At 48.6% G+C, this 133,120-nt stretch overlaps 5 protein-coding genes across 5 annotated transcripts; 2 read left to right on the forward strand and 3 right to left on the reverse strand.

Moving 5' to 3' along the window:
- The first annotated feature begins 13,741 nt into the window (after positions 1–13,741).
- On the forward strand, positions 13,742–21,280 carry LOC104139294 (signal peptidase complex catalytic subunit SEC11C). Its single transcript, XM_068924668.1, has 6 exons — positions 13,742–13,983; positions 15,444–15,553; positions 16,780–16,929; positions 19,176–19,295; positions 20,580–20,637; positions 21,053–21,280. Exons 1-6 carry the CDS (start codon positions 13,942–13,944, stop codon positions 21,104–21,106), a joined length of 534 nt encoding a protein of 177 aa, XP_068780769.1. The 5' UTR covers positions 13,742–13,941; the 3' UTR covers positions 21,107–21,280.
- A 5,555-nt stretch (positions 21,281–26,835) lies between these two features.
- On the forward strand, positions 26,836–37,493 carry LOC138064342 (gastrin-releasing peptide-like). Its single transcript, XM_068926387.1, has 6 exons — positions 26,836–26,886; positions 27,673–27,726; positions 27,824–27,858; positions 32,489–32,790; positions 33,575–33,825; positions 37,085–37,493. Exons 1-6 carry the CDS (start codon positions 26,836–26,838, stop codon positions 37,136–37,138), a joined length of 747 nt encoding a protein of 248 aa, XP_068782488.1. The 3' UTR covers positions 37,139–37,493.
- An 8,935-nt stretch (positions 37,494–46,428) lies between these two features.
- On the reverse strand, positions 46,429–48,687 carry LOC138064172 (retinal homeobox protein Rx2-like). The gene is made up of 3 exons (XM_068925660.1): positions 48,426–48,687; positions 48,117–48,346; positions 46,429–46,953 (listed from the first exon to the last, which is right to left on the reverse strand). The coding sequence occupies exons 1-3, from the start codon at positions 48,685–48,687 to the stop codon at positions 46,501–46,503; spliced, it is 945 nt and encodes a 314-aa protein (XP_068781761.1). The 3' UTR covers positions 46,429–46,500.
- An 11,470-nt stretch (positions 48,688–60,157) lies between these two features.
- LOC104139143 (complexin-4) lies at positions 60,158–79,245 on the reverse strand. The gene is made up of 3 exons (XM_009667209.1): positions 79,079–79,245; positions 75,856–75,943; positions 60,158–60,385 (listed from the first exon to the last, which is right to left on the reverse strand). The coding sequence occupies exons 1-3, from the start codon at positions 79,243–79,245 to the stop codon at positions 60,158–60,160; spliced, it is 483 nt and encodes a 160-aa protein (XP_009665504.1).
- A 3,929-nt stretch (positions 79,246–83,174) lies between these two features.
- Positions 83,175–104,671, reverse strand: LOC104139459 (protein ERGIC-53). The gene is made up of 13 exons (XM_068925345.1): positions 104,437–104,671; positions 103,256–103,410; positions 103,059–103,166; positions 100,221–100,282; positions 99,276–99,375; positions 97,643–97,766; positions 96,793–96,851; positions 96,036–96,168; positions 94,739–94,932; positions 94,558–94,628; positions 88,416–88,569; positions 87,379–87,500; positions 83,175–85,621 (listed from the first exon to the last, which is right to left on the reverse strand). Exons 1-13 carry the CDS (start codon positions 104,669–104,671, stop codon positions 85,585–85,587), a joined length of 1,554 nt encoding a protein of 517 aa, XP_068781446.1. The 3' UTR covers positions 83,175–85,584.
- Positions 104,672–133,120: the final 28,449 nt, after the last annotated feature.

A 133,120-nucleotide genomic window follows, 5' to 3' on the forward strand; every position in this document is an offset into this window, starting at 1 on the left:
AGATCGCTCGGTCCAGGGCCAAGGCAGGAATCTGGGGTCGCCGCGGAGGCGGTGCTGGACGGCCGGACGTCCCCCCGCTTCGGGCGCTCCCAGGCGAGCGTTCGGCCCCTCCGCTTGGCCGGGGGCCGAGCCAGCGCTCCCCCGCCGGCTCACCGCCGCTTTTCCCCTCAGAAGCAGCGCGTCAGACTGTGAAAAAGGGGAGGGGGCGGGGGGCCGGGGCGGCCGCCCCAGGGGCAGCGGGGCAGGGGCCCCCGCGGGGCCTGGGCGCCGGCCGCGGCTCTCCCGGTTTTGGGGCGCGCAGCTCGGCCTGCCCAGGGCCCCGGGGGCCTCGGCCCCGGCGCAGCCCGTCGCCTCCGCCTCCTTTACCAAGGGCGTCGAGGCAGGCCTGACCTTTCCGCGCTGTCAGCCCTGCCTCCCTCCGCCGCCCGGAAAAACCCACTGCATCACAAAGCCTTTCCCAAACGTTCGGGCCCGCGAGGAGTGAATGATTTCTGTTTGGCTTTCAGGCCGTGGTTAAAAGGTTATGTGTGTCCAGGCTCCCGAGGGCCACAGGAAAGGTCGCGGCCCGAGGAGCGGCGACCCACGCGGGGCGCCGGGCTGCGGCCCGCCGCGCGGGGAGCCCGACCGGCCGCCCTCCGGCCCGCTGTCCCTGGGCCCCAGGCTGCCGCCTCCGGCCCCCTGCCCCGGTTGTCTCGCCGCCGCCGTTTCTGCCGGAGCTGGAGGAGGGCCGGGGGGCCGGCGGGCCCTCGGCCGGGGGCAGCGGGGCAGCTCTCGCGGGGGGCCGCGGGGGCGCAGGGCGGGCTGTCCCCTCACGCCTTGCTCTGTGGGCACCAACGCCATCCTCCCGCTGCCAGGACCCGGCACGGCGGCCAAAACGACCCAGGTTCAGCTGGAAAAGGAAGGGGAGGCGTTGCAGCCGCCCTCTCCAGCCCCCGGGTTCTGCGCTGAAGGAGCAAATACGTCTGGAGCCCGAGCGCGACTATGAGCAAAATAATCCGAGCTTTGCATCTCCCACGGATGCGTCCCTTAATGTGATTTGGCAGAAGCCTTTATCCACTTCTGTGGTCATTTCATAGTCTCAGTCCTGCTGTTTTGCATGCACAGACGCTAACGCGCTGTGAGCGGCGCTCGGCCGGAGTCTGCCCACCGCCCGGCCAGCGCGGCCGAGCGCTGCGTGACGGGTTAATATTCCAGGTCGAGCATGGCAATATTTCCTCTTTTAAGCGCCTGTCACTTCTTCAGTTAAAATGCAGAGCAGTCCCTGATGACTGCAATCGGGCCGTAACCGGAGGAGCTACTTTATCACAATTTCCCTTGATCATTGCATTTGCGCGCTGCCGCCGTTAGCGAAATGAGCAGGGCCCTTTATAGGCAGAGAAACGTCTCTTGGTCCAGCCGCTCCAGAATTACTCGCCTCACCAAGATTTGTCCTACGCGTGATGTGCTCCTCTCCCGTCATGCCAGGCACTTTCCAAACGCTCATAAAACTCAAGGCATACGCGTCAAACAGCAGAGGCCACATTTGTCTCCACCGAACTCAGCAGGCTCCAGATCTTCTTAGGCGGTGCCACCACTGAGGCCACCAGGTGCCATCGCACGTTTCCTTTTTGGTCTCTTAGACAGCGCTGAGCCTCAGGTACTCAGCGCAGGCTAAGCAAAGAGCAAAGTGACCGGGTGCTGCTATCAGCCAGCTTGGCTGCTGCTGCAACGGCGCTGATGTTCCCGGGCAAAGCGATTTCAGGAAGAGAGACCGGATCAGAAACTTAAGGGTCTAAACGATCACAGAAAAGCCATAAATAGTTCAAGAACTACATTAGAGTGCCAAGAAATTCAGAGTTGTGGATAAACTTGGAAAAAAAAGAATCAAGCCTGTTTAGGAAAGGAAATGCGCTGCGCCGGCCCGGAGGTGACGCGCGCTTTGCTCTGCCGGGCTCTGAGCTTTGCACCTCAGCCGCGGCTCGGGGAACAGGCTTCACCAGGGCCCCCAGACCCTTCCAGGAATAGTTTCACTTTGGCCAGGCCGTTTTCTGCAGGCGCTGGAGCGAGCTGTGCTAAAGCCAACTGAGCGCAGGTCAGGCAGGCAGCAGCCGAGTTCTCGATTTAACCGTGGAGCCAGTGTGTCTCCTCGCGCCCGCCCCGAGTTACCCTGGGGTCCGGGAGGGAACGCGGCAGATATCGCCTGGCAGACACACGCTTCGCAGCCCAGCTGCGAGGAACACAGTGGCACATCAACACGTGTGTGCATGTGCCCAAAAGCACCCAGGAAACATTCATCTTTTTTGTTAATGCTTACCATAAACTCCCAAGGCAACTCTTTTTTCTGCTTTATAGTAGATTCTTAAGTATTAATATAATTATTGTGTTCAGTAATGAAGCAGCAACCTGAACCTGCCACAGCTGGTGGCAGCCCACCTGGGTCCCACCCTGGCAATTGCCACCCTGGACCTTTCCTGCTTCGCTGGCCCTAAGCCAGCTCTGGCAGGAGGAGATCGACCATCTGCAGAACAAGAGGAGGTGGCCAGGTGGTTTAAACCCCAAAGGTAGCCAGTGCCTTCGTGCCACAGTCCCAGGGATAAAACCAAGTCAGCAGCAGGAGACAGATGTAGTACGGTGAAACGAGAAGTCAGCAGTGCCCTCTGATCAGCTCCTGCCCAGTGTTTTGGCAATCCTGGCTGTACAGCGCTTTGGATCTGTTCAGATAGCTTAAGGAGGAGGAGATGCGTTGTCCTCCACTTACAAAGGAGAGAAGATCCATGGAAAGATGACAAACCATAGACGTGAAAAATAAAAATAAGGCAACTTTAGGGAGAGCTGTATCATCTAACTGACACTCCAAACAGTCTGTTTTTGTTGTAGTCATGTAGTCCATCAGTCCCGATGCAAAAGCGCTGTATCACAGAGAAGAAGCGAGTGGCGCAGTGCACGGGAGACTCCGTATGCAGCTGCCCATAGCTCACCTCCCTCGGGAGGCAACCTAGGAGCCCTGAAACGGATGAGAGATCTGCTCTTGACTCAGCTTCAGGCCCTCTCAAAACACCATACGGGTGGTAGTTTCACGAAGAGGTGACAGGATGGCAGAGGGACATCTAGCACTCACATCTCAGGCGCCGTGCTGTGCCCCCTGGAAGCGTCTGTCTCTCCACCGACCTTGGGGCTACGAGGCTGCACGCTGGACACCTTCGGGCACATGTGCTGCAGAGAGCTGTGACCCCTCGGCTCCCCCAGGCAGCCTCGTCACCTCTCCGAAAGCTTCCAGCACCATTCTGGTGAGGGCTTTGGCAAGAGCAAAGCATACTGAAAAAGGCCCCAACCAGTCAGAAAGGCAAAACACCCTGACCTGCTTAACTCTTCCAAGCTGCGCAGCGACTGAAACAGCTGGTATTCTTTGGCTGATGCCTTCCTCTGCGTTGACAGTAAGCTGGTGGTACTGGAAAAGACTGCACTTGATTAACAGCAAGGAGCATTTGCTTGAGCTTTAGGATTTCCATTTATCAGTTTGGCAAATATAAGCAAATCCACCTGCAAAGGAGGAGAGCTTTTGTTGGACACTTCTTTAGAGATATATACAGAACTGGACTTGAGCTGAAGTTCAATGAACGGGCGAGGACCTGGCCTTTCCTAACAGTCAGAGCTATCGTCAGATTGCTTTGAATTTCAGTGAGAGGTTACTGCTGGCTTCATTAAAAATTTGGCATCTTCAGGAACACGGTGAGAGGTGTCTGTATGACTGTGTGAGTGTAAAGAGATGGTTTAGCTTTGCTAATCCCTGGGAAGAGGAGAGCATGGAAGCACCCTGACTGGCTTCCCAAGTGGGTTTTCGCTTTCAGCAGGAAGGTAAGCTTAACTCTTTGATGCCTCAACGCCAGCCAAAATCTTATGAGCAAACCTGCCTTTGTGTTTAGCCTTTATTTCTTCAGGCTGAGAAGAGAAAAGCTCAGTCAGGTTTACCCATGTACTTTGAATATGAGAGTCTTTCAAATAAAAAGCTCTTAAATTAGGAGAAGATTAAGCTATCGAGCCTTGGAGAAGAATGGGCTTTGTAATAACCACCTCTATGTTTTAGCAAACATGACAAACAAAAGAGGATGTGAAATAACGGTGAAGGAGAATTAGTGGCCCCTGCAGCTGCAGGGACAAACAGCTTGTGCAGAGCGTCCCGTACGAAGCACACCGGTGCGGACAACGGCACCTCTGCAAGGGCATCGCTTCTGTACCGCCGCGTGGCGCAGAGCAGCCGCGAGCTTCTGCTGATGCACAAGTCACCGTGGCCGTGGGCTGCCACAAGGCATGACAAAGAGAGAAGAACAGAAGTGAAAACAAAGTCTGTCGATAGAACTTGACATTACAAGAACGAACATGTGAAAGATTTTTTCCCTTCAGGAACAAGGAACTCCGCCACTAAATTCCTGTTGTGAAGGAGGCTGGGGGAAACCATTCTGGAGCTGGTGCACGTCATTCGTGAGGAATTCGTGCGCTCTGTATCCAAGGGGAATGCAGAGAGCATTTCCGATCATTTTAAAGCCAGGCCCCAAGAAAAGCTGGTTTTATGGAAAAGTTTTTTCAGTTTTCCTAGGAAAAAGAAAAAAATTCCCGTAAGGCATCTTAATGTTCTCTTCCCTGTCCCGGCAAAAAAAATGAAAGCCAACACACAAAGCACAGTTTAGGGTCACCAAGAGATGAGTAAGGCTCAGTAAGGCTGAAGTATTTCCCTTCGTTAGCATTCTTAAAAAACTTTTCACTTCTCCCTCATTTACTCTTTGGCAGTTTTCAAAATTAAAAAATTTTTTCCACTTGAAAAAGTCTAAACATACTGTTCAAATTATTTCTGATTTTTTTTCCTAGTTCTTGGAGGAAGGGGAAGGAAAAGAGGGCATTATTTGCCAAATTCAATCAAATATCCAGACAGTTTGATCCCTCCCTCTCCTCACCCTCTCCCTAAACAAGCCACAAATTATTTTCACAAATAAACTGTTCCCTGAAAAAAAATCCACTCAGCTGTAATCATATTACCTATCCAGATATTGGGTTGCAGAGCAGACTAAAAATGGTGACTCATACATTTAGAAATACAACCATGCAAAGTGACAGTCTGCCTGAAAACTGTGCCTAAGAATAGACCTTTGCTAACCACCGAGATGAATAATAAGATTCATGAGACAAGTGACCCGAGACTAAAGCCTTGCACATGCTAAAGAAATCTCTGTCTCTTGACACTGGGGCAAGAGACACAGAAACTTTTACGGTGGACAACGGCAAACCTAATTGTGCAGAAACTGCTCCTGGCTCGGGGGCTGCTGCCGGAGCGCAGGGGCTGGTGGCAGGAGTGCCTCCCGCTGGCAGCACCCACCGGCCGCTGCAAGGCAGCAGCCGCACCAGGGGTGAAATCCTGTCGCGCACCCAGGACACGTGTCAGAAACCCCCTTCGGAAAATGCTTCCCCAAGCAGTTACACACGCGTACTGCTGTCGGCACAATCTGGGTACATGAGTGCTGTTTCTGAGGCTGCTCGGAGAACATGAAGCCCCAGAGCAGGTGCAGGCAGCCCCGTGTGGGGCTCTGCACCTCCCTCAACTGCCTCCCCGGGGAAGGTGCCACCACTGTAACCTCCTCCAAAGGGAGCCTCTCCGGGGAAATACACGCAGCAAGGGTGAGCGTGAGCGTACGGACTGATACCTAACACAACTTCAGAGTGCCGACTGAACACAAAACAGCAGCAGCTCTAGTAGCAATTTCTGTGATGAGACACTCTAGCCAACCAAGACTGAATTGAGGCCACCAACAAAAGCCGTGGAAGTGTCATCAGCCATTTTGTACAATTGCTGACCTGGGAGACATCTGACCTGATGAGCTCGTGGTCCAGAAAACACCCTGCATGCTCCAAGCTGGCACCAGCAAGGACCTGAGCTAGAGGAACAAGAGATTCAAGTGGAGCGACACATTCAGGAGTGTCTCCACATCACAGAAATATCAGCAGTTGAAATGGTCATGAACCTCCCAAATTATCAAATGTTTGCATTTTGCTCCTTTCTAAATGGAAGTGTGAACCAAAGAGAAGAGCGTAACTTGCACCAACTTGGTGCTTGAGGAGAGGAGAGGAGAGGAGAGGAGAGGAGAGGAGAGGAGAGGAGAGGAGAGGAGAGGAGAGGAGAGGAGAGGAGAGGAGAGGAGAGGAGAGGAGAGGAGAGGAGAGGAGAGGAGAGGAGAGGAGAGGAGAGGACGCAGTAGTAAGTTCTCAAAGACTAGTTACAAAGGAATCCTTGATGAGATGTTTTAAATTAAAAAAGCATTGCTGTCCAGCTAGCACTTAACCTCCTGAAAACAAAGAATGGAAATATTATTGAGATAAAAGCCAGGTGAATCTGAATGCAATACAAAACCAAAGTGAGACACAGCAGCAATATAGGGAGCCCCTTGGAAGGCTGCACTGGAAGTAACAGATAAATCAGGGCCTACACTCAGCCCCAGGGAAATGTCAGCGATTAGATTTTCAGTGACTGAAAGAAAAGCCTTTTAGAAGCATGAGACTTAAGCCAGAAAGGCCCATTAATAACCCCAAACATTAAGGCCTACATTTCCAATAGTGACAGGCCATTTTGAGTGCCTTGCCTGTTGGGTAGCCAATTTAATCCCTTTAATGGGATTTCAAAGGCCAAGGAACATAGCATTGCCGGAGACTACTTGGTGTGCACTCTGAGGTATCTGAAATGACTTCAAAAATCACTTTTGAAAGCAAAGGTGTATACCTTGAGTCATATTCCACTGTACTATTTTTCACACACACAAAAAACAACCCTTCAGCATGCCAGTGAATACATGTGTGAAAATGAATGAGACTGAAGTGTTAGAAGATCCTGAAGCCACACTGTAAAGTATGCAACAGGGAGGAAAGTGGTACCTGAGCCTCGCTGCCTGCTGCTGCGGAAGAGCCATTAGCATCCGCGCCTTCCTCAGGAGCCTGATTTCAGGCAGAAGGAGGCACCTGAGCTGGAGTTACATTTCCAGTAATCTGGTTAGCCCATGCCATATCCCCAACCCAGCTTTGTGCCTCAGAGCATAGCATAACGCGCAGAGATGGATTTTTTTGTAAAACTGAAGAGGAGTAGAAACATTTTACACACACACATGCAAATGCTAATGCTGGATCTAGTATGGAGTGCCCCGCAGCTTGGCTCAAGTGTATAATGTTGGGTGAGAATGTAGAGTGGACAGATAAGAAGACAGGGAGATCCAGCCTTGCATAGTTCCTCTGACTCTAGTAATGGGGGAAAGGATTAAGACTGTGATCTTGCTTTTGGACACGGATAAAGAAAATCAAGCTGAGGCTGCCCAATAGGGCAAAAGGCAGTATTGTCCACAGCGCGCTCACAGGTCGGCGTTGCTGCCCAAGGTCCAGCAATGGGTTCAAAGCAGATGTGTTCAGTGCTCACCCCAAATGCCTGTTGAGTTTCATACTTCAGTCCCTTTCCGCTGAAATATTCCCATTCTCTGACACGCAGCTCATTCCTTTAAATGCTATAGCTTGGGAGCAAAAACTTCTTTTCAGAGCAAAGAAGGCTACTTTCCACTTACTGCACTCAGACGCAACTACTCATACAGGCAACTTAGTGCTCCAAGTATTAGAAGAATACAGAAGTGCATAGTACTGGTATGAGCGGGATCCTGTTGCTTTTGGATGGCACTGGGTACATTATCAGCTACTCTAACAGGCTGCTGAGCACAGGAGCAGGAAGCAGAATAGTTTCCAATGTATTTGGGAAAAAAAAAGTGCTCACTAGGAAAGCCAGTTACTGCATTTTTTTCTGTGGTTTACTGTGAGTGGCTGCAAATGGAATTTTACGGCTTTCCCTATTAACCTACGTTTTTCAGCAGATACGCAAGGTGCTAGCTATTTGCACATGACGAGTCTCTTCAGAAACAAAGAACTGTAATTCAAATATTTTATATATAGGTAGCACTAATGCCTGGATATTTGCAAAGACCTGGCAAAACAGTCAGAATGGCAAAAGCTATATTCTTCTGTGTAATAAAAAATAGCATAACTTGCTAGCTGCAGAGCTCCAGAAGATCTACTGTACAAATATTGAAGTCAAACATCCAGAGAATGGAAGATTTCAAAATACGTGTAACCTTTAATAACCTACATCATCCAGACAGTAAAATAACAAAGCCGCCAGCGGAGGTGTGGGTGATTCCTAGCATTTCTGGAAGAGGAAGAAAAGCACGTTGTTAATATTCACCAGGATTCACCAAGAACAACAGGCAATCAGAAGTGCTTTCTTAGCTCTAGAACGCTAATCAACAGGAAGTTAGCAGGCAAAGACACTAGCAGATAGTGTGGTCTCAGAATTAAGTGTGATTTTGCACCTTAGGAAAAAGAATGTAGCATCTTTGTAAGCAAAAACTAAGCAGCTTCGCTCCTGCGGGGTCTCAATGCAAAGCTGCCTTCTTGCTTTTTTAAATTCTCCATAGCTTTGCTCTGCCTTCTCCCTCAACTTGTTACCAAATTTGTTTTTACCATCTGAACTTCCTTTTTTATCCTCTCCACCACGAACGAGGGAAAGGAACTGCTCTAACACTGCCCAGTCTGTCTGTCTTTTACTTTCTTGGAGATACTGTCATTTCCTTACTAAATGGCTTGTATTTAAACTCAACAATGCATGTAATCCTGACCCACGATGGGTGAGAATAAGTTTCCGTGTCTTTCACAGAGAACACCTTCTCATTGCCTGCCTTTTTTTGTGAATTAAAGACCTACCTACCAACAGTAACAGTTAGAGATCATTATCCAAACATAACCGTTTAGATCCCGACTGCAGCTTCATTCTGTATGTTGCAATATTGCAATTTTAGTCCTATATTTTATATGCACATTCATCCATCCATTTTCAGCCATTCGTTTGGTGGCTCCTTAACTACAGTGAGACCGTACAGAGCTAAGTTTGTAGGCAGATATATGTGCCCAATAGTGTCCGAAGTCTTTCTAGCTGCTTTGCATCAGTGAAATCCTGCAGTAGCCTCGAAAGTCATCCGATTTATTGTGGGTCTCGGCAGCCACAAGAGAACGCAGCCCAGAGTCAACCAGTGCAAAGGCTTATCAGTCACGCTTCCTGCCCCTTTCCTGTCCTGCCCATTTTTCATATTGTAGCAGCAATATCTGGGGCTTGGAGACGTGGTTACAGTCATGCATCGCAGTACCGCACTGGTCAGCTGTTGAACCAGGAAAGCTAGTCTGAAAGAGTTTACTGGAAAATACTTAGCTAACGAACCCAAACTACTTGGGAAATCACAACCAGCATAAAATAACCTATTTCCCACAAACTGCTGAAAAGACTTGGCCAACAGGAGAGTGTCAAATATTACCATTAAATGTAAATGTATCATTAAATACAAAATAAGCTTTAAAAAATACTCTACTCTATTAGGAATTTGGGTGTGGTACATTGGAATAAAAGGTGATATTTGGGAGGGGGGTTATGGAAATAAATGATTTTCTGCATCAATATCATGACTTCTTTTTATAGCTAAAGTGAAAAGTGCCTCAAAAACCACAAGAAGAAAGATTTCCTTCCATCAGGAAAGATCTAATCCGTTTGTTTATAATTGCCTATGACCTATTGCGCTAAACACAGTTCTGCTACCCCAGTGTAAATCAGTGGTATATTCAATGAGTTGTTTGATTTACTCCAGGTACAAGTATTTCTGGTGTAAATGAGAATATAATTTGGCCCTTTTTTGCTTGAAAGGAACAATTTTCTGGGAGAGGAACGTAATTAGACGACGTGAGTATTGTATATTTTAATTAGTAGGTTTGTGATCATCATTTCCCAATTGTATAAATATCAGACATGTGGGAAATACGTTTATGGCAGCAGTCAGCCTGATGGCTGCTCCCATAAGGAGGATTTAGCTAGCTCTGAAAAGATTCATGGGCTCATAAGTAGACACAGACTCTAAATCATCATCATGGTACACACTTAACAATTTAGAAGCAATAACTGAGAGTTTGCTCATCACGAAGAGACTCATTTCAAACAGGAGAATATATGAGAAACTACGAGTTTTTTTAAGAGAGTCATCAACGGGCTACTCTTACAGGAGCAAACGAAAAACCTGAAACCTGAATGACTGCCCTCTCCCAGGAATAACTCTCACCTGCAAACTCTGGATAACAGTCACCAGCAAGACACTGTGATTTGTTAGTCTCCCTTCTACGGCTGGCGCTTCCTGATCATGTTTCCCCAAGCATTGTTTTTAATCTTTGTCACCTTTTTTTTTAAATTGCCAAATAGATTTCATACACAAAGGAGTAATAGTCTACTTCTTTTTAATCAATCTAAGTAGCATGGTATGAAAACCTGTTCTAGGGGAATCACAGAAAACTTTTTGCTAGGCAAGAATCTATCAAACGTTTCAGTGGGCAGATCCCTCTCTTCTAAAGAATAAATTTCTTTGTTCTGCATCTTTTTCATTTAGATCTTAATTACACTACCAAAACTCAGAATGTTTATAGCTACCTTTGTGTTTGCTCTTGCGTATTTTCCCTCTCCATGTTTGTCTTAGTAATTGCTTACGAATACTACATCTGCTCAGGGGGCATAATGACAAATTGCATAATGCATTTTGTTGTGGCTCCAGGGACAACTGCCTTATTCTGGACTCACACTGAAGTTGCTAGTTTTAAAGGACAACTGGGTAATTCAGGCTGAGTAGACAAAGCAGCTAGATGTAGTGCTAGCTACAGACCCATGAAAACAAACGTGCCCTAGGGCACGAGGCTTGGATGCACAAAGTTCTTCCCAGAAGTTCTCAGTGCTTCTCTTCTCTGACTGTGCACGGGCGCGGGGTGTGGGCTGCTGTGATGCACTGTTTCCAGCACTGCTGCTGCGGGCTCCTAGTAAGACAGTTGTCCTCACGATCCATAACCAGGACTGTGTCCAGTCGGGTTTTGAATCCCTCCAAGGAAGGCGATTCCAAAAGCTCTCTCGGAAATCTGTTCCAGTGCTTGACCACCCTCACAGTCAGGAAAGGTTGTTCTTCCATTTAAATGGAATTGCCTGTGTTTCAGTTTGTGCCCGGAGCCTCTTGTCCTGTCATTGAGTCTGGCTCTGTCTTTTTCACTCCCTCCCATCAGGTATTATACATGGTGGTAAGATCCCCCCGAGCTTTCTCTTCTCAAGGCTAAACAATCCCATCTCCCTCAGCCTCTCCTTGCGTGTCAGAATTCCTCAAACACTTCTTAATGCAAGCTCTAGATATATGGTTAATGCAGAAAATCAGCTTTAATACTGATTTTCTCTTTTGAGCATTTAAAGGAAAAAACTCTAACCTGAAATAAAGTAAACTTAAGAGTAAGCCCTGTGTAGTCAGCAAAGTAATACTGCTATCGCTGAAAGAATAATCAGGTTAGAAGACCAAGGATTTTATAAAAATAATGCCTTTCTAGCATCCTTGGAGTTTTCTTTCTGGTGTCCATTTGCCACCTTTGTCCATTCATGATACAGTGACAGGTTTCTTTGTGATCTGATGCCAGTTCTAGCACTCTCAGTCACTCGTTCCAGCAGAGCAACTTCTTGACAATCTATAGAAATATTTTTCCCGTATTCCTCCGGACAAATGGCTCCTTTTTATTTATCCTAGTAGAATTTCCCTGTGTTCTTTTTTCTCCTGCTCCCATCCCCAATTTGGAGGAACTAATTCTAGGAAGTCAATGAGCTCTGGGCAAGGACCTGTTTGGATGGCTGTTACTTTAGATGTATGGAATCATTCAAATGCAGAGCTGGAAGAGACTTCCAAAGATCATCTATCTGGTCAATCCTTCTGCATGGAAAGAGGATAATTTCCAACTGTTACCGGTCTGCTTGTGAAACCATGCAATGACCTAGATTCAGGAGAAAATGCCATTTAGAAATACTCCCCTGTCCATGCTCCCTGTCTTTCCACCCCCTCCTCCCCCAGGATTATTTTTACAGGGATTAGCTCAATCCAGTTCACTTCATGGTCATACAGTTGTAAGGGCGCAGCTGCAACAGTGGCAGGAGGACAGGCAGCCTAATGATGGCCAAAGCTGCTTCATCTGGCATTGCTGCTGAGAGGAACATCCATGAAGCCACCACCAAATCAAATCCAGTTCCTTCATCATTTTCTGTGAGGTCACACTTTTTTACAAACATCAGTTCCTGCGTGATAAAGGACTAAGAGAAGACTACAATTACTACCTGTATGTATAAACTTTCTCTGTCCTGCCCCGGAGGAACCAAACTGCTGCCAGCAAATTTTCTGATTAGCACAAAGTTATTCCTGTAAGCATCAGGACTGCTGAGGAGACTGCACTGCTGCCAAATAAAAGTATAGCTTTTCTACGATGTTGTGAGTTTCTCTTTTCAAGGGCTGTTTGGTGGCCCTTGAGCAAACGCTGAGGTGAAAGCTTGCTGCTGAAATTAGGTGATCTTGGTCCTTCCCTGCGTTAATGGGGTAAATTGCTGTTTCCTAGCTTCGAATGCTTTTCAAGGTAGATCACTCTCCAGAGAGATGTACCTGGCCTGCTAGCAAAGCTGAGGACTTCATCTAATAAAGGCAACGTGAGCTCTCTGAGCTGTCTTGCAAGTGCCAGATGCGAGGGTCCACGTCTCAAGCATTACACGGAAGCAGCCAGTGCTGTTGTGAAAGGAGATGTGACAAGCGGCCATGCACTGAGAGAGCTTGGGAACAAGGGGCTGGTCCTCTAGAACTGGGGCTCACAGTAACAAAAAGCCGGGGCGATAAATGGGCTTTGCAATAGCAGAGGCAGCTTAACAGAGTCTTGCAAGTCTCAGGGCAGGGGGTTTCTCCCACCTCGCAGAGGAAAGCAGCTCTGGAAACACGCTGAGGAGGCCGGCTTATCAGCAAAGGGGAAGAGCGAGGAGGGTTTGGCTGTCACCTGGGCCTTACGCGATGGGCCGCAGGGTCAGCTGCAGTCCCTGACCTGCTGAGAAGCAAAAAAGAAGGCCGTTTTATGGGGGGAAAAGGAACAAAGAGCATCCAGAGGGAAGCTCTGCAGAGGGCTCCGAGAAGCTTTTAAAGACAACAGAGAGATGCCTGCTTATAAAAACCTCTTAGTTTGATGGGGTCGGCAGACAGTGAAATGTCTTGAAGAGCTGAATGCATGGGGTCAAGGGAAAACGCTCTGCCCTGCAGGAGGATTTCTTGTGCTTCTAGGACAGCTCTGGCCGGACACTCATCCTTCCGGCTCTGAAACGCTTCCAGTGCTGCTCAAAGGGGGCAACGCCAGCGGCCAGCCCCTCCGCTGGCTCGTCTTGGACTGACACAAACGGCGCTGGAAACGGGTCTCGGCCGAGGCGCGCTCCGCGGCGGAACGCCGCCCCGCCAGCAGTCCAGCAGTCCAGCAGCCGCCGCCCGCCTGCCCCGCCGCCGCGGCCCAACGCCGACGGCGCCTCCCGCCAGGGCCCGGCCGCCACGGCGGGGCGGCTCCGCTGAGCCCCGGCCCGCCAATGAGCTGTGCACACGGTGCCACAGCCGCCGGCGGGGCTGCCCCCGCGGCTGCCTGCTCCGAGAGATGCGGGCTGGGAGGCCGCTGCCGCCATTCCGCCGCTCCGCAGATGGGGCTGGCTCGTTCGGCCGTCTCGTGGGGCCTCAGCGCCGCCTGAGAGCCCCGTCGGACAGCAAACTGGCCGGGCACCGCCACGGGCAGGCGGCAAGGGGCCTCGGGTTCGAGGCCCCCTGCCGCGGTGCATGCTGGGAGCTGTAGTCGCGAGGCGGCGGTGCCGCTGCGGTGTGAGCGGCGCGGCGGGAGCGGGGGGACTACAGCTCCCGCGGAGCGGCGCGGCCGCCCGCCCCCCCGCCCGCGCTCGGTTGCGGGCGGCGGTGGCCGCTCAGCCGGGGTGCGCCCCGCCCCGCGCTGTCCCGTCCCGCCGTCCGGCGGGCGCCAGCAGCTCCCGCCTCCGCCATGGATCTCTTCGGGGACCTGCGGCGCATGAACAAGCGGCAGGTAGCGCCCGGCGGCTCGGGGCTCGCCGAGGGGTCGGGCCGGGGCCGGGCTCGCCGCCCGCCGTGGGGCCGGGCCGGGCCGCGGTGCCCGCGGGGGCCGGCGGCGGAGCGGGGGGGGCCGGTAGCCGCCTCCTTTGGCGTTTCCCGTAACTCCGTCCGCGGCCGCAGAAAGCAGAGGACTTCTGCTCTTCGGGAGCGCCCTCGCCCGCGCGCTGTCAGCGGCTGCTGCCCTGCTGCTGGCTCCTCCTCTCCTTCCGCGCGTCCGGCCGTGCCCCAGCGCGGCCGCGGCGCCCCTGCGGAGCTGCTGACACGGCGCCTACCGCGCAGGCTGCTCCTGATCCCCGCCTCAGTCTGAGAAACCGCTTGTTGTTTACGGGCTTGTCAGTAATCAGTTGTATTGCAGAGGTATACCGCGTGGGAGCAGGCAGGTGTTTCTGAACACCCATAGCTCGAAATAGGTATCCTGACTTTACCTTTGCTAGGTGGTTATACAGATGAGCATTAGGAAGGAAGAATACAAGACTAGTGACAAACTCCCTGATTTCCAAACTTTGAAAGTTTCTTATTCCTTAGTTGCAATCATAACCATTTTCCAAAAAAAAAAAAAAAAAAAGGTGAGATGTTGAGGGCAAGCTTAAAAGCTTGTCCACTGATAAGTTACGTGAATCATATCCCTGAAAACACCAGCAAATAGATCCTTAAACTAGGATGATGGTATCACAATTTACAGTTCTGTGTTTTAGGTAGATGAGTCGCATTATAAACAGAGGTGGACAGGGCCTTTTTGTGCCAGAGTATCTCTTTATATTGCTAAGAAAAAAAAAAAAAAGGAGGTGATGGGAAGAAAATATATCCGCTATTGCAAGGGTTGGTAAAGCAGTTGAATTTTGGTGCAGAAGTGAGTTGAAAACATTGATACAAGATTTTGCACATAAGAAGTTCCTGTCTGGTAGTAAGAGAAAAATGACATTCTGTCCTCCCTCTTCTTGCCCCCCAACTCTTCTCTCTAAACAAAGAAAACTATTAAAACTTCAAAGGCTCTTGCTGATCCTGGCTTTATAGTAGTAGTCTACATTATTCTTCACGTGTGTTTTAAATGCTTATCATCTCAAGTAGGACTCAGGGATGTGTAATCAAAGATAGATTTAACCATTTGCTGTAAAGCTTCACATATTTTAAAGTCTTTGCTAGTGAAGCTTCTAGCTTCACTAGCTTCTAGCACTAGCAAACATAATATTCCGTAGGTGTCATAAGCCAAGGTTGAGGTACACTTAAGGATTCAAACTTCATCCTGCAGCACGGTGTTCAGAGTTGTACTGCTGTATCTGTGATGCTTCTGCTGGAATATGATATAAGTAAAAAAGCCTGGATTGTGATTCAGGGATGCACAGTGCCCAAATTCTGTGTTGTGCATACAGCACAGTAACTTCTAAAAACACTGTTCTTGTTTATGTCTTACAGCTGTATTACCAAGTCTTAAATTTTGCTATGATAGTGTCTTCTGCCCTTATGATATGGAAAGGGCTGATTGTCATTACTGGAAGTGAAAGCCCTATTGTTGTGGTGCTCAGGTAAGTCAAAGTAAAGACTTTTTTTTGGTTATATTCCAAGTTTGTCTTTTGTCTCCTCCCCTTCCCCCTTGAATAGACTGGGAGTTTGGAGTGTCACCTACCTGAAGTAGTACTCAAACACTTATTTTCTTTTAGCTCTGTTTTTGGGCATCTAGCAAAGGCCACTTTCATAGCCGCAATCTAGTTTTCATTGAAGTTAATAGAAGCGGTGGGTATGTGAAACCTTTCAAAGTCTAGGTCTGTTCCCTTGTTGTATAGATATCGCCTACCCAAGATTGCTATCTGCTTGGGGATTGAGATTCCAAAAAATCAGTTCTGCTTTAATAGAAATATATGTATTCCTGTGAAACTTCTGTTGTCTCTGGAAAAAAAGCTTTAAAGAAACATAGTGCACTTACTGAAGGCACTGAACACTTTCAGGTCTGTCTGTTAATTTTTTGTTTACCTGTATATATTTATTTTAGGATTGTATTATGGTAGAACTTGCTTTATGAGTTAATTATACATACTCGTTGCTTCTTTCTCAATGATATCTTCTGATATATAAAGGTCCAGTCCTGCAGGCCCCAGAGTGCTAGTCAAATACACAAAGTTAAGCACAAACATATGTGGAAGATTCAGCCATGCTGAGATTCAGTGTGTATCAATAGGGAATATATGGGAAATGTAGGAATAATAATATTTTAATGGGAATTGTTTGTTCACATAGTTAGTAATGGGATCTTTAGTCCTATCTTAAAGGTGGCTACCAAAAGATATTATGGCTAGCTTTGGAAAAAGGCATGAATTCTCAGATCATGAGCTGTAATCACTGGTATAAGCGTCAGTCTTGTTTGTGTAAGTCAAACCCTTTCTCTTTAGAGCAGTACTTCCTGTTTTGTGAAATGCCTTTTGGCTTTTCATTAATGGATTGGTTATCTTAACCAGAATGGCTCATTTTGTTCCTTCCGTCATAGCAACAATACTGATACCTTTCTATACAGCTCATTTATTTTTTTTATTTTGTTGAGGCAGTAGGGTAAGCGTTCCACAGGCTATCTCAGCCTGGGGCTTACTGAGGTTTGGACTGCGTATCAAATGTCTGTATACTGCTATTGAATGGGTAAAGCTACAGATTTCAATTAAAATCTTGAGTGTATCTGTAAGGATTAAATGCTTATTGCTTTTGTGGTTCTTCTTTCATTTACCATAATGCCAATAATCTTTCCCTTTCTGTTTGTTTGCAGTGGCAGCATGGAACCAGCTTTTCACAGGGGAGACCTGTTGTTCTTAACAAATTTCCATGATGACCCTATCAGAGCTGGTGAAATAGTTGTTTTTAAAGTTGAAGGCAGAGACATTCCAATAGTTCACAGAGTAATCAAAATTCATGAAAAGTAATGCAACTTGGCATTTTCATTGCTTCTAAATATAGTTTCCTTCACTGTGACTTTCACTTACATTTTAATTTGGTAGTATCTTACGAAAAAGGCAAGTGAGGATATGCGGTAAGATAAAACGTGTCTGTAGGCTTAGTCCATAACTGGTCGCAGTCCCGTGCCGTGCTTCTTGAGACCTTGACTCCCGTCTCTCGGCAGAGTTGCTCAGGTTCAGAGTAGGTGAACCTACACCAAAGAGGAGCCTAGTAACACAAGCTGTGCGCACCATTTTTGCAGTCAGTGGGAATGTGTATGGGAGCAGAGTCCTTTTCCATAGTGACTGTTGTAGAACTGGGAGTTTGGCTATGAGAAATAGCTACATCTAGAAACAAATCTCTAGAAGGACATGAAGATTCAGAATTAGAACTGTAGATGAAACCCGACAAGTATGTGACCTTTGCTAATGGCAGTTTTCCATAAAACAGAGGTTTGACTCAGAGTCTTATTTTTTTGTGTGTGTATTAGTGACAATACCAACAATAATTCATACTCAAAAGCAACAGGCAGTTTACTTGTTTTCACTTTTATTGCATGTACCTGTAACGATAAACATTTCCTTCCCAAACAAAAGAGAGGCAATTTTTTTTCCACTCCTGCGTAGTGACAATTTAACTTGGATGTGGCGAGCACTGATATATTTGTGCCTTGGGAAGTCCTAGCAATGAGCTGAAGGTGTTTATCTTTCACGTGGAGTCTGTCCTTCAACACTTTTTCAAAACAAATGTGTATGCCCAAGTACTGCCTCTTGTTTTTTTCATTTAAGTACCTAACCAATTTTCAGAAAAACTCCTTACTGATACCCTTAATTGCAATTAGCAGCTTATGGAGCAAAATCATTTTGAAGACTGTAAACTTAATAACTATTTGAATAGTAGTGTGAAACCAAAGTCATATGTGCATCAACTGCCCATATGCCTAGTGCTTGAAAGAGGCTGAAACATGGCAGGTCTTCTAACAGCAGTGCTTAAATTACATGAAGTCCAGAATGAAATGTAAAATATTTTTTCCGTTTGAAACAGTAGGGAAAAGTGATGATTTGGTTAAGTTCAGGGTTTAAAACCTCTATTCCTACAAAAAGATTTTTGAGCCTTTTTAATGGCTGGGAGAGGTCAGGACTTCGGTTTTGTGTCTCTGAGGGAGCAGCCTGGTTCTCCTGAGTGCCACAAGCACTTACTCATGTGGGAGGAAGAGTGCCACCTACTGAACTATTTGCATCGCTTAGGTTTTTCCATACAATCCAGTAGAAAAACCTACAAAAGTGTTTTGTCCACATGATGTTATTTAAAGACCAATTATGTTTTTTTTTTTATTTACCACATGAATAGATATCAACTATAACTGAGCTTTTGCCGGGAACTCACTATATTGCTTAACAGATAAACAATAAACAACCTAAAATTGTAGTACAGACTTCCTGTCAAAATACTGAATTTGATGCAGATTTTGCAGCTCACTTAAGAGGCCTTCAGGATTTCTCTGCATCAAAAGGAGGACTCCTATCATGCTTTATTTTGGCAACAACAACAAAAATTATTATGAGTTAAACAAGTACATAAAACTTAGAAGAAAATTACTTAACACGTTATATTGTTATACCAATTCCAGTCCTAAAGAAAGATTTAGAATATGCCTTGTATTTGCTGAAATTTGTTGCTGAAATTCAGCTAAATTCATTCTCTAATGTGTGATGACATCACTGGATCTTATTCAACAATTTGTATAAAAAAAAAAAAATCCAAACCCCAAAACTTTTCTCACTCATTTGGAGGTTTGGTAAATCCAATTTTTTGTTTGTTTGTTTCTCTCAATATTATTCAGTATTTCATTTCTGTTCTGTTGAAAATACAGGGTTGATATGGGTTTTTTTTCCTCCTCATCCACACATATTGCTTTGTTGATGGAGTTTCATCCCTGCTCTGGATGGAAAATATTCCTCTGGTGTTCAGAGTATAATTGCTTACATCAAATGACAATCTGGGAGTGTTTTTAAAAAAACACCTCTTGTTAAAATCTGTTGACTCTGTCAGTAAAGTCTGCAATGTTAATGCTTTAATGGTGTTTGCTAAATAAGCAGGACAAGCAGGACTGGAAGTAAACATTGTTATCTAATCTTGTAGTACTTTTCATCCTCATTGTGCTTTGTAGATGTTAATTGAGGTTTTTAAATTAAGTGGTAGTTAGTTTATCACCTCGTTGCCTTCTAGAGAAAATGGGAACATCAAATTTCTGACTAAAGGTGATAATAATGAAGTTGATGATAGAGGCTTGTACAAAGAGGGTCAGAACTGGCTAGAGAAGAAAGATGTTGTTGGAAGAGCAAGAGGGTAAGTAGTGCAACGTATCTATGTTCTTTCTAAGAAAATAGAAAGAAAATTTCAAACTTAAATCAATTCCAGTGTTGGTACAAACTAGATCTCGTTTGATAATCATTCAATTACCATTTTCTTTAAGAAATTCGAAAATAATTTACTTGGAAATTTTGCTTTCTGTAGTCCTCTCACTGATTTGGAGAGTGGGGCTTAATTTTTTGCAACATGGTAAATTTCAACATAAATAGTTAACCAATAAATACAGAGTTTAACCAAATCATCCTTGTTCCAGAAATTACTAGGAAGTGATATTTACATCCCACAAGATACAAGGTTCGAGCTTTTTGTCCCATCCCTAGTTGGGATGAAAAGTCGGTCTTAAAGATTTCTCAAACTAATTCAGTTAGTGTATTTTTCTTAGATTAAAATTTTTATTTCCCCTTTCAAAGATACATTAGTGGCAAGTGTAAATGATGTGATTGCTTTACACGGTTCTTATTTGGCACACTTTGGCTTAGAGCCCTTGGCAAAGTGTGTTTTGGGCTTTGAGAGACTTAGCGATGCCGTCAGAAACTTGATGCAAATTCTGCTGTGTCCCTTAGGCTAAGATTAGTGTCACTGGCCAACCCTAGTGGAAGGTAGGACTTCTTGTTTCAAGTGATGTACTTGCTTGTATTTTTTCTTGCCTAATTTAAGAGTGGCATGAGTTATCACGGATTTAGGGTAAACTTCCATAAAAGTGCCAAATACTTCTTTTTGAAGAATATTGATTTGCTTGCTTTCTAGATTCTGTCTCTGCATTCAGGTTAAATAAAAAGAAACAAAGCAAGTGCCCCTCCAAACCTTTAATTGTGGTAGGCTAGGTTAAACGCTAAGTTATGTTTCATGCTAGGTTGAAACTCTTGCCACGTTAGATCGTAGGACTTTGATAGCCCCAGAACAGCAGGAGACACTGAAGCGCTGATTCCCGGACTCCTCGGTGTTGCAGTATGTTAGGCTTTTGCCAGTACCCCTCGCTATGGTGGTATTTACTTGCCACTTCTGTGGTGTTTATATATTTCTAATGCTATAAATAATACGCAGCAAAGTGTTTATTTGGTGGGAGAAGGGTGGAATCTGAGATCTTGCTCCCTAGCTTGCATTGTCAAGCACACGCACTCTTTAAAGGTCTCGCAGTCTCTCTGAAAGTTTATTTCTCTGAAATCGGTTATCTAAAATAATGAAAATTGAGTAATACTGAAGCATCTTTGTGTAATTTTTGAGGGTTAATTTTATGCTGATCTGTTTTGTCAATTACAGATTTTTGCCTTATGTTGGTATGGTAACTATAATAATGAATGACTATCCAAAATTTAAGGTATGTATACAAACGTTTTGAATACTGAAATGTAAAACTGTAAAATGACAAGTAAAGCTAATAAGAGTCGTGCATATAAGAATACATGTGTTAATAAATTTGCTTCCACAGTTTGGTTTCCTAATGTAAAATTAGCTGGGTTTTGGCCTTCCAAAATAAAAAGCTTGTCCATAGACATAGAACTTTGTAACTTTTTTAAACATTTGAAAGCATTTTATTTATAAAATACAATGAGCTAAGACTATACGGTTGTAATTCTTATTTATAATAAATATGATCCCATTAAAATATTCCTGTAATTTTATAATTTTGTACTCATCTAGAAGGTGTAACGTTGGAGGAGCGCATTTTGAAACTGTAATTTCAGAGTTTCCATGAGGAGAATGTAAAATCAGTCTTTTATTTTCTTTTGCAGTATGCTCTTCTGGCAGTAATGGGAGCATATGTACTACTGAAACGTGAATCCTAAAAAAAAAAAAAAAAAAAAAAAAAAAAAGAAGTGAGAGAGCGCCACTTTTCCAAGAATGAAGTTAAATATACTGGAAAAAAATAATATATTTCAGATGTTTTAATTTCTGTATACTTTTACAAAACCGTGCAAACTTTTGTCTTGTCTAAATAAACTGTACAGCTAATAAGTAAAGCTTTTGGCTCTTGATTAATTATGTAATTGCATATTTACCAACTTAAGTAGTTGCTGCTTTCAAGTAGCTCTTGGCGCGTGGAAGACGCCGACTGCCCTGTCCAGAAGTCGGGCAGGGCGCTCCTGGGCACGTGGAGGACGATGCCTGAGGCTGTAGTTTGAAGCTTGTTTCTCTTTTTGCTCTAGCAGTACTGCAGCTGAACCAGCTTGCTCCCCGCTGTTTGGTTGGTTCTTCTGCTTGGTGATTTTTAACCTCTGTGAGCTCCCTGGTCTTTTCACTGCCCCAAGGACCCAGCATACGGGTTGGAGCAGGTAGCGAGTTGTAGGAGTTGAGTCACGCTTTTGCCTAAAGAATCACAGAATCACAGAATCGTTTAGGTTGGAAGGGACCTCTGGAGATCATCTAGTCCAACCTCCCTGCTCAAGCAGGGTCACCTAGAGCATATTGCCCAGGATCACATCCAGACGGGTTTTGAATATCTCCAGCGAAGGAGACTCCACCACCCCTCTGGGCAACCTGTTCCAATGCTCTGTCACCCTCACAGTGAAGAAGTTTTTTCTCAGGTTCAGATGGAACTTCCTGTGGTTCAGTTTCTGCCCATTGCCTCTTGTCCTGTTGCTGGGCACCACGGAGAAGAGGCTGGCCTCATCCTCTTGACACTCCCCCTTCAGATACTTGTACACGTTGATGAGATCCCCTCTCAATCTTCTCTTCTCCAGGCTGAACAGGCCCAGCTCTTGCAGTCTTTCTTCCTAGGAGAGATGCTCCAGCCCTCTAATCATCTTGGTAGCCCTCCGCTGGACTCTCTCCAGGAGTGCCATGTCTCTCTTGTACTGGGGAGCCCAGAACTGGACACAGTACTCCAGGTGAGGCCTCACCAGGGCTGAATAGAGGGGCAGGATCACCTCCCTCGACCTGCTGGCAACACTCTGCCTAATGCACCCTAGGATCCCATTGGCCTTCTTGGCCACAAGGGCACACTGCTGGCTCATGTTTAACTTGTTGTCCACCAGCACTCCCAGGTCCTTCTCGGCAGAGCTACTTTCCAACAGGTCAGTCCCCAGCCTGTACTGGTGCATGGGATTATTCCTGCCTAGGTGCAGGACCTTGCACTTGCCTTTGTTGAACTTCATGAGGTTCCTCTCCGCCCACCTCTCCAGCCTGTCCAGGTCCCTCTGAATGGCAGCACAGTCTTCTGGTGTGTCAGCCACTCCCCCCAGTTTAGTATCATCAGCAAACTTGCTGAGGGTGCACTCTGTCCCTTCCTCCAGGTCATTGATGAATATATTGAACAAGACTGGGCCCAGGACTGACCCCTGGGGGACACCACTAGCCACAGGCCTCCAACTTGACTCTGCGCCATTCACCACAACCCTCTGAGCTCGGCCATCCAGCCAGTTCTCAAGCCACCTCACCGTCCACTCATCTAGCCCACACTTCCTGAGCTTACCTAGGAGGATGTGATGGGAGACAGTGTCAAAAGCCTTGCTGAAGTCCAGAAAGACAACATCCACTGCTCTGCCCTCATCTACCCAGCCAGTCATTCTGTCATAGAAGGCTCTCAGATTGGTCAAGCATGATTTCCCTTTGGTGAATCCATGCTGACTACTCCTGATCACCTTCTTGTCCTCCAGATGCTTAGTGATGACCTCCAGGATGAGCTGTTCCATCACCTTTCCCGGGATGGAGGTGAGGCTGACAGGCCTGTAGTTTCCTGGCTCCTCCTTCTTGCCCTTTTTGAAGACTGGCGTGACATTGGCTTTCTTCCAGTCCTCAGGCACCTCTCCTGATCTCCAGGACCTTTCAAAGATGATGGAGAGAGGCCTAGCGATAACATCCGCCAGCTCCCTCAGCACTCGTGGGTGCATCCCATCGGGGCCCATGGATTTGTGGATGTCAAGTTTGGACAAAAGATCTCTAACCCGATCCTCCTCAACCAAGGGAGAGTCTTCCTTTCTCCAGCCTTCCTCTCTTGTCTCCAAGGTCTGGAATTCCTCAGGACTGGCCTTAGCAGTGAAGACAGAAGCAAAGAAGGCATTCAATAACTCTGCCTTCTCTGTATCCTTTGTCACCAGGGCACCCGCCCCTTTCAGCAGCGGGAAAGAAAGTTGTTTCAGTACAGTCTGAGAAAAGTAGACAGCAAAGAGACTTTTACTCTGGTTAAGAGCTGAGAGCTGGAGCCTTCTCAGAGTCTTCTCTGAGAGTCTGAAACATGCTCCCTTGTGGCACAGGGACAAAAACCTTGCAGCCTGATTTCAGCGGTCTGGCCTGTCCGTGTGTCTAGAATTCAGGCCATTACAGGCCGCTAACCTTTCTGCCTTTGTGCTCCCAGCTACAGCACAAAGCTACTAAAAAGATTTTATGGGGATTTACTAACGCTTGAAAATCACTAAATGGAAAGCACCGTAGTACACTTAGGTAATACTACTACCAATAAGGAAAAATATAATTCGTATTCCAGTCCTGAGAATGTGGTGTTCTCTCCTGTCATATGATAGCTGAAGAGTGCTAAACACAAAATTGATTTTTCATTTTAAAACTTAACCTGGTAACTGTCTTATGTGAAATTCTGGACTTTTCTCTCCTTGGCTTCAAATGTCAATATTGTACCTTCAACAAAGCAGAAATTGTTTTCCTCTCTTGCTTTGGGTTTGCAGTTTTGATAAGGAACAGCATGAGGCTTTTTTCCTGTGGAGTTTTGTTTCTTCTGTCATCCCTCACCTCTACAAAAATATAATATTTTACAATAATGGCACCCCTTCTGTTGAAACTACCAATGCTGAAAGGCAGACAACTGCTGAATTTTTCCAAGTAATATTACTTCTTTTGTCTCTTCCTAAGCAGTTTTCACAACAAACTATATTATAAAAATGACTGACTTTGTGTCAAATTGCTTAGAAATAAAATTGAGTATAATAAATGGCTTGTCATAATAACTTAGATATTCTTAATGCAACCTTCCTGGAAGCGTACTATCACAGTTAAGCAAAAATAACTTAATTTTTGGAGGCAGTGTATGGGTAGTAAGATTGTGTTTGTTTGCTTATTGCTGAAATTGGAATTGATATCTCCCTCCCTGTGCCCGCCCTCCCCTCACGCAGGCACCATCCGCTCTAATCTTGGGAGTGGGGTTTTGGGCTTAACCCAGACGACAGAGTCAACACGATTATGGACGTTTTTCCTCAAGTTGAGGAAAGATGGATCGGTGATGAGAAGGAAAGATAACATCTAAATATGTGGGATCATGCTCAGAAAAAAGGGTTTTAGTTCTTGGGTGTAAAGTGCTGGGTCTTGTTTTTAAACTCTTTTCGACAAATCTTGATCTGTAGAACTGACTTGTGAAACGGTGGTATGCGGCCGTCCGTGCTGCCAGATCTGCTCGTTCGGTGAGACGCTGGAGGACAGCGCAGGCCCGCTTCGTCGTCCTCGTTTTAGCTGGGTGCATAGAGAGGTGCTAGCTGCGTCCGACAGAGCAGCTTTGGTCAGCCACGTACAATAACTTGTCCAAGCATAGCAGTAATCTGCTCTTTCCTCTGTGATACACAGTAGCTTTTTTCAGCTGCTAAGACTAGATGCCGTAACGCTTGATCTTTTCATAGAATCATGAAAAGTTCCTGCCTGTGTAGTTTCCCATCAAGTTTCAGGAGTGATTGCACAAGCTGGGACTGCTGTAAATGCAGCTGTTGAAACCCAAGTTGTGGTTTCTTGGGTGTTCTTCAGTGTGGCGCAGACCTAAGCCTTGATGGATTCCCCTGGCTTCTTTCCCCCATGGTGAGAGGGTTATTCCCATAAACGGGTTATTCTTTTGATCTGGTACTTAATTTAGATATTTTTGAGTCTCTCGTTTTGATCTTCCCTCAGCTTTTCTGCATGCTTCAACAAAGTTGTAGCTCAGATGCTAGACTCGGGCTACTGAAACGCAGACTCAAACCACCTTTTGGCATTTGGAGTCTCTGCTGATGCGGCGATCAACCCATTTGTGCGAAGAACGTACTGAGAGGAAAAGAACTTTTCCGAGGGACCTCTTTTCCTTGTGAAGATTTCTCACGGGTGCAGAAGTGTTGTCTAGCGATGACTTTGTTTCTGGCTCCTTGCTTTCTCAGTTTGTCGCTGGTGGCTGTGAGAATTCAAGATCAGGCAGGCTATTCCATGGGTTTGGAGGACCTTAAAATGAAACGGGGGCTCGTGGGATCCCAGTTAAACATCGTGAGTTAGAGGGGTGGCGTGTGGAGAACTCTGTGGAGTCTCTCTACAGTTACGGCTGTAGATGAAAACATTCTTAGTTGCAAAGCTAGGGAGCCGAAGGGTGCCACGCTGCTGCGTTTGTCATTTCTGCATTAGAAGGAAGTAAAGGACCACAAAAAATAACCTACGGCTGTACAGAGCCGTGCACAAAGCCTTAACCTCCGGGTGCTGCTTTGCTGGATGCTGGGCGGGATCCTGCGGCAGCGTCCCCTCGCCTCGTAACGGCTCGGCGCTCACCTGCTGCTACTGCTCATGGCAGACGGATGCCGGGGTCGACAAAACGTGGTGCAGCTACCCTCATGTGGGAGAAATGACGTTTTTTGGATTTGGGAATCGCATAACCGTTTCAAAGTTTCTTTCTCATCATACTAGTAGTTCTGTTGATCACTAGCAAGCTTACCTATTCTGTGACCACGTTAGTTTGCTCTACTGGCGGCTTCGTTCAGGCCTCTTTTGCTGGCTGCCTATGGAAGGTTAGAGACTACTCACGACCTAAGGGGTTGGGTCGCTTTTGACTCTGTTCGTGACTTGGATTCCCATGATTGTCTGAGCTACTTTAAGCAAACCGTTTCTATTTCTCATAATCTAGCTAGCTAGCTGGGGCTGCTTGTTTGCTACCTTACAGTAGAAACGAGGGAGGGAAGAAGCGCAAAGGCTCTGAACGCTCGGCGTACGCCCCCCCTTCCTTCTGCTACAGAATCTCGCGGTTCTCAGCCTGCTAACAAAGATGAATGAGCTTTGACAGTGAAATGCATATCAGGAGGATGTTTTCTTTGTGCTGTGAGTAAATTGCACTGTACAGTGCTTGAATGATTTAACGTCTGTTAAATATTATTATGGTCATGGAGATAATGCTGTTTCCTATTTGAAATGTTGTGTAACTGAATGTTATGAGCTTTTCCTACTGGTCTTGCTGAGAACAAGTTTGAAGGTGACTTCACGTGATCCAGCTAAACTGGTCTATCAGACAGTCCTCCTAGTGCAGACAACATGGTCGTGTCTCTTTCTGCCAGCTCTCGCGTTCACTGGCGGCAACGTGACCTGCAAACCCAGCCAGAAGTCAGCAGTTGTCCGCTGGGTTTGCGAGCTGAGCAGGCTCAGCAAAGCACCAGCAAGGAGCCAGGAGCAGAGCAGAGGCAAAGAAAGGAGGCAGGTTTAGCCTTTGGGAGCAGTGACCTGTTAGATTTGCCCAGCTGCAGCATGTAACTTCATGTTTATCACCTGGGCGCTTCAAGAACAAGTATGTCCTTGCTGTAACGTGTACCCAGTGGAGCAGACAGCTAAGGGACGCAAGGAGGGAGTCAGGACGATGTCGCTGTGGACTTGGGAAGTCAAAGGCTACGGCGACGCGCTCCTCTGGGTGACGAATTCTCCACTAACATCATGAAATGAACATTAAGACTTTGGGATTGATCAGACCACGACGGAGCTGACACCGAGCGTGCCACGTTCCCCGGTCTCTGCCTGCAACCCACCGCGTTGTGCTGTGCCACGGCTCTTCGGCTGCTGCCGGGTGCAATCTGCAATCGCTCATCCCCATGAGCCTTCCCGCAGGCCTGAGCCAGCCGGCCCAGGGTCTTCCACCCTCTGCGGGGAGAGACGAGCGAGGCAAGCGTCGAGGCACGACAGCAGGACGGACACCATCTGAACCCGTCTCCGCACCTTCCCAGCCCACGTGCTCGCTCTTCAGCTAGCGTTTCCCACCGTCAGTCACTGAAATTCTAGTTTGTGGCAATAAACAAAATTATCTGAGGGTTTAGGATGTCTTGCAGATCCAAGGCCGTCCCCAGGTTAAATCTTCCCTCCTGTAATCACGACACCTTTTAAACTGTAGTAGGCGAAGTCTTTTTCTCAGCAGAGAGGAAACAATCTTAACCTATTGCAACTGGCTGATCGCACCTCTCTTTCTCACACACAAAAAAGCAAGCGCACAGATACGCTGCACGTGCTTTTTGCAGGAGAAATGCTTTACAGGTCAGCATGATGTGAATAGTCGAGCTTTTCTAAAATAATACTTGTATTACTTTGAATATTAATGTTATCACCTAGCAAGGAATGTTTTAGCACTCGCCTCTTTCTTAATGCATCGGAGGAAAGATGATGCAGGTTTTTGCCAGCCTTTTCTGTTAATCCCGCGTTTTTCCAGAGTCTGTCTCACTGGCTCAGCAATCGAAGGCCGCTGCCGACAGTCGCCCAGAAGGCGAGGGAGAAAAGGCGCGAGCATCGACCGTAGCGCTGTCAGGGCTGAGATGATTTCGAGTCCTCATCTATCAGTCAGGGCTTTGTGCTGTTTTCAGGGTTTAACCGACTTTGTTTTCCTCGTGCAAAAGGCGTGAGTTAAGATTTAAAAAGACCAAAGGCCCAATCCTGTCAAAGGAATAAAGCGTTGAACGGGTGAGCCCTGACCTGGCTAACTCGGCGCACGCTGGAGCACCAGCAGCGCTTTCGGCCCCCGAGCTGCCCAACGCCGGCCTGGCGCGCGAGGGCTGCGTCGGGCTCCTAGGGGCGCCTGCTGGTGCTCGGCGTCGGTGCGCTTACAGCACTCAGCTTATCCTTTTACCTTAGTAACGCTGGGTTTCTCCGCATGATACTTTGGCAGGAGGGTTTTTGGTATTCTGGGCGCGTCCCTTGGGACCCTGAAGGCACGGTGGTGCTGCTGGTGGTGGCAGGTCGGGATGGAGCTGGCAGAGGTGGCGACCTGGCGGCCGGGGGCGGTGGGCTCCCGCGGTCCCGGTGCTGGGGGTGGCAGGTCGGGATGGAGCTGGCAGAGGTGGCGACCTGGCGGCCGGGGGCGGTGGGCTCCCGCGGTCCCGGTGCTGGGGGGCGAGGGGGCCCCAGGGCCTGGGCTGCGGCGGCGCCGGGACGCCGCGGTGCCGGCCGGTTGCTCTCCGGACCCCGCCGCCGTCCGCAGTGGGACCCGCGCGGGGCCGCCGGCGGCAGCTGCACCCCCGGCAAAACCGCCGAGGCCTTGGGGCGGCTTTCTGGGCCGGAAGGCAGGTTGCTCCTCTCTGGGGCGCCGAGCGCCCTACAGCGCCCTGGGCCCGGCAGACGGCCGGGGCATCCCGAGCGCCGCGGGGCCTCAAGAGACCAAGGCGAAGGTTGAGGCGGCGTGCGCCCCGCCGGCCCCGACGCGCAGCTGGAACCGCTGCCCGAGCCGGCGGCGCCGGCGCCAGCGCCGGCCTCGGCCTCGCCGGCAGGTCACTCCTCTCTGTTTGATCAAGATAGCGAACAGCAGCGATGAAAAGGACGTCTTTCCTCTGCGCCCACCAATTTTATCAATGGTTCTCGCACGTCCCGCGGCCCAGCGCAAACAAAACGTAAGCCAGCCGCACGATAAACATTTCAACACGTTTCTCCGCTGCCCAGCTGGGCTTCAACGAGTCTAAACCATCTCTTCTGCGTCGTCGCCTACCCCGAGATACGTTGCTTCTGTACATAGACCCAGCTCTGCCTTTCTGTCCTTCATGCGTGAATGTGATGTCAGCAGGCACGTTATGCCTGTGATGTCCGTACACCTTCTCTGTCTTTAGGCAGACATATCAGATGCGGACGGGACGCCAAAGGCAGGCCTTCATCTGAGCTTCGCAGCGGTGTGAAATCCAGACCCCTGTAGTGGTTGGCGGCTTCTAGGTAAAGAGCAGCTGTGGACAAAGCTTCACCCGTTTCATGAATTCATTCACATGAGGGCCTCAGCTTCCACTTTGTGAAAATCATGTTTTTTAGCATGGAGTGAAAATGTGTGTTTTACTAATCTGGAGCAGGAAGGCCTGGGAGCGGCGTGCGTGTGCACGGGCACCCGCGCGGCGGCAAGAGCGGGCCCAGCCGGGCGTCCGGCCCCTCCGTGTCCGGCGGTTTATGGATTCAAACTCAGCCACTGTACGTGGAAGAAAGCCAACATGTGGGAAGGAAAAGCTCATAGTTTTATCTTCCCTTAGCACCTATTTTCCGTGGATTTAGTTGCAAATTAACAAATGAGCGGATGAGTCGCCTGCTGGGTTGCTGCAGCCGGCGCGGGAAGTGCCGAAGCGGCCGGGCCGGGGCAGGGGGCGGCCGCCACCGCGCGTCCCCCCGGGCCCAGGCAGGAGCGCGGCGGGCGCAGCGCCCTCGGCCGCCCGGATGGATACGTGACGAGCACGAAAAACGTTTTGCCCTGAGGAGAGCCGCTTCTGGAAGCGCAAACACCAGCTGAGGGTGGCGGGATCCTTCGGACCGGCTCTCTCGGACGAGTGGGTCAGCGGCAGCCGGTGACACGTGCCGGTCGCACGCCCGTCCTTTCCTGTTGTGGGGCCTCCACCGCATCATTTCTGCATCATCTATCCAATTATTTTCTGCTGAAAAGGTTAATATAAAGATAAGAATTAGAATAAAAGTCCATGTCTTTAATCCGTACAAAACAGTAAAGGGGGAAGTGCGGCAGCGGCCAGCCGCGCCGAGGAAGGGGCTTGGTCCTGGCCCGGCGGAGGAGGCGTGAGCGAGGCCGGGGCGGAGGGACCCCCGGGCGACGGCCGCCGAGCTGCGCTACGGCAGCGACGTTAGCGGTCTTCTTGCGGGAACACGCAGAGTCCGCGAACTGGCGTTTTGTGCCCGGCTGCCTTCAAATAACCCAGACTGAACGTTTGTGGCAGCTAAACAGATTATTGCATTCGTTTTACGGCAAAACCCTGACATACCTGTTTTTTTCCAAGCAAAAAAAAGTCCCTTCCTTTGAAAAGCCAATGCTAATTAAAGAGGAAATTCAGCCCAAACGTGACCGGCTCTGCAGCTCTGTATTCTCACCGTAACGTTAATGGCTAAAGGGCAAAGTAAATTAAATCTGCACTCAGTGCGCGGCAAGAGACAGCAGGGGAAGCGCCTACGGCCGGCCTCAAGCTCCAGTAACGCACGGCAGCCCCGCGCGCCGCTAAAAGAAAAGGCAGCTCGGCTGGAGCGGCACCAGGGCGGGCCGAGCTGAGCCCAGCGGAGCCGAGCGGAGCCAAACCCAGCCAGGTCGAGCCGAGCCGGGCCGAGCTGTGCCGAGCCGGGCCAGGCCGAGCCGAGCCGAGCCGTGCCGGGCTGAGCCGAGCAGGGCCAAGCAGAGCCAGGCCAAGTGGAGCAGGGCCGAACCAGGCCGAGCCAAGCAGGGCCAAGCCGAGCCGGGCTGGGCCGAGCCGAGCGGAGCCGGGCCGAGGTGGCCACTGGCGGGCAGGGGGCGAGAAGCCGCGCTGGAAGCAGGACTGGGAAAGGAGGCCGCGGGGTCGCGGGGGCGCTAAGCGCGGTGCAAGTGGGGCCGCAGCGAGAGGCAGCAGGCAGCCTCCAGCCGAGCGGGGCAGGAGGAGCCGCCCCGACGCCCTGCGGATGGCCGCAGCCCGGCACCGCTGCCCGGGGAGGCGAGGACCGGCGGCGACCTCCCCAGAGCTCCGCAAGCCTGTTTTGCTTTGGGTGTGCTGTTTTTCCCCCGAAAACAGAGTTTCCTGAAGGCTGCTGAGGTTTCCGCGGGGCAGAGCTCGGCGGGGCCGGCGGCCACGCTGGGGGCTGCGCGGCCCGGCTCCTGCCTGAGGCATGGCGGTGCTGCCGCAGGTGAAACGGCAATGCCTGATGAGCGACCGCAGCACAGAACGGGTCACAGCGAGCAGCAAGGGAAGATGCAGTAAAGCGCCGCGGGACGAGGGCACGGCCCAGCCCATGCGGCCGGGTGCACATCGACTTCCAACGCGAGCGTCCCGAGTAATTTGCCCGGCCGGTAAAGCGCCAACCCCGACGCGTGCCGGGTTGCAGCAGGCGGGGGTGCGGGCACGCCTGGGACCCCCGCCGCGGCGGCCCCTCTCCTCTTGCCTGCCGGCAGAGACGTTTCGTTCGCTACCTGCCGGAGAGGCCCCGGAGCCGGGGAGCCGGGCGAAGCGCACAGGGTCTGGGCACCAGGCAAGCGAAACGTCCTGCAGCCGTGTCAGTCCTGCCAGCAAACAGCTGGGACAGCAAACCAGCCCGCCGGCACGGGCAACCACACGAGACTCCCCGCGCCAGACGGTCCCTCTCGGCCGGCCCCGGCGGGGCCGACCTTCGGGCTCTGCCGCGTTACAGTGACTCATCCGGCTGAAAAAATAAGTAAAAATACTGGGGCAAAATGTCAGCTCTTGCGTACTGTCGGCAACTTGTCGTTTAGGTCGTGCAGAGGCGCGGGCAGCTTCCGGGGACGCTTTCCCGCGCTGTGCGGCGAAGGGCGATGCGCCCGCGGGAACGCCCCGGAGCAGTCCTTCCGCCAGCCGCTCCGTCCCCGCGCCGGGCCCGGCTGGGCGCCGTCCTGCCCCCCACACGCGTCGGGGCAGCGCCCGGCTTTCAAACCTGGTCGAGGGAATCAGCCCACGGGCCGCGTCGGCCACCCCGCGGCCAGGCACCCAGACCGGGCAGCGGCGGTGGCAGCGGCAGCGGGGGCCCGAGCCCAGGGCGCAGCGCAGTGGGGCGCAGTGGGGCAGGGGGGTGTGGAGTGGAGCGGGGTGCAGCAGGGCGCAGCAGAGCAGGGCACAGTGGGGTGCAGCAGGGTGCAGTGGAGCGGGGTGCTGTGGAGTGGAGCAGGGTGCAGTGGGGCGCAGCGGGGCACAGCAGAGCACAGCAGTGTGGGGAGGCGCAGAGCAGGGTGCAGCAGGGTGGAGTGGGGAGCAGTGGGGCAGTGCAGAGCGGGGCGCAGCGGGGTGCAGCAGGGCACAGCGGTGCAGGGAGGTGCAGAGCGGGGCGCAGTGCAGTGGAAGGGGGCACAGTGGGGCCGTACGGAGCGGTGCGGGGCAGTGCGGAGCGGGGCGGTGCGGGGCGGTGCGGAGGGGGGTGCAGCAGGGTGCAGCGGAGCGGGGCAGGATGGTGCGGAGCGGAGCGGGGCAGGCTGCGGCCGGGCCCCCGCCCCTCGCCCCCCGCCCCCGGCCCGGCCCGCAGCGCGGCGGGGGCCGCGGGAGGCGCCAGGCGCGGGGGGGCCCCGGCCCCGGCACCCTATAAAGGGGCGGCGGCGGCACCGGCACCGGCACCGGCACCGCGGCAGCGCCTGGCCCGGGCGGAGCCGGCGCGCAGCGGACGGCGGCTCCCGGCGGCACCGGCAGCGGCAGCGGCACCGGCGGCGGCAGCGGCGGCGGCACCGGCGGCAGCAGCATGGGCGGCGGCGGCGGCGGCGGGCGGCGGCCCCGCGCTCTGCCGCTGCTGGCGCTGGCACTGCTGGCGGCGCAGGGCGGCGCGGCGCCGCTCCAGCCCGGCGGCTCCCCCGCGCTCCCCAAGATCTACCCCCGCGGCAGCCACTGGGCTGTGGGTAAGTCGCCCCGGACGGCGCGTCCCGCCGCCGCCAGCTGCCGTCGGGCTGCGCCCCTTCCCGTCCCGCCGGGCCTGGCCGCGGGGGATCCGCGCTCGCCCGCCCCGCCCGCCCGTCCGCGGAGCCCGCTGGCCCGGCCCGCCGCCGGCAGCAGCGCCCCGACGGCGCCGCGCTGCTCGCTCCGGCCCCCGACGGCCCCCGACGGCCCCGGGGCAGCGGGGCAGGACGCGAGAGCGCCGCGGCGCCCCGACCCAGCGGCCGCCACCTCGGGGAGGCCGGGGCCCGGCTGGCCCGGCGACAGGGTCCTCGGCCGCTCCTCTGGCCGGCAGCCCCCTTACCTCCCTTCGTAGCCCGAAGCCGTTTCGGGTTTCGTCTTTAAGGACAGCAAAGCGCGGTGCATCAGGGCGCAGCCAGCCCAGCTCCTAGAAAGGCGCTGGGACATAGACTGCTGCCGGCGATCCCGCATCCCGTGTCCAGGCTGGGGAAGTCTAAAACTGTCACCTCCTCCGCCAGCTCCTTGTCCCAGCAGATCTTCCCAGGTGGCCTCCCTAACGCCAGGCAAAGCGCCCGGTTCTCTCAGCAGCATCTCCTCTGCCAACTTAGCATAGGAGACGGGGGAAACTAGTTGTGTGCAACACGGTGACAAACTCTCCAGTCCCAGCAGGGCTTCAACTTTGCCGTTATCTGACCCCTGCCCTTCCCCTAGCAGAACTCTGCTGACCTCTGAGCAATCAAACCCACACCTCTTCTGTCTAACTCCATGCTGCTGCCGCTGTTCTTTCAGGACATTTAATGGGGAAAAAGAGCATTGGAGATTTTCCGTATGTTTATGAAGAAGAAAACAAGATCCCGTTTTCAGCATTACCTGAAAATATCAAGCAGCTGGAAGACTATCTGCAGTGGGAAGAGATGTCCAAATATTTGCTCAGGCTCCTGGAAGGAAATGAAAATAAAAGCGCTCACATCTTGAAAGCAGGGCTTCCCTGGCACGGCAGGAACACCTGGGAGACAGATGACAGTAGCAGCTGGAAGGATGTAAGTCTGCAATAAGAAGATTCTGTGTGTTTAACTTTTGTTTTACAGTCACATATCAGCTTCCTCTAACTTACGAATTGTCCAGAAAATTAGCAGAGAGGTGTCTAACGAACAAGTCGTTCCGTAAAAGTTAGACCTTGCTCTTGAGTAGAAATTGTCAGTCATAGGTTATGTCTTTTACAAATTCTTTTGCTACTGGGCATAAACTCCGCAAGCATTGTGCGGATTTCGGTGTCTGTATTCCTCGCAAATCGCTTGGTTAGTTGTATTTCTTTCTTTTCTAGCACTTCATGCTCAGGTGAGCACATCGACACCAAGTTCTGTATCAACTCAGAAAAACCAGGCTAGTGTGGAAAAGAGGTGAGCGTAGGAGGGCAGGAAGAAGGCAACGGGTATTGTGCATAAGGCCACATCACGTTAACTATCTCCCAGTGTTGCCCATCCGGCCGCTGTTATCCTGCTGTTGGACTTGTCAGGTCCCGCAGAGCAGGCGATACAGAGCCCTGGGCGGGAGAGTTTCTTCTGTCCCAGCTCTGCCTTTGTCTCAGGCAAGCCTTTCTTCCCCCGAAGGCCTCAGGTTCCCCAGCTGGTGATGCTGACCGCTGCTGTGGTCATTTCTGGTCTTGCAAAACGAGGCTATGGCCACTGGTGAGTTTTATATGTGCCTGGGACCCGCTGCTTCTTCCCTTAAGTTAACGTACTCGTTATTCACGGGAGAACAAGACTTTGGAACAGATTTACCCCTCTTCTTTTGGAAAATCCTGTAGAATACGCTCGGAAGTGAGGTTTTGCAGAAAATAGTCAGGGTCTAAATGAATTGCTATGCAACTTGCAGCATTTACTAGAAAACTCCTTTCTGTGTATTGCGCCAGGTGCAGGAATGGTGATACAGCTACACCTGGGGGCCCTGACACGGTGTAGCAAGATTAATACCCCCCCACCACACCCCCAAGAGCTGTTGGGTTTTTTCCTGTAATTCTGCTGTGCCGTGATGTGGTCACTGTTCCCGAGCCAACTTCACCCCGGTCTCCCTCCTGAAATCCTGGCGCAGCGAGGCCAGCCAACGCTTCGTCACTGACTTGATCATGGATAAAAATTTACCCCTTAAAGCCATGATTCAAGTCTCTTGCGCCGCAGAGAGGCACGCTGTCCGTAGGTTTCTTTCTGGCTGTGGCTTTATGACAGTGGCACTCATAATAACTGTGACTGATACTATCTGAAGGTAAACTATTTATCTCATCTTTAGTTCTGCGGTGTGCAGCTTTGTAATCAAGTTATAGGAACAAATTCCATTATGCTATGTAAAAGGAGAAATATTTTGACTTCGAAAAGTATCAGGTAATAAATCGTATTTCCTAAGGCTGAATGTTCATTCAGTAAGTTGAGCCATGTCCACATGTGTATATTTTTATCCTAAATTAACATCCACATTTTTGTAGTTGGAGATTGAATATACACATGGATTAATGAGATTATTGCCTTAAATTTCCAGGATTCTCCAGTGAATGGTTAAAAAAAAATCACGTTTTTCATGTAATTAAGATATATGACAACTGCAGAGCCCCCGTTTGCAGCAGAACCTGTGATCTCCAGCATGCAACAACTAGTTTGTCTCTAGCCCGAAGTAAAAGAAAATCGTGAAAGGAGTATGTAACTTGTGGACGCAAACACATGATTATATGCAGGCTACTTAAGATACAATGTATTGTTTTTCCATTGGCTTCGGTTAAGTAAAAAAGTCATTTCAAAAGCAAGCTATGCATCTTTGAGATCTGCCTTCCAGATGCAGCAGACGTGCAGATCAAAAGGAGTATGCTTTACTTTAGTTAGAGAGCTTTAATGGTTTCCTACACATTTAAATCATGATAGTTGTTATTTTTAATAAGGGAGGCATTGTTTATTTATGAAGATGGGATTCTGGCTCATATGAAATTCAGTGATACAAGTACCCAGTGATAAAAGAGTGTAAGTAACCTCTGGATTTGGGTCCCCCAGATGTTTCTGGATGTGATGGGTTCCCTGTTGCCCAAACTTTGGCCAGGCGACACCTTCATTGAATGTGCCGCTGTATCACAGCTGACAAAGGTGTCCATGTACAGGAATGGCGAATGTAGGTACCCGCCTCGGCCAAGGATGGGCGGGTAGAGTTAACTGATGATGATGCAGTGGGTATGATAAAGTTTGTACTCGGCATTAAATTCATTCCCAGCCATGTTGCATTTGAGTCTGAAATAGAAACTAGTCCTAGAAGGAACACGACACCATATTTGCGGTGGGTGAGCAGTGACTGCGGAGTCGCCTGTTGGGTTGAGGCGTTGACACGGGAACAGGAGAAGGTGAACTCTGCTGCAGGAATGACTGTGCGGGCACCGTTTCGTGGTCAAGGGGCTGAGCGTGCCCTTGCAGAGATGCTAAGCACGAGGAGTCCGTTTCTGTCTATGTGATGTGTACGCGCCCATCTATTGAACGTGAGTGAAGACAGGCTGTGTCGGAAATAAGTGAACTCGTGAGGGCTTTGTTTCATGGACTGTGGCAAATTTAGTGGATTTTAATTTAAGATTTAAGTTCTAAATTAAAGATCAGAAGTTACTACCCCCAAAGCTAGAGGCTACAGAAGGAAATACAGATGTGTGCTTCAGGTAACCAAATTCAGGGTCTGGCTTGTTCGTCCAGGGCAATGTTCACCACTGAAGCTCACAGTGTGCTGTACAGCTCTCAAGAATAAAAGGAAATTTTTCCTTCTAAAAAACTGACCCGGAAAAGGGAAAGTGCTGTAACATGTAAATAGTCAAAAAGGTCAGAGCTGGGCATAGCGGTTCTGGGACTTAGTGCGGTGAGCCTGAGCTGTTTTCATCTGGTTTTCCGTTAATACCGAGCGAATTAAGACCTTGCCTGCTTGAATAAGTTACTATTAAAGTAGTTAAAAATCAGAAGGAAAAATCTTGCTTTTGCAAGTTGGCCTAAGTGTAAAAATAAATTGAAAATAAACTTCAAATTGTTTCTGTGCCTTGACTCTTTAACACTAATGAGACATTATATAAATGCGATGGCAGGCAGAATTACTTCGAAGAATGATTTTCCTCATACTTTGGCAGTCAGTTATTAAGCTAACCAAAACAAATGGGGTCTGCTATGGGAAGATTATTAGGAATGAGTCTGTTATGTGAATTCACAGAGCAGTTATATATTAGGCTTATTAACTTAGTGAGTGACTTTTGTCAGGACTGGTCTATAAATACTATTCATCTCTTTTTATTAGATGATGGAGTATCTGCTTCAAGTTGTGAATATGAAAGAAAGCGCTCCAAGTTGAAGGGTCTCTCAGCCTTGAAGGAATGGAATAATTTCCGTAAGAGACTATGTTTCACAAGCACTTGATTGTATCAGATAACCAACAAGGTTTCTTTTCTGTAAACAAGATTTCCTTTGTGTAAAATATCTAAATACACATATTCTTGTACGTTTCAGCATTGCCTAAACTCTCCACTTCATTTTCAAAGTTGCATTTTCTCGCTTGAACTGCTTTGGTATACATAATTGTCGAGGAAGGGTCTTCCAATTAATTATATGACTTGCCTGTCGAATCAGTTCATCTCTTAGTTTCAAGCTACATGATTTTTCAACATTCACAATAAATAGTACTAATAAAAAGGCTGAGTTTATGCTTTTATCGGAGTTAACAAGACGGAAATCGGCTGTGCCACAGCTAGTAGCAAACAGGATGATTCATTTTGCGCTGAAGCTCTTCTCGATCTTGAATTGCTCCCTGGTCTGTATTTGTTTTCCTACGAGCTGAAGGTGACGCTGTCTTCCCAAGGCTTGTGTGGGCCAAGTACAGAGAGCGTGGTGCACCGCTGCACACGCCGGCAGCAGGGAAATGTGCTGAAAATAGTCTGCCTCCTTGTTTTAGGCAGAGGTGAGGCGGCAAGGAAGGTGTGGGGAGCTAAGCATGCCCCCGCGCCCCTGCCCAAGGACGCGGCCAGCAGGTCCGATGCCATTGTGATCCCACAAGGGACCAAGGGAGGAGCATTGCCCCCCGGGAGAACAAACTAGGGGCACCGTTTGGGGGGCCAAGGTATGTCATGGCCCAGCAATGTTCCTTGCTGTCCTGCAGTTTTCTGTACCTGACTGGACGGTGACACCAGGGAAGGCCCGGGCAAGGAGCTGCTGTGCTGCCAGCTGTCCTCACATGAGAGCACCCACAGAGCAACCTGTAAGGAGGACAGGAAACATCCCGCCACGCACAGCTCGACACAGAGCAGGAGCAGCAGGGCTGCACAAAGGGGTGACCCTGGGGAAGCAGGGCCATCTCTGTCCCACGCTGGCACGTGCTGTGGAGGGGACAGTCTGCTAGAGCCACAGGCTCTAGCAGACGAGGGTCTGACAGTTTTGGTCAAGTGACAGGAGGGACAGACCTGGGCTGAAGCAGAATAAGAAAAAAATGGTACCTCCAGCAGTGAGGCCACAGCTCTGGAGTTATTTCTGAGCCACAAGTAACTAGGTTAGGGGTTGTCTACGTACACTCACTGAGCTCCAACTGGGTGGCCCTGTAGGGGGGAAGGAGCAGGAGAAGGCACCACTGTGACGTTCAGATGTGTGCTAGATTCCACAGCGCCCCGTCCAGATTCAGACAGTTGTGAGCAAGCCCAGACACAGGGCACCTAAGGCACCTAAGACGTTACTGGTGAAAACGATGGACATCAGGTTAGCTCTGCAGGGTAGAGAGAGCTCATGTTGGGCTTTGACCACTGAGGCTGACCAGTCTCCTTGAGGGAATTTCCAGTTCTGAATTTTAAGCATTTTGTCCAAAGAGCAAGATACAGCACATCCAGCTTCCCCACTGGTGGGCCCTCCTTTGGCATAATAACTGCATGGTTTAAGTGCTTGTCTAAGGAGATGGGAGAGCTGGGTTTAGGCCCTTCTCACACCAAGGTTAGTGTGAACCTCCGGTTTCTATTTGAGCAACACAGCTCCTGGAGCACTGGCTGTAAGAGCTAACAGCATCGCCCACCTCGTCCATGGGCTGCTTTTCAGCTAGGCACGCATGTGTTCCAGCTGGCAAAGGGGCAGCGCTTGCAGCTTCGGACTTAGGCCCCAAGCGGAAGGAAGCCTTCTGCTCCCTGCTCCTAGGGCCTTTATCGGCTTTCTCTCGCTCTTTCTCCTCATCTGTCTCTCGGGCACGCGGTCTCAGGCCCTGAGCACTGCTCTGGCTCTAGGGCAGGAGGCTCAGTACGTATGTAGCATTTTAGACCCTTCAGGGCTTTTATCTGGGACCCCCCACGTGCCTGTGAAAGCTATGGGGCCACCTCTGCTCAGGTAGGACACTGCTGGGCAGGCTCAGTGGCAGCGCTTTGGGCACCTCACTGAATGCCAGGGACCCACGGGGCAGGACGGCACTCACAGGACAGGACAGAACCCACAGAGCAGGATGGGACCCACAGGACAGGACGGACCCACAGGACGGACCCACAGGACAGACCCACAGGACAGGACCCACAGGACGGACCCACGTGACAGGACGGACCCACAGGGCAGGACCCACAGGACGGACCCACAGGACAGGACGGACCCACAGGACAGGACAGATCCACAGGACAGACCCACAGGACAGGACCCACGGGACGGACCCACAGGACAGGACAGACCCACGTGACAGGACGGACCCACAGGACAGGACCCACGGTACGGACCCACGTGACAGGACGGACCCACAGGACAGGACGGACCCACGTGACAGGACGGACCCACAGGACGGACCCACAGGACAGGACCCACAGGACGGACCCACGTGACAGGACGGACCCACAGGACGGACCCACAGGACAGGACCCACAGGACGGACCCACGTGACAGGACGGACCCACGTGACAGGACGGACCCACAGGACGGACCCACAGGACAGGACCCACAGGACGGACCCACGTGACAGGACGGACCCACGTGACAGGACGGACCCACAGGACGGACCCACGTGACAGGACAGATCCACAGGACAGACCCACAGGACAAGACCCACAGAACGGACCCACAGGACAGGACCCCCCCGCCCTCGGCGCAGCGCGGTCCGGCCCCGGCAGGCGGCGCCCTTGGACCAGGGTCGGTGCCGCTCGGCGCCTGCGGGAGCTGCCCCGCCCCCGGCCCCGGCCCCGCCCCGCGCAGCCCAATCCCCGCCCCGCCCCGGCCCCGCCCCCCGCCCCGCGCAGCCCAATCCCCGCCCCGCCCCGGCCCCGCCCCCGCACAGCGCAGCCCAATCCCCGCCCCGCCCCCGCCCCGCCCCCCGCCCCGCGCAGCCCAATCCCCGCCCGGCCCCGGCCCCGGCCCCGCCCCGCGCAGCCCAATCCCCGCCCGGCCCGGCCCCGCCCCCTCCCGGCCCCGCAGCTGGCCCCGCTCCGCGCTGCCCGGCACCCCGCTGCCTCCCGGGCGGCCCCCCCGGCCCGTCCCGTCCCGCCGGGCGCCCCGTGTCCTCGGGAAGCGGCCAAGCGCGGCGCGGACGCGCGGTTCCCCTCCCTCAGCTCTCGCGGGTGCCCGGTTACGCCATTCCAATCCCACTTCCCGCTTCCTTTTGTGGTTTATTCCCAGGGCAGAAGTAAGTGGAAGCGAGGTCTAAATAACGTCCAGACCTATATTCTGTTACCTGCATGCTTCATTTCAGATGCTCCGGGTTCTAGATTGACCCACTTATCCCAGCGACCATCCCAATCTATGACAGCCCAAGGGGCACCCGACGCGTTTAACTGCTGCCCCAGGAACTGTATAGCTCAAACATGCCGATCTTGTCCCTTTTGGCATTGCTTGTCATGTCCCTGTCTGCCTTCCTGCCCACAGACAACGCAAGGTCTTGCCAGGAGCTAGGATCAGCGCTTCAGGAAACCCCCCTGCCCGTGGGGTGCGCCAGTCTCCCCCGCCTCCCCGGCCCGCTGCCCTCTTGGAGGAAGGACACATGAAAAGGCCACGCAGCACATCCCAGGTGCAGTTTGGGCTCTGCTGTCAAGCCCACCTGGAGACCCTGCTCAGTGTGCAGCGGTTCGGCCAGTGCCACGCAGCCTCAGGGGCCCGAGGCCGTCCCTGGGAAGCATCCCTCTGACTTTTGAGTCAGTCTGCCCCTTCTCGACCTCAGCAGCGGTGGAGGAAGGGCTTGAGCAGAATAAGAGCGACGCTACACAAAGGTGCTTGGGAAGCTGGCTCTAGTTCTCATGTGGCCAAAGTCGCTGGAGTGAATACGTGTGTGTGCTGCATACCCAGGAAATGAAGAAAGCTGGCCCAGGAGCCAAGGCACTATCTGAGGACTTGGGAGATATCTGGACAGACTCCAGGTGGGATCCTAAGCACAGGCACCACGAGCACCCGTGACTTGGCCTCCAGCTATGGCACCAGAAGAGCAGGAGGTCTCGTAGAGCCTGTCGTGTGTGCCAGGCCTCTGTGGGTGACTCGGATTGCCTTGCGGGGTCTCAAATGGCACCAGATGCCTGTGCTTAGGTAACTCAGTCATGCTGTCCCTGTCTGAGCTTGGGTGCCATGTTTCTCTATGCCTCAGTTTCCCTGCATGTCAAATGGCACTCCCCATGCCACAGGGGCAATGTCAGATAAACTGGAAAGCTTTTTGTTAGCATGTTACAGGGGAAGGAGGGAGGCAGCATGTTTATGATGGGTTCATCATAAACAAGGAAGCCCCAAGCAGCTGGGGCTTTGCCTGCCACACAAGCCGTCCTGTGTTTGAGCCACGCTGCAACCGGCAGTGGCATTTCAGTAGGAGAGAGCTAACGGGAAGCCAATCTTCTGAGGAGCCCTTTGCTTAAAAGCGTTGCTCAAAAACAGCATCCCCTCCTTCAGGTTCTGGGTTTGCCCAGAGGGCTGTCTCTTACTCCCTGCTGAGAAGGAGACAAAGTAGGGACACCTGACCTACCTGAGCTGGTCAGCAGCTGGGACCCCATCCTCTTTGCTCACCCAAACACTCCCTCCTGTAGCAATGGCTGAAAGTCTTCAGGTCTCACCGCTTCTTACCTCCATCCAAACTCCTGCTCCTGTGATTAAACTCCCTCCTGAATACAAAGGCTGAGAGCAGTCCTTGAGGTCTTGCCTAGCTGACCTTAATCCCTACACAAGACCAAATATTTCAGAGATAATTTCACGGTTCTTAATGGGGCAGATAATATGTCATATGACAGAGGAATGATCGCCTAATGTCACCAAATTTTCACACTGTGCATTGGTAGGACACGGAGATGCTAACAGAGAAGCGAGACAATATTCATTCCACCAGAAAAAATGGTAATGTTATCAGGGTGACAGAGTCCTGGTCTAGACAGCATCTCCTTCCTTGCTTTTTGTTCTCTTTGCTCTCTTTGATTTATTTTATTCTAACATTTTTCTCCTATGACAGGGTTTTGTAAACGGGTACTCAGTGGTTGGCAAATTACAGAAGGAAGCTGATAAAGTTCCAAGGTTTATCTCGCATGGCATCAGGGTCCCAGGAAGATGCTGACCGTATGGAAGAAAGAACCTGCGCGTCTAGCCCAAAGAGCACTGCAGCCAAAGGGGAACCCCTTGAATTAGTGCCTGCTGGAAGTGGACTTCATTTTAAACCCCAACAGACTGAACCGAAAAAGAGTGTGGCTGGGAACTTTGACCAGACACTTGAGATTTGCAACAGTGATCATTCAGTGCATTAGTAAAATGTTATTCAAAATCCCTGACAGACGTAGCTGAGGCAGCTGGAAAGAAGACCCTTCATCTCACCGTCATGCCTGCAGGGGCTAGCATGCCCTCAGCAGAGGAAGGAAGCAGTACTGCCTCCCCCCACCCCACCTGCAGCTCAGAATAGAAATTTAAACTGTGACTGAGTTCTGTGTGTTTTAACCTAAGGGGCTGTGACCTGTCCTGGCACGATGGCCGGCCCTCTGCTGCAGAGGGGATGACAGCCGGGGTTACTAACGGGTACTCACCTCTACAGCCATCTCTCCTGACCCCTTCCACCAGGGACTGAGGGTCAGCCCTGGACTAAGAGCCAGTCTTGCTCCACTGGAAAGCAGCTGAGCTGAACTTCATGTCAAAACTCTCCTTGACTTAAATAGGCCAGGACTGCCTTGTGAGTTTGCTTGAATACTGGCAGGATTTTGAACAGAGGTGGGAAGGAATTAGAATAGATTAGAATAGATTTTTCTGCTTGAGAAATGGTGGCATTGAGACCAAGTTTCATGATGACATTTTTCACATAACTATTAATTCAGACGCCTTCAAAGCTCTTTATGATCATTGTCTTCTCTTCTGCAGAGCTCAGGCTATTGACCTGTACAAAACTTTACAGAGTGCTTCCGTATATTGAGCTTGGGATTTCTGACTGAGCAAAGATGGCCAGGCCTGATGGAAAGACTCCTCATGAGAGTCCACCAAAGAGCTCTCCACGTTTAACATCTTAATGGCAAATCACCCAGAATTAACATCATCTGTCAATGGGGACACTGCTGCAGATGAAACAGATGCAGAGACGGTGGCTTGATTTTACTTTCCCAGAACACTGAAGCCAAAGGCAAAGTGGACAACGTAATGGTCTGCATAATATAAGGAAATATATAACCACTCATCCTCTCTCTCTGATTAAAAAATTTGATGCTCAGACTGGTCATGTGGGATTTACCTGGAGATGTATCAGAAGGCTTCCCACCCAAAGCTGGGGTCCTAGTTCAGCCTGTTCATCCAGCAAACACAACGGGGAAGGAAAGGGGAAAGAGTTCCTCAGATTCTGGCTCTGGCTTCCCTCCCCAAGGCCAGTTTGACCACGGGAGAGTCCAGTTTGACTGGCAGAAGACATAAATTGTCTTGCCTCCCATTCCTGGCAGGGTTTGCCCCTCCTCACTCGTCGTCTAGTAATAGTCATCTACCCTGTGTTGAGGAAGTTACCCCTAGGAGCAGGGATCTGTGCCCTTCAACAGGTGGTGAGGAGTCATCTCCATGTAGCAGCCCCTCCCAGGAGTCTCTTGGGATGGGACAACCTACTGGCCCATATTCAGGACACTGAGCAAAGACCCCATTACTCTTTGGAAAATTCATATTTACAGCTTCACCAGCCAAAACCTACACAATTCCACGAGTAGCACGCCATTGCTGACAAATCCTGTCCTACAAGCCCACCTCTTCCAAAAGGCGGTATCCCACGGTTAGCATAATGACACTCTCTGTCTGTAATCATCTTGCTCAGTAGAGTACTCAACTTGCAAGGCCTTTCATCTAGCTATTTTTTAGGGGAAAGGAAAGTAGTGACATTGTAAAAGAGTTGATTTCTTAATCTTTTCACTTGCAACGTTTTATTGGTATAATTCTTCCTTTAGAACTTCAAATGTTGCAAGGAAGTCAAATATAGACACTAAAAATACTAGCTTGCTAATACAGTTTAAGCAAAAGAAGAAATAGAGCACTCAGAAAAGGCCAGGCTAATAGCCTTAGCAAAGTTAGAGTAAAGAAGTGGTTAAGGATCTAGATGATTTAATCCAGTTTTAAGAAAAGGTTTTACAGTGAGCAATTAGATGCTGGTTAAGGAATTAATCACTAATGGGTCATTAACTCTGACTGCTATTGTACAGTTAACAAGCTGAGGCAGGATTATTAGACTCAGCACCCAATTAAGGAGGAGGAGATATTTACAACAAACTGAACAAATGGGCTTTCAAGATGGAATGGGACAGTTTGAAAGAAAGTGTAGGAACACAGAAAACCAGAGACGGTACAAGGAAGATGCAGGTTTGCATATGCCAAGTTCTGTCACTTAATTCATTTGAAAAATAGTTCCCTCTCTGTGTTCACTTATCCATGTTTAGCTGGATAAAAAAATTTTTTTCGTGCTTTCCCTGAAGGACATGACTACACACTTTATCTCTGTGTGTGGAGAATCGGTTTTGGGGTTCACATGTCCAACATACTGCAGAAGGCCTTCTTAATGCGTCAGTAAAAGAACAATCACCATAAGCTGACATAACTCTGTTGGTGGTGGGGGGGTTTTTTGGTTTCTTTTGCTTGCAGGTTTTGGATGAAGGCATTAATAAATGTGAATAGGAATCCTCAGTTGCTATTTCTGATGTCCTGTTGGTAGATGACCAACTACCTACTAGTGGCTGTCCAGGACATTGAGGCTTATAATCAAGCCTCAATGCTGATTAGAGCGCTAATCAAAGAGTCAAGAGAGTCTTTCCAGTGACCTTACAGGAGAACACAGAGAAATTGGAGCCCAGGTGGGCAAAAAGTAGTGGTGGGAAAATATTGAAGAACATCACTGAAATCTTAGGCTGCTACTTGTTAGTCCTCAGCAATAAGCCTGCGTAGCAGTTTTCAGGCAACAGTTAAAATGTACTCACATGTAGGAGGGCTTTCGGCATCGCAGCCACAGCTGGGCAGCAGCCAAGCAGCAGCGAGCCCGGCGGAGGACGAGCCAGCAGAGCCTGTGCAGTCGCCCACCGGAGCGCGCCTGCTCCCGACCACGGAGCCCAAGGTGCGCGGCACTTCTCCAGCGCACCAGGAGGAGGAGGAGGAGGAGGCGGCAGCATCCTGCCCCAGGCACCGGCGGGGATGTGGCGCCCCGCAAGGCTGCAGGCAGGACCTGCTGGGTGATGCAGACCGAGGGGCCCCGGACCCAGCCGGGCAGCGGAAGCCACGCGTCTCGCCCTGCCCCAGAAGCTGACTGGGGCCCTCAGCCTCCGGGAGCCGTCCTGGCGGCCCGAGGCGGCGAGGTGCCCGGCCGGGCCGAGGGCAGCGGCCCGGCTCGCGGCGGGAAGCTGCGGGCAGGGGGGGAGGAGGAGGAGGAGGAGGAGGAGGCTGTTGGGGGATCCCCATCGCTCCAGACCGCAAACGGGGCTGGGAAGGGGCGCTGAGGCTGCTGTCTGAGGTTGAAAAGCTGCCCGAAGGGAAGCGCAACAAAGCTGGCGCTCGCTCCCGCCAGAGCCCTTGGAGACAGGCGCAGGTCGCGCTGGAAGCCGGCCTTCCTCCGGCCACCGCGAGCGGGGAGCGCTCCCCGGCCGCGCCGAACCTCCCCGGCGCACCACGAGGGCCGCCGCGCCGGGCCCCGGCCCCCTCTCAGCGCCCCCCGGCCGGCGCAGCAGCGGTGGGCCTGCTCGGCGGGACCCTGCTGCCGGCCCGGCCCCGGCCCCGGCCAGACCGGGGGAGAAGCCAGCAGCCCCGGGGCTGGCCGGGGACGCGCCGCGGCGAGCCTGGGCAGGGTCCCACCCGCCGTGAGCAGAAGGGCCCAGCTCAGCATCCTGCCCCGCTGTGAGAAACGCGATGGAGGCCCCTCGCGTAGGTTGTGCCATTTCATGCTACAAAACCAGCGGGAAGCAAACAAAAAACAAAAAGGAAAACAAAACCCAGCAAGGCAACGCAGGCCTCAGTTCCCAGCCGCCTTACGCAGCTCTTGGCCCTACCGCAGCTTTTATTGCGACTAAGGTGTCCGGTCGAGGAGGGAGAGCAGAAGAGATGGTTCCTAAGCTAGACTCGGGCCCCTAACTGCAGGGCAGGCGGGAAGGGGTTTGGGAAGAGCCAGGATACAAAGCAAGCCAGGGAGAGGACAGCTGCCGGCAGGAGCAGCCCTCCTTGGCCGGCCCTCTGGGGCAGCCGGGGGGACGAGGGGCCCCTCGGTCACCTCAGCACGCACCCTCCCTGCTGGGTTTTTCCCCTGGTGCAGGAGGACGGGCTTCAGAGCGTCTGCCAGGGTTTGCCGATGGACTGGATGTGCTCCTTGGCCTTCATCCGTAAGGCGGCAATGCTGGTGTTGCGCGGGTCCGTCTCGTCCAAGGGGAACTTGTCCACAAAGGTGGCTCCGCACTGGTAAGGCGGCGGTGGCCCCATGGCCCCCAAGGGCTGCAGCGTGTGGGTCACCGCCGGAGAGTTCAGGAAGGGCGGCGGCGTGTAGCTGCCGGGCAGGCTCTGCGGCGAGGCCACGAAGCCGGGCAGCGTCGGCAGGGCCGCGCTGCTGGGCGCGGGCGGGCTGAGCCACGTCTCCAGCGGCAGGTTGCCGCCGAGGGGGCCCATGGGCGCCGGCTGCGGCGAGCGGTTGAAGGAGAGGATGGGCGAGTCCTGCAGCTTCATGGAGGTCACTTCCAGCTTCTCCTGCCGCCGCCACTTGGCCCGTCTGTTCTGAAACCACACCTGCAAGCACACCCCCGTTAGCGGGGCTGCCCGGCGGCACGGGCGCCCACGGACGGCAGAGGCTCCCCCCGGGCGCAGCGGCACCCGCCCCACGCCGCGGAGCCCCCAAAACGCAGGGGCAGGAGGAGGCCGGGCGCGCGGCCCGGGGCGGGCAGCGGGTTTCGGAGCCGCGTCCCCGCGGGCTGGGCGGACGCGGAGCCTCTTGTTTGGGCGAGAGCGGGCGGCCGGGCTGCGCCCCGCGCCGGCACCGGTGCCAGCGCCGCGGGTGGGAAGGAGCGCGGAGTGGGGCCGCGGCGGAGCCGGCCCCCTGCCCAGCCTGCCCGTCGGGGCCGGGGCGCCGCTGCCCCACCGCGCCGGCTCGCAGCAGGTCCAGCCGCCCCGGCTGCCCCGGCCAGGACATGCTGCGGCCCCGCGGCACCCGGACGGAAAAGGACCCGGCACGGCCGCGTCCCCCTGCGTCCCGCTGTACCCCACCGTGTCCCGCGGCCGTGTCCTGCAGCTGTGCCCCACCGTGTCCCATGGCCGTGTCCCCGTGTCCCCCCGTGTCCCACTGTGTCCCGCAGTTGTGTCCTGCCGTGTCCCCCCGTGTCCCGTGGCCGTGTCCCGCTGTTTCCCCCAGCCATATCCCCCCGTGTCCCACCATGTCCCGCGGCTGTGTCCTGCAGCTGTGCCCCACCGTGTCCCGTGGCCGTGTCCTGCCATGTCCCACCGCGTCCCGACGTGTCCCCCCGTGTCCCACTGTGTCCCGCGGCCGTGTTCTGCCGCGTCCCCCCGTGTCCCGTGGCCGCATCCCACCGTGTCCCGTGGCTGTGTCCGGCTGTTTCCAGCGGCCGCATCCCGCCGTGTCCCGCGGCCGTGTCCCGCCATGTCCCCCCGTGTCCCGCCGTGTCCCGCGGCCATGTCCCGCCGTGTCCCGCCGTGTCCCGCGGCCATGTCCCCCCGTGTCCCGCCGTGTCCCGCGGCCATGTCCCGCCGTGTCCCGCCGTGTCCCGCGGCCGTGTCCCCCCGTGTCCCGCGGCCGTGTCCCGCCGTGTCCCGCGGCCGGGGCCGGGGCCGGGCGGGCCGGAGGCGCTGCCCGTCGGGGCCGCTGGGGCGCGGGGCGGCGCCGGTCCGCGGTGCCGGCGCCGGGGGCCTCCCGGGGCCGTGGGGGCGGCGGGCGTTACCTGCACGCGGACTTCGGGGAGGTTGACCTTCACGGCGAGCTCCTCGCGGCTGTACACGTCGGGGTAGTGGGACTTCTCGAAGGCGCGCTCCAGCTCGTGGAGCTGGTAGGTGGTGAAGGTGGTGCGGTTCCGCCGGTGCTTCTTCTTGGGCTGCTCCTCCTCCGACGGCTTCCCCTCGCCGCCGCTGCCGGCCGGCAGCTCGGGGCTGGCGCCGCCGGGGCAGAAGGGCTCTGGCAGGGGGAGAGAGGCGGTCACCGCCGGGCCAGGCGCCCGCGGAGGCGCCCCCCGGCCCCCGCCCGCCGCGCTCACCTCGGGGGCGCCCGGCGCGGCCCGGCGGCGGCTCCGCGGGACCCCGGGGGAGGCCGCGCCGGGCGCCGCGCCGCGCCGCCTCCTTGGCAGCGGCGGCGGCGGCGGGCGGGAGGGGGCCGAGCAGCCCGTCCTCCTTGGCGAAGCCCAGGATGGCCTCGATGCTGTGCAGCCGCGACGCCGGGCCGCCGGGGCTCCGCGCCGCCGGCGCCGACAGCGCGAAGGCGCCCTCGGCCATGGCGAGCGGGGCGCCGGGCGGGTGCATGGGGCGGCCGGGCCGGACCGGACCGGACCGGGCCCGGCGCGGCGAGGCGCGGCGCGGCCGTCCCCCCGGCCCCGGGGCGGCGCGGGCGGCTCTGGCGCGGCGCCGCCGGCGGACCGGCCTCCTCGGGGCGGGGGCAGGGCCGGGGGGCGGCGGGCCGAGCGGGGGGGGAGGCAGGCTCGGCTCGGCTCGGCTCGGCTCGGCTCGGCTCGGCGTGCCCCGCCGCCCCCGCCGCCCGCAGCCCCCCCGGGCGCCGTCCCGGGCGGCGCGGGGCCAGCGCGGCGCGGCGCAGCCCGACGGGGCGGGGGCCGTGCCCCGCGCCGTGCCCCACTCTGCCCCGCGCCGTGCCCCACTCTGCCCCGCGCCGTGCCCCACGCTGTGCCCCATGCCATGTCCCGCGCCGTGCCCCACGCTGTGCCCCACGCTGTGCCCCACGCCGTGCCCCACTCTGCCCCGCGCCGTGCCCCACTCTGCCCCACGCCGTGCCCCACTCTGCCCCGCGCCGTGCCCCGCGCCGTGCCCCACGCTGTGCCCCACGCCGTGCCCCACTCTGCCCCGCGCCGTGCCCCACTCTGCCCCACGCCGTGCCCCACTCTGCCCCGCGCCGTGCCCCACGCCGTGCCCCACTCTGCCCCGCACCGTGCCCCACGCTGTGCCCTGCGCCATGCCCCACTCTGTGCCCCACTCTGCCCCACACTGTGCCCCACGCCGTGGCCCATGCCATGTCCCGCGCCGTGCCCCACGCCGTGCCCCACTCTGCCCCGCGCCGTGCCCCACGCTGTGCCCCACACCGTGCCCCACTCTGCCCCGCGCCGTGCCCCACTCTGCCCCGCGCCGTGCCCCGCGCCGTGCCCCGCGCCGTGCCCCGCGCCGTGCCCCACGCCGTGCCCCACTCTGCCCCGCGCCGTGCCCCACTCTGCCCCGCGCCGTGCCCCACGCCGTGCCCCACTCTGCCCCGCGCCGTGCCCCGCGCCGTGCCCCACTCTGCCCCGCGCCGTGCCCCGCGCCGTGCCCCACGCTGTGCCCCACGCCGTGCCCCACTCTGCCCCGCGCCGTGCCCCACTCTGCCCCACGCCGTGCCCCACTCTGCCCCGCGCCGTGCCCCACGCTGTGCCCCATGCCATGTCCCGCGCCGTGCCCCACGCTGTGCCCCACGCTGTGCCCCACTCTGCCCCGCGCCGTGCCCCACTCTGCCCCACGCCGTGCCCCACTCTGCCCCGCGCCGTGCCCCGCGCCGTGCCCCGCGCCGTGCCCCACGCTGTGCCCCACGCCGTGCCCCACTCTGCCCCGCGCCGTGCCCCACTCTGCCCCGCGCCGTGCCCCACGCCGTGCCCCACTCTGCCCCGCACCGTGCCCCACGCTGTGCCCTGCGCCGTGCCCCACTCTGTGCCCCACTCTGCCCCACACTGTGCCCCACGCCGTGGCCCATGCCATGTCCCGCGCCGTGCCCCACGCCATGCCCCACTCTGCCCCGCGCCGTGTCCCACTCTGCCCCACACTGTGCCCCACGCCGTGGCCCATGCCATGTCCCGCACCGTGCCCCACGCTGTGCCCTGCGCCGTGCCCCACGCTGTGCCCCATGCCATGCCCCGCGCCGTGCCCCACGCTGTGCCCTGCTCCGCACCCCTCACCATGCCCCACTCTGTGCCCTGCTCCATGCCCTGCGCCATGCCCCACACCGTGCCCCACTCCATGCCCCATGCCGTGCCCCGTGCCGTGCCCCGCGCCACCCTGCCGAGCCACTCTGGGTTTCTCCCCTCGGCAGCTCCAGCCTACGCCTGACCCGTGCGTTGGTTTCATCCGTAACCTCTCTAAAGGCGACATGAAGGAGGAGGACGCGGTACTGTCCCCTGGTCAAGTGCATAGGGTAAAAAGCACCGGAGGTAAAACTGATGCTCTGGTCCTCTGACGGGATGTCTGCCCGGAGTCCTGGCTCCCTTCAAAGCCAGGCTTAAAGTGAGAGCGCGTGTAGGATTTGGGGGAAGATAGACTCTGGAGGCATCTGCAGGAGCAGATCTTGGCCTTTCAGCCTTCACGAGCCTGGAGAAAGCTCTGGGGAACGTTTCTGAGGAAAGTGTCCAAGTTGCTGGTGTCAGCAAAGAAGCCCCATAAGACGAGCTGGTTCTGTGTCCCCTTCCTCTGGCAAGGGAGTGGGGCTGGGGGCCTAGGGAGCAGGGCCTGGCTTCATGGGAGATCTACAAAACCTCTTCAGAGCTGAGGCAGACAGCCGAAATCTGTGCCTTACCTTACACTGGGCTTGCTGGAGGACATGGACTCAGCACAGTACTAACCAGAGAATGGTATCGTGTCTGCTACCTCCAGCTTACTCCTACCTGTGCCAATATTTTTCCTGCCTCTCTCTTTCCCTTCTCTTTATTACTTCATCACTTCTGCTAACATCTGCCTCTGACTCTGCGGTACCAGCTACCTTCTGTCCCAGTTGGTTAAACTGACAAACACAATAACATCCAGAGTGCTTTCCAGTCTGCATTTAGCTTTGAAGATGCTTCCATTTCAAACCTGAGAAGGGTGTACATGAAGGAAAAACATCACTACTTCTTCCAGCTATATTAGCCTGTTAAAAGGTATGACCCGTCTCAACAAATCTTCATCTTTCCTTTTCCCGGGCATCAGGACGTGTAGATTGCCCAGAGGAATCACTCCGAAACAAAGATTGACAGTGTTTGCCTCTGCCCTTGCCCACACGCTGCCAAGGTTTACGGTCTGATGTCCCAAAGTTAATTCCTTTTCTAAGTGCTCAGCTTTTCCTAATAGCTCCAGGTGAGGTTTGCCTTCCCTGACTGCTTCTTGGGGAGCGGGGGTTGCAGGAGGGGCCCGGCCATCCGCTGGCAAAGAGGGAAGAGGCCGACAGAAGAGACAAGAAAAGGTTAGTGTGGCTTTTGTGCACAATATAAAAAGCAAGTCAATACCATTGTAGGGGCATTGGAGGGTACTCAAAGCAATCAGCTAGGGGCCATTGTGTTCCTTTAATCTACATGTGTATTTCCCAAGAACTCTATTAGTGAAGATGAATGAACTGTGCAATGTCCCTAATTTCTTCTAATTTGGAGTTGGGTTTTTATGGCACTCACAACCAGCACAAAACATGCCTGTCCCTCCAGAAACCCTGGACACACTTAGGAATCCTTTTTGCTTGATGTAGCAAAAAAGACGACAAGATGAGATGAAGCAGCAAAAACACTTTGGCCAGACCCTGGTGCAGCAGTAAGTGCCAGCAAGAGTATCGGGTCCTGGCACAGATGCTGCTTTTAGGGCACCTGTCAAATCAGCATACACAGGGAGAAGACTCAAAATCTTTGCTGTTAATCACAATGTGAATGCACAGCAAAAAACTTCCACCCCCAAAGCAGCGTACGCATCCCACATGGTGTACAAGAGTTATTCCTCCATAGCAGAGAAGGAGTTTCCCCTCCCCAGCTACGGATTATTGCGTTTGTATTTGCCATATGTGACTGGCAAATTGGTCATTGTAGCGTCCCTCTTGTAGGGACTGCAGTTGCTGAAAGTAGAAGGGACTTCCCAGGTCGCAGTCGGTGAGAAATCTGAAGCGGAGCAGAGACGGGCTCTGGCCCTTCCAGCTCCTGCTCTCTCTTCTCTCTCGGCCCCGCTAAGGCGCAGGCTGCAGTGCCCCGCTGTGCACACGAGGCATCAGACCGCCCTGAGCAGGGAGAACCTGGCTACAGCCTGGAAAGTCTGATGTTCCTCTGGCAGTTGGAGACTAGCGCCCGCAGAGTTTAAGGCGACAAGAGACAGACAGGTAAGTGGCTGAACGTTTCCCTTTGGGTCTAACGCACTGGTTGTTAGCTACATCCTCTGCTGCCGCCGAGTCCCCTGGGACCTGCCTCACACTAGTGTGAAACCTCAGAAACTGATATTGGGGCGCCTTGCAGCGTCACAAAGGCTGTTTCTCTTGAGAAACGTACAGGGGCAGTCGGGATCAGATCCGAGAATATCCATCGGGGAATGAAATAGTTGGGATACATTACTCGCCTTTCCAGGAGATGGCTCCCACACGTTTGTTACATCTGTTAGGTGCTTTGCATTGTATTATTACAATAATTATTGCCGTAATTTTTTTGGAAGCTAACAAAAGTTCTCCAGATGGAGAGCTGCTGAAGGACGGGTGTCTCCTATACCCGCTTCTGGGCGTGGATAATGGGAGCAGTTTTGATCCTGTTGATGCTGTTGAGTCATATGTATGGGATGTTATTTGGCCCAATGAAACCCTCACTATAAAACGCCACAGATTATTCCTTCCTGTCCTCCTGTCCTCTCTTCATGTCAAGCTCAAAGACACAGCGCCTTGCAGACAGGCATTCGAAGCCGAAGTCACTGTGCAGGCGGGACAGCCCTCGCCGGGCCAGCAAGGCGCAGCCGGGAGCTCCTGGCCGAAAGACAAACAGGACCTCCAAGGTCGGAGGGCCCATGGAAGTGGGGGGAGAGGGAGGGGAGGTGGACCTGCACCCTGCTGCACCTTCCGTTCTCTGTATTTATCTTCCAACCGATTTTAAAACTGTGTAAGCTGGCTTTGCTTTTTTCTCCTCTCAAAAGTTGCTGTTTGCGTGGGTTAAGAGCCTTTCGGCCAGCACCGGGCGCGAGGAAGCTGCTGCCGTGTCCTGCTGCCGCTCCCTCACCCTCCCCTACCTTGATGGTCACCTCCTGCTCCTGGTCTGGTGGGGGTTTTTCTTCCTCTGGCCCTAGGGGACTTGGCTGCATCTTCTCCCCCGATTACGAGGCGCTGGGAGGACCTGGTGTCGGGGGCCGGGGCGCGCGCTCGGCCATCCCTGCGGAGGGAGGGGGCGGCCGTTGGGGCCGTAAGGCTATATTAGCACAATCCTGCTTTACTTGTTTTCCAATTAGCCTAATTGAATTCGGATTGCTTAAAATTGGGCACCAGAGACGTTTATCTTGATGGGATGACGGCCTTGAGCTCTGGCGATCCTATTAGCTGTAAGAACCCAAATCCCAGGTAGGGTCCCTCCAGCAGGAGCCGCCATGTGACCCGGCGCCTTTAAGCCGCTCCTCTTCCGTGCGACACACGCGCGCACGCACACATGAACACGCACACATGAACACACGCGCACGCACATGCACACCTGCACATGAACACGCGCACATGCACGCACACACACGCACACGAACACACACGCATGAACATGCACATGCGTGCGCACACGCACATGAACACGCACACGCACGCAGATGAACATGCACACACACGTGCGTGCACACACGCACATGAACACGCACACGAACGTGCGCACACACACACACACACACGTGCACACCCGCACATGAACACGCGCACACACACACGTGCGTGCACACATGCACATGAACACGCACACGAACGCGCGCGCACACACACACACACACACACGTGCACACGCACACCCGTGCGCACAGGTACCCGTGCACGCTCCCTCCCGATTTCGGGACCGCTTCCCCCCGGCAGCCCCCCGTGTTGGCAGCCCCTCGGCCCACGGCCCCCTGCCGCCCCGCACCGCTGCCCCACGGCCCCCCACTGCCCCACGGCCTCCACCCACGGCCCCCCGCCACCCCCTGCCCCCCGCACTGCTGCCCCACAGCCCTCTGCTGCCCCACAGCCCCCCGCCAGCCCGCACCGCTGCCCCACGGCTCCCCACCACCCCACGGCCCCCTTGCCGCTCTGCACCACTGCCCCACGGCCCCCCGCTGCCCCACAGCCCCCCACCAGTCCACACCACAGCCCCACGGCCCCCCTGCCACTCCGCACCACTGCCCCATGGCCCCCACCGCCCCATGCCCCCCCGCCGCTCCATACCGCTGCCCCACAGCCCCCTGCCACCACCCCACTGCCCCACGGCCCCACAGCCCCATGGCCCCCTGCCGCTCCGCACCGCTGCCCCATGGCCCCACGGCCCCCCCGCCACCCCACGGCCCCCCGCTGCCCCCCGCGGCCGCGGCAGCCCCGTCCCTGCGCCGCAGCCAAGCTCTGGCCGGGCGGCGGGCGCCAGCCCCACGGCGCCCAGCCCTGCGCCGGCTCCGGTCGCCGCAGCGGCGCCCGAGTCCAGGCTGGTCCCTGGGCAGGGCGGGTGAGCGCGGCTCGGCTCCGGGGCCGCCCCGCGCGGGTCCCCCCACCGCTCCCCTCCGCCGGCCCCGACGTTTTTTTGGAATCTCATTAATCGCTTGTTTGGTGACTCTGATTGCACTTTCTCCTTTGACCCTTTAAACCGTGAAAATGCTGATCCTATATGTGCTGACGAATTTAATTAGCTCCGTTAAACCACCAGATGCTTTCAATAAGATTTTCGGGATGTCCCAGGCACATTTTAATTCAGAGGTCGCAAGCCCGAGACGTGTTTCCTGTGGCACTTGAGAGACGAGCTAGCTCAGCCTGCAACGCGGGGCGCCGGTACGAGACCCCTACCCGGGGCGCACAGCCGCCCAGGGAGACGGAGTCATCCTCGCTGGCCGGCGGCTGGCAACCCTTGTAGTTACTCTGTGGAAAGACCTGCTCAATCCGCCCGCTGGTCTTTTACCATCAACAACCGAAATCCTCATCGTACGAGAGGAGGATGGCCCAAGAGGCAGCTCGGGCCAGAGGCCTTAGGGTTTTAGGCAGAGCGCTAGGGTTTGAGTTAACGCATGCCGACTTGGGTGAACGGTCTGATGAAAGGTTTTCTCCGCGACGGCAATTATCTGACGATAAGTCCCCCGGAAAACGTGAAGGAGGTAAACTTGACCAGGTTTATATTCCTAAGAAAGGAGCAAGGAGGACGAAGAGGAACACGCACCCGTTCTTGGGGACTGCAACGAGGGAAATATTTGACAGCAGCTTTTTACCGCTTCTTTGCAGTTTGCACTTGAGCAGCCGCTGCCCAGAGAGCTTTTCCAGGGCCGTCCCTCGGCCCAGGCGCCGCGCGCTGCGCCGTGGCGGGGCGGACGGCCGCGCTGCCGCCATGTCCCCCGGCCTGGCCTCCAGCGCCGGGTGGGAGCTGGGCGGCTGGCTGCCCCGCGGGGACGGGGACGGGGACGGGGGCGGGTGGCCGTGCGGGGCCGGGTTGAGCCGGCAGTCCAGATTGCCAAGGACGTTCGTGTGAGCGGAAGAAACCTTTCTGGCCAGCAAGCTAAACCGACCTTCGAGGGTTGCTTGCCCTTTGCCAGGGCTGCGCCGGCCCCCACGGCGACCCGGAGCAGACTGGGACAGCGGGGTCCGCTGGGCGTCACAGCAGCCCTGCAGCCGCACCGGGGCACTCATTTACAAACCCAGCATCCTGCTTATATTAACAACTAGAACAAGACACAAAGATCAGAGATTTTTGTAGCTTCTGAAGGTTCCTTCTAAGCTTTCTTTTGCTATGAAACCCCTGTTGGAGGATATATTTTTCTGCTAAACAGCATTGCAGAAATGGGCAGAGCCCCCGTGCAGGAGGCCGCCCTCCCTCCCCTCTGCACCCCTCCTCGAGGGGAGAGGGACCACCTTCTGCCAACAGTATCAGCAGAAGAAGGCACGCAGGCGGTGCAGCGCGTACACCCCTCCAGCGCTGACCTGGTTTCCCTCTGCTGCCTGCGCTGCTGCTTCACCCGCCTCCTAACTCGGACAGCAGGAGCAGAGGGGCTGAAGTGATCTGCAGTGGGTTTGCCCTACACGTTATTTTCACTTCTCATCCGATTTTTAAAATAAGCCTGATATCCAGAAAGATGTGCTGCATGTCCTGTCCCTCCCTCCGAGTCACCAGCAAGTAGAGGAAGCAAGAGGTTCACCCGTGTCAACCTTAACACGGACAAGTCTCTCCGCCTCGTCCCTAGTCACCCTTTCTCAAACACCCTTCACATCCCAGCGCTGAGGAAGCACCTGCGGGCCAGGCTGGGGCTGTGCGCGGTGGTGCTAGACACTGGGGACCTGCAGGAAGAGGCACCCAGAGGACCACCCAGCGGACAGGGAAGGCGGCAGGACTGACCCCACACAGTCACTCCCTGGCACGCAAACTGTAGGTGCCAGCTCCGTTTTACATCTTGCTCTACATGTACACAAGGACTCTCGCCTTGCTTTAGCCACTAGCAAATTGGCCACACTCAGGGAATCCAGTACTAGAAATTATCTACCTCTGGCTCTGGAGGCCATCCCAGAGGGGGGGTTTGTTCAGAGCTCCTCTCCTCAATCCATCAACGTGATCAAAGCAATCTGCACGTGGCTTCTACAGGTCCCGGCCAGTAATTTCCATGTTGCTGCTGATTCCCCAAGTGCTGGAGGTGAGTCTCGCCGAGTGACTTCTGACTAGGGCGAAGCAGGGAGGGGTCTCGTTCTTCCCTTGGCTCAGCAGCAGAGAGTCCTACTCACTGTCCTTCATCTCTTCCCAGCCACCTCGGCGGCACACGGTGACGAGCAGGCCTGCAAGGTTGCAGCTGTAATGGGTTGTTTCGGTGCCCGAAACGGGCAGCAGGGCCTGGAGGCCGTGCTGAGAGCTGCTTGTGCCCGGCAGGTTGCACCATGGGTTGCCTGGGGGCTCCAAGAAATAATACTGCCTGTAATTCTGCGCTTACCATCTTCTTTTTGTTCAAAATGAAAGTGGTAGCCTCAGGACCCACGCTCCTACCACCCAGAAATGCTGTACACAAGCAGGAGCATTTCAGTGCGTGCCTGGGGAGTGGTTTCGGGTAGGTTTGTCTGTGCCCTGTGCAGTCCATCGGGGAAAAACCGGCGATCAGCTTGAACTACTAGAAAAGATACTGGTAGAAAACAGACAAAAGACATTAAAAAATAGAGGTATTTGCCCAAATAGAGGTATTTGCCCAAATAAAGTAATAAGAACGAACCATATAGGACATAGAGCCATTTGCCGCCCTCCCTGTTCTGTTGCAGCCATGGAGAAGGGCACCATGATACCCACTGGTGGGAAAACGGGCTTTTTAAGGTTTGGCCAATTTTTTCCAGCCTTTTTTTTTTTTCCCCCGTCAAAGAGTCTGTTGTATTTGCTGTGCCAGTGCTGTGGGAGAAGGTAACAGGGCGACCCTCCCCAGCAGCCCGGCGCCCAGTACCCCACCGGAGCGGGCAAGAGGTAACTTTCCCTCGCCCCACCGCCCCCGGCCTTGCTGCAGAGGTAGCTTTGCCAAAAAGGAGGATTTGTCCTTCTTTGCCAAGGGAGTAGTAAAGCAGCGCAGGCATGGCACAGGCTCACATCCTCGCTGAGATCTGCGGGTGTCTGAGCCTTCGTGCTGCAGCCGTGGGCGATGATCCTCCCTGGCCGCGGGGAGCGCGGGAGCTGCTCTGCCGGGAGCTCGCTGCGCGGGAGCAGCACTGAGCAGGCGTTTGGGGGGGGATGTCGCTTCCCTGGTGCTGCCCGCTGAAAACAGCTTTAGCAAGCGCAGGCTGCCGTGTCTCCGCAGCAGTATTACCCCCGCCCAGGAGCCGCGGCTGGAGCTGTGGGCACCCCAGCCTGGAGCAGCCGTCCAGCTGCCAGCCTTGCTCTGTCCAGGCCTGCAGCGGCGAGAGATGCTGCCTGGGCAGCTGGATGGCACGGCTACGTCCTCTCAGGGCGAGAAGGACTAATGCAGGCAATAAAGGTGTTTGCGAGACATGGGCTAAGTTGCCAGGTACAAAGGCGGGTGTTTTTCCTGTACCTAATACTGGAGACACCCAGTTGTTTCTCTCTTAGGACCTCTACAACCCCCAGGAGATCTCCCTTCAGTGGTGGGACCCTCCAGAAAGCTGGTCAGCAGGACAGCCCAAGAGGCTCTCAGCAAAGCACTGCAGATCACTGGGGCTTGGCAGAGCCACCCCCGTTCCCGGGGCCGGGGCGCGCGACCGAGTCCAGGCAAAGGGGACTCAGCCCAGAGCGGGTCTCTGCTACGGCGCGCACTGAGGCAGTTACGTTTGCTCCTTGCAAACCAATACCAGAGAGAGAGAGAGAGAGAGAAAAAGGAAGGGAAGGAAGGAAGGAGAAAGATGAGTGAAAGAAAGAAAGGAAGAAAAAGAGAGAGAAAGAAAAAGAAGAAAAGAAAAAGAGAAAAGAAAAGAGAAAAAGGATAAAAGAGAGAGAAAGGAGCGAGAGAGATGGAATGAAGGAAGACAAGAAAGAATGAAATAAAAAAAGAACAAGAAGGACAAACCATATTTAGTGCATTTATTCATTTCAAATGAATATTTTTACTTGGTTGGGGGGAGACAGACAGAAAGCAAAAGCAAGCGAGAGAGAGAGAGAGAGACATTTAAAATCTGGTAGGAAGGTGCTACGTGTGCTCATTTGCCAATGTCATTCACAGACTAGATCTCAGAGAACTTGTCCTTCATTTTGCCCCACGCGGGCTGCTCGGGCGCCTGGCCCCGCCGGCCGGGTACCCTGCCCGGCACCCACGTCCGCCGCCGCCGCCGCCGTCTGGCATCAGCCCTGCTGCGTGCCGGCGGCGACCACCACAGCACCCGCCTAAGTTTTCCCCAGGAAAAACCTGAATAACAGCGAAGAAAATTGTGCCAAACCTGGCACCACTGCTGGTCCCAGGGACTCAGCCCGATCTAACAGCAGGGAAAGCCGTGAGTTTTCTCGGGGTCTAGGTGCTCTGCCAGGGCAGAGTCTGTCCCAGGTGGGCCACGTTTATGCTTCGGCTTTGTGTGGGTATTTTTAAATGCTTTTAACTCTTACAGTAAATATGGTGAGCTCATTTTAGCTCGTACCAGTTGTGTGCTGGTACCACAAGCCCCAGATTTTGGCACAAATAGCAGCAAAGCAAAGGGCCACTGCACTGCACTTGCGGACCAAGGGGCTGCGAAGCTGAAGCAGTCTGGGAAGTCCACGTCGCTCACCACTCGTGGGCCTCTGCTGGTTACCAAGCCTCGGTTTCCTACCAGGCCCTGCTCAGTTCCACACGCGATAACACTTTGACCCAAACTATATGATTCTATGCTTCAGCTTTTTCCTTATTCTGTATTTAATGCAGAGGTAATCAAAAATAAAATAAAATTAAAAAAAAAGATCTTGCAGAAAATTTGAATATTGGTTTTGTTTCAAAATGTTTGGAACAGTTTTTTTTTAATTACATATATATATATATATTTATGTATTTTCTGAAAACAGTATTAAATGAGCGGTAACAGATATGTTGTTATACATCAGAAGCACAATTTTGGTTAGAAAATACATTTAGTAGCATTTCTGAGGACTTTTTGAAAAAATGAAAAAGGCACATTTTTTTCCCAAATAGTTGCTTACTAAGCCATTTTTTTCCATGGGGAAAAACATTTTGTTAAAAAAAAAAAGATGATCAGTTCCAACTTAGCACTAAGCAGTCACAGCACCCAAATGTTGACCCCCCGGAGGTGTCAAAGTGTCTGTCTGTCTGTCTGTCTGTCTGTCTCTCTCTCTCTCTTTTATATTTACATTTGCTGCTGCATAGCTCAGTGGCGTTCTCTGCTGGCCCTCACCCCGCAGCCCCCATGAGACAAGGTTGAATTCACCCAGAGGTGGCATCTCTTCTACATCACCGAACATTTCTGCTCAGCAGCCTGCTTCATCTCTGTGAAGGTAGCTTGAGCCTTTTCTTTGAGTGCATCCATGTCCATATTCTGAATGTTCTGCAACTGTCCCAGGATAGAGTCCTTGTCCTCTTCCTCCACCTGATCTTCTGCCACCATTTTCTGAAGGTCTTCTGGCAAACCAACATCATCTCCAGCCATCTGTATTTGGTTCTCATCCAGTTCACTCTGATACAAAAACAGAGACAGAAAATAAAAACAATACATGACAGTATTTTCTGTTTCTGCTAGTCTAGGATCTAAAGCAACTACCCTGATTTCTGCGGGGTGGGAGGGGAGGGGCCTTTAGTAGGAGTTGAATCAAATGCACAGACTGTTCAATTGAAGTTTTTTAGATGTGACTTATGAATTCAGGGTCTGAACGAGCCCCCATCCAAGCGGTAGGATTCTTCAAAAAAAAAGGTCAACTGTATTTCTTCGAAGGGTTTCAGCAGGGTTACAACTGAAGCCATCTGTATCACATGCCTTTTTTGGAAAACTTTCCTGTGATTCCACTACAAGTTACTTTAATTCAGCTTTTTGGCCCTGATCCACCAAGGACATGCTGCAGGACATACTGTCTAAGCAGTCGTCTGCTCTGCGATTTGGCGCATGAGGCGAAAGCTCTAGAGGAACTGCCTGGCTGCCCTTCCCCTAATTGTCTTGTGGCAATATTTTTGGATATTGGTACCTACTTAAAACCTCCCACCCGCAGCCCCCACCCCCAACCCCATGGATGTGTGGGTCCTGCTCAGGAGGCGGCAGGGCCTGGTGCACCTCGGTAGAGCTCCCACCACCAGGCTCAGCGCCGTCCCAGCTCAGTGACCTCCCCTAGCAGGAAGAACAGCTGAGGCCGAGCTGCAGGTGCATGAGCCACGGGCTGCGCTTGGGCTATCCTCCGCTTCAGCACCAGCTGCTTTGGGCTTTGCAATTTTTGTGTGTTTAAAAAACAACTTCCTCTAGGCCAATTAAGAGATTATACTTTTAAACAAAAAACTACTCTGCGCTCCGCGTGTATGCCCAGATGGTTGTAGTTGTGCATTTGTAATGCTTACAGGATATACATTAGATCCTGGAAAATGCAGCCCATGTGTCAATTTTGCAGGACTCAAACAAAAAAAAAGAATAAAACTATTGGTATTTCAGTGGTCTGCTGGAAAACGTCCAGGAGTCAGAAGGACGTGGGTGTTGTTGAGCAGTGCAGGTTAACTTCCTAGAAACCGGCCACTGGAATATCATGCTAGATTATCGGTTCCCTCCTCCTAGTTTAGAAAGTCAGCTCACTTTTCCTGCCATTTCTTTTGAGGCAATTGCTGAACTTCTGTTAATTCAACCTACTGATGACATTCAGTATTTTATTAGCTCAAAATAAGTATGGAGTTTGCCTGCCAGATCACTTTTTCATTTTTGTTACAGTTGGGGAGATAAAATAATCAGCAATTTTTAAAAAAAGTGTGAACCTGAGCTACTAAATTACATACATTTTGCTTAACGGGAAATATGGCCCTCTTTCTAATGCAAACCTAACAGCCACTGGGTTTTATTTGATTCGTGTTATTGCTTGTCACCTTTTGTATTAGAGGCTGGATCAGCAGGTGAATTCACCATACAGATATCTGTATTGAAATATATGGGTAGCAACAGGGCTGTAATCCTGAACAGACTCTCTTGCCAGTCAAAAAACCCAGATGCTTTACACACAGGTATACAGCGAGGTCTTAAAAAGTTTATTGCAGCAAGGTCTCTCACAAACAACACAAACCCTTACGAACGTCACCAGCGTTTTGTTCAATACTGCAACGTCACTCTGGTCACACTCATCTGGAACCCTTTTTTCTACGCCTCTTTTCGAATTTCATCATGGAGGGTCTTTTTATTGCTTTTGTCTTTCATATACTTTTTGTTCAAAAGCAGGACAAAAAGAGAATGCTCAAACTGTACAAAATTTCACATTAAAACAGAAAGCATTTCAGCTTGGAGTCCTACCATTTCAGAAGCTAGACGTACTGAAGGGCTTCTGACGCAAGTCACGTCTGAAAAGCTTTCCAGGTTTTAAGTGAACACTAACAGGAGCCTGCTAACCAGTTTGGGACTTTACAGTGAAGTATCTTCTACCTAGAACTTCCCAAAAAAACAAAACTCACACAGTTCCAAGAAACTTAGAAAAGAATGAATGGAAAAAATGTCTCTCTCGTCCCTAAACCACATGTCCAAACCGTATCTAGGTCTTCAGTTGGCATCTCTGGGGTGTGATGAAAAGCAGGGGCTGCCTGGTACATAATCAGAGCACTGTTGCAGCGCTGGTAAGTGGGGTAATAGGAGGACTTAGACAACAAAAGAGGATGAAGCCTGGGCATGAGTTTGAGAAAGCGAAAGGAGACAAGGGAAGGACCTGGTTAAGCAATTAAAAGGGCTGAGCGGCTGTAAGAGCTATACCCGCTTGCTTCCTGCCTGCCTGCTGAAACGCTCTAGCAGTGGGGCTATGTCAATTTTTCAAACAATGGTGATTTTGTTCACATTTTGCGGTGGATTCTGATGGATCCAGTGCTCATAAGAACGGGATATTTTGACACAGTTCACACATCAAAGATAAGCATTAATGCCTCATTACATCTCCAAAATGAAGCATGACAGCAGCAAAGGCCTGATATGAATAAGCAGCAATGCTGTCAGCAGGAGGTGTTTTTGCGAGTGAGAGGGGTCCTGGGTTTGCACGAATGAATGAATGTAAGAATGAATGAAAGCGCGTGCATGAGCATTGGCTGTGTAGTTTTAGGCCTTAGCAAGGAGACGAGCAGACGGCTCTGTTTGACTGCATAGCCGCTGTTCACTGCCATAGATATATATTTGCACAATATTACGTTTGTGATGACTATACTTCTCTTTAACCTGACTTCCCCCATATCTCTTGTGAAAAATATGGGGAGATGTATCATGAGTGTTACTGGTGTGTGGCTAAAAGGGGTGAGGCCATCTCTTAACCCCTTCAGCTGTGGGTTGTTGCCATCAGAGTTGTGGGAGCTAGAAACAGCATCCCAATCCGCAGAAGTACTCTGTATTAACTGTGTAGCATAAGCCATGTGTTAAGCTTTTAATCACCAAGCCCGGCTATCAGAAGGGTTAACTGTTTTGAGAGTCTCCCAAGTAGCAGTAGAAAATGATAATAAAAGATATTGGGTTAATTACTCACACAGGTCCGTTAAGCAGCCAATCGCACGTTGACCACCCTTTAGCTCTGTCAATAATTTAAGACATCCTCACTGTGCACTACTGTATATTGGAGCAATGGCCGTGTGACACACACAAAGGACACTTCTGGAACAGGAATGATTATGTTTGGGCTGGTGCTGCACCGAAGGCCCCCATCCTACTGAAGTCTGAGACGTGATGCACAGCACAGTTTGGGGGCTCAAAGTGATCTCTGACCAGAGAGGACATTCAGACACGGTCTAAACTCGTACAATCTTGCTAACATCATTGAAATCCCACCCACTTCTACCGAGTTGGCGTTCAGCCTGGCCTTGAGTGGACCTAGTATCAGCTTCAACAGGGGAGGATCTCTCAAGAGCAAACCAAGAAGCACATAAGATGCATATGACTGCTTCTCTTTCTTCTGAGATTTTCAGTTCTGGCTCTGTTACTTTGACGTTTAAATGGAAACGCAGCATCGAGTATCTAAGTTGACCAGCTCTGAGCACTCATACCTAAAAGCCTGGAGCAGGGACACCGTGCTGGAGACGCCTGGCAGTTCCAGACAGCAGCTTGCGGTGAGGGCGTGAGCAGGGCTGGCAGCTCCCCACTGCCCCACTGTACACACAAAGGTGGGGACTGGCCAGGGCTGAGCAGGAAATGGATGGAGATGAGAGGGGATCAGGAGACAAATCCAGAGGGTACCGCCCTCAGGAGAGGGGCAGCTGTGAGGGCCACGGGTGAATCCAAGCAGCCAAGTGGAACTGAGCTGCCTCCAGCGAGGAGCCTGCTGACCAAAATAAGACATTTCTTTTTTCTCTTTTATTGCAATTGTAACAAAATAACCTGCCCACATCTCCCCCAGGTACTCAGGAGACTCCCTGGGGTACGCGGCACGTGCTTGCCCTGAGGAAAGCGACAAGCGCTGTTTGCCCAAGGCTGGATACGGTTCCGACAGTGACGGATGGCCGGGCCGAACACCCCCACGCGGACTGCGGAGATCACCCAGAACAGGCAGCGCTCGCAGGCAGGGCAGTGGGGGCCCTGCGGGTGGTCTCTCTGGCCCCTGATAATCATACCCTAGACCAGGTGGCCTCTCTCCCAATGGCTTTCATCTCCAGGTCTCTCTAAGTGCTCGGCCACCCTTTGATGACCACTGAGAACACAGAAGCAACATCTATTACTAGTAAATTAAATATGCCTGGCACCGGTCTCCGGCCCTGAGGCCAGCTGGCCTGGACAAACCCACTGATATGCTATTGAACGCTCTTGCCCTACAAAACAGGGTGGTCCCATCTAACCGCCTGCTGGGAATGCCTGTCCTATAACCTGTACCGGCCCTGGGAACTGCTTGGGAGAGTGCCCAGGCCAAAACTGGGCCAGAGACCATTCTGACAATTCAGCAGCCCAGATGATAGAGTCCTGGTGCCCAGGACTGTTCCCTGACCCTGATTATGCAGCTGACGTAGTCCAGAGTCAGTGAGATCCGTTTTGTTACAGATATAATACAATAGTCTTTTTTTTTTCATGAAGTCTGGTCATAGACAAGAGACGGAAGCTGACAGACTAATCTACACTGGAGCCAAAAGGTTTCCCAGCACCACCGAGCAACGTAACGCTGTCCTTAGGTTTAGCCTCCTTCACAAAATTTACCTATGTGCAGGGGCCCTTAGGTAAGCGCATGAGGACCTGATCCCGTGATTTGCCACCTGTAACGCACTGGTTACGTACAAAATCAGAGCTCAACTGTGGCTTGGCCTGCAAGGGGGAATTTTGGCAAGGAACACGGCTGACGCGTACAGCCAAAGGGCAGTTCCCCCATGAGCAGTCCATCACACGAGTGAGGAGCCACAGGTGTGTCCACCAGCCTTTCCCTGCAAACACCCTCCCTGCACAGGAATCGGAGCTCGGCGGCCAGGGAAGGTGCGCGGTGGCCGTGTGACACCCAGCTGCCAGGGCACCATCAGGTCATTGCCTGAACCCACCTCACCGGGACCCCTTGACCGAGGGCCGGGGACCCTTGCAGCTCAGCCCTGGTCTGGTCCCGAGCTGTATCAGAGGTACGCCTGTGCCTGGCCCATCCCCTGCTGAACCCAACTTGTCGATCGGTTTTCCAGGGTGGACCTTGCCTTCCCTGATGATGGTGCTGGACCCATGACTAGCTTGGCCCTGCCTGCCACAGTCTGAATTGGTGGGGCTGTGGCTCCCAGTGAGGGCGCATCCAGCGCCAGCTCCCGGGCTCCTGGCTCAGCCCATGGGAGCACCTCACTCCTGCTGCTCACCAGCATCCACACTGTACCTTCCTTTTCCCCCGTGGAGCCACAGCTGGGCCTCTCGGGCCTGTCATGGGCCCATACACTTTTTTTGATAACATCTACTGACTAAACATGTGGCTCTTCAGGGAAAGCACAGGGGAGACAAGGCCAATTTCCAAACTTAAATGGCTTTCAGCATCTTTTTGATTGCCGTACATCGTAAAGAGATAGCCACTAGGACTATCTTATTTCCTTGCTTGACCGTCTCTATTGTATTTACTTGTTATTACTGCTATCTCGTTCCTGATTCTAGACATTGAGTTTCTCAAAGTAACAGCATAGTTATTGCAGTTGGTCAGTCTGGTCCCACACTACCGATATTTTCGATGAAAGCCTTTCAGTAAACAAGCCTCAACTAATGAGACCAAGAACAGTCTCCAGCTGACTAGCTTTTGAAATATAACTTACGATGGAACATCTATTTTCACCTGATCTTAGGTAGCAGATCCCCCCACAAAAGTGACACTGCCCTGCGGTGTGGGTGTGGAAGAACAACTCACGAGAATATAAGTTGGCCGGATCGATGTAAGCAGCTTGCAGCGTCAGGCAAAAATTAATGTTCAAAACAGGCAGTAATAATGCACTGTGCTTTGTACGGAGGTGATGCACTAAATACTCTGGGGAGGCAAAAGTTGTCCATAAACCAAATGTCTCATGGATAAAAACATCTTTCTCATGACAAACCCAAGTTGACAATTCTGCTAATAGGATTAAGGTTCATTAAGGGACTGCTTTCTCTTATAAATCTGGCCCAGATAGCACAGAGCTTTAGATTTTGCTCTGAAAAAGAGGCCCTGCTTAGTCTTGAATTTCATGTTTCCATTTACCATGTGTGATAGGGATTGATACTGGTCATATTCAGAGTTTCTTTCCCACCTGAAATTAGCTTCATTTTTCAAAATAATTAATGCAGCTAGACTACATTATCACAAGTTTGAGAACATTTTGCTGTCATAATGTTGTATCATAGAGATGTACATTTTTTTCAGGGCCATATAGTACGCATGTACTAATTTCTTTTTTTTTCTGATATAACATATAAAATATATTTTCATAAAGAAAGCAGAGAAAACAGACTTCCAGCCAAGAAATGCTCTAGAGGCAGACAAACAAATGCAAAAGAGCATATCCTGCAAAATTTACTTGCTTCTGCTGCAAATCAGCACAGCTAAAGTATATGCTTAACAGCTCTGCTGGCTTAGAGTTGCTGTCCTACCTTGGATTGCCCACCGTTGGCATTGGCAGTTTGGCCCCAGACAACAGTTTGTGTATACCAAAGTCAAAGTGCTGCTGGAGCCGGAGCCGATCTCCGTTGCTTCTTCTGCGGTGCTATGAGGTAGCAGTGAACTCGTGGGAAGTTGGCCAAAGATGATGGCAGAGAGCTTAATGCCATCTCAGGATCAAAATAAGCACTACTGATGGGAGACTTTCAAAATCGCAGAGATACACCATGCTTCCCCTGACTTTATGTGGAAGCTGGGCATCTAGCTGTCCTTAAGCCTTTACAGTTTGCCCCTTTGAGACTTAAAGCCAGGGCCTCACAGGGTACGGTCACGCTGCAGGGAAAGGCTGTACAACATTCGCCTCCGAAAGGAAAACAAAGCCTGGCAAAAAATCGAATGGTATCTTTCTACTCATCTAAGTAAAATGCAAGTGTTTAGAGATTTAAGCCTATAATCCAATCAACCACTTAAAATCTTGTACTCCATTTTTTTGCATAACTAGTTTTTCTGTAATTAAATGTGCCCTCAGGATAGGTTTACCGCTTTCTTCACTTGTCACTATGCTGAGCACCCACCACCCAGAAGTAGTATATTGCAAGTGATTACTGAAGAGCATGGTGGACAATCTGCTCTCTTCCCATATATCCCTGTAAAGGGCACCGGCCATGCATAGCACTAACGCATATCCATGCTTCTCCAGGCACGTCCCTTTCTCTTCTAGCTGGATTTTCTGTCCAGAGGAAATCCGAAGATGGACTGTATTTGTCTAGACTTTATGATGTCAAGCTATAGCTCTGAGTGAGCGTCTACAACTATCAATTGCAGAAATGAAAAACCACCTTTACACACACACACAGTCAGTCCTGCACTTCCATCAAGCCCTGTGATTATGCAGGCCGTGTGCTGTGCACAGACAAAACACACAGTTTATCTGCTTCATTTGGGGCTGCACTGTCAATCTGAAAAGCTCAGCAACTTTGGTTCATTCCAGACAAGGAGGATTCGTTGCAGATGGTCTGTTGCGTTTGTAGGAGGCACACAGGTCTGATGCCTCCTGGAACCGTGAGACTACCTAGCGCAGGCAAAGTTACTTCTCTACACGGGCATGAGGACACAATACCAACACCTCTATGTAGTGACAAAGACACCAAAGTTTAAGTACAAGTGTGTGGCCTTGGTAACCACCTACAAAAGGTTCACGGGGTGATAACCTTCCGTTTAAAGGGGAAGCTCCATTTCAATGAGAAGATACAGGCGTAGCAATAGTCCTTTTTTGAAGATTAAAAACTGTGTGTCCTCAGATTATTTTAAAAGACAAATGACCTTAAGGAGGGTTGTTGATCTGAAATGAGATGTTATATAAAGCTGTATTGACTTCAGATTTGCTTACAAAAGCTTCATTCAGCATATACACTGGGGGGAAGGACTAGTTGAGGTAGCTTAAATGAGGCTTTCTCCACATTTTTCCCTTGTTTCTTTTTTCCATAGTTCCTGTCTCAAAACATTCTACAATACTTTTTACGTGTACAATTTTCTTTGTTGGAAAGCCAGTTTGTAAGGTTTTGGTCACAAAAAAAACCCTAACAAACATGTTTTTCAAAGTTAGAGAAAAATATATTTTTAACCTCTGATTATGAATGAGGCCTGCCAAACTTTTTGAATGCAGATGGTATGATTTTATCTTAAGTCATAAGGTTGATTCACTTTTCAACCATATCATGATTTGCTTTTAGATTCAAGCACATGAAGGTGTTTTCACCTAACAGTGCTGTAATTTTATGAAATTGGCACTAGAGGGCCTTTGATGGCTCAGGTTCAGAATCAGCATCTTAACCACTGCTCCATAGAAAAGACACATCGTTTATGACCTGCATTCACATAATCTAATCACTTTGAGCTTAGGTGGCTTCGTTTTCTAATTTTTAATTGTGTGACTGCTAGGTACTTCACTCCTGCCACTTCTGATGTTTCAGTGGACAGTTCAACAGCCAGAAGAGGATCACAGAATGGTGGAGGTTGGAAGGGGCCATCTAGTCCAACCCCCCCTGCTCAAGCAGAGTCGCCCAGAGCACGTTGCCCAGGATCGTGTCCAGGCAGGTTTTGAATATCTCCAGCGAAGGAGACTCCACAGCCTCTCTGGGCAACCTGTGCCAGCGCTCAGTCACCCTCACAGGAAAGCAGCTTTCCCTCGTGTTCAGACAGAACTTGCTGCGTTTCAGTTTCTGCCCATTGCCTCTTGTCCTATCACCAGACGCCACTGAGAAGAGTCTGGCCCCATCCTCTCGACATCCTCCCTTCAGATACTTGTACATATTGATCAGGTCTCCCCTCAGTCTTCTCTTCTCCAGGCTGAACAGGCCCAGCTCCCTCCGCCTTTCTTCAGAGGAGAGATGCTCCAGTCCCCTCGTCATCTTTGTAGCCCTCCGCTGGACTCCCTCCAGTAGTGCCATGTCTCTCTTGTCCTGGGGAGCCCAGAACTGGACACAGGACTCCAGGTGAGGCCTCACCAGGGCTGAGGAGATGGGGAGGATCACCTCCCTCCACCTGCTGGGAACACTCTGCCTAATGCACCCCAGGAGACCATTGGCCTTCTTGGCCACAGAGGCACATTGCTGGCTCATGTTTAACTTGTTGTCCACCAGGACTCCCAGGTCCTTCTCTGCAGAGCTGCTCTCCAGCAGGGCAGCCCCCAGCCTGTCCTGGTGCATGGGGTTATTCCTGCCTAGGTGCAGGACCTTGCACTTGCCTATGTTGAACTTCATGAAGTTCCTCTCCGCCCAGCTCTCCAGCCTGTCCAGGTCCCTCTCAATGGCAGCACAGCCCTCTGGGGTATCAGCCGCTCCTCCCAGTTTAGTATCATCAGCAGACCTGCTGAGGATGCACTCTGTGCCTTCATCTAGGTCACTGATGAATAAGTTGAACAGGATTGGATCCAGTATTGACCCCTGGGGGACACCACTAGCTACAGGCCTCCAACTAGACTTTGTGCCACTGATCACAGCCCTCTGAGCTCTGCTGTTCAGCCAGTTTTCAACCCACCTCTCTGTCTGCTCATCTAGCCTGTACTTCATCAGCTTGCCGATGAAGATGCTATGAGAGACAGTATCAAAAGTCAGTATCAAAGAAGTCCAGGTAGACAACATCCGCTGCTCTCCCCTCATCCACCCAGCCGGTCATTCCAGCATAGAAGGCTATCAGATTGATTAAGCATGATTTCCCCTTTGTGAATCCACGCTGACTACTTCCGATCACCTTCTTGTCCTTCATATAGTTGGCAATGGTATATAGGATTAGCTGCTTCTTCAAACAGTTGAGCAGAGGAGATGGCAAATGTTTCTGTATTTAGTTGTGCTTGCCACAAACAAAACGTATAAATATACAGTTCCATTGCTCAGGTTCAAGGGAACCTTTTAAAATTCCTTAGTCATATATGCCTTTGCTCCCAAGTTGCGATAGGCTAGTGGGCTCAGACCAAAATCGTGTTAGGGACTGTCAAGAAGTTTAACAATAGGGGTGATGGCGCTCCAGCACTAGAGAGTGTGCCCTGGCATTGAGTCATCTATCAGTTTAGACGTAGCACTAGATTCACAGAGCACTGAGATACTGTCCAAAAAAAAACCCTCACTCCCAACTGGTAAACTTTTAAAAAATGCATCCTGCTCGAGGAACCCTTCCCATCTATTTTGTTCTGTCAAGCTGGAGGGGTTGTACTAACCTAGGGCCAGGAGCACCACCAAAAACCCCTGATAGGAAAGGGAGCAAGTGGAGCCATTAAGCCCACTGCCACTCATGGACAATCAAAAACAAGTGCCCCTGCGGATTCAGATATAGACAGAAGTGACTGAAGGAACCCTCTATTAATTCATGAATTTATTTTGAGGAGCATGACAAGTGATAACTGGAAAAGGAATTTGAAAAGATTTGTTGCTGTGGAAGAAGATAGCAGAGATGAGTTGTGCAGAGGTGGCTATAAGGTCTATGGTCAGTCCTTGAAGATAATGGGAAAGCTATGAAAGCATTCTTCATAGTGAAACTTTCACTGATGGTAACTCACCAAAGGATTTCCGCTTGATTCAAGATTTGCTTTGGGCATTTGGTCCCAGTCTCAAAACCCCATCTCAACCAGAAAAATATCTTTTGGTTCATATAAAATGCAAATTAGGTATAAGAAAACAGGGTAGATCATCTTAACACGAAAGAAATCCTTTAGAGCTGAATCCCACTGACCTGAGTTCCACTAAAAGACAGACTCTCAAACCAATTTTCAACAGGGCAACTTCGGACAGCAAACGGAAAGCCACAGAAACTAATTTGCTAAGAAATCTTGGCCCACCCTTCCACTCATTTTTTTCAAATTCTTTCCAGGTCAAAGATAAGGAAGGGTGCTAAATATCTTCAGTATCTTTAATAGCTTTGGCCAGGTTAAATTCACTCCACTGTGCTCAAAAAAAGCAAGAAAAAAATAGTTTGTGCAGAGGGGTCTAATACTGCTAGTTATGTTTGACAGAATTTTTTCCACATTAAAAAATGTTTCTGTAGAAAAAAGTGTGGTATTTTGCCACATCAAAATTTCCACAACAGCAAAACCCTCACCAATTTAAAATAATGATTATGTTTTTTTTTTTTTTTTCTAACAGTCACCATAAGAAACTGTTTCCAGAAAAAAATAGCTTTGGAGAAGCCTCAAAGTTTTGTTAAACAGCAAATTGCTATAAATTTTTCATTAAAAATATTATTAATAACTTCATAAGAAATCCAAGGAGAAAAAAAAAAAAAGAGAGAGAGAGGTTCCTTTTAAATCCAGCCGTACAGTACAATAAAAGGCAATGTTTGCAAAGCTCTTTTCCTTGTATTCAATGACTCCTATGGGTAATTTTGGGCCATGGACTGGCCTTTATAGCAGAACCTAATTCATACAAGTAGAACAAGTATTCAGCTGAAAGGAAGAGAAGATAAAACCAGTAATTTTTCAGGTAATTGACGCCCACTGAAGGACATAGGCCCTGTCATCTAAAGGCTAGCGTTATCCTGATTTAGGCTATCTATGTCACCATGCAACCCTTCATTTTTCTCCCTCACTTCAGTATAACACCTTCCTCTTGTAGGTGCGAGAAGATGCTATAGATATTTCAGACTCACACAATCTCTTCCCAATCCTTGTACTTTGGCAAAGTTAAAATCACCAGACTTGACAGCTCCTGGGAAGATTTCTCCCGCAACTTTTCTTTAAGTTGGCTCTTAATAAGGCAGCTGCCCATAGGTCTCAGGTTGACTCTTTATTCCCTGCTGTTACGTAATCTCTGTGATGGTAACCCTGAGCAATTATGAATGAAATACCCTGGGGCACTAATAATTTGTTAGTTGAGGGTATTTTGAATGTGTTGTACTCCCTGTTGATTGTTAATTTCATTACTGCTGCTTACTTAATATAGAGACTAAAAAGTTGCATGGAGACTTCTCAATCTTGACTAGGGCTATCATCCCAATTAAATTCCTCAACCCAGAATAGAACCTGCAGGAAAATGTTAGCTGTGATACTGCTAGAATATTATAGTTATACTGATATAATAATCTGACTCCAATCTATCTGGGCTCACAACCACAGAGGCGCGTAGGCCCTTAATCTCCTTGAAATCCCTTGGAGATCAGCACCTAGATACCTTTGTAGCTCTGTACCACAGAGCAGGGACCTGGACATTCAGTTAAACACATCTCAGTTCATGCTATTTGTAATCTGGATGATGCGTAAGAGGCCACCAAAACAAACAGAAGTCCACATCTTCATGCAACGGACCAGCAAGCTCTGAATTCAGCTGATTGCAGGAGGCAGGGAACGAAAAATACAGCGAGAACGCAGATGACAAGGTCATAACGCTATCTCCAAAGGGAAAAACAAGCAGAGAACCCTAGATGACATCCATTATTTCCAGGAGTCATTTGCTCAGACAACAAAATTTCAGCAAGTCACTGAAGTCATATATGGCATAACTGTACCCAAAGTTCAGGTTCAAGCTCAAGTTTGTGAGCACAGCATCAAAGCTCAGATTGTTCTGCTGATTCCAGCTAAAGCACAGGAAGAACCAGTGCCTTAGGGATTACGGGTGGGATTCGTCTCACCTAACTTTATCTGTCTGGTCAAAAGTGGCCTCCCTCTGAGAGACATGCACCAATGGGTTGGAAGGTGAGCCAATCCCACATTAAACACTTATCTCAAAGCTTTGATAGGTCAAGCTAGAAGGGCTGGTTGCTTTCCACTAATGACAGAGTCCCTAAATGACTAGCTTGGGTTAAGTACCCAATTTTTAGCAACTAAATTTAGATGAGATGGATTTTTCACTTTCCCCCATTACAATGAATCAGGAAAGCACTGGAAAGTACCGAACAGAAAATAAACGGCAAGGACTCAGAGCTGGCAGGCAGCACTAGCCACACAAACTTTCAGTTGCTCAGAAGAGTCAAATGCCTCCTTATGGGATATAAATGAAACCTTCAATAAATGCTAAGATCTTCATGGCAGTAGTTCTGAACAAACGTATGATCCAAACCTCTGTGCAGGTTGCACTGTCCCCTACTACCTCCCTCCTGCCCATGGAGTGAGCTCACAAAACAAGACAAGAACAACTTTTTCAGTCACTGCACCCTGAGTTACTTTCTCTGTGTTGGAGCTAACAGCGCCAAGTACTCTGGACAAAATGGAAAAGCACACCAAGTGGACAAAGCCACATGCTACGACCAAGTGTGACAAAACCGTGGCGAAACACAAAGTCTTCTCATCCCTGGCCCAGAGCAGAATTTCAAGTTTCAGGGCAGCCCTATAGGGACTGTAATAAAGGCCTTGCTAGTCATTTGCACAGATGGCTCTTCATCCACTTCTTCACAAAGAATGGAAAACAATCTTATCAGGAGCTTTACAGATGTTGAGTACAGCAATAGTAAACATTTACTGATGACCTGGAGATTTTGCAGAAAATGGAAAACTCTGTTCTTTGTCCTTGTCTACAGGGGCAGGGCTTTGCGATGCACCTCACTCAGTATTTCACTGCCCAGTCACTCATTACCATTAGATCTTTCTGTAAGTTCTTGAGAGCTTTCATTTCACCATCCTTAACAATTCTGTACGGTCACTGAACTTGTCGCCCTGCTATTCACTACTCTTCTGGCCAACTAATGAACGTGTTGAACAGCACAGATTTTTGTGAAAATCTCCCCGGTTCTCTCCCTTGCCATCGTGAGGAGCTGATTGTTCCTACCCTTTCTCGTCTAGCTTTTAAACATTACCTAGTTCATGGACCTTCCTTCCCATCCCACCACGATGTCTTTTCTTTAAAAAGTCTTCAGGGAAGGACTTTGTCAAAAGTTTTTTTGAAAAACTGGAACTAATCATTTTCACTTCTGTGATTAGTCATTTCTTCCGACAATGCTAATAGATTTGAAAGGCTGGGCTCTGTGACAAAAGTTGTATTTCTCTTCCCCCCGCCCCACCATCAGATCATTTTTGCCCATAGATCTACTTTCTTCTTTAGTACAGTTTTCCCCCTGTTTCCCTTACAGAAGTCAGTTATTTATTTGTTGCTCCCTGTACATCCCTTGGAACCTTTTTTTTGAAAATATCTTCACATTTGCCGTCTTCTGAGGTAAAGCGACAGACCACGTACCTCAGAAAGTTTGGCCATTTCATAATTTGAAATCCTTAAGAACTCTTGTGTAAATACTGTACGCTGCTAAACAACAGACTACGTTTTAAGTTTTGTCCATTTTAAAACCTCCTCTGACAAAACTGAGCTCTGATTCGCCCCCATAAAATAAAAAAAAGCATCATAAGGAAACCTACCTAGAATCTTGCATAGTGAACACAAATTCGCATAACTTGTCTGCTACGGCCTTATCTTCCTTGTTCCTTTTGCAGGATCTTCCAAGTTGTCAAATGCTATTCTGGGTCTCGCTCCTTTAGCTCACCTCAATTCTCACCCATAGTCTTCAGAACAGATACCAGCTTTCTCCATTATAGAAAAAAAACCACCACCTTGTGCCAGGTAATCACCTCCAGAACATACAAGTTTCATGATTTCTCTTTTTAAATAGGCAAGATCTGTCTATGTTTAGTACTGGCTTAGTGCTAAGCATTTGATAAACAAGAGTTTGGTAGTTAAATCCTTGAAAACATGGAACAGAGAGAATAACAGAAACAGAATAAACAGGGGAGCCAGCCCTCATGCTGATACAGGAAAACACTTTGAATACAGCAGAGGATTGCCTATATGTGTGTCTGGATGTCAGGAAACTATCATCACCCTAAATGCTAACTATGCTTTCTACCATGATCCAGAAGTTATTGCAGCTACTGCCCACTTTTAACAAACCTCCAGATTTCCCCATTACTGAAAGCTTCCATTGTCTATATTTTGGTTTTCCTGGGATGATTGGACAAGCTGTGTCAGCAGCACTAAAGAAGAAAGAACGGAGGGTTTGCTTGCACTTCTTAGAAGAAGATAGTAAAAATAAGCATTCAAAAGTTTAGGAAAATTTGTGCTCCACAGCTCATGGAAGAGTTTTCGGGTTTTTTGTTTATTTGCTTTTAATTGTTTTATTTAGCTGTTTGTATGTTGCTGAGTTAAGAACACGTATACTAATTGCCAGATCGGATCAGACCAGAGAGTCTTCTTGCCCAGTCTCCCACCTCGGACCCGACAGCAGAGAGAAGGATTACAAGAATCTTTCCAGTAGATTTACCTACCAGGCAGAAAGAAGGGGGTTGATAACAACCAGCCACTAGTGAAAACTACGGCCCTGGTCTCCTCTGTTTCTTCTGAGCGGCGGTGGGAATCCCACTGATGAAGGCAATTTGCTGTTTTTGGAACTGTGCCTCAGCAGGTCACGAAGCTGTTTCAAAATCGGTCATTGAACTAGATCAAGCCCATGAGCTATGGCTTACCTTAGGGAGTCTATACTTTTCTCTCAGATGAACCCTCAGACAGGCTCTCTCTGCCTTCTTCTGTGCAAATGCTGCATCTCTTTCCATCCTAGAAATCAGAAAAAAAGGTTCCTCAGGATACCAACAAAATACCGTCTTTTACACTGAACCAGTCTCTCAGCTGTGGAAAGCTACACACAGACGTTATTCCCAAAGTTATATAACTTGTCCAAAGGCACAAAAGGAGTTACTGTTAAAGTGATATCAGAGGTGCAAGACTTCCTGAATCACAAGCTTGATCTCAGAGCAGTTCCCATGAGTCCTGTGAAGAATAAAGGATAAGCTAGCACTGCTTGTCTAGATGCTGTACTGATGCTAGCTCTTATTACTCACTGTAACAATGAACAATTCCAATAAACGTAAACAGCACAGAAAAGTTAAGTTTGTTCCTTGCTTATTCCACCACGGGCACTCACAGAAACGGGGCTGCCTGCCAGTGTTCCCGTCCTACAAACGTAACGTGCTTCACGGCAAATAAAAACACAGCACAATGTCAGAAGGGTCTTTCTGAGTCTAGGTCTTTTTGGTCTTTCTGACCAAAAAGTTCACTCACCCTGCAGTCATCTCCGACAGCAGACAGTAACGGACACTTAGAGAAGGAATTTAGAATAGGATAAGTATGCTGTACCATAGCTGCCCAGCTTCCAAAAGTCTATGTTTTAGGGACAAACCAGGGACTAGTCCCTACATGAGTAGGGACTACTTGAGCTGGAAATTGGCTCTACTTCATTGTCTTTAATAGCCCTAGATGGCCTCTGTCATCTATGACTTTGTCTAGTCTCTTTTTGAATCCATTTATTCTTCTAAAATAACCTGTGGAAATGAGATCCACAGCTTCAGTTTGTGGAGAAGTACTTATTCATGATTTTATAAAACGCTTTTGTTAAATTTAAGAACTCTTCAACATAATTATTGATTCAATTACTCATTTATTTATTTGCAAGTTGCGTATCTGCAGATCTTCTTGGTAACACTGGATGAACATTCACTTTTTACTCTCTTTTGCTCAGAAGAAGTTTCATGGAAAGCTTCAGGCAAATTTGGTTTTGTTCCAATATATGTATTTTGTCATATCAAAACTACCTGCAAGATGAAAAATTATTTTTCCTCTGCTTCCACAAATTAATCTTTGGGTATTTCACCCCTCTCTTTTTTTATTCTATTATAATTAAAAATAAATTACAATAAAAACAGGATCATTTCAGCTGGAAGCCATCTTAAACGCTGTGGAAGCGAGCTTCTTTCAAACAGTCATTGCCGGGAAGATTGGAAAGAGATTTTTCTCCCCTTCTGGCACGTTTTGGCCCTCGTTCTCCACCTTCCTCTCCACCACCTCCGGAGGAGCAGGTAGCAGTCCCAACTGGCAACGGAACACGTTCACGCAGGCTGGTGCCCTCAGCGGTACTACAGATGCCTTCAGGCGTCCTGCAGGACTGGGAGACAGCAGAGGATTTTCCTCCTCAAGCAGACTGAGCCGCTCACTTGTCCTGGCGTCACGGGCAAACTCAGCAGATCTCACTCTGCCAGCGCCCTGCCTTTGCCCGGGCCCTGCGGTCTTGCCGACTCCTCCGCTTTGGTGTTTTGGAGGACTTAATCATTGCCCGGATCACGAAACTTTGCGGGAAGGGGAAAGAGATCCAAGGGAGTTTCACGGCAGGCGAGAGCCGGCGATGCACCGCACAGACCGGCGGTCCCCTCCGGCTTGCGATGCGGGCAGCAAACTCGCCAGCCGGCTGGAGGCCGCTTGGGCCCGCGCACGATGCGTTCGCCCGAGGAACGGCGGCCAGCACCTTTTCATGAGTTCGGCCACCACAAACAAACCAGACAGGCTCACAGAGCTGGGACGGTCACGCGCCAAGGCCAAAGTCCTGCTGGAGGCCCTGTCACGCTGCGACCTCCAGCGAGGGGCCTCCCCTCCCCTCCCCGCTCCCCGCGCGGCTGCGGGCCGGCTAAAACCCAGGCAGCCCCGAAGCAGACGTTCTGCCGGCGAGCAGCATTTCGGCCGGGCGTTTGCGTAGCCGCGCCAGCGCGCTGCCCTCAGCCTTCGTTTCTCTCTTTGAGAGCACTTCCGGCACTCTTATTACAGTTCCCGGCGACATATGCCATCCTTTAAACATTACAGAAACAATTCTTTTCTTTTTTCCCAAGCGTTTTCTCTGCCCCAGAAACCCCGCTTTCCTTCTCACGCTCAGCAGAGCACCTTTCTGAGGCAGGTCATTCTTTCTCTTTTAAACACCACTTGAAAAAGTTCATAACAAAACATTCTGTATTTTTTTCCAAAACAAGTGATAACTATTCACGGTTTTTTATGACAGAAATGACTACTGCTAAATATAGCCCTGAATACCTCGTAAATACCACCAGTCATTAACCTTTCACCTATAATCATCTTAAATGAAGGATTTACACAACCATTATGTAATTGATCATTAGAGGAACAGATGCATCTGAGATTTAAAAAAACAATTGCTTTCTTCATAATTATGCACGATTTAAACTCCTACACGTTAAAAAACCTTTTATTTTATCTCTGTTCTGATATTTAAACACAGTGAATGGTTAAAGATCATAATTACAGACAAAATCAAGTTATTGAGGTTTAATCGGACAGTTGAAAAGTTCTGCTTTATTTAGTAGATTTTAGAGGGGAAAAAAACCCTGAAACTGCAACTACAAAAATATTAACTATCTTAAGAAAAGTTTTCTTTAGATAAATATCACCTGTTTGAACGTAACACTCTCTCGTTACTTCTTTGTGTCTGCCTTGATAAATGTGGACAAAAGAAAATATTAGATATTTAAAGTATACGCAGCATAGAGTTCTAGGAGAACAAATCAAACACGTTTTAGCATTAACTACTGCTTGACAACCGGCTTTGTAACAACGGAAACATTTCGATAGGTATGGTAAACCCAATTAATAATGAATCTAGTACATCAAGGGGTGTAGGAGAGTGTTGGAAGACGAGGGGGAAAAGGGGAAAACATAACATTTTATTATCTCCAGTTGTGGACTTTTATTTTGGAAAGTCTCTTCAGCAAAGACCACTCTTACGGTCTTTCGCGCTTATGCTTTAAAAAGGGGGAAGAGAACTAGATGTTTGGCTCTTTTTCTGCTTTATTCTTATCTGAACCAAGTCACCAGGAATCCGCCCAACACTGACAATAAGGAACAGGTACTCACTTCTCCTCAACCACTTGCTTTTGATACTCCTCGTACTCCTCTCTGGTCATTCCTGCGGCTGCTGCTGGGTCAGAAGGTGTGCTTTCTTCTTTGCTCTCTTCCCCTCCACCTCCAAGTCCCAAATTCTTTACCTGGTTGCTCAACATACTTTTCATGAGGAAGGCCATCTTCTTCACAAGAGAGGAAAAAAAAAAAAAAGAGACTCCTACAAGCAAACAGCTACAACAGCGCCCAACCAAACCAAAAATGTTTTCAAAACCAACAATTGTACGCACGAGAGTTACTTTAGCCACAGCAGCTCTTCAAGGGCATAATGCTAGTGAAACGTGAATGCCAAAACCAGTTTGTCAGCCATAATCTGGATTAAAGCAGTGAACTCCTTAATATCTAGAGGCAGATGGTTCAGATTACTCCCAAAAAAATCATTAGATGCAGCTACCTACTTTTTATATTAATACCTTAAGCTAATTGTACACAAAAATTCAATTACAGTGTGCAAGAGCATTTTGACATCTTTAATGTGGAAATTCCCAATTTCAGAGTCCAAAACATTTCCTGGAACATAATGCATGTGAATTAAAGACCTGGTTGATTAAATGGCCACAGCAAAATTGTAAAATTTGGGCTACTGAGCAGAAAATCCCTTTCAATATACACAGTCCAAGATTTGAGAACTGAGATTCTTCATTAAGCCAAAAAAATCCCTTTTATCCATTAATATTTTACTACATTGGACAGACAGTCCAATGTTATCTGGTTTTTTATGGTTAGTTTCTCTTACAGATGACTGGGGCATTTTTTTTTCTTTTAAAGGGGAGAAAATTTCATCTTCCCACTCCTCATTTTTGTGTTTTATTTTACTTTTCCTCAGTCTCTCTCCAGCTAGATCACCACTTTGACTGGTGCTGCATGGAGTAACTGGTATTTTTAATCTTAACTGTCAGTAAAGGAGAATGCATCTGACTGAGCTATAATCCAGCCTTGCGGTCTTTTGCCTGTGGCTTGTTTGCATAGGTCCTCGTCTTTCACACTTCTGTTCACTTTGTTAATCTCATCAATCCAATGTGATTCTGTGATTCTGTAATCCAGGTCTGTTCAGGTGAAGATTTGCAGGATCTGCTACGTAGATCATGGACTGTTTGGGGAAAGGAAATCATCTGCTAGGTCTCAAAAGTTCGTGATTTTGGGTATTGAGTATTTATCCTATTAAGGCTGACTGTGCATGGTTTAATGAAATATTCTGTGATCCTGATTATCTAAATGGTTCTCCCAGCACACTCATAATTTCATTGAGAGATGGGAGGATTCCTGTTTGGCTAATGCCTTAATCAGTATTAGAACCTTTCTAATTAAAGCAGACCTGTTACTTAAAAAAAAGTGCAGGATGTTCTGTAATCCTGGGTTACAAGATTAAACAAGAAACTTCACATTTCCTTTTGAAGTAGAACAAACATCACTCAAAAGCAAGAACTTCAAATCAAAACAAAATTACTTCGATAGACTACAAATTCCTAAAAAGCATTTTTTTTAAATCAAAATTGATTTCATAATCACTGTGCATTATCCGAACCATGCATAAGCAGCCAGAACTTGGGGGAAGAATCAGCTTTTTACATCTGACCAACTTTGACCTCGATTACCAAAAATCTAGTCGTCCAACAGGCTAACAGAACCGGGATCATACAGGTCAGATGGCTAACCCCAATTTGAGCAGAAAATGCTAAACGTGAGTAAGGCATTACTGCATGCACAAAACAAATAAGACTTGTGATCTCCTGGCAGTTTGAAAACTTTAAAAAAAAAAAAAAAAAGCATTTGGTTTATAGGCAGGCACTGATAAGGTACCACAGCTCCTGACTCAGGAGGAGATTGGCATCCCAGCGGACCTGGCACTAGTCAGTCTGATTTTGTGTTCTGCCCAAAGACTTCCCTGGTTCAGCTTGCTGCCTCTCCAAGGCACTGAAGGGCAGAGCGGCTGACAGTGCCCCTTATTTCCCACCCCTCTGAGTTTTAGAGGGGACTGTTTGTTCAGAAGGTGACAATAGCTAGTGCTGCGGGGCTACGGCAGGTCTCCCGGCGCGGTGCAGGCAGACTGTGACACGGCCTGTGCTATCACAGCGCCCTTCCGTAGCTGTTTCACCTGCTTAATGCTGTCCGACCCTGGGAAAATGGCGTAAGTGTACCATTCAGCACCCTACCGGACTGGAGACAACGTGGACAAGCTGGGACAACTCTCACCTACAACCCCTTTGCCTTCTGCTAAAACTGAGACCTTGCTCACTTTGCTAGTACTCGAAAACTCCTGCAAACTGGCTTAACCCAGCATCTCTTTCAGAAGGAGGCCAGTCTTTCGAAGAGCGCTCTGACTACTGAGCACTAGTGACAACCTCACGATCAAGAACAAGACCACACAGCCCCCTCTCCCTTATGCAGCTGCATTTTAAATGGAAAATGGGTTAATTCTAGCAGATCATTAGAGCTGAACATTCCACCAAGAGCAGGCCCATTAAAAAATAGTCTGTTGCCCGAACTTTTTTTTTTTTTTTTTTTTCACTCTTAACAGAACTGGGCAACACGAAAGGAAAAAAACCCCAAATAGCCAAAGAACACAGGCACCTCTACGCTAGGAACGCAGTTCAGAGCCCCAAAACAGACAAATCACAGGGAGCAACCTAAAACGACTCACAAAGAAACCAGTATAAAAACGTTATAGGCAGGAAAACATCCAAACACCCCATCTTCTCTACAGGCTATGTTCCCAAAACAGGGTCACAGCAGAGGCAACTCCAACCACATACCTCAGAAGTATCTTCAAGTATTCTTCGAAAGGACCAAGACTTTCCCCTTTTCCTTCTTCCAGGAGAGGATGTTACCTTTTATGCAACGATCACTTGACCACTCGTTCAGACAGAAAAAGGCATTTTAGGGCTTTCTCAGCCTGAAGGGATGCAATTAAGGAGGTCCTCCACCTCTCAGGGGATTTGCCCCTGGCTGGGGCAAATGATGGCCAATGAGGGGATTCTTTGCTCTTCCTGTAAACACGTACACCCAGTTTACTGGATAAAGTAATAGCAAACAAGGAGATACAGGCTGCATTATTTTGGGTAAACGCAACCTATTCCAACAAACAGGACCTGAGCACCCAGAGGAGGGCTGTCTGGGGAATCTGGAGAAAGAACTACAGACATGTAGGCAATCTTCAGCTCAAAAAAAAGAGGTACCTCGTGTAGCCAAAGCAGTCAAGAAGCAATTCAATTTGCAATTAAGAGATTTAGAAGTTCACATGTTACTTTAAACATGGCCTTAAATGTCCAATACTCAAGGCGAGTCTGATACTCCTGTAGCACAAGCTTTGAGTGAATCCGTTACACTTCGGCTAGAGTTACTCTTTTAAACTTCATTTCTCCTGGATAAATAGAACACAATCCTTCACACAGAAAGGCCTGACACTGGATTCAGCCCAGCTTTTTAGCCAAGGGTAGTCATCTGTCTGCGGAGTCTCGGTCTCTGAATGCCCTTAACTCTCCAGTATCAGGCAGGACTGAACCCAGAGAGTTTGAAAGCTTTTGAGATCTGAACAACAAAGGGTAAAGAACGCTTGAAATACACTGCTGCGGCAACATAAGAGCGCACGGACTTCATTGACACGTATCAAATTAAAAGAAAAGAAGCTTACCGAAAATATGTATCTTTATTCAAATAAGGTTATCTTTGAACTCCAACTGTCAAGTTACATTTGTCAGAAATAAACATTAAATGTCAGCTGTTTGAATTTTTAACACAGTAGAAGTCTTGGTTGTTACAGTAATTGATACAAGTCAAATTTGCCTCAAACAGGAAGCTAGGAATTTACAAACATGATTGTGGATTTTGTTTAAAAGATTCAGGTGTGACAATTTACTTTAATATACTCTGACCAGTACAATGGGATTCTCTTGTCACTGCCAAATAATATTTGCTACTTATCATCCACAGTTCAATACTACTAGGCTTGTTCCCCTCCATATCGTCAAAGTGGATTCTAAGCTGTCTTCTTCTAGTCCTAAAATTTTACTTGACAAAATGAAACGTTTACAGTGTTGAAAGAAACTTCTAGTAGCCATAATCAGAGGCTACTTTTACTGATAAATAGTCTACAGTCAGAATTTGTTGCAACCACTTCAAGAACAGAGAGGACAAAGTTTGGGCTAGACGATTAGGAGCTTTCATTTGCTCCAGGGAATGGCAAGGCAACTATGGAAGTTCCAAGAAGAGATGAATGTGACCTAAACTAGGCATGAAGCAAAGTACCACTTTCTGGATGTTACGCTTTAGACCTTCTGCTCCCCAATGCAAAAGATTCCCAGTTACACATGGGAGACAGGTGGATCTATTAGCAGCATAAACACAGCAGCTGAGCGCCATACTGAAAACGAAACTGTAGGTGCAAGTTTGTCCCTAGACACCACCCCCAGCCTTCTCTTCTTCCTAACACAAGACACAACAGCACAGGCTGCTTCAGCTTTTTGGAACTAAGGTATAGTCAGAGAAATTCACAGCAGAGAGAAACACATGCTTCCTCCAACTTAATACTTAAGAGCTGCTCCTCATCATGCCAGATATGCGGACCTACTTTTCAGCCTTTCCATATGGAAGGTCCTACAAAGCCTGCTGTGAGCGAGGGAGCTCTCTTTAGGTGTTGCACTGATGTAGGAAAGCTAGGGACTGAAAGGAACAACATTGTACGTTTTCAGAGTAGTTTAAGACGACGTATTACATTTAGTGAATAGAGTCAGGGTTGCAATAGCTTAGATTCAAGGCACCTGTAAATATTTGCTGGTGTGAGAACTGAAAGAATAAATTCCCATATGTTACTGTGGTTCTCCGAAGGGTTATTGACCTACCCTATTTATTCAGCAAGATTAGCTTGAGGCAGTAATTTCTCCAATTAGTACAGCAAACAAAATCATCTCAAATTCAGGAATGAATTTATTAAGCTATACCACTTACAGCATACTACATACTGTAGCTATATAGATAGGTGTGTAGGTAGTATCATTTTACTGGTATAGCACAGGCACCCACTTTCTGGACGTTCTGTAATTTAAGTAACAAAATGTATTGCATAGATTTATCATTCCTTCACATTGTCAGGCACAATACTAAAATGTTCTCCATTATAGTGACTTTGGCAGCATGTGTTGCACTCCAAAGGAGTAGAAGTTGTACGTTAGGTTCTAGATAGTTGTTGCAGGTCTTCAGATAAAGAGATTCAGAATTAAAAGTGAAATATTCTGATGCATTTGTGCATTTTATAGAATTTAAAAATTCTATCCCAATTCTACACACAAGCAACTCAAGGACAAAGTTACCACAGATATGTAAACAAGGCAAAAAGAATCCCTTTCACGTTCCCAATTTGGGCTATCTCCTTTGTTTCTTTCCTGAAGCAAATTGCACATGATAAGCAAAATCAAAAGCAAGTGTTCAGTCTTATGCCTTTGATATTAAACCAGGAGTTGATGCACAGTACTGGTTCTGCAACAGCTACTGGATTAACAAGCACGTCTGCAGAAACAGCTTGTGAAGAAATGGATAACACTCAATGTTTGTAGTTCAGAATACTTGCTGCTTCAAGATTTTAAATCAAAGTATCCATATTTGATTCAAGAAAGACACAAGACAGCTTTATAAAAGTAAAGCAAATTCCCAGATTAAATATGCCCTTAACAAAATCAGATCTGAAGAGGTGTAACCAGTGTTATCTTTGCTGAAAAGGTTCTACAAATCTCTAAACAAAATTACACACAGACTTGAAACTCCAAAACAGAAATCAATCCCATGATATACTCAAGGAGACTACTCTATCAGTGTTTCTCTCACTACCTAAAAACAAAACCCAAAATAGGGAGATAAGCCTTTGTTTGCTTATTCTGCATTGTTTGCTTTCTATACCAGATACCAACATTTGGACTGTTAAAGGCCTGTCTTTGTGTCCACATATTAAAAAAATATTTGTAAATCTACATTTCATGAAGAGTGAGAATTTACTAAATCATTCTAAAAAACATTAAATCCAAATGGCAAAGAAATGAAATGTTCGTAACAACTTTTTTCCCCCGAAACAGAGAAGTGAGGAAGAGGAAAAAACTGACATGTCAGGATACTTAGTGGTAGGCTTTCTGCACAAATCATCAGTTTGCAACTTTTATTATCAACAACCATCAAATCTTTGTGTCTTAATTCCCTCTTCTTGAATGTTAACAAATCCACACTATTTATCAGAAATTTAGCTGGAAACATAGACCTAGATAGGGTTCTTGGCCTTCCCCTACCTAGTATTTGCTCCACTGCTCCCCGGTCTGTTTTTAACTTTAGCATTAACAGTTTAAACAGTAACTCATTTTGTTTAACAAAATGCAATAATTTACAATATTGAAGTATATCAAACACTAAAATTTCCCTCATTTACAGAATTGTATAATTTTCTGTGCATACTGATATGTACACACAAAAGGAACAAGTCGTCAAAAGAACTTCTTGGCTGCTGCTTCTTGTTGACTCCTGAAAGAAAAAGCAGAAGAGAACTCATAAAGTACTTACAATAGAAAACTAGCTAACTGGTTTCAGAAATATTTCTTTCACTTTGGGATAAAAGATTTTGCTCCTCTTCCACAGAGATTTCAGGAAACCAAACATAAATCACATCACAAAAATAGTGTATTGTATTCTCCATTCACAAAAGCATTGGAAGCATGACTACAGTTCCAACTTTGCATCAGACACACGGAAAGAAAACATTCTGGATAGATGCCAGAAACTGAAAGAGCATAAAGTTGTTTTTCTTTAAATGCTTTAGCGGAAGCGTTCTGAAGCTTGGCAGCATCTGATCTGCCTAAAGACCATGACAGAAAAGGAAACATATGCAACTAAGCACTGAAAGAAACTGCTTGGACATGGGATTACCTTTTCCCTTTGACAAAGGATTAATTTATTTTCTTAATTGATACAAATACTGTGGCTCAACCACACACACATGGTAGAATCACAAGGGCACCGGAAAGAACTGAAGGGGATCGTATCCTCGTTTATCTTGGAAGCCATCTTTCCAGATGACAAATACATTGAAAATGCACTATCTCACCTTGTGGAGAAGCAGCCACGATAACAGTCAGCGCTATCAGCAACTGTCCTCTTAAGTTAATACTACTTATCCGTCCACAGAGGCAACAGTGTTTTCTTTGTAGAGCACTGTAAGCCTTACTGCTTTCTGCAGCTGCTTTGGTCCCTACTCCTCCTCCTGTTGGAGGACAGGGGGAAAGGAAGACCACCAAACAAGCAGATGCTTATCCTCGAGAGTTCCCCACCACCACAGTTTTAATTTGAATATAATGACGTTACAATGAGGAGAAAGAGAACATAGCCAACATTCAGCCCAATCAGGCTTTGTTTAAAACCCCCTCCAAGACACGAGCAATAAACCTTCACCCCTCTCCTACACAACACAGTTTTTAGGCAAGCCTGACATTTAAGAAACTTCATGTATTTTCCTCAAATTATTCCATTAACATACCTCTGCAGTATTTGAACCTAGAATGCAGCTGAGAACCATAGGATATGTATCATATGCAAAGTTCACTGAGAAATCTGTATTTGTCTTGTCAGGTGGGATAAGTAGTTTTTAAACTACATATAGCAAAAAGAACTCAAATCCCAAATTACATCAGATTTTGTTAACCTATTAATAAACTTCAGCAAATCCGGCAGAGAACCACAAGGATGGTAAGGGGCTAAAGCACATGCCTTAAGAGGAGAGGATGAGGGATCTGGAGTTGTTCAGCCTGGACAACAGAAGGCTTTTGCCCGCCACCCCCAAACTAACAGCAGCTTTCCAATACCCACAAGAAGGTTACTGAGGAGACAGAGATAGGCTTTTTACAGAGATGCACGTTATGAGAATGAGAGACAACAGTCCAAGTGAAACAGGGCAGATTCCCACTGGATATACAGGAGGGAAAAAAAAAAAGAACACTTCATTACAGTAATTAAACATTAGAAGAGAGGTCTGGAGAGGTGGTGGATTCTCCATCCTTAGAGGTCTTCAAGACCTGACTAACGTAAGCCTTAAGCAACTTAGTCCGAATTTGGTGTTGACTCTGCTTTGAGCAGAAGGCTGGAATATAGACTACCCAAGGTTCCTTCCAAGTTGAAGGACTGTTTGTTTTAAAGAACATTACCATAATCATACTATTTCAACTGCCTATCAAGTCAGAACTTCCAAAATCATTTCTCCCATTGCTGTCAAAGAAAAACATACTTACCTATACATGATATAACCAATGAATAACACTGTTTGCACTGCTACAAATATGAAGAAGTGCACTGTAGATAAACATGATGGAAAAGGTGGCAAGTCTGGACACTTGGATTTCTCATTAGATGGCTAAAAAACAAGAAAAACAGTATTTGAGAAAAGAGCAAACAAGACAGATGTCATCAAAACAGTTCTATTTATGAAACAAAACAAGATCTTTGTAATATGATCTAGAAATAAAACACAAGCAGAAAACGCAGAGGAAAAAATGACAGCTACTTTGTGAGAAAGTCACGGTATAACACCCTGCCTCACTTCCCCCTTTCACCTTTATGTTTCTCAGATAAGCTGAATGACGTTAATCCAGGGGCTATAAGGGAAAGAATAAATCATTGGTAAATTATCCCAGAAATTAAAAAGCTTGCATGTGATCATAAACTATTTCAGTTTAACTACTACTTACACTAGGCTGAAGTGCTACCGAACGTGTGAACATCCATCTTCCATACTCAAGAGACTCTCAGCAGAGGCTAGGTTCCCCCTGATTAAACCCCTCTGGGCTCCTCCCTTCTGTGCAGATGCAGAGAGAGTCTCCTCTGCAAAGATTTTTCAGTGTCTAATATAGGTTAATTCATGCTGCAGCTTTTCATTCATTAAGCAGGTTTGTGTTCCCCAGCTACTCATTTTACAAAATGCATACGAATTTAATTATAATAGACAACCCTACATTTCTGCAACTTTTGACAACAACTGGCCACCAAGTTCAAGAACTGCTAGGTAGCAGGGCAAGTGCAAAAGAGCACCTAGAAAGCCTAATTGCTTGACCTTGTTTCCACAGGATATTAGAGTAAAAATCACGCTTTGTGCAAAACTTCTCATCAAGACAGATCATGATGGTAGGTCAAGGCAGAACAGTTTTAGTGAAGCAGCTTAATGAAGGATTAATAGCTCAGTAAATTGCATGCTGGCTCATCTCAGCCTTTTACTAACAGCCAGATAAAGAAGCACTATAGTCACACGTCACACTAACAGCACATAAATTACCATATTTCGTTGGACTAAATGCTCAATGTCCCTCTTTACTACATGAAGGTGTTCTTTGATGTCATTAAAGTGCTGAGTTGTTTCATAGACCCCCGCAGCAGATCCCGGATGTTGAGCTCCACTGACCAGCCTTAGCGTGTCAGCCATGGAACTTCTGAAACAAGACAACACAACATCTTTCATCAAACACTTTTCCATAAACAGCATTTATACTGGACACCTTTTCGTCCATTAAAATTAGTCTGAAATACGTAGTTTCCCCAAAAGGTAGGACATATTTCTTATCTTCCAAGAACACCTATGAAGAAGCAGTTCCTTAACCAAACTAATGTACTTTTTTTAAATTTAATTCCACACAGAGTTTGAATTTGTACAGTGCACCATGTCCCAAAATCATACTGAAAGCAAGATCTGGCAAATATTCTGTTACTAGACAACTGCTTTGCCTGAAGTCTAAAACAAGTGGTCTGAATCTGAGGCTATGGCCAAGGCTTTAGGATAAACACAGTATAATGCAATCTTTCAAGAAAACTAAAAGCTGTTCCAAAAAAAAAAAAAATCATGTAAGAAATAAAGAAGAGGCTTTAGGGATAAGAAAAGATTTAAATACATCCTTGTGTCATGATTACCATTTATATGAGAAACTCATTTCCCATTTGCATTGTCATAATACTTAATACTGTCTTCACATGTATTCATTTTGCTGCTACAACAAATCAAATTAAATTCATAAAAAGTTGAGGCTCCATAACTAATTTTGCTTGAGCTAAACTAATCAATGGGGGAAAACATTTAATCTCTAATCAATATGTTTATATAATTTTTTGCTCCTATGATGACTCTTTTCAGTTGCAAAGAGGATTACACTACAGCTAAAGTATTTATCATGTGAATGTTAATCTCTTTGTTATTAACAGAATAAACAATCAGAATGAATGTCTTTGGATTTCTTTTTAATTTACTTAAAACTTTACATTTTATTCAGATAAGAGCTTACTTTGATACCTTCAAGGTAAAGGCCTTGCTGATCAGCAATTAAACTTTCACTTGAACAAAGGTAACCTGGCTTGAACACAATGTGTTGGGTAACTGGAACAGCAACACATAACCGTACTTGTCAGTGTTATATAAATTATATTATTGAATTTTTAACTGGCTCATATTCATTGTGAAAACTGCAAGTTAAGTATCAAAACTTTACAAATAACCTTCATAAAGGTGCTGTCCACCTTTAAGCTCTACATCAGTTGCTCTTCATGCCGTTAAATTTCAACTCAATTCCGTTTAGGGAAAAAAACAGGAAGAAAGAAAAAATAAACTCTTAAGGTCCCATATATATTAAAAAGCATTATGTCAGCTCTAAAAGTAAATACTGCAAGGCATGGGTATGCCGTTAGATTAGTTTCACAGCAGCTCTCTCCACTGTGGTAACTTTACATACAGCATGTTTAAATTACTTAAAGCAGCTTCATACTAAATTACACTGAATTAACCAACACTTCACAATTCTCTCAGGCTGCAGATACACCACTGCAGCAAACTTAGCAATTACAGTCCCCGCTAAATGTTGGATTAACAATAAACTTCTCTTCCAACTGAAGATTACCAATTTTTCTCATGAAAATCGCACACAGACACACACACACAAAAAAAAAAAATCAATGTAACATACTGCACTTCCACTCTTCTGCGTTTTCCCCACGTAACAAAGCAAGCTCGCCTCACTTGCGGAACAAAGGGATCCGGGAACCCCCCTTTTCCTTTCGTGTTTATGAAAGCTCAACCCCATTCCCAGCACATACCGGAAGATCAACCACCTTCCACAGTTACGTTTCCTGTAGTTCCAGATAACGTACCGCACTGGAAGCCAGACAGGTAGCCTCGCGCTCCTGCAAAACTCTCAGGATTTAGCTCAATAAGTTCATTTCTAAGGCTGCATAGTTACCAAAAATACACTTGTCTGCTTCTGCTTGCCACCGCAAACCACACTCGTCAAAGCAGCTCTCCTACCTTCTCTCAGGCTAGGTTTCTGGTTTTGGAGCAGTAGCATTTACACGTGCAAAATGAATGCGAAAAACAAAACAAGATGAAACACAAAAAACCACAAACACACCTGTGCTGAATTAAACTAGCATATACTTCATCCAGGAATTTTCTTTTTTTAGTTATTGTCATTGTATAGATTATTCAAAGTAAATTGCTTAATATTTACCTGTACTTTGAATTAGGGTTGTAATAACCTGTTTGAAAACAAAGTTTTCACTCTAAGAGTTTTTTGTTTTTTTTTTTTTTTAAATAACCCATGTAAAATAAACACTTTGCTATCATGACCACTGCCTAAAAAACGCTGATAGCAATGATGTCCATCCACATCCACCACGTTGTTTACTTTCCCCCACAATTTTCAGTGCTAGAGCACAATTATATGACTGATTTTGTACTTCTCCCTCCTTCTAATACCTTACATGTAAGGAACTGAAATCTGCACCCCCGCCTTCCCCCAGACTGATCCACTTTTGTTGTTAAAAGCAAAATACCTTCCCTAAATAGACACGGCCTGTATCAAATTTAATTTACGTTACTTTTACATAAACAATATCATGCAGTTACTTTCTATGTATAAACACGCAAGATTCTTCTATAATCAGACGATTAAGAAATCCACAAATCTTGACAAGAAAATTACTTAGACAGTAAGTCCTTCTCCTCCGGGATGACCAACAAGACAACAGCGGGCTGTTCATTTCTATCTATAAATGAAACATTTCTTTAATCTAAGAAAAATATTAAGATGATGTTACGCAAACTCATACCTAATAAATAGTCACTAGAAGGGCAGACTGCCAATGTTAACAAGAAAATCTAATTTGCTTGCTAGGTATAAAGATTTGTCAAGAATATTAACATAAGAGCTTTCCTGGAAGAACAAGTGCAAAAAAATGGAAGCACTCTAATCTTCATTCTACAAAAACCTGACCTACTTAAACGAATCACAAGAGGCTGCCTTTGAACTAATACTGGGGGAAACAAAACAAAAACAAAACAACTGCTTATACACTACAACATGAAGTTATAGGAATTTTTTCCCTCCTTTTCCTTAAACCAAAGATAATGACTGTCTGAACTACTGTAAATAAAGGGTTAAAGCAACTTAAAGAAGTTTCAGCTAAAAAGAACAATTGTAAAACATTCCCAATGCAGTGTATAAACTTCCCTTTCAAATACAGGACTTTTCTGAGGTCCATATGTTTTACCAGTATATCACCTTCAAGGTTAAGATCTGTATGTACATCAAGCGGTAACTTAGTTTGAAAAGGTACAGCATATCTTTCAGACAATCATTTGAAATAACTGCATCTTAAAAATCAAAACTATTAAGTGCTTAGACACTTACAAGTATCCCTACAGATACAGAAGTTTCCCGAGAGCGTTAACTGGCAAAAAAAGTCCTCTGATAAAAGAACATGACAGTCTTAATCTAGAACAATTAGATTCCAACAAGTTACATAAGTGTCACACAACTGAGTTCATCTAGGCAAGGAACTAGGTCTGCACCAGTCAGTCTCCTTTAACGTGATTACCTCCTACAGCAAAAAATACTGATGTATCGTTTGATAGACGCAAGTCATCACTAATTAATTTAGACCATAAAACATTCACCCTTAGAACAACAAAAACTATTTCTAAATAGTGAAATGAGAGCACGCAGCACACATGTAAAGGGCAGGTACTTCCATCACAGTACAGTTTTAAAACATTTTTACTGTTTCTAATCTACCCCACAAGAAATCAGGACAAGATTAACAAAAGGGTCTACACAATACAATAGCATGTGAAAAACAAAACAAAACAATACAGCCTGCCTTCACTAGACAATGTAAATGAAAGTAATTTAATGTTAGCATGGTCTTCTCTACATAATTTTTTTTTATTGTGCAAGCACCACATGACAATTTCTCTTATTATCTAACAAACTAAGAAATTTTTAGTCATAGTCAAGTTTTCAGTACATCCAAGAATGGAGACTATACAACCTCTCTGGGCAACCTGCTCCACTGTTCAACCACTTCCACAATAAAAAAAAGTTTTCTTACGTCCAAGTGGAGTTTTCTATATTTCAATTTGTGCCCATTGCCTGTCATTCTGTCACTGGACACCACTGACAAGAGCCTGGCTCAATCTCCTTTATCCTCTCCCCTCCTCTTCATGTAGTTATACCCATTGCTAAGGTCCCCCCTGTGCCTTCTCCTCTCCAGGCTAAACAAGCCCAGCTCCCTCAGCCTATGACAGATGCTCCAGGCCCTTAAGCATCTTTGTGACTCTTTGCCGGACTCGCTCCAGTCTGTCCATGACTTTCTTGTACTGGGAGCTCAGAGACTGGACACAGCAATCCAGGTGTGGCCTCACCAGGGCTGAGTAGGAGGGAGCAACAAACAAACAAACAAACAAAGAAAATCATCTCCCTCAACCTGCTGGCCTCAACCTCTTCCTAACGCAGCCCGGATGTTGCTTTGGGGCAGAAAAGGCCAACAGCGTTGCTGACCCACGTCCAAGCTCTTGTCCACTAGGACTCCCAGGTGCTGTCCTGTAAAGCTGCTCTCCAGCTGGTCAACTCCCAGCCTGTACTGGTTGAAGGGGTTCTTCTTTCCTAGGTGCAGGACTTGGCACTTGCTGAACTTCATGAGGTTCCTCTGAGCCCATTTCTCCAGCCTGTCCAGGTCCCCCCACCGAACAGCAACACAACCAGCTGTGTATCGGCCTCTCCTCCCACTTTTGTATAGTCTGAGGGTGCACTCTGTCCCACTATCCAGGTCATTAATGAAAATGTTGAGCAGTATTGGCTCCTGGGGGACACCACTAGTGACTGGCCTCCAGCTAGACTTTCTGCTGTTGATCACAACCCTTTGGAGCGTGGCAGTTCAGCCAGGTTTTTCTAGCTACTTCAGTCTTCCCCCTCCACCCCCAAAACTCTCAGAAACAGAACCAGCTTTTCAAGTATTCCACGCAAGAATGCTGCCCAGTGAAAATGGCGGGTTTGTTTTTTGGTTTTTGGGGTTTTTTTTTGGTGAGGCCATTAAGTACTTTCCATATCTGGCCCTTGTTTCAAATGCCTTTAACAAACAATGTTCTCTTAAGGCCTATCCCTACTCCTGCTGGTGAACTGAAGGGTGAGGGTTCTGTTGTTATTTTAATTACACACAAAGTTTGATCGACAATAGAAGTAAAAAAAAAAAAAAAAAAGATCGTTCCAACGCTTGCACAGATCCAGGAATGCTAAGAGACTTGGCTATTAACACAGAACAACTGCGAATACAAATTGCTAACACTGACAGACCACCGTGGAACATAATCAATATGTGTGCTTCAGGCAGCTGTAGCAAAGGCAGGGGGGGAAAAAAAAATAAAATACTGGGGTTTTTTGGCTTATGTGTCTAGATGGAAGAACGAACTTACTCTTCTAAAAAAAGAATATTTAAAAATATATGTGGGTGTGGGGAGAGAGACAGAGATCTATAGAGAGACAGAGAGATCAACAAATCTCAGCAACTCTATTACCTGTGCAGACATTTTTATTTGTGCAAAACTACTTATCAGACTTACCCACAAGCCTTAACACGTTTTGTGTGGCCTTATTTAGAGTAAATATCTTTGTGCGAGTGTTTTTGTTTTCATTATATCAGAAGAATAGATAGGGTATATGGACAAGATACTCCAGCTGTTGTGTTTGTTTGTTTGAGTTCACCGGCTACAAGTTGACAGCATTTACGTTCCAACGCTCCAAAGTCACAAGAACAAGTTTCCATGAGGCACCATATTATCATATCAGCAGTTCTACAGAAACTGACTGTTCTTAGAGACTCTGTACTTGCTTGTTGAGGTTGAATGTGATGATAAATGAGGCAAATTAGGGGCATAGCCACCATAGGAAGATGAACTATATACATTATATATACACACACATACACACTTTTTTTTTTTTAAATACAGAACTTGAATGTATGCAGACAGTCACCATTAAGGAACTGACACACAGACATTTCAAGTTTGTCAAAACTCTCCTACTGAAATAATAAATGGGACTAAAAAGGTAGAAAATGATACAAAATGCAAAATAAGGTCTTAACATTTAGAAAGTGTTTACCTCATTTCATTCACTTGTCTAAGGACCTCTTCTTGAGTTTTCACAACTGCATCAATCTCTTGCTGGGAAATCTGGGTGGAGGGTGGAAGCAGTAAAGATCAACATATCTTGGGAAAAGCAAATCGATAACGCTTTTGAAATTAGTTTGAGCTTTCAACCACGGTATATTTTTGGAATTCACCTGTCCTTGTTGATCTGGAACACCAGCTCCTCTTTTGGCAATCTCATCTGTCACTGCAGAGACATATCTCCTCTGCTCATCCAGAATCATATCCAATTGCCTATTAAGCTGTTTGATTTCAAGATGAATCCGATTCTGTCCTTCAAAGATTTGCCTCAGTTCACGATCACTCACAGTTTCAAAAAGATCATCAGCTGACAAGAAAAAAAAGAACAGGTAATTCTTACATGCATTGCTCTTATGTCGCATTTTATGATTTTTCTTGTACCTTAAAGTTTTCACATAGATACACTTTTTCCAGTGAGTTAATATGCTACTTCTGCAGTGGCTATTTATCCCCATTGCCAAGGCTAGGGATACCAAAATGGCATTAGAGAAACTGAACAGAGAAAACCACACACATTCAAACCCAGACTTCACCTTGTAGAGTTCCTATTCTACTATTCAGGTAATGTGCAACATAAAAATGGAGGTGAGATGCTGTTATTATCAGGAGACAGCTACCTTTGCATAAGCTAGTGTCCTATTAACATCAAGATTCTCTCTGAACAGAGGTGCAGGTATTAAGTGAGAGAAACTTTTAAAAAAGTAGCTTGAGATAAAAAGGTGACTTTGCACATTTTGAGTGAATTCTTTCCCAGCTGCAACAGGAGAAAGAAAAGCCCAAAAGACTTTGTGGCAAAAAGGTAGCCATTTATTAGCAAAGTAAGGTTGGCAATATCTCAGCAGGACAGTATTTTCAACACAGATGATGTTAGAATAGTGTAGAACCTCTAAAGTAAGATCAGAAGCTTAACGCAGCAAAGAACAGTCATAACTTACTACTTTAACTACATAAATCCATTCTGACAACCCGACGTTTCAGGTCTAGATGACGAAAGTATGTTCCTCATATGTGTGCATTTAAATACAGCTAATTCAATCCACAACAATAAGAAACAGACCAATAAGATTAGCTTTCAAATATATTTTCAAATAACCAAAAAAAACAACATGCTCCCTTAAATCATCACTTTACTAAGGGCTACATGACCACTCCCTCCTACTGTCCCTCATCATGGACCCTCATCATTCTCATTAAGTTTCTTTTCATTTGTTTTGTTCTCAATGCAGACATGACAAAGGAACGTTGTATTTCAGAAAGCACTTCACAAAAGACCAAAGATTTTTAAATAAGGTAAACGACATCAGTAAGAGCATAGCAAGATCAGCATTTCACAGTATCGGGCCCTAGTTTGGAGTACCCTGGAAAACATAGGTTTTCCTTGACAATTGAAGAACTGCTCAAATAACTTGCCTGGCTGTCCTTGCACATCAGGATGTTCCTTCTGAAATTCCTCTTTCTTTTTATCCAGTTCTTGCTGAAAGTGTTCAAACTCCTCTTGATACTTCTCTTTATCTTTTTGAGGAATTTCTGCATCTGGTGTAGGCTTTAAAATGTTATCAAAAGGAGAAAGAGAGATTTTTATCACTATCAGTCTTTAAAGCTCTCAAAGACTCCTATATAACTCATTCTCCAACAAGACTGTCTAGATTTCAGTTTTTAGGAGAAGTAACAGACTAGTGGAGCACCCTGATATTAAGCTGAACTGAGGAATCAGAAGTTTCCATGGAGACCCACAGCTTTTTCCTGATGCATCTGTACTTTGTGATCAGAAAGAAATGAAGTTTTACTGCTAAAAAGCATCTATTCTTGTATGCAGTTGCTCTAGAGGAATGGGAAGCTGAAAGTAAAACAGATTAATTGTCCAAAGTATACTGTATTAAAGTATACTCCCAGTTGTTAGATTAAAACAAAACACGCAAGGAAAACAGCAGGATTTGTTTGTTGATTCAGTGTTGCTTCAAGAATCCTAGTCTTGAAACCGTAACTCTTACTGAACCACTACAGTATTAGTCTCATTTTTCCACAAGAGACGATAGCACAGCTACATGCCAAAATTCAAAAGCAGTGAAGCTAAGTATGATTTCAGAAGAAATGCCATCATATGGTGCTACATATAAAAAAAAATACACAATACCATGTTTTACTAATTACACATAAAGATGCTTACTACTTCCTTGCCAGGTTCAGTCAGCTGGAAGGTCAGAAAAGACAGGACATCATGGTCATCTGTATTTTAAAAAAAAAAAAAGTGTATATGTATATTGAATAACTTGTTAATTGCTATTGCTACAAGTTAAAAACATTAATTATATTCATACTCTTCAAACTCTCAAGTCAAGCCTGTATTTGCAAAGGATCTTCAGCCAATAGCGTCTTCCCAAAGTCCTCCCAAAAGCTTGGGCAGTAGGGAATGAGACTGTACAATGTCTTTGTCAGGCCAAAGCATTTCTGCTCTGGCCAGGAAAAAGCCTAAGCATATCAGTACTTTGCAAATGGGTGAGGATTAGTTACTCTATCATCGACCACAATCAGTATAATGGATCAACACTAGCAGTAATAAAGCTCTTTTCAAGCCTTGCAAATCACAACACAGTTTGGCACAATTCTTAACGTTTTCCCTCCACCTCAAAAACTGATCTCCAGAGTTAGTTAAAAGCCTTGGGGTAGAATTGATTTACATCAGTTTAAGGCTCACATGCAAAACATAACACACGTAACTGCATCACAATGACGGCTCTGCAGTTTGGACAGTTGTTTGTCAGGTAGTAGAAAGAGGTCAGTAATTCGTTTCATCTATGCCAAACAGTTACTGCCAGGGTGGCCCAGGTTTTTGCTCTTAAGCCAGTGACATTCTTTCACATCAAATATCTTATCACTGACAACAAGGTTCACTGGAATTTTAAACATCAGTTGCTAAACTGATTTTTACTAAAAGCTTTAGCTGTACATATTTTCTCATTTGTTTTGTAGCTAATCTAATGCAGCACCCAAATATAGTCAGTGAGGAGCTATGTTACCTGCAAGCCCCCCTGTGGCTGCAGATATTCCAAAATATCCTTGTGATGGCAACACCATATCTTCCACTTTTGCACAAAATTCATAATCTTCCTTATCTGGAGTAAAGCCATTGTTAATTAACACCTGGAAAGAAAAATGCATATAATTTTTACTACATAAATCCATGTGTGTTAATTGCTTTGGCCATGTACAACAATGGCCAAAAATACAACTTATTAGGCAACCTAGCAGCTAATGCTAGAAATAAAGAATTATTTCATTTCAAAAATGCACTTTTAAAAATAAAATACATAAGCTTGCCTTAAAAAAAAAAAAGAAGGAAAAAAAGGCCTGTTTCAAAGTTCAGCATGAACAAAACTCAACATTTTCTATTCTTAAGAGCACGTACTGTGTAAAATTCAGAGATGTATACAAAGGTATTCTTTTCAGTTATAAGCAGCAGCAAAAAAAAATTCATGTGCGAAAAACTGATCAAGTTCTAGTATTATCAACTTTGGTTCAAGAAATCTCTGACTCGCAGATCACTGAAGGCCAGTCTGTCAGTGACACTTTTGTATAGGATACTGGCCAACATAGACTTTCGGTCTGATCTAGTAGAGTCACTCCTCTTAACGATCTGACTTTGACTCTAAGCTTAGACAGAGTCTCTCTTCCTCCACAGACGCATTCACAGAACGGCTAAGGTTAGTCGCACTGTTTGTGTCAGGAGTTCCTAGATAAACCATCAAGGACAAGGCACGTGCGCAAAGGGGAAAAAATCCAAGTTTTTTCATTCACGAGTAACAAACAGCCTAGACCATTACGACACAGTACGGTGTCCATCTTCTCTTAGATGCCCTCATGTTTACTTTTAGATACACTTTTACTACAAAATGGCAGCTGCTTTAACTGGCTAATATCTATGAATAGTATGGTTTTAGCTGATACCAGAAGCCAGAAAAGAAACATTTCATTTCACAGGGGTCTCAACCCAGCACCATGTATTTTTCTGTCCTCCTCTGGACAGCATTCATAACAATCTGAATAGTTTTTAAGTAGTCTTGGGCACTCCCCTACACCAGTGATTTTTCCATGTTTTCCAGTGTTCAGAGCCTTAGTAGTTCTTGGAGGTGGGAAGCCTCAAATAGCAAATTTAAATCTACTGCCATCGAGCTTCGCTTTTAGTCACATTTCAGGAACCTCTTACAATCAGCTGGCGAAGCCTCAGCAACTGTCAGACCAACACAAGAAATATTGTTCTAGTTCAGGGGCTGCCCGACCACTTGGAAGCTGAGGAACAGACGCTGGCTCTGGGACACCTCTGTAGGCCAGTCAACATCAACAGAAGGGTCTGAAGATATATGGGTACACTAGCAGGGCTGACCTGTAAGTAAGATCCGAAGATCAAAATCAAAAGATCAGTAATACCTGCCAAAACAGCTCAGGAAACTACAGATGCACTAGTACAGCTAAAAGAATTTGTCCAGTGTTTGAACACGCTGCACTGCGCTCCAGCTTCTACTGCTGAGCTCATCATTTTCAAAAGTACTGCGATTAGCATATGGGGTTATTTGGGGTTTTGAAAGAGTTACAACAATCTCACACTTAAAAAGCAGAGAGACATGAGTTACTATGTTATTTCAGAGTACTTACAGTCAATGTTTTTTGGTAGTATGTAATCTTTGCCCGGACAGGATAGGGCTTGTTACGGAAGTCTCTCTGACAGTATGCCAGTGCTTGCGTGGAACCATCACTATGAAAGAAGACAACTTGTATAAACCTATATTTTATGATTTACCCACCAAGACAAAAAGCATCAAGGCATCATCAGTAAGAAGCACCACGCTAACTTTTCAAAATGCAAAAGCTACCCCACAAGTGCACTGAGCTTTCCTAAAGCTCTGCGATCAAAAGTACTAGATGTTTACGCAGGACACAATACAGATAGAAAGCAGTAACAGGGAAGTTTGCACGCTTCTAGAATATATGCCTGCACCTGTGAATTGAGACTGAAACAACTAGCCTGGACTGCACCAAGTAAGCTGGAAACATCTCTTCTCAGACAGCTCAAAGAGATGTTAATGGCGCTGCTGACAATAAACCATTAGGAGCCAAAATTAAATGAATAAATTTCACTAACAACCAATCAGATGTCAGCTAGTCATTCTCAGTAGTTCCTAGCAGCGTGTGGCTAACAATAAGCAATGAAAAGGCAAAAAATCTCTGCCTCCATTTATCCAAGTTAACACATTCCCTAAGGACACGTACCATTTAAATATCCATCAGTTGCTCATTTCTGTGCTGCTACTGCCAAGATAGTGTTTTAATTAAAATAAAACCTCAAATTTAAAGGAATGCAGATGAACAACAACATTCTGTATAAAATAAACTTTTACACTTTTTCCTCAAAGAAGGAAATCTATGCTTTCAGAATGCAGTTTCTCATCAGTACTTACTAAATACCGATACTCCTATGCATGCAACATATTACTTAGTTTATTATTATTATTAGTGGAAAAAACACCTAGAGTTTCGCACAACATTTCACCATTCAAAACTTTATTTTCAATGTTAGTTTAGTGGTAGATATTTACTTACTTCTGATGGTCATACGAAAGTTTTCCATTGTTGCCTACAACAATCACACCAGGATTATTTTTCTATTAAAAAAAAAAAAAAAAGGTGAAATGATACGCAAAATCACTGATTGCCTTTCTGTGATTACAGCATATAAAGACATTAGGCTACAGACACACTGCAGGTGTTTTATTCCTGTGTAGTCCCGATGCACAGAAAGTAAAAGGACTGAAATAGCTCTGTGTCAGGCTGCACGCTTTGCGAGAGATGGCTACGTTCTTTGTATAGTTAGGGGTGAAAAAACAAATGAAGTTTACGGATGTACTAATTACCATCATTTGACAAATACATAAATATTAAAACCATAGTTAGGAGAAATTCATATCCAGTGAAGACATAGGTCTTAAAATTAATGGAGGAGTTAGTATATTTGACTTTGGTTACACATCACAGGGGAAAAACAGATGAACAGACAGCATGTTGGCACCCTGCTGACCTCACCACAGCCATTAGAAAACCCTGAGGAACTACAACTCTGTCAAATACATCCCAGGTTAAGTTGCTAGAAGGCGAGAACAAGCTAAAAGGATAATGAGAGAACAGATTTACACCCGGTTGCCTCCAAGCATTTAGGAAATGAACCCCAGTTTTTACAGGAACACAGGTTTTCAGAGGTAATCTCCCCTCCTGCTTCAAAACTTAAACTCATCATCCCCCAGAGGAACATATTGTTCTACTGGAGAGAGAGCAAATTTAAGAATTAAGAAACAAGACTCATTTCAAGAGCTCAAGAAACAATATCATTCTCAATTCACAGTGTTTGGGGCACGGAGTGAACTTTTTTTCTTTAATACTCTGAGAAACACTGCAACCAAACTGTGTACCTTCGTCATACAGATTCTGACAACATTAGACAACAGCACTCCCGTATACAGAAATACACCAGTGTTACTACTTCTTAACCCATGGACTTTAAAGTTAGCCTAATTGCTTCAGTATCAGTATTACCTGCCCAGTGCCACTGAAATACTTTTAAAGTCATCTTCTTACTGTTTCTTTCAGTTTAACAATAGTAATATTGAATTAATTCAGAGTATATTTGCATATATTTTGCACCAGGTGTGTACAAACAGTTCAACTGCAAAGCATTAATTAACGCAACACAAGGCTAATCTCTCTTAGAGCACAGTAGACAGCTACTAACAAGAAGAATTCAATGCTGACTGTCAATGGGCAGCCCAGTTTTGGTTGTGGATCATGTCTGGAAGGAAGATTTGAACAGTGAAAACATATACAAGATGTTGAAAGCAACTACAGAATCCAAAGCAGAGAACGAGCTCTCAATTTTTTTTGCCTCCAAAAGATCACAGAAAGGAGACGTGCTCTAAATCCTTGACAGATTTAGCACAGTTCTTGCAACTTCAGCTGTTCAGAAGTACAACAAATATTAGACTTGTTTTAAAATAAACACTGTCATCAGAGAAATAAAGAATACAGAGAAATAATGAATTCAACTCTAGTACAACACATAGCTTTAGAAGGAGGGGGAAAAAAGCTTTGCAGTTTTTAAATCAACATCATAACTAGAGTGCTTTAAGTTGGCAGTATTAGCTGAAGTCCACTTCTGGATGCTGTGTATTAGGCTGAGGACCAGTTAGAGCCTGAAACATCTTCCACTGAATGTACCAAACACAGAATTTCTCCATACTAGGACTGAAGAAAGTAGCAAGAGGTCACTTCAATATTGGAGTTGGTAAGACTTTTGAATACATGTTGGAACTAATACAGGCATGAGGTAGACTTCTGTTTTGCCTAGAAGCGACACATCATCACTTTCAAAAAAGTGTTTCACACCACACTGACTAAACTTGTCAGGAGAGAAGGCCCAGTGCTATCAAAGCTCTGGCAAACAGCGCTGTCCACATGCAACTTTTAATAGACTCCATCTTCAGGCAGGGTCCATATTCATGCCAGAAGTTAAAAGAAGAGAGGGGACAAAGGGAAAAAAAAAAAAAAAAGAAAAAGAAAAGAACAAAAAAGGATAAATTCTTTATAAGTTGAGCAATGTTCCAATTTATGCCTTGCCTTTAAGAGCAGAAACAAAAGTCCTCTTCAGTTTTTAAATGTTCATATATGAGATTTGCTGTATGTTGAAAGCAAACTGTAAAAAGAAAACTTGCACACCTACAAAAATATAGCTGAAACATCCAAAAGCAAGCCAAAGTAGTACAGAAAAAGCAAAGCAGATCAACTACCTATCATTAAAGTTTCCCAGGATCATTTTGGGTTGGAAAATTAAAAATCCAAAGTGGGTATCCACCACCAGGTTACTGAATTTTAGATTCGAGGGAAAAAAAAAAAACACACAGCAGCTTTCATCTCATCTGCTACAAAGCTTTTCTTGCAAAACTGCTGAAGACAGATTTGTTTTAAGAAAAAGCATCTCTGAAGAAAGACATAGAAATTTGTGTTGCCACAGCAGCATATATTGATGCAATATGCCTCTTCCAAAACATAAGCCTTCAGATCTAACATTTCAGACTGTGCACAGACATTTCAAATTTCAGCATGTACACACGTCAAAGCTATTTCCCTTCCAAACCTAACAGATGAACCAACATACAGTGGAGATTAATTTATGTGCTAGGCTTTAACTTTCAAACTTGAACCCATTAAAAAATTTTGTGTGAAAAAGAAGTCTAGTTCAAACTCTGTAAGATGGCATATTTTAGTTTAGCCCTTCTAAGTGAAAGAGGGGAAAAAGGTTAAAAAAAGTGTTTTTTCACAAAGCTGCAAGTGCAAAAAACAGGCAAGAACTTCATATACCATCTTTTCAAGAAATGTTTGACTCCAACTAACCTTTCCATCATTGTCAAAAGAATCAAAGAAAACTCCAACACCATTCCATTCATCAGCTGCCCCAAAAACAGGACCTTCCAAGCCTTGCTCTTCTGTAAACCAGATTGCCTATTTACAGGAAACAAGTGAGAGTCGTAAGTTGAGATCCACTTTTTCATAGCGTGCCCATTTTTTAAGTTATATCAAATTCTTAATACCAGTCCATCAGCTCCGATGCGGCCTCTTCCCGTAACTCGAAATGTCACCTCAATCTCCCAGTATTCAAACATTGATTTGTTTTTTGTCCATACTGATCCTCTTTGGCTTTTCAAGGATGTTGTGATACGAATCTGATCTGCACTTGGTATGGCATCTAGAAAGGAAAGAAACCAACACTGAACATTCGAGATAACATGTATAGCGCGTGCTCAACTAGCCAACTAATTAACCCTCTAAATTCAAAAAATCTCCTGGTGTTCTCAGGCAGAGAGCCGTTTTCAAAATAACTTTAAAGTAGAGAATTCAAACAGTGGAGAATTAAAAAAGAAAAGAGCATCCCTTATTCCAAACAACTTAATTACTATTGCTTCATAGAGGACTTATTCACCTTCCACATGGGACTAAAATGCACAGCTTAAATAGAACATTGGCCCTGCTGTGAAGGTACCACACTTATTAAAAAAACAAAAATCAACAGATAAAAAACCCAAAAGGTTCAATTTCCTGCCATAAGCGTCCCACATGATTTTTGAAGCAATCACTGATTTTTCCTCTTGCTCTTTAAAGCGGAGGCAATGCTCTCGTTTCCAGTTTAGTAGTTCAAAAGAATAATGGGGCACAGATTTTGAGACATCAATCCGCTTGTATTAAATAACATTTATTTTGGGGGTCACCTGCTGGGAGGGGGGGGGGGGGGAAACAACAACAACAAAAAAAGACAGCTGGTCTACGGACAGCTTCTTTCCTGGCCCTTGGAGCCCGGCGTCAGAAAACTTTCAGAGCCAAAGCCCAGTACGTACGCCCGGGAGCCAGCCAGCGCCAACTGCGGTAAACGCCGCCAAGAAAGGCGGGAGCCGTGCGCGCGGCTCCCCCGGCAACGGGGCGAGCAGCCTGGGCGCCTCGGCCCGAAAGCCCCGCGGCACACAGCGCCTCAACGGCGGCGCTGCCGGCGGCGGAGCCGGAGCTGCCCGGGCAGGTTCCGCTTCGCCGTTTCCAGCGCGCGGAGCTGAGCGGCGGCGGCGGAGCCGGGACCGGGGCCGGGACCGGGACCGGGGCCGGGCGGCAGCGACACATCAGCGCTGCCCCGGCGGCCCCGCGCACCCCCGGCCGCGCAGGCGGCACCACGCGGCGCCCGGGGCCGGCGCCGCCCGCGCCCCCCGCCGCCGCCCTCGGCACTTACTGCCCGTGTGCGCCCAGAACGGCACCGTCCCGTCCGCCTGCACCAGGTGCGGCCCCTTGAAGCTGTACTTGTACTCGAAGCGGCGGTGCGGCGCGGCCGCCGCCGAGCCCCCCGCCGCCGCCGCCTCCTCCGCCGCCGCCTGGCCGAGGGCGAGCGGCCCGCGGCCGAGCGCCAGCAGCGCGCCGGCCAGGAGTGCCGCTGCCGCGGGGCCGCCCCGCTGCGCGCGCGCCGCCATCTTGGCCGTGCTGCGGGCCGCCGGGCGCAGCCAACAGGGCGCCGCCGGATTGGCCGCGCGCGGGGGGCGGGCCAAGGGCACGCGGCGGGGCGGGGCGGGGGGGGGGCGGGGGGGAGGGGGCGGGCCTCGCCCAGGGGCCCGCACTGCGGGGGGCGGGGCCGGCCGCAGGGGGCGGGGCCGGCCGCGTGGGGGTGGGGCCTGCCGCGCGGTGGCGGGGGTCCCGGGCCCCGGGCCCCGGGCGGCGGCGGCGGCGGCGGGTCGCGCGCTGGTGGGCGGGAGAGACCAGGTTCTTGTTTTAAAACAACACACGTCTGCTTCAGCGGGAATGAAAATATGGACCTGACCCATTCGCTGGGAAAGATACAGTGTCTTCCTCAGTCACACAAAGGATTAAGCAAATGTACTGATCCGGTGGTGTATGCAAGCAAAATATCTCTGAGATGAATTTCAAAAGAACTTGTATAACTAAGTATTCTTGGTAACTTAATATTTGTTAATATGGAGGCAGAAGTATTTCATATTTTGTCTTGTACCGTATTTTCCTTACAACTGTATTCTAAAATATCTGTAGATAATTTAACAATAACTTTTGGTTTTTAGAAGACATCTGTGGGAGATGTTCAGGGAATTACGAGTGTTTCCTTGGCACCTAACCAGAGACAGAAAATTCAGCTGTTGTTCCATTCTCTAAAGATCCAAACGTAATTTTTCAGGTAAAACTCTGGAGCACTGGGGCTCTACAATAGGCTGCAGTCACTTCAAGAGGGTAAAATGGGTACGCGCCGGAGATCTGAACAGAAGCCCTGTCCTGTCTGCATCATACACTTGGCAGTAATTTTTGACCTTATCATGCCAATAAAATAATTGAACCATGTCAAGAGGGAACAATAAAAGAAAAGCACTAGCCTTGACACAGCTCTCTCTCTTACCCTCCCATATGCATAAACAGGTCCGAAACTCTGCCGCGTAGCGGCACTAGCGTGGAAGCGGTTTCTGATTTAGGAGAACAGACACTGTACTGCATAACTTTATGATTTACATAAAATTATCTCATCCTATTAGTAAGTAAAACAGAACTGTTGTGCAGTTACTCTCACAAATGTTATTCTTGCTATCAGTTCACCTGCCGCTTGACTGAAAGCGTCTCCTTGCTTTATACACTGCCTTGGGGTTATTTCATAACTGTTGCAGAGCACGCAAATCTCCAGGCTGCCTGACGGCAGTCCTTGGGGAGCAGGATTTCCCGGCTCACCATATGGTTATTTCTTAATTACCATATCGTCAGTATGGAAACTCCAGGGAGCCTGTATAGTCACTGTGTAACTGGCAGTTCAGCTACTCATTTCCCTCAGCTGAAGAAGAAGTAATCAAACTATAAGTACATATATATATATATATATATATATATATATGCACAGACATATCAGCAGGCACATGCATAAACATACTTATGTACGCATACCTGGGCCAAGTTCCAGAAACTCTACGGAAATCAGACTTTGGAATACTTCTTTTAAAAAGATAGCGAATGAACATTTTCTTCGTCTTTTCCCTCTGTGGCCTTCGGAATAGCTGTCACATGTTTGCTTTTGCACGAGGTAAACTCTCAGCCCGGTTGGTGCCGGGTGGGTCTGAACCTGAATGCGAGTCTTAATGTGACCGTGTATATAGCAGAGCAGCTATTCAGGGACGCCCCAAGAGCGTAGAGTGCCTAAACAGTCTTCATTAAAGTCTAGGATGGTTAAAATAACTACTGTCCAGATCGCTGTGGTCCCACCAAGATAGCTTTTATCTCATGCACAGGAATGTAATCTCTGCCAGAGATGTCTCTCAGCAGGCTAATTTTACAAGTATACCCTGTACTTTGTGTAATAGTCTGTGAACATGGACCAATTTATCATCCTACTGACCCTGCAAACGTATCCCCCCACCCCTATTTTTCTGCAGAATCCACAAATCTGTACACAATTTATACCAACCCAAAGGATTCTTTCGCGAATACATGTCAGACATTTTCTTCAGCAGCACAAACTGTTGGCAAGCTCAACAAGAGAATTTCTTTGCAGGTTAAAATTGCACATACATAGGAAGGTGGGCCAGCGTAAATATTGGCTGAGGACGTGACCTCATCACATTTGTCATTAACATAGGCACAATTTTAGAGTGTACTCCTAGCCTGCGGTAAGTAGTACGTGGCTTGTCTGCGGTGACATGGAATAGATGAGGTTCACCCCGCTTCAGACATTACATCTGCAGGACAGGCTTGCAAATCTGCTGTGACCACCCTGGGCTCCTTGAATAATCAGTGCAGAGAAATGATCGCTTGTAAGTCAGGATTCAGCTCGTCTTAAGCAGATGCCTAAAAGACGACAAAGAAACTGCGCCCTGGAAGTACCTGTTTCTTTGTACGAGCGGTAGAGCGAGGTAGCTCTGCAGCGGGGCCCCTATCTCAGGTGCCTTCAGTTAAGGCGAATCTCACATGGACAGGCTCCCTAGGTAATCTCACTTCCCCTTTCCTCAGCAATATCACTCTTTACAAAGTTTCCTGCTTGTTACAGTTCTGACCCATGGTCAGGAAAATACTTGTCAACATTATCCATGTTTGCTCAAATGAAATAAGAGTTTGTTTTAGCTGTTAGGCTGACCCTCAGTTCACCTCCAAGCAGCCAAGGACAATCCAGTAGCCGGGCTTTAATCATTTGCCAGCTTTCAGAAAGGGAATTTTTTCGATGTGGAGGTGTAAACATTTGAGGACTGCAAAGAAAATACGTGCATGCATTTCAGTCGCTCTCCGTCAGGGGCTGTGGTAATGACTGCAGACGATAGACCAGCGCTCCTGACAAGCTTTATGTTCACGGCTGCGCAAAGGCAAGGCAGAATTCCTCAACATATTTGCAGGTTTTTGGAAGACTTTGACTGGAAGGCTTTTCTCAAGGCGTTGACTGAATCTTCCCAGGCACACACATGTACAACATTTCTTGATATTAATTTCACAGCAGAAGAGTAACTTTAAACTTTGGATCTAATGAAAATTATTATTATTACAAAAGTTAACATTTCCAAAAGTACTTAAGCTACTTGGGAATCCATGTCCTTTAAAACTCACTGAGACTGTCAGCTCCGAGGCTGTGCTCGCTTGAAGAGTGTAGGTGTCTAAGTCCTACTGTTACACGGACATATAAATACTTCCGCGGCTCTGTTGGTTAGAAGCCAAAGTGACTGAGGTGCTTTAGGAATAGGATTTTGGGGTATTTCAAAATCTTTCCTTCTTATAAAAAATACCCCTTCCCCAGCAATTATGCTCCACACAGAACTCATGTTATCTGGAAGGGAAGAGTAAATGCTAATCCTGCTTACCTGAAGCATATCACGGGCTGCTTTTCCTATGAGCATTATTCTCAAGGCTTCTTAGCTTTTCTCCCGATTTAAAATTTTTGTCTGTCCAGTCCAAGAACAGAAACAAAACCTTGTGGTTTACACAGTCAGTAAGGCAGCACCCAGAACAGCACAGCTTAGACTTTAAATGTTCAAAATATGGAATATCACAAACAATCCAGTTTTCATTACTTACCCTGCACACTCTCACTTCCATCCTTAGCCCTATTGCAGCTAGAAGAAGAAAGTGGATCTGTTTCCTAGGCTCTTCTCTAAACGAGCTGAAGATAACGAGTCAGAGCTCAGTAGTCCTAAATACACTGCTAATTTTAAGCCCCTTCTGCAAATGGAGTGCAGCCCAAGGACAGGAAACTTTGCTTTTTACCCGGAAGACAGCTGTGTCTGCTGAGTGACAAATCAACAAATAAATCCTAAACTTCTTTTAGGAACTGATTAATCCTTATCAAGTGGAATTTAATCAAAAGCTGTCTGCTGCCAGACCAAAAGATTGATGCTAGTATGTGAAGCCCTCTGTAGCCATTACGCTAAGAGAACTAGTGGCAATATTTCAGAGCTTGCAGTTTTATAGAAAGTTAGAGGGATTTACTGGTTAGGTGAAAACCTTTTGTAACGGGTTTACAGCCCAGTTATTCTGCTGACAGACAGGTTCACCCAGCCATCTGTGGAGGGGCCATAAACTGTGGCACTCTTTATAGCACATCTGATCTGACCAGGGGCTGAACAGCCCCTTGGACCATGAAGCGGTAAGGAGCCTTGGCTGTCGCTGCAGTCGGGGCAGGGCCCTGCAAGTCTGACACGGAGCCCGTGGAAGTCGGCAGAGAAAATCCCTCCGACTGAGATTAGGCCTTCTGCGAGAAAGAGTCTTTTTAAGTCAGAGGGTCTGCGCTGTTACAAATGTATGAAGGGTTGATCAGAAGCAGCCTGTGGTTCATGGTTGCCTCTTACCTCCTCCTGTCATGGGTGTCATCTTAGAATGGGGCAGGTGGGCAAGCTTCCCGAGTACGCTCTGCAGCACAGGCATTGCATGGTCTGGAGATATGACAGATCTCCAGTGTCACTAGGTGGAACTTCTGCTTGGACACCTCTGAGTTAAGGTCCTGATCTTTTCCCAGCTTATAAGCAATAGTCCTAAATATTGGTCCAGCCCATGCGAGTAACATGTCAAATCAACCCAACTCTGTGTAAATACACTTCTTCTGCTCCCCCACCGTGCAATCCTGCATGCAATTCATCTGTGGTGGAAGGAAACACATAGTGAGAAAAGAGGTGGATCTCAGATACACCAGTGAATTACATCAGGGACGTTATCACGGATATTCCCCAGAGGAGATGCGCGTGCAATACGCTTTCATACCGACAGTCTACCAAGCAAAACTTGACATACTTACAATTCTTTTGCATGTTTCTCAGTGCTTCTTTTTAAATGTAAAGAGCAGTATAAATGCCGAGAAATTCTGCAGCTTCATGACAACTGCCACATGACGTGGCTGGGGAGCGTGTGTTCACACGGGGAGATGCTACTGGGAAAAGGGGTAACAAAGTAATTAGTGCCTCCTGCCCCCAGCAAACTAACACCTAATCAGGATTGCAAATAAATTATCCATTTAAATAGTCACAATTTACGTTTTCTCTTCCTGGATTAAACAGGATGTGGCTCTTTCAATTTGTGGCTGGCATATCTTTCCTAATGCTTCGGTGAGATCACTAGCAGGCTGCTTAAAATTTAGGGGGAAATAGTTTTTATGATTAACAGCTGGCAAGACTTAGTTCTTAACATTAATTACAGGATTAACCTACTTACTTTGGATGGAAAGCTCCTACAACTTTCCAACAACAGTACTTAGCAACAGCATAAGAAATTACAGTTGGTGAGACCATGCTCCCGCTAAAAAGAGTGGAGTTTTTGCTATTGACGTGAACTGAAGCAGCAGTGAACCGTTGTTGCATGTTACTAAACAGAAGTATTTCAGCATCACGCTCTACATGATCTATTTTAGCTGTGAAACAAAAGTTAGTCCCAAGCAAATGCCCTAGCCCTCCGGGCAAGCTGCCGCTGCGCCTGGAGACGTTGCGGTGCCTCTAGCGGAGCTGACCGCAGGGAAGGTGCGCTCCAGCCACGGGCACGTTTCTCAGAGGAAAGTGCTGACAAAGTCAGGTTTAAAGTTACGTGCTGGGCTGAGACCTGGAGCAGCGGAGGTGCCAGCATGCAGCCCTTTCCGCTGGGCCCTGCTGGGACCGCGGCGAGGACGGAAGGGCGCGGGAAGCGCTGCGAAGGGGCCGCGGGGTAGGACGCTGCTGCAGGACTCGCCGGCGCTCGTCCGCTGCGACCCTCCGCCGGGGCGCCGTGCTGGAAGGGAATCCGTTTGTCACTGCAAAACCCCTAAAACTCTTTTGGTAGGTGAGGTAGCGCTAGCTCTGAGTTGCGTGTCAGGATGAGGTAAGTAAAGGGTCGTGCTGAGCACCTACCAACGTCCCTCGAGCAGTCTGCATTGGCTCTTCCTTGTGCTGAACTGGTCTGTGCACTTTTGCCACAGGGAAACGAAAAGCTTTTCTGTTGCAACCTAGAGTGAAACTATTCCTGTATATACATTATTTACCTTTTGTTAGGATCCTGAGAGGGAAAATACTGCAGATTGTAAGGCATTACTGTACAACTATTTTTTTATCTTGATCCAAGACAGAGACCAAAAGAAAGGAATTCAGCAGTGAAATAAAGTGGGGACAGAGATGAAACAGCTCAAGAGCAGCCAGACACAAATATCAAGTGTTTGGGATCTCTAGGGTTTGTTTTAAACTTGATTATTTCCATTCTCTGTAATGATGTCAATTTAATTATAAAACAAAGTTAGTGTTTTCAGAAGTGATCTCCTCTTATGCAGATACCCCAGTCCCCTTTCTGGCTCGACTAGGGTCAAACTGGCAGAGAGGCCGATTGCAGCTTGCTACAGCCTAGTAGCTCAGCACTTGCAAAGATTTGTTTGGGTACAGCATATTGTCGCCACTCTTCCTCCCCTCGTCCCTGCACAAAGGCAGAACAGAGGACACAGCACTTCTCTGGTGCCTCTGCGTGTTTCCGCTCAACTAAGAGGTAAAGGTGATTGTCCCTTTCCTTCATGCCCAGTGAATCTGTGTCAGACCTATCTCTGGCTGCCAGGCCCCAGTATCTCCATTTCTCTCTGCCTCTTCAGCACCCTCCTTTTTTTTTTCTTTTTTTTTTTTTGGTCTGTTTTCTTATGTTAGTCATGGGGTTACAGCCCTGAACTGAAGATCAGGCCCATGTTTCTGAACTGACCCTTCTCAAAAGCACTTAGAAAAAAGAGGGCAGCAGCACGAGGAAGCTTGCTTCCTTGTTCTGGGAAGGGGAGGGGGCAGCTGGCTGAACAGCAGTAATCCAATTTTCCAGCCCTGTAATTCTCCATACCTTGAACGTAGAGACTGAAAGAAGGGAAGGGCAAATTTCTAGGGTAGATATCTGTAAAAACTTTCTACACCCCTGTGAAAATCAAAACTTTTGGAAAAATGCTTGAAAATCCCCCCCCTGCCTCAAATCTCATAGGGCTCACCCATCTCCGGTAATGATGATTTTTTTCAGTGATGATAAAATGCATTAAATGCAATAACCTAAGGAAGGGAGAAAGGGCGCATGCATATTTGTGTGCACTCACACGAGTACCAAGGTGGTTTTCAGGAACCTGGATGGCATCCAAAGACTTTATCGTAGTTCCTAAGCTTTATTAGCAATTGTGCCTGGAGGATTTTTAAAACCTCATCTGAAAATGGAAATTCACTCCTTTAAAAACCTTTCCTTCCAGGCATAGAGCGCTGCCCTACAGTCTGTCATGACACACAGAAGAATATCCAGAGACTCCCGAATTATGTAAGTGAGCAGTTGAGAAGTGGAGGTCTCTCTTCAAGCCGTCCTACCTGCATGAGCTTGCTATAGGAAACAAAAGTGTTTCTCGTTTGTAAGAATTTTCTTGAATTCTGTCCAGAATATTACATTTGAATTCAAATACCTTAAGAGAGAAGTGATGGTTCAGCAAAGGGAGAGCAGAAATGGCTCACTGGCCTAAAACCTACTTGGATTAGCAGTGACTGACAGCTTTTCCCATTTGAGAAAAGATTTGCCATCATCAGCCCAGTTACCAGAGGATAGCTGCTCGCTCAGGAAAACACGATCATATTTGCTGGAAGTGTCAGCAGCGAAGCCAAAGACTTTGTGAGCGCACAGCGCCTGCTCGTCAGCCGCACACATCTAGAAGTACACCTTCGTACAAAGCTTCTTTGGGCAGGGATCCACTGGCAGGATGACACGTTCTGTATCATCACAATGAATTGAAATACCTTAACTGTTTCAGATCCTGCCGAGCAGCAGAAGGTGCAACTGTCTTTGACAATGCTCTCAGAAAAATGCCATCATGCTTTCTGGAAGTTTCAGCAGGGAAATCAAGGACCCTGTGGATATGCCACGAATCTGTCCTTCATCCTGCCGTGCTGGGAGCTGTCAGAGAGGCCGCGTGTTATTTCTATGCTCATAACTGCTCTTAACTTCTGAGGTATCTTGTGTTGAATTTAGGAGTTCTGAGCAGAAACGCAGGTGGCTGCAGCTGTGGCTGAAGTATCACGGACTGCAGCCCGATGCTGTAAAATACAAACGTCTTACACAAAGACAAATCTGGTAGACTGCGCTTCTTATTTGTCTGTGCTCTCTCCCCATCTTAATGGTTAGTCCCTCAGTTTTATATGTATCCATGCAAGCATTTGTACATAGACACAAATTATCCAGCCTTTCACAATAAAACGGGACATGCTGAGACAGACTGTACTTTTGCATTGTCTCTGCTTAAACACAGGCACAGCGAATGAAATGCTGTGTGGAAAGAACCTGTGACTAGCTAGGAGAAACCTGTAATTGCTAAAGTAGACATTAGACTCCTGACGAAACTGCTAAATCAGTGATGATACAGATGTCGACACCCCCAGAACACAGAATCCAGTAATTCTTATCACTCACGATAATACCGAGAAGCACGAATTTTTGGAGGGCCTGAAGAAGACAACTGCTTGTTCCAGGACTGATATTCAGTCTTCCCTTGAGCTGAGTCTCACCTCCTTTTCATTGACTTCTGTATTGCAAAATGGGTCTGCAAGGTCCCAAGCATGCTACTGCTCAGCAGAGGAGCAATACGGGTGTCAGACGGAAAAGCACCATTAAATCATGTTGTTCCTGTGACCTTTGTGAAACTGAGGCACTGCACTAACTCCTTCCAACATAGCATTCGAGCGCTGTTCCTTGGAGCCCTGCGAAGAAAGGGCATTTCCACAAGGCCCTTGAGGAAAACAGCGAGCATGACATATTCACCCAAATCCGCAGCATAAGAGGGACCACAAAGATTGGCACAGCGACGCGGCAGCATCGGTCCTAGGGGCGCGTGTCTGTATCAGCAGATGGTGATTCAGGGGGATGGGATTTCTGGGCAGGTTGCAAACTGAGCACAGACTGCCGTAAGAGCAGCAAAGACGCACGCTCGTACCCCTTCAGAGCAGCCCGAGATCCAGAGCAGTCCCCAGAGCGCTCTGACAGACACGCTTCTGACACATCCGTAGATGGTTTATTCCCACAAGCGTTAGGGTACCCCCCGGGAACGTCACCCCTGGGGCAGCTCCGGGAAGAGGGGTGTGCAGGAAGCCCAGCCTGGGCTGCGGCAGCGGTGCTGAGGGCCGGGCTGGCTGCAGGCAGCGAGGGGACGTGGGGTGCCCCCGTCCCGGTCTGCTCTACCACCCACACGCTTCTGTGTGGCCTGTCTTCTCCAGCTGGGACGCAGGGGCTGCCTTTGGGGGATTTTTTTCCAAAGACCCACATCATGGCATAGCATTTGATTCCCAGCCCGGCTTTATAAAACCGGTCTCGCCTAAACAAAAGACTCGCTCCCCTTTAAGCAATGTGCCACCAGAAACAGTAGTGAGGAAAATCACTGCGCGTCCTAGTGAGCATCAACTTTTCCTGCAATCCCCGTTTATGAAACTGGTGGAAAAAAGGGTGGATTTTCAGCTATTTTAAACAGTATTTTTACAAACTAATTCAATTTCACCTCCACTCTAAGATATCTAGAAGTGGTAAAGTCATTTTACTTTTTGATTGGAGAGTATCTTAAAACGTACCAACACTTTAAAGAGACAGTTAATATTCTGACAATCTGTTATTATCTCTTGATAATAGGCTGACCCCAGCCTTGAGGGGGTCTCCCTTGTTCCTCCCCCGAGTCCAGAAATCAGAGTATGAAGGATATTACTTAATTTCAATTACAGTGTTAATTATAGAAGACAAACGGTTACTGAGTCTTGCACCATAATTAATCAACCTGATATTTACTTAGTACATTGTTCACACCGGATTAAGCTGTAGCTAGACAAGCAGGGCAAGGAAAGTGACTGACAGAAGCATTATCATGGCACACTGCCTCCCATTGGGAAAGTTCATCTTCCTCCTGAAAGAGACGCCTTCAGGGATCATGTAATTTGAATTCCCTGTGAATTTAGTGTCATCTCAGCTTGACCAGCTCTGGAAGAACATATTAACCTCCTCTTGTGATTTTCAGAAAACCATTCTAATTTAGCAAGTAATTAAGGGTCACATGTAGGATAAAGAGCTAGATAAGCTTGGATTACGCACAGGAAGCTTTGTTTCCAAGGCAACCCCAGCAGAGGGGGTGTTAATGCTGAGGTCAGTCAGTTAATGAACTGGGAATGGTTACTGGCTGCAAAACATATTAGAACTAGGGAAATGAAAATAACAATTGCATTACCATTTAATGATCTGATAGTAGAAAACAAATGCTTACGAAGCTAGCTACCATTGAAAATACCCGAGACAAAGGTTGCAGCAGGAGCGTTCTGTTCAATAGGGTCAAGAGACGTCCAAAACAATGACGCTCGACAAACCTCATATCTTTTTAAGCTAAAACCACTTCAGTCATCATTCATGGGTTTCACTACGTTCTCAGCGTGAAGCTGCCAACGTTTGCGTAAGCTGCCACCGCTTTCACGTGTACTCCATGCTGGAGGCTCCTTTCTTCCCAAGGTTCGCCGTGACAGAGGTCACTACCTGTGCAGTAACGCTGTCGGCGCGGAAGCAGCCTGATGGATTTAGCCCGCTGAAAGCAGGGCACCAGGATTGCAAGAGCTCAGGAGGCAACAGCTTCCCTGAGGGCTGCAGGCTCCCGCGACTGGTCCCACGGGACATTTCACAGGGCAAGCACAGATAGTTAACGTCACGGACGTGGCTGCAGTGCCCGAGCAGCTCACATGCGACAAACATAAAGTGATGTATTAGAACACATTCGTAATTAAAAAATAGATTCTTAGTCCGAGATTTGTTTCAGTGACTCCCCTAACCTTAATTTTGCTGCTGTAGGATCAGTACGTAGGCTTAGTCTCAATCCATTCTTCCTGATAATCAGCAGGCTTCGATGAATAAAGACTGCGCTCCATAACTCCGTGATGGCATCTTTCTGTCATCAGGAAAAACTGGTTTGTTTCTGTTTCGACTGTGTGTAAAACCTCTGAGAGGCACCCTTCCAACCCGGGAGTCCACCATTAATCAGAGCAGGTGCAGCTCCCACTGACTTACCCAGAAGCCATGTCTGACTTTTCAGTGGCCTGAATTTATCTCTAAGACAGCTGATCAGCCTATGAAGCTGTGCAGCTCGCCCAGCTGGATGCAAGATTGTCTTTGTTTTCAATACTCCGGACCACTCTGTCTCTGAAGATAGCTAAGACAGGGGAATTTAATGTCATCTACAAACACGGCAATACACCTGGGAGAAGCAGCAAGTTTTTAATTAGAAATAATCAAAGCATTTCAAACTATGATTTCTGCTGAAAAAAAAAAAGTTGTTTTGTAAAAATGAATATTTTTTGAAAGTAATTTATTTCAGCTATAGTTTGGGTGATGGGAAGAATATTTTGACTTGTTTTATTAGAAGGCAAAAAATCTTATTAACACTGTAATATTTCAGAATGGCATGTTTTAAATTTATATGTTGCATTTTAATATCAATACTGTCTATATGTATAGAATTTTATATTATTTATATTATTTTTATATGATATATTATAGGAATTGAGTATTTTTAACCTTGAAAAGAAAACAACCATTTTCCTTTTCACTCCAGAGAAATTTTCAGATTTTGATCTAATTTAAAGTGAAACCCCTTAACTTTAGGAATTCCATTTTTCTCATGGCTTTTATTCCTATAAAAACATACAAACTTTCCAGCAGAAGAGTCTTTTCAATAAGGAAATAAGTTAAAATTTTCCGTCAATATGCTGACATTGCATAATGTTTGAAACATTTGAGAATCAGATTATTGTGCTATAAAGCAGCACAACGGAGATATTTTTAGGGTACAGCGAGTAGAAGCGGCCTGTTAGATAGGAAGTGCTTTCTCAGTTCACTTGTACCACAGCTGTACCCTGCGAGCTGTGAGAGAACTGCGCAGATTTTGTTGCAAGCTTTCTTGACAACAACCATTCCCTACCTTTTGCTACAATCACATGGCACCAGTGTCTTGAAGTGTATGTTAACAGCTGGGCCATATTTGAGTCTGGAATACAGGTAGGTCAGACTTTGTGCCATGCCTTTCGGCAACGCGCCTCCTTTGTGCATATACAGATTTTTGTTGCCACCTTCTTTGCGTGTTTTGGTGTGCTTCCTTCGCGTGAGAGCAGGCGGTCCTGCTCCAGAGCATCGCCGCCTGCTCGAGGTGGCGCCTGGACACCCTCCCTCCGCAGCGCTTGCGGTAGGAAGACGACGGCGTTGAAGTCAAGCTGGCGGTCTGGGGCAGTTCTGGCTGCCGGGAGTCCCAGTGAGCGTTAGCGTGTGGACATGAGCAAAGGAGAGCTCTGGAAGGAGCGAGAGCTGGAAGCAACCGAGCGGGAAGTGCAGAGCTGGAACATCGGCAGGGAAGAGATGGAGGGAAGCGTAGTACCAGCCCTTCAGACATAAGAGTAGTTGCTCAAACAAAACAAACAAACACAAAATAGAGGAGGATTTGCCTTCTGTGTCCACAGGCAACAGGAGAAAAAGTAACGGCCTTCAGTAAGTGAGACGTTCAAACTGTGGCAAGGAAAATTTAAGAAAAACGTTAGGAGAAACTGTATTTTTTCCGACGGCTGAGTAGTGCGAGCGTGCACCAAGGACGCCGCAGCATCTCTGCGTGCAGCCGCCTGGGGCCAGGCGGGACACACCGCCTCCGCGGTCCCTCCTTCCCTCCTGCTCCCTGCGACTGCGCTCCCGGTGCTTTGCTCTTCACCTTTCCCTGTCTCCGGCCAAAAAAGTCACAGTGGTACCTAATTTAGCCTCATCCTCAAGTGGTTTTAACGGTACGGCTACAGGACTTGAGCCGCGTTGGAAGTGATAACTCGTCTGCCTGTGAAAACGGGGTTTTGGACGGGGACAAAGAACATCCTTTTCCTGGTCACTCCGGTTGTAAAGAATCAGAAGCGACTGTAAAAGACTTATGAATATCAGCAGAGAGTGCATCGGGTGCTTGGAAAAGCCAAGAATCACGCGAGGTCTGTGGTTCCCACAGTCTGGGCTAACATCAGGGTTTCTAAAATCAGCCGTGTCCTGGTTCGACCGGTGCGATGAAGCCATTGTACTGCAGGGACTGCTCCGTGGCGCGCCACTCGGCTGTGAGCTGTCCCTCGCGTGGCGCTGCCGCCCGTGGTGCTCTCACAGACGACTGCTGAGCAAGCCCCAGCAGAGCTTTCGGCTGTGCCCAAAATCTCTTGGAGGTTCTCTGGTACGACTCTATCCAGATGCGGAACAAATAAAAATAACCTCCTGACTGAACAGAGCTCAGGCTGCAAAGCACTTTTGGTATCTATCTTCTCTAAATCTTATTAGTGTATCTATGCAGTCTCAAAGTCCCAACACCACTTAAAGAGTTAGACATAAAGAAGGCATTTAACTTTAACCTGATTCCTGGCAAGTCTCAGTTCAGCATTTGCTCTGGCAGATATGCCAGCCAAAATTTTACCAAGGGTAACAAATGAACCCTGGAGTTAATCAAGACGCTCCACAAATTAAGCAGTGGAAAATGCGCAAGCAGGGTCGTGGTCAGACTTCGGGGCTTCCATGCAGACCTCAATATTCAGCAAACTCTTGACCTCCCAAACGATTCCAGCCTTCTTCTTTTCAGTAGTTTTGTTAAGGAATCGCTGTTAATGGTATTCCACAGAGATGGAAACAAGTGCTTTTCACTGTGCAGAAAGCTTTATGCTCATATTTGCTTCAATTCCCACAAGAAATCACTAATTAGTTAACTGAGTGACCTAAGTATGAGAAAAAGGCAAGATACCTGCTTCTTGGCCAGTAGTTCAGGGAAGTCATCGCAGTTAATTTTTTTTTTTTTTTTAGGAAACACAATTTGCTAATTATTATTTCCAGAGCAAGACTAAAGCTAAGACATAATGCCTAGTCATTAATTAATAAAAGGCATCAGTCCTTCTATAGCCTACTTAGTATAGGACACTAGATTTGCAAAAAGATGCATGAATTAGATAGCCAAATCCACAGGTACCTGAATAAATGAGCTGCTGAGAGCTTAGCATGTTTGAAAAATCAAACAACAATCTAAATTTGGATTCAGGCAGCTGAGGCCCAACGGTAGTGATCCGTATATTGGTAATTTTACCCTTCATAAACATCCACTGGAAATTGCTGGGAAAATATCACCATGCAAGAAGTCTTTTTGATCCTCACGGGGCAAGCAGAGTTGCATGGCAGCTCAGGCCCCGTCTCGGCCTTACCTCCCCTTTTGGCGCCTTAGGCGAGTCTAGGGCTGCAAAGTGACAACATTCAGTCAGTTCTTCACAGATTTTGCAGAACAGTTTAAACGCTGAACAGCCTTACTTTCCTCCGTCACTCCTTAACACCCTCTTCTGTGGCTCCGGCTGAGCGTGCTTGAGCTGAATTCTGTTAAAATGAACAATTGACCCCTTTACGTTTATTGCAAGCAGGGACGAGCTAAAATGATTTTAAAACATCAGAACCTCTTTGAACAGTAGAAGCTGCAGAATTTAGACTCTTTTAAAGCAAATGACCTGGAAGTGAACCATGAAAAACATGGACGCATCCCAGGCTTTGAACTTTGGCCTCTTGAACGCAGCCTCCGGGGAAGCTGCTCATGTGATCCTGAGCGCTGCCCAACTCGAACTGCCCAATTTTCTCATTGCTACCTTTCTTCTCTCTCCGTGATAAGTCCTTTTCACTTGTCAGATGTCTGTCCCCCATACTCAGAGCCTCACCTCTGCTTCGCTCCTCTTCTCCCACTGTTTTCCTCTCCTCCCTCCTTGCTCTTGCTTTCTTTCTCCGTTATGTTCACCTGGCAACAAGCCTTTCCCCAGAAGCTGGGCATGCTTTCAGATACTTCAGATTTCTTCTCTGATGCAATACAGCCGCCTCAACGCGTAGGACGACGTAAGGAAGGATCCCCAAAGCGTCAGCTGAATTAGTTGGAACAGCCCCTTTAAATGTCAATGCTTTTCTCCCTTTTCATTCAAGGAAACAAGACCTCAAACGGCACTAAATGCTAAAACGCAGAGGATTTTGTGTGCATTACACGAGCGCTCACTGAATCAGGAACTAGGCCTTTAAATGCAAATTCCCTCAGATTTGCTCAGGAATTCCCTTCTGTGGGGAGGGAAAAAAAAAATCTGTGATATAGAAGGGACCTTGCTGAAGGTGACGCCGATGCCGCCCATTTTCTAGGGCTTCTTGGCAGCAGTTTCTCTTAGCCTGCAGAGGGGTGGCGCAGCGGACGTCCTCCTGCCTTGGCTTCCTCAGCACGCCGGGACGTTTTTGGGCAGATCAGACCCTTCTAAGGAGGCTCTCTCTCTCTCTTACGTCCTGCCGGCTCTCCTCTCCTCCCTGGGCCAGCTCTCAGCGCGGCCGGCCCTGCCCTAACAAGCCGCGTTGCCGGCGTACCTTGCCCGGCCGCCTGCTCGCTGCCAGGGACATCAGCACCCCCGGCCGCCCGGCTGCGTGGCCTGCCTGAACGCCCCAGCTGGGAGCTGGGAGCTCAGCCACGAGGGCAGGGGGCCAGCTTAGGGCCGTCCTATCGCTGCAGAGAAAGGTCAAGGTAGCACGTGCCAGCGCACCTACAGGAGCGCCACGCTCGCTCAGCCGGACGGACGTGCCGGCGTGGACAGCAGGCTGTGAGCAGATACGCACCGGCTCCTCTTCTTGCAGCGCTGTCGTCACCCTGTCTGACATCGCCGGCATAGCTGTGCACCCTCCTCACACCTCACCCCCTGCAGGAGTTCCCCTCCACTGCCCAGTCCCACCACCCCAATGAAATGTCTGCAGCCCCACGAGACAGAACAGGGCTGGCGCTGGTCCCCTGCCTCAGGCCTTTTATTTCTGCAGCAATAGAGCTTGGTCCTACAGCGTCTGTATGGCAGCTAAATATGGAGAAATAGCCCTGCCTAGGTCAAGCTTTTGAGGCCTCTCACAGGAAAAATGACCCAAGACCTGGTATGAGACAGGCACTTCAAATGCCAAAGTTCACTGCTTCGCATCAGCAGAGACTCTGCTGCAATCCTAGACAAGTCATGGTGAGGACATGTCCATGCTACAGTTTTGGGCAGCATGAAACACAGTTTCAGCCAGTGCTAAATTAGTAGGTTAATGGGGGCAGGAGATGTGAGTAAGCACCCAGCCTGCTTCCCCACAATGCCATCCTGGAGCGTCGGGCTGGGTCACAAAGCTCCATCACCTCTGGAGCCTCCTGCGCCTGCAGTGCTGAACAAAACTGGCACGGTGAGGTTCCGGGTTGGTTTGCTTTTCCCTAAGCAGGCAGTTCTACCGCAGCTCTAAAATGTATGTGTCCACCAGCAAATCACTGCAGGCATATCGCAGTTACCCTCTGAACACACAGATGCGCACAGCCCGTTAATGCATTTGTATTCTGCTGCCCACTGAGCCGCTCTGCAGATGCAGCTCAGATTCCCACTCCCTTCCTCCTGTCTCAACACAGTTTATGAGGTTCAGCCTCACTCTTCAAGAGGACAGCAGGCAGCAGCTGCCAGGCACATGGGATACCCTCTGCCGCTAAAGCATTTTGAAAGGAGATTGCTTCCAGTTCACTGTTCATTTTGTTTGTGCTCCATCTTACTCACACCTTGCTCCAGTGTTATTTTCATATATTAAATGATAGATATATTTTCATGCATCTCTTAAGGGGGCGAGAGCAGCACAAGGGCTGGAGCAGGTTAGACAGCAAAATCTTGTATTTTTTGCAGGGAAAGTTCTTTCCGCAATCGGAAAGCACAGTTCTACCATCCTAGCTACAAAGGCGGAATCTTTCACTTGTTTTCTATGCTGAAAATATACCTGTTGCATTCACATGTTAGAAAAAAATCCCTGGCTCCAGGATCAGTTTCCGTAAAAAGTAGAGTATAGTAAGCATTTAGGCTACACAATTGCTGATGTTGCTTCTGGACGACAACAAGAAATTCTCCAGTTTTTCAAAGAAACGTTCTTGTTTTTCTGGTTGTGCCTGTAGGTGTGTCAAGAAGAGAATTCACTCACTGAAAAAAATCATTCACACTGCAGTCCTGATAACTTGTGAGATATATGCTCATTAACTTGACTGCCTATTACAACAAGAACAGTTCTGAAAGGAATAGAAAATTGTCTGCAGCTTAAATCTTAAAACTTTGAAATTAACAATCCCAATTCAAGAACAGGGAATTCAGTAAAGATACCTTATCTTTCTTGCTGTGCTCTTTTCCGGGCATTTGTAAGTGGGGCTAATTATTGTCTTTTCCAGTATAAAGAGGTGCTGTGTTTCTTCAGTTATCACATTCTTCTGTGTTTGTTTTATACTCAAGTCATTCTACAAACAGTAAGTAATTCATATCCCAGGAACTCCGTTAAACACTTACTAGCCAGGGGAAGAGCTTCAGAGCTCATGCTTCTGTTGTAATGCTTTTGGCATCAAAGAAGGGATTACAGTTTATACCAGCTGAAAGTCCGGCCATCAACTTCAGGCATGTGGGGACCGGCCAGTTTGGCTTGGCAGCTCGATAGGTGCACAGGCGATACCTGTAAAACAGTGCCAGGAAAGAGGGAAGGAAGTTTGAGCCCGTCCCTGTCCAGAAAGTGAAAATGGCACCTTGAGAAGTTCAGTCTAGAAGGTCAGACTTCATTTTTTTTGACAAGATGGTGTGCTCATCGAATTAAGCTTTGCTGAGACCAGCTCTCTGAAACAGGAGGAGGAAACGTGCAGAATCTGGGGGGAAACACACACTCATACACACAGAAGAGTATCCCAGGGAATCAGATCCCCGAGCTGCCAGGGGTATTCCTCATTCCTCATTAGTTTCCAACTGTCACAAATAAAGGATGACTCCGACAGCACTGCCTGATGCTGTAGTTAACCTCCAAGAAAGGCAGGTAGCGCTAAGGGAGCGCTCCACCAGCCTGCGTGAATGGGAAGTACTGCCTCCGTGGCCATAGATGACAGATACAGAAAGGAGCTGGATCCTGAAAACCAAGCGCTTTTTGCCTTGCGTACTTTATTGCCACTACACTGTTTCTTTTGCTCTTCGTCTATTTAGGTTTGAGGCAGTCCACATTCATATGCCTTCCTTTGAAGCCAGTCAGTCCAGCTCTCTGCGTTATCGTGACCATCAGTCCTGTAGCTCTGCCAATTGCTCACTGTGCCTGTGATGTCTCAGGACGCAGCAAGCACCCTGCACACAGCTTGTGGGCCTAGCTCCCCAGCAGTCTCTGTCTTGGGCAACCTACACAGAAGAGGAGTTTGAAGGGGCAGGAGTAAAAACTTGCTCAGTCTTCCCTAGGAATGATTCCTTCCAAACCTGTAGTATTTCCTGAGGCTCCTGTGGTACCTTTGAGGTATTTCCGTTGGCAACTGGGAGCTGTCACCCCCTGTGCCTTTTCCTTTCACATGAACTTTGAAAACAAGCTTTACTTCCATTTGTGAGAGCGTAATTATTTAACATTAGTCTAAGTGAATTTGTGCTGAACTAACATTTCCTGAGGGATCAGCATGAGGAGAGCCAGTTTCAGACTCCAAGGGACAGAGGGGCAGGAAGAAGGACAGAGGGGAAAGGCAGGGAGGATGCGCTCACCTCTCTCTCCTCTGCTGCTTGCTTTCCCTGTGAACGGTAATGATGGCAGCAGCGGTAGGCAAGCAGCTTTGACGGTCATCTTCCCACACACGAGTGCCCTACTGCACTGGGGATATGCTGTCATCTGCTGCCTCTCATGCAGAGACGGCTAGCAGACTCCCTCCCAGGTCAGAGAAAAGAGCCTCTCCACTGATAGCAGGAGTCGCTGGCCCAGGTGAGGTGGTCTGAGACTGAGCTTAGGAACAAGCCCCAGCAAGAACTGAAAGATGCTTCTGTTCTGACAGGTGCAACACTAAACACAGATATGATTTTGCCTTTGCTATGTGGCATCTACTCCCTGCGCTTTGCAACCACTAAGCTACTCATGTCTTCTGCAGGGAGGGATGGCTCTCAGGCCCAAACCTCCCAACAAGGTAGGAGGTGATTTAAAGCACCTTCAGTCCTCCCATTAGCAGCAGCCGATGAGATATGCCACCTCATGGGCTCAGCTGAGTGCTTCCTCCCTTTCCTGCCTTGCCAGGTGCAGTAGGGCTGCATTCATCCTCTGTGCATGCCCCCAAGCTCCAGCTGACGAAACAGCAGCCAGAGCAGGGAAGCCACCACCCAGCAGGACAGGGAACACGGGGAGCTGGGGAAGAGTCCCAGAGGTCCTCTTGCCTCTTTGTGCCTCAAGCACAGCATCGCTTTCCCTTTCAAAAAATGATGGTCATTCCTGTTTAAACTGGTTCCTAACTGACCATGCTCATTACAAAGTGGGGAGGGGGGCTGGGAAGCACCTTCCCCAACAGCAGCAGGACAAGAAGCAAAAGGGGAGCAAATGGGAAGACGCTAGAACGTGTTTAACATCTCGGCCATGGGAAACGTACAGTGGTGCGCTAGCACCACAGCATGCGATTTTACACCCCATGTCACATTGGCTTGTGGAAAACCAGAAGGTATTAATCCCACGGGAAACAAAGGAAACCCGAGGGACAACCTCCCGCAAGCATCCTGTGAGAACAGAGCAAGTTAGCAGGCAGCAGTGACGAGAGCGCAGATCTCTGCAGGCGCGATCATACCTGTCTTGAAAAGCACAGTAATACGTTAAGTGTATACATCATTAAAAAACTGATAATTGCTCAGTTAGCACTAAAGGGAATCTAGCTTTTGCAGATTTGCAGAAGATGCAAATCTGCATCTTTTGGGACTGTTTAAAACAAAGATGTCTGCTTCGGTGTTTATTTTATAGGCGCATGGCTCTAGGAACACATTTTGAGGAATTAATTGTATCTTTGTCCATTAGGAAGTCTCTGCCAGCCAGCCAGCAAGAAATCCCTCGTTTTCATGACAACCAAGAGAAAAGCAAGTGCCTATGCATAAGAGTGAAAGGAATCCTGTTTCGAATGTGAATAGAGGAACAAATTACCAGGAATAAACACATACCAAGTAACTGGCTGTTTGCAAACTAACTGTTTTTTTCTAACTGTGGTTACATATAGGCAAAGAAGGAAAAAGAATAAAAGTAGGGAAAGGGGGGCCTTGATTGGTAATTTCTCTTCAACATAAATAAATACTCGGAATTGTCTTAATAAAAGATGCCTTGTCTTCCCGAGCTGATCATTGTATGTTTTATAGTTAAAACTCCTTCATCGTCTCCCTTTTTCCAGTGTGAAACTGTTCAGCAGAGGAGCGGTGAAGGAATTAGAGCATCACCTGGTGGCACTGAGCCCCTGACATTGCTGACACATTTGTCACTATTCGCCATCATTTTCCCCGGAGCCCCAAAGGTAAAACGTGCTTGTAAAAAAAATGCAAATTACAGCTACTAAATGATCGTTCTGTGCCTCCAGGTCTGTGTGCACCATATACAATAAAGAAATTCAGATAGGGCAGAAGACTGTATTTAGCACAGGCGTTTGCAGCGTCCTTTCAAAAACCTTGCAGAATTAGTTGTGCCAACAGACCACGCGCTCTCTGTCCTTCAGGGCTCAGCGTACTCTCAGGAGCAGGAAACTTCAGAACTGGTCTAGAAAGGCCCCAGGCAGTATCAGCCCGTCTGTAAAGCAGGTGTAAGATACAGAGTCCCTAACGTTACTCAAGCCCGTGCTATGAAATACATATGGGCCTTGAGCCGGCGCTGCCGTGGCGCCGGCCGAGGCCGCGAGCCGCTGCAGCCCGCGCGGCGGCCGGTCCAGCGGGCAGGGCCTGGGGCGGCGAGGGAGCTGGCTCCGGTGGCCGGCCGTCGCCCAGGTCACTTCCCGGGCCCCTCTTGGGTGCCCTTGGACAAGCCGGGGAGAGCGGGGCAGGCGGCGCGGGCAGGCGGCGCTCACCCAGCCGGCTGCAGGCAGCCGCCTCGGCCTGCCGGGAGCCCAAGCCCTTCTCCTGCCGAGGGACGAGGGCCTGCGCTGCAGGTCGCAGCAGCTGAGTGGGACACAGGAGCCCGGCATAAGTCTCTCTAACCTGCGCCTGCCCAGACTTAAAAGCAAAGAAATGCAATTACTTTCAACTAGAAACATTTCCAGCCTAGTCTTAGCTACCAGTCTAACGCACGAGGCTGTGATTGCACAGCATGTGGTCGGCAGGGGTGAAGTGGGAGCGCGGCAGGGCCACCTGGGCCACCTGCCCGGCCACCACGTGGCAGGGCCACCTGGGCCACCTGCCTGGCCACCCAGCATGGCAGGGCCACCTGGGCCACATGCCCAGCCACCACACATGGCAGGGCCACCGGGGCCACCTGCCCAGCCACCCCACGCAGCAGGGCCACCTGGGCCACCTGCCTGGCCACCACACATGGCAGGGCCATCAGGGCCACCTGCCTGGCCACCCAGCGCAGCAGCAGTCCTCCAGAGCACCCCCAGCCCACCCCGCGTGGCAGCAGTCCTCCAGAGCACCCCCAGCCCACCCAGCGCAGCAGCAGTCCTCCAGAGCACCCCCAGCCCACCCCGCGTGGCAGCAGTCCTCCAGAGCACCCCCAGCCCACCCAGCGCAGCAGCAGTCCTCCAGAGCACCCCGGCCCACCCCGCGCGGCAGCAGTCCTCCAGAGCACCCCGGCCCACCCCGCGCGGCAGCAGTCCTCCAGAGCACCCCGGCCCACCCCGCGCGGCAGCAGTCCTCCAGAGCACCCCCGGCCCACCCCGCGCGGCAGCAGTCCTCCAGAGCACCCCCGGCCCACCCCGCGCGGCAGCAGTCCTCCAGAGCCCAGGCCTCGCTCCCCGGATCTCCCGCCCCCCTCAGTGCCGCCCGCACGTGAACGGTGCGGTGTGCGGTGAGGCAAACCCACCCTCCGGGCCGTTGGCCTGTTTCTGCGGGAGGTGCCCACCTCGCCCCCACCGCCGCCAGCGGCACCGACCACCCGCGCTGGGCTGCAGCTGCTCGGAGCCGCGTCTCGCCGCGCCACTCCGCAGCCCGGCTGGCGGCGCTGACCTGAGCCCGGGCCAGCAGCAGCCGGTGCCCAGCAGGTGCCGGCTGCCGCCCTGGCCGTGGCGGGGCTGACCCCTGCGGCGGGGCCGACCCCGGCAGCGGGGCTCGCACGGCGGCAGGCCGGGGTGCCGCGCTGGCGACCCACAGGTGGCCTTGCCCTGTCAGCTGGCACGTGGGGCCGGCCTGCGCAGCACGGGGCCGGGCCACCGCGGGGCGCCGTGTGGCACGGCATGGTGTAGTGTAATGTAGCCACACCGCACAGCACAGCATGGCACAGTGTGGTGCGGTGTGCTGCTGCGTGGTGTGACACAATGTGGTGTGGCATGGTGTGGTGTAGTGTAGTGTGGCACAGTGTGGGGCGGTGCGGTGTCGCATGGCACGGTGTGGTGCGGTGCGGTGTGGCGTGGCGCAGTGTGGTGTGGCATGGCGTGGTGTGGTGTGGCGTGGCGCGGTGCGGTGTGGCGCGGTGCGGTGTGGCGTGGTGTGGTGTGGCACGGTGTGGTGCGGTGCGGTGTGGTGCGGTGTGGCATGGCGTAGTGTGGCGTGGCGCGGTGTAGTGCAGTGTGGTGTCGTGTGGTGCAGTGTGGTGCGGTGCGGTGTGGTGTGGTGCGGTGTGGCGTGGCGCGGTGTGGTGTGGCATGGCGTGGTGTGGTGCAGTGTGGTGCGGTGTAGTGCAGTGTGGTGTCATGTGGCGCAGTGTGGTGCGGTGCGGTGTGGTGTGGTGTGGCGTGGCGCGGTGTGGTGTGGCGTGGCGCGGTGTGGTGTGGCATGGCGTGGTGTGGTGTGGCGTGGCGTAGTGCAGTGTGGTGCGGTGTAGTGCAGTGTGGTGTCGTGTGGCGCAGTGTGGTGCGGTGTGGTGTAGCATGGCGTGGTGTGGTGTGGCGTGGCGTGGCGTGGCGTGGTGTGGTGTGGCGTGGTGTGGTGTGGCGTGGTGTGGTGTGGTGTGGTGTGGTGTGGTGCGGTGTAGTGCAGTGTGGTGTCATGTGGCGCAGTGTGGTGCGGTGCGGTGTGGTGTGGTGTGGTGCGGTGTGGTGTGGTGTGGTGCGGTGTGGCGTGGTGTGGTGTGGTGTGGTGTGGTGTGGTGCGGTGTGGTGCGGTGTAGTGCAGTGTGGTGTCATGTGGCGCAGTGTGGTGTGGTGTGGTGTGGTGTGGTGTGGTGCGGTGTGGTGCGGTGTAGTGCAGTGTGGTGTCATGTGGCGCAGTGTGGTGCGGTGCGGTGTGGTGTGGTGTGGTGCGGTGTGGCGTGGCGCGGTGTGGTGTGGCGTGGTGCGGTGTGGTGTGGCGTGGTGCAGTGTGGTGCGGTGTAGTGCAGTGTGGTGCGGTGTAGTGCAGTGTGGTGTCATGTGGCGCAGTGTGGTGCGGTGCGGTGTGGTGTGGTGCGGTGTGGCGTGGCGCGGTGTGGTGTGGCGTGGTGCGGTGTGGTGTGGCGTGGTGCAGTGTGGTGCGGTGTAGTGCAGTGTGGTGCGGTGTGGTGCGGCGCAGCATGGCGTGGCACGGCGCGGGGGTTCATAGGTGACGGCGGCAGTGGGCTCCCACGCGACCGAGGGCGCCTGGCGTTTGTCTGTTCCTGACTCTGCCCCGGCTCACAAAACGCTGCTCCTCAGAGCCCTGCACCTCAGCGCAAACATTGCTTCGGGGGCGGCTGTGCTACCGCGTGTGTGTGTGCCTGTGTGGGGGTGTGTGTGTGTCTGTGCGCATGTGTGTGTCTGTGCGTGTGTGTGTGTGTGTGTGTGCACGCGTGTGTGCGTGCGTGTGTACGTGTGCGCACGTGTGTGTATGTGTGTGTGCGCGTGCGTGTGTGGGTGTCTGCGTGTGCGCGCGCGCGTGTGTACGTGTGGGTGTACGTGTGGGTGTGTGGGTGTGCACACGCATAGGGTGGTGGGGTTTTTCTTTGCTAAACCCTCATTAACTCCACTCATGCTGTCTCACTCTGTTTGCCAGCGCTTAAGCAGCGCTTTGTGAAGAACGCGACCAATTAGCACCTCATCAGCTCCAATTAGAGGAGACAAAAGCCGTGTAAAGATAACCGCCGGAGCGGGCTGGCGCAGCAGCGGGTGGTCGCGGAAGGCGCCGGGGCCGGGGCCGGGGCCGGGGCCGGGGCCGGGGCCGGGGCCGGGGCCGGGGCCGGGGCCGGGGCCGGGGCCGGGGCCGGGGCCGGGGCCGGGGCCGGGGCCGGGGCCGGGGCCGGGGCCGCCCGGAGGCCGGAGCCGCCCGGAGGCCGGAGCCGGGCAGCCCGTTCGGCACTCCCCCCCCCCCCGGCCCCCGCCGCCCCCCGGCCGCCGCTGCGGCGGGTTTCGCTGGGAAGCCGGGCCCCCCGCGAGTCTCAGGGTCTCATTCAGGGCTCCCTGTTTACAGCTCAGCGAACAGAAGGACCTAAACAATCCTATATTGTACGCCTGGTGCTTCCTTAAACTTAGGCCTCCACAATAGCGTGTTTTCAGAGGCTGGGCAGAATAAGTTAAAGGCCGGCTTTATACTCATTAAGTGTTCTGCTTGTACTGTCTTCTAATTACATGGCAGGGCAACAATGTATTTTTTTTTCAATGGAGTTCTTTGGAGCAGTTAATTTGGTGCCTGTACTAAATGCCCCAAAACATTAATTAGTGTGGAAGGAACCCTAATTTCCTCAGCAGCTTTCCTCTCCATTTACTTCCCTTGTTTTCACATAGGCTTGGATGAGCCTCTATAATGAAATTACCTCATTAATGCCTTTATTCTTGCAGAGTAACTCATTCAAGATCTACCATTTAGTTTTAATTTAATGCTGTCAAAAGCAAAAGGTGCATTCATGTCTTTGATTAGTGCTTTTTTTTCTCTGTAAAGAGTGGACAGATTTAAATTATTAAGATGGCAAGTAGTGAGTTATAATTGGATACAAGCAGCACTTCAGTGAATATTAAATGCTTTCAAAGCCTGGCCTATGTAGTCTACTGACTATTAACTGTGTCCAGCGAGTTATTCTGTGGGTTTTGAATTAACGGCACCTTAGCTACTGTGAAGCAAATTAAGTTTAATTTTGTTTATAAAAACCAGCGGTGTTGCATTTATCAACATGACGTTTAGTTGTAGCAGAGTTCAGGTTTTCCCATTATCCTGTACTGACCTCATCATTTGGCTACTACTGCTAACACAGGGTCTCATCCTGTATTTCGCAGTCACACAAAGCCTAGCTGGAGACTTGGCTATGTACGGCAAACAGGATACGGCCTTTCTTTGCAAGAACCGCTCAGTTCTTAATAGCCAAGAGGAAACTCTGCATTTGCCCACGCTTCCACCCTCCTCCACGCTTGTGCAGTGCTTTCCGGGCACGGATTTCACAGCCTTTTCCAGAAATGGGGACAATTTCACGCAGAACAAAATTACATACAAATTGCAAAAGAAAAGCAAAGACATATTGAAAAGTTCTCCTCTGTGGCAATACGGAAAAATGAACGTATTTTCACAGCAATGCTTTTCTGTGCACAAAATGGAGTGGGATCCCAGACTCTTCGCATTGCTTTGCTTCATTCGGAAGTTCTTCTCTGCAAACACAGTGGTCAGGCAAGCCTGGAAGCGGCTGTTCTCGGTCTGGATGGGAAATCTGTAGCCCGGGTGGCTGCAATGCAACTTGCTCTCCCCATGTGCATCAATCCCGGCCCAAAGGGGTCATTTCTATGGGCAAAAGTGTGGCAACGCTAATGTTTCCTCTGCTGTTCTGTGTCATGGAGAAGCTTGATCCCTGGCTACTGAGAACTTCCATTAGCTTCAGTAGATTCTGAATTAAGCCCTTGTTCATTATTTTACTATTACTTGTTTAATGCTGGTACACTGGTAAACTGATGTAAAGTGCTATGTTTCTGTAAGGATGAGGATTACTGGCTTGTTTCATCCCAGGAAAGAACATAACAGAAACTTCAGGTAAACGGAAATCTCTGGGTTTTATTCTTCAGAAATACTTTCTGAGAACTAGGGCCCGCCTTCTGAACACATAGAAGGAAGTATGCAAAGGACACATCTTTCGGGGACATATTGTTAATAAGGATTTTTGTGTAAAATTTCAGTCTGGCTTTAACTATTGCTTTGCGTTAAGGCTTAAATAAAGCAGTAATTGCATTCACATTTTTACAGATACAAGCATTTCCTGCTGCAGGTTTTTGGTTCACTTGCAGGCACAATTAGGCTCAGTTAGAAGACTGATTGCTTGCAGAGTACAGTGGCACAAAGTATGCCTAGTATTAGTGGTGAATGCACACTTATAAACACTTTCGATACCAGCATCTGACAGAGCAGAATTTAAAATCTGGCCCTTGATCTTTACTTCCCTCCCTTCATCCTCCTTCTACTTACAGGTCACAAAATATCTGAGATGCATTGGAAAAACATGTATATCAGAAGACTTAAGCAATCTCCGGCCTGCCTGGCAGGTGCATATTATATAGGTCACTGTGTGGCTGCGGTGCTCCCAGAGGTCAAGAATCACAGACTCAGGTGGGACAGGACCTCTGGAGGGCTCTGGTGTAACCCTCTGCTCAAAGTAAGTACAATCAGCTTGCTTAGGGCCTTGTCCAGTCACATTTTGAATGTCTCCAAGGATGGACATCCCACAACCTCTCTGGGCCCCTGCTGCAGCATTTACCCACCAGCATGGTGTAAAGTTTTCCTTATATGATTATAAGGAAATTATATCATGAATTATCATATTATATTATAATTCATTATACTATACTATATAATGCATTCTAGCACATAATATATTACACAATTGTTATATGATTATTGCATTCCTATTTAATTTAAACAATATAATACAATTATATAAAGTATGTAATGTTCTAACTTGTTCCCATCGCCTCTCATCCGGTCACTACGCACCTCTGAGAAGAGTCTTCTCAGGTTACCATTTCCCATGGAGTGTGAATATTCAGGTCTTGCCTTGTGTGGCGCGAGGACATAGCTGGGATGGTTGGACATGGCTGAGATGAGATGAAGGGGAACTGACAGGTATGACCCCCACATTGCCAGCCAGAAAATCCCTTCTGCTAGTACCCACCCTTTGCGGCACTTTGGCATCAGTCTATTTGGCCTTTTGGTACAGAAAGAGTGTAGGCTACATCCATACTTCAAATGAAACAGTGCTATGGACTGCTTTCTGCCCTGAGACCCAGTGGCGCAGATCAGACGTGTCCCCATGATCTGACTCTCAGCTGAAGATTTCCACTGGGCCCATGTGAGAGCCCTGGAGTCCTAAGACATAGGGGTTTTTGGTTGGTTGGTTTGGTTTGGGTTTTCTTTATGTGTTCTTTTCTAGTTTGGAGTGCGTTAGAGTGAGGGCTGTGGTGCAGCCGGACAGAGCCATACTTTCATAGGTGAGCTTGGAGAGTGTGCATTGCCTGCTGGGCAGTGTGGCATCCGGATTTAAATGCTATTTGAGGGCAGAAAACATGCAGAAGAAGGCTGCAAAGAGTGCAGGGAAAAAGTTCTGATGCAGTCTCATCTGCCTTGTCCGTTGTCAGTGATCCCCAGTGTGCACTGTTCCCCTGTGGTGCAAATTGCTACTGAGCAGGGGCCAGAACTGTGCTAGCAGCTATACCAGCAGTTAAGCAGTATCGGTGACAGGGGTCCAACAGCTGACCTAGCTCTCTGGCTTTGTCTTATTTTGCAGTAAGAACATGCCTTAAAGTCCTGTTTCTGTTCTAGCTCAGCAAAGAACAGTGTGGATGGCTTATACAGAGCTAGCCTGAGTCCAAACAGTGAGTGTTTCTCTAAGTCACAGGAGGGCCCCAGTCCAGAAAGTCTTCTCAGCATAATGTTTGCTGCCAAACTCGGGCTCCTCCTAACATCCAGCAGCATTCTCCACCAGCTCCACATTAGTCTAGTGACTGAAGCATATGCTCAGGAAGTGAGAGAGCTGGTCCAGTTCTCTCCTCCCCTCTACAAGGTATGCATATATCAAATCATCACTCCACATCTTTCTAGGAGAAGAGCGAAGGAATGGTTATCAGCACTCCCATCTTTCCTTTTGAAAAAGGGCATTATGCAGAAAAGAGGCAGAAAGAACAGACAAGACCCTCAGGCTGTGATCTGGAGCTATATTTGGTCTCTGCTCCAAGAACTTTCCCTGAAATCAGCAACTAGGAGTCCTCTCTCCCAGGTGAGCGTTCTTGCTTCAGGTTACCATGATTATAGGAGTCACCTAAAGAGCTTGGCTTCTGCTCCCTCTAGTCCAGGAGGGTATCAGACCCAGAAAGCAGTCAGGAAACTTGTTCACCAAAAGAGCAAGTTACATGTGGTGAACCCAGGGGTAAAACTGAGTGGCTACCGATAGTGGCTCAGTGAAGAACTGAGCTTAGTATGACTGCTGATCCCACGCCTTACTGCCTTACTTGCCACAGTCTGAGGACACTGTAGGACACACACACGTAACCTTTAAGGGATGCCTGTTCCTATGCTCAGGCAGAAGCTTAAGCAGATGAAAGGAAACACTAGGTATAAGCAGCAGGAATCACAGCCAAA

This window comes from Struthio camelus, chromosome W (genome assembly GCF_040807025.1).
Source record: "Struthio camelus isolate bStrCam1 chromosome W, bStrCam1.hap1, whole genome shotgun sequence".
In the NCBI taxonomy this organism is placed as follows: Eukaryota; Metazoa; Chordata; class Aves; order Struthioniformes; family Struthionidae; genus Struthio; species Struthio camelus.

Coding starts and splice junctions, on each gene's coding strand:
- LOC104139294 (XM_068924668.1), top strand. CDS start 13,942: ATGGATCTCTTCGGGGACCTGCGGCGCATGAACAAGCGGCAG. Junction 13,984..15,443: donor GGCGCATGAACAAGCGGCAG/GTAGCGCCCGGC, acceptor TATGTCTTACAG/CTGTATTACCAAGTCTTAAA. Junction 19,296..20,579: donor GTTGTTGGAAGAGCAAGAGG/GTAAGTAGTGCA, acceptor TGTCAATTACAG/ATTTTTGCCTTATGTTGGTA.
- LOC138064342 (XM_068926387.1), top strand. CDS start 26,836: ATGTCGCTGTGGACTTGGGAAGTCAAAGGCTACGGCGACGCGCTCCTC. Junction 27,859..32,488: donor GTTTTCCTCGTGCAAAAGGC/GTGAGTTAAGAT, acceptor CACCCTATAAAG/GGGCGGCGGCGGCACCGGCA. Junction 32,791..33,574: donor CGGCAGCCACTGGGCTGTGG/GTAAGTCGCCCC, acceptor CTGTTCTTTCAG/GACATTTAATGGGGAAAAAG.
- LOC138064172 (XM_068925660.1), bottom strand. CDS start 48,687: ATGCACCCGCCCGGCGCCCCGCTCGCCATGGCCGAGGGCGCCTTCGCG. Junction 48,347..48,425: donor CCGCGCCGGGCGCCCCCGAG/GTGAGCGCGGCG, acceptor TCCCCCTGCCAG/AGCCCTTCTGCCCCGGCGGC. Junction 46,954..48,116: donor TCCCCGAAGTCCGCGTGCAG/GTAACGCCCGCC, acceptor GTGTGCTTGCAG/GTGTGGTTTCAGAACAGACG.
- LOC104139143 (XM_009667209.1), bottom strand. CDS start 79,245: ATGGCCTTCCTCATGAAAAGTATGTTGAGCAACCAGGTAAAGAATTTG. Junction 75,944..79,078: donor AAGCAAGTGGTTGAGGAGAA/GTGAGTACCTGT, acceptor TCTGATTTCTAG/GATGGAAAGAGATGCAGCAT. Junction 60,386..75,855: donor AAAAGTATAGACTCCCTAAG/GTAAGCCATAGC, acceptor TTTTTGTATCAG/AGTGAACTGGATGAGAACCA.
- LOC104139459 (XM_068925345.1), bottom strand. CDS start 104,671: ATGGCGGCGCGCGCGCAGCGGGGCGGCCCCGCGGCAGCGGCACTCCTG. Junction 103,167..103,255: donor GCATCGGAGCTGATGGACTG/GTATTAAGAATT, acceptor TCCTGTAAATAG/GCAATCTGGTTTACAGAAGA. Junction 99,376..100,220: donor CTTTCGTATGACCATCAGAA/GTAAGTAAATAT, acceptor CTTCTTTCATAG/TGATGGTTCCACGCAAGCAC.